Source organism: Ammospiza caudacuta, chromosome 5, assembly GCF_027887145.1.
Source record: "Ammospiza caudacuta isolate bAmmCau1 chromosome 5, bAmmCau1.pri, whole genome shotgun sequence".
Taxonomy (NCBI): Eukaryota; Metazoa; Chordata; class Aves; order Passeriformes; family Passerellidae; genus Ammospiza; species Ammospiza caudacuta.
In genome coordinates this window covers 67,281,529-67,425,707 of record NC_080597.1, presented here as the reverse complement: position 1 = coordinate 67,425,707, position 144,179 = coordinate 67,281,529, and the positions used below count along the sequence as shown (strand labels likewise).

Below are 144,179 nucleotides of genomic sequence, written 5' to 3'. Positions count from 1 at the left end.
TAATAAGCTCCAGATCTCTGACTTGGCAATAGTTTTCTAAACAAAACAACATAAGCAAAAGACAATACCATTGCAAGATACTCAGTAAGTCTGGTGTGATTTAGATCCAGCTACTCTACTGCTGTCTGGAGAACAACCACTACGTTTTCTACTCTGAATTCTTTGTAATCAGGAAACCTTGCCTGAACACTCCTTTAAATGTACTTTTACATTTACTTTAACATGCACTTCTACATTAGCTGTTCTCTGCAACAGATTCTAACAAGAATTCTGCATGATGATGGTCAAAGGCTTTGACTGAGGCCACCTTGTATTTAGCTTTAATTATACAGAAAATTAGCATATTGTTGATTAATCCCTGTTATGCTAATACAGAGAACAGAAGAGTTTTGGAGAGTGTTTACATTTCTGCTAAAGGTAAAAAACCAGCCAGGATTGAAATGAATCATCAGGTCAAAAAGAAAAGACCTGGTCTTTTGTTTTTATGTTCAACAATAAGGGTTTTTTCTTTCTGTCAGGGTGCATTACAGCTTACAGACATCTCAGTGCTGGGTTTTTTTTTTTACTCTTGTTGTAGCTCTCTCTGCTTGAGTAATAACACACAAAGAAAGCCTGATTGGTTTATGGATTAATCTTATGAGACACTGAGCTTGCTACAGAAGATATTGGGAAGAGGACACAGCTTTTCTAGTGTTTATCAACATGAGCTGAGGGAGGATATTAGATATTAAAATAGCTGTGAAAAAATGAGGGTTCTGGCACATCAGGAAAGATATGGAGAATAGTCAGTATTTGATCCTAAAATTGTATTGTAAAAGGTCTTGCAACAAAAAATCAGTTGTAGTATAGGGCTTGTTTTTCCTTGCCTTGTTTTAGTTTCCTTTTCTATAGCACATCAGTGCCACTAGGAAGCTCAAAGCAGCCTAGCAACAGTTAGTACACAGTGTATGTGTGGCAGAAGCAACACATTCCAGTTGTTATGATTTCTGGGATGAGGCCACGAGAAAGAAAATATGCCCAGATCACTGCTGAGTGAGTATGAAGTGGCTATTCACAGCTCAGAATGTCAAAAGAGCCAGAATAACCTCTGCAGTCTTGTCAGCTGCTTTATAATAAGGTGGAAAATTCCATATCAGCCCCTTTTCCTTGCCCTTAATCACCCTACCATTATCTCCTACGAAAGAGGCAGCACAGTAATCCAACTTTTAGAGCAAACTTTTAGACTTTAGCATATATTTGCATATGATGATTTAGAAATTGTAATGATTAAGGATGAGCTTTGGCTGAAGCTGTGGAAGCTATGAAGCTGCAGACACTGTGAAGCACAGCATTCCTCCACAGGAGAAGAAACCCTTGGTCAGGCTTTGGGAGTGCAGAGATATTTGGAGTTTCTGAGCACATCCCTAACCAGCAGAACAGTAAAGAGGGGGAAAAAATCTTCTTTCAAAGATGATTTTCTGTTTGGCAACCTGCTCAGAGGCAGACACAGCAGTGTGAAGTAGCTGGAGGGGGACGTGAGCAGAGAGGCAGGAAGACCCAACCTTTCGGTCACCTACACAATGCATGATCACCAGGTGTACATGCAATTCCCCAGATGCCTGAGAACTTCTTCACTTGGTCTTCTGAAAAATGCCCAGATGAGCTCTTCTGCTTGCACCTTGATGAGGTTAAGGTGACTTAACAAGTTAGCTTTTGGTCTTGCTCCTCTGGAAGAATCATCAGGGGAATCATTCTCACCAGCCCACCTTAATATTTACCTGGAAAGGGTGAGGTAAAAAGGCAATTAGAGTCAGAGAGAGAAAAAAGGTACTTCCACTGCATTGCCCCAGACTTGTTAGCAGGATTAGTAGTCAGTAATAACCCAAGAAAAGCACATGGAAGAAGAATACAGACATATGAAGAATAAATTAAGGAATAGCCTCCCAAGAGATATTAGATTCAAATTCCCTGTGCAATAGAATATAAATATACTGAGATTAAATACTTACAGTAGTAAGGATCAAACACCAAGGTTTATAACACCCTTTTGGCAGAGGAATGTGAAAACAAATCAATGCCTGGTGGCCTACAGATGCCTGACAGGATGGTCCTATCTTCCAATGAAATCAGGATAAGTCAGAAACTTCTGAAAATCCCATTAAGTGCTTTCATAGTAACTCTGTGTGTATACATAGCATCTGAAAATCTCTCAGCCAAATCATCAATCAAAAACCACAAGATAGCAGACTAAAAATTATTACAGTTCTCACCACAGTTTCTATTTCATCCAGGAAAAATAAAAAATCAGAAATATGAAAAATAAAACATTATCCATTTTAAGAGTTTGTAATGACACAAAGAATTTCACATCTGTGTTTTAGAAAAAGAAAAAAAATACTATATCTCCAAAAGCAAATAAAATACAAAAGGGATATACAAAAACATTGAAGTACTTTCAATATTCTTACAAGTCTGCTTAGGGTTCATTAAACTTAGCTAACATGACAAAGTTCAACAGAAACTTATTGTGACCCTAATTATTATTAGAAAAAGAGCATGGCCCTTTTTTCTGTTATAAGTGGCAAATATCAACACAGATGTCACTGATCTTTCCTGTCTGTGTCATGGCCAGCCTCCCCACACAGTTACAGGATACACTGTTTGATGCTGGGCTCAGTCATTCACCCTTCAAAATTCCCAGCCCCAAATAAAAGCACACCACTTGCATCATAGGATCAGTGACTCATGCCATAAAATCAGCTTCCTCTTTATTTGGACATTGAACAACTGGCTTGACCCAAGATGTAACAACTGTTGCAAAAGAAAAGAAAAAAAAAAAAAAAAACCCAGCTATTTCCCTTAAGCAAAAAGAGAGGTGGTAATAACAGACGTCAGCTTAAGTGGGTTAACAGGGTCACAGAACCATTTACATTTTGTTTGGTGTGTGAGTTTTTGAAGTTCTGTGTAGCTTTTAAAGAAATGCAATTATTGTACTAGCAAAGGAGGACGCACAAACAATAGATCTGTTAGCTAGGAGAGTTCAAAAACCTCACCCCTTTATGTTGGAAACTGAGTTCCTGACTACAAATAAATTTGCTGTCAAAAGCACGGGAAGCAAGCAATTTAGAACATGTTGCAGATGTAACACTCAATACTCATTTTAACCTGACTAGACACCAATGCTTCAGATATTCAAACTGATTTTGAATTACTGATTTTGAATTACTTATTTTGAAATTCAATTTTATTTTAACTTGTGAAGGTTGTCATTGATGCCCAATCAAATATCCCAGCTATTTCTCCCACTCCTCTCCCCAGACTTAGGTAATGCCCTGCATGTTTTATCTGTGCTCTTCAGCGTATCCATAAATATTCAGCAGACAAATTCCTCTTTTTCTGTTACCATTATGATTTTCCTTTGCTTACACCTGCACAATCCCATTACCTTCACACACATCCTCAGACACAACTAACTGTGCAATGTTACTGAGGATAATGACCATGACATGCCAACTTATAGAAAAAACATCTTATTTATGAAAAGGCAGAAATGTTAATCACGCTCCTTTGGAAAAGAAAAAGAAACCCAAAAAAACCCTGAAATTATCATCTCAAAGAGATAAGAACACAAGTCTAATCCCAATGAAAGATAGCTATAGGGCCAGACCACCACTTCCACGAAGACAGGCTGAGAGAGTTGAGCTCGCTCCGCCTGTAGAAGGCCCCAGGGAGATCTTGGAGCATCTTCCAGTGTCTAAAGGAGGCCACAAGAGAGCTGAGGAGGGACTTTTTACAAGGGCATGTGGTGACAGGACAAGGGGGAATGCATGGCTTCAAACTGCAAGACAGCAGGTTCAGATTAGAACTAAGGAAGAAATTCTTCACTATGAGAGTGGGAAGACACTTGAGCAGATTGCGCTGAGAAACTGTGGATGCCCCATAGGCCAGGTTGGACAGACTGGTCTAGTGGCAGCCGTCCCTGCTCATTGCAGAGGTTTGGTCTTTAAGGTCATTAAGGTCCTTTCCAAACCAACCATTTTATGAATACATGATTCTAGGAATGTCAAGTATTATATAGTTTATTCATATCAAGCCAATGCATTCAAACTATGCTCAGAAGCATACAATGCTGCAGAAGGACAGCATCAAGAGACAAAGTTTTGTTCTCTATAAAAAGGAAATAAGCACAGTTACAGGATTAGCAGAGTTAATAACCTATTTCTGGAATAGAAGTGGGACTCAGTGAAAAATCCTTAGCAAAATGAAACAGGAACTACTAATAACCTTTAAGCTTTAAGTTATTGTACTAATTTTTCATAGTGAATCAAACACAACCTCCAAGCAGAAATGGGCTTTTAGCAATTGACAGACACCTTGCTGCCAAACATTTCAAAGAATGCACATGGTTGAGCCTAGATGTGTATGATAAAACATCTTGAAATATTTTTACATTTCTACCAGACAGATAGGAATTGAGTGTGTAGAACTATAATTTTTCCACCCAAGAGCTGCCTGGTACAGAGAACTGTCTTTGTCAACAGAAAAATTCCAACTTGAAAGTTCAAACCTGTATCAGTGCTTGCTGCCAGCACTCAAAAGTGAGAAATGCAAGAGTTAGACACAGCAGTGGAGTAAGGGGGTATTGTAAAACTACTCCTTTTTGCTCACCCCCTGCATTCCCAGCACTGGAGCCCAGACTGCCATGGAAACCTGTGCTGAGTCAGGCAGGGGAAAGCTGCTGGTCTGCTCCCACAGCCAAGGGACAGATCCCCTTCCCCTGCACCATCAGAAATCCACACACATCCCTCTGTGATACAATTCTTAGGCCTGTGTCCGGGCTTGCTGAGAAATTTTGCCCTGCAAGATGTTAGATGCTATTTTGGTAGTCACAAGGTCGCAGAGGTGGCTTGTACAAAAGGGTACATTTTTTTAATAACTGTGGCCATCTACTAATACTTTATTATATCATGGCAGTGTTGTATCCAGAAGATATTTTAAAATATTCAGATATTATGTGAAATATGTCTGTTTCCACAATCCCAACAGATCTCAAAGGCTCAAAAATTGTACCCAGACTTCATTAGGAGTAAACTGACATCATCCCACTGAACTTGCTGACTGTACTATCCACAGTCAAGATACTTAGAGCTGCCAATACAGGAGATACAACCCATAATCTGCAAATCTTATACATTCTCTCATGAGCATGTAAAAAAAATCAGCCACTACATGGCAGTGGAAGTGATTTAATTCTTTTTCCCATATAATTATGGGAAAGTTCAATAAATCACCTTCATTTTGATGTGAGGATTCCTACCTCTTTATAATAGATCTTTGTTCTGACATTCTCCTGCCAAAAGCTCATACAGTTTATGAGCTGTATGAAAAAAGTCCTTATTCCTTCATACTCAAAATACACAATGTCTGTTGTCACAGCCTATGATTCTAAGCCATTCAGTGGAACCTGTTTATCTGTCTGTATATCTGAGAAAAAAAATCCCTGTATGTTTTGATCCTTTATACAAAGTCAGTGCATTACACCTAATTGTTATCTAGGAGATCTTGGTTCTGTAGTTGTGCTTTCATTCTCAGGATTTCTGTTGTGTTGGAATACAGCCACATCCATGGCATGGAACATAAATTTTTCTAACTTAGCGCACTATTTTTCTGGGAGGAGGTTTGAAAAATATTTTATCCATACCAGACCAGAGGGAAAACGTTAGCACCACTATACACAGTACTTTCAATTAGTTGGAATTTGCCCAGGACCACGGGGCTAATTTCTCTGTTCTTGCTAATCACCAATTTGGCTAAGTGCTAAGCCCTGCAATTTTGCAAGTCCTCAGATGTTGCAGAAGTGTTTTCACTTCTCAAGATCAGACCTTAAATAAATTATATGGTACTTAATAATAGCACATGATCAACTTTATGTCTCATCCAGCTTTATGGATCATCACCAAACTACCAGAAGAGAGTATCATCAATTTAATTACTAAGTTTGAAGCAGACTTACTTATTAATCCTCATTTTCAGAGCTCCCATATGTCTGCTTGCTCTGTGAGTTAATGTCCCCAGGCATGTCATGCTAGCTTCTATAACTAAATCAGTCCTCTTAAGACAACAAAATGAAATGCTAGAAAACTGATCCCTTTCCAAATGAAAAATTTTCTGGTCACACAAGTCAAGACACAAGATCATATCCCCACTTTATACCTGTTATTTTTCTCTAAATTCATGGCAGCATCATCATGGCAGCATCACTGCAGGGATGTACTTCTAGGACAAATCATTTTTACCACATGCAAAATCAGCCCCACTGCTCTGAGAGTCCATCTGCCCAGTAATGTCTCCAGAAATGTCCACCTGTGCAAATAGCAGGAAAAAGAGAATCAGACCAAGCTGCTATGATATTTCACCACTAATATTCTGTTTGTCTCAATCTACTTTCAGATTTATTTATAAGTGCTCCTTCAATCTATCTGTTAATCCATATAAATGTTTTGCAAACAAAGCATCTTTTGGCAAAGAACTACACAGCCATAAAACCTGTTGCCTGGAGAATTGCTGCTTTTTGTTTGTTTTGAAATTCTCTACTCTGAGATGGTACTAGACAGGGACCATCTGATGAAGCTTGCACTGGAGAAAACATGGATAGATCCCTATCTGCCTTCTCCATGATGCTAATTATTTTGCTGATCTTTATCATAGTCATATACTTTCTCTTTTGTAGGTTGAGGAGGTCCAACCTGCTCAGCTGTTGCTTTTGTGAAAGTTGCTTTACATCTTCATTCAACCTTATTACCTTGTTCCTTTTTTGGGGGATACCAAGGTAAACACATTATGAAACAAGGAATGTTTAACTTAATCATGGTTTTTTTTAGTTTCTTTATTTATTTTCCTTCTTGAACACTGACAGACTGTGAGCTCTTGTTTCCACAGAACTTTTGTATCAGTGAGGTTAGAAGAATTATAAAAGTAGTTCAGAGTATTTTAAACTCATGAGACTAACAGAAGTCAAAACATGCAAAGCCATCCTAACTGTATGACTTTATAACAGAGATTTCATAGCTGAATTTATCTGCTGTGTTTCAGAGATGGGAGAGAGACATTCAGCTGACAAAGGAGTTATCACCTACAGCAGCTCAGGTACTGGGGTACTTATACCTGCCTCTATTCAGGTGGGGCCCTTTGAAGAGGAAAAGGTAGCATTAGACTTCCCTAAAAATACTGTCTGGTAAAAGATATTTTTCTATGACATATTTGTACAGTTAGATGGAATCCCCATTTACAACTGCCCTGGCTCTATTTTCTAAGAAAAGTACCAAGAGCTGGCTTCTACCTCTGCCTCAAGACATCTGAGGAAAATAGTGCTCTCAGCAGTATGAAATTCTGGAATGTCCATTGTCTGTTGGAGCAAAAGCTCAGCCAAAATCTGGGAGAGAGGCATAGGAACTCAATCTAAAAGCTTCCACATTAACAAGACAGGGGATGTCTTGATGTGACTAATTTCATGGGCGTTGCAGGACTGTGCTGGTAGTTCCTATGTGCTACAAATACTGTTTTCTTTTTTAGTTGAAAAATGTACTTTTTACAGAAACCTTTCATACCTGAATTCAGAACTCCATTGAGCCAAACTGTAGCCACAGTGCCAGAATCTCCCATTCTATGCTCATATATCTTTTTCCTAGAAAATGAAGACACATGTCATTTATGTAATTTCTCAGAGATGTTGGTCTTTTCCTTTCTTATATGAAGTAGAATTGAGGAGAAAGAGTAGACACTTGCTCCTTCTGCAAGGGAGAATGGAGATGATTCCTGCACTGAATATCTCACTACCCTGCTTTTAGTTCTTATAGATATAGCTCCTCCAAAGCTCCAAAAAGAGCTTTTGGAAGGAATTACTGTTCCCATGCACAGGGTGTGCAATGTTATCACTCCTCATTAGATTCTATTGATTCACTTTGGTTTAAAAGGAACTGAGGATGGATACTGATCACTTTAAAAGAGATCAGTGACATACTTTCCACTTTCATAGCTAATAGTGTAACTATTATAGTCAATAGTGTAAAGACTTTTATTCATGGGCTGAGAATATAGTCCTGAGAAAATGAAATATGAACAGGCAAAATGCAGACTTTTTTTCCAAAGGAGGAAGAACTTCTGAGTACTGTAAAAATAAAATAGCTGCATAGAGCAATTTACATTGGCTTATTAAAGTCAGCATTTAAATTGAGGGTGAATGCTTTTAAAGTACCGTAAGAAGGAGCAGGAATGCCAGTTGGATAACTAATTTTAGCTGGAAAACCAGAATAAGGTGTAGTTTGAAGAGAAGATCAAGGAGAGAGACTTATAGAAATTGTATGGTGTGCTGGCTACCAGCACAGGATGTTGCCATCAAGGCAACCAAAGTCAAAGACACAGTGCAATTACTTAAAAACACAAATGGATCCAGCATGTTCCTTCTTGGCATTCAGAGCTATCTCTAACCCTGTAACTCAGGCTGGAAGTGAACTCCTATTAGCAGGAAAAGTAGAGAGAGAAAAACCATAGCAAACTTTGCAGATCTGAATGTCTTTATCTTCATTAGTGAAACTTGTCAGCCTAGTAAATTTATTCCAGTGCATAAATGATTGAGCAAACCTTACAGTAAACAAACTGGGAAGAGAAGCACACAATATTGCAGAAAAAGTGGTTGACTGCTTAAGAGAGATGGCTTTGTTCCCCTGTCACATAAAATGTCAGTGGAAAGGTCTCTTGCATCAAGGAATACTTATTTTTTCCACAATAACTTTTAGATCAGTATGATCATAGACCAAAAGGCCTGGAGGATTCACCCTGCCAAGCTACTCTAATGTCCTGTGTCTTCTATAGGACACAGGCCTTGGGATCTTTATTTAATCACTATGTGCAGAGCCCTAACACCAGGACTACAATTTTAATCTCACAACATATTGAAGCAAAACCAGATTTTGATTCTTTATAAGGTTTATGATTGAGTTGATTGCATTTACAGATAAACAAACATCAGAGAATGAGTCATACAATCTTCAAGCAATGATACTATACTGATCAGCATATACATGATAATAAGAATACAGGCTGCATCTTTACCTACTTTTTTCTGAAATTACAATAAGCCTTGGGATCCTGGTCCAGCACTCATTCAAGCTGGCACACGTAGCACCAGCAAATTTTGTCTGTGATAGTTTGTACCAAAAGACATTTGCCTGGTTAGATTGCTGTCAGCATCATCATTCATTTGCTGTTTATCCCAGAACTGTTTGCAAACACTGCTGAAAAAGTCAGCCAGGTTTAAAACAACATGTATTCTTGTAATGAAATAAAATAAATCATCATGGTAAGCATTTTTTTCATGTCTAATTGGCATGCCCTCAAGGGCTTTGCTAGTGCAGTTAAATAACTAAAGGTTTGGCCTTTAACAACTCTTTTTCTGCTCTGGGAAACAGTTAAATGTGAACCTTCCACTGATTTCAGGAAGATTGGTGAAGTTATTAATCACAAGTCAAATTTTTATTTTGGCATCTATCATTAGATAATGGTAGCATCTGCAAGAAGGACCAAATTTTCTGCAATGGTTGTAAATCATTTGAATACAGACTTGAAGAAAATTCAACTGGCCCTTGGTAAACTGGAGCATCCTTAGGATGCCAGTGCTGTACATGATGCAGTTACTTATGAGTATTTTGGCCAAAGGGAGGTATGCAATTTGTGAAGTTTCAGGTATATTATCCTGCCATATTTCTCTGTTTCAGGTTCCACATAACCTCCTTTTCATTTCCTTATTTTCTCTGCCCTGGAAGAGTTCTTGTACAGTAGGACATATGAGCATTTGTTTTTTTCCAAAGGCTCAAAAAATGCCACATTCACTTCCAAACCTATGTCTCTTCTCAGACAGCAGAGCAGTGCAGTGCTGCCAAATCCAAACTTGTGGGCTAGTTTCCTTGTTTAACAAAGGCAACCTGAAACTCTGTAAATCGTGTATAAAGCTAACATCTGCATTTATTCAGCTGAAAATTATATGCACAAGGTTAGCTCCTAGCTGGTGTAAACAAGGACAGCTTCTCTGAAGTTGCTGAGGATTGCATCCACTTACACAATCTAAACATATGGTATATATTCATCAGTTCACCTCCCTAACACAAAGTTGGCCAGATTGCCAGTGAGGTATTCATTCATGGAGTACTCATACATAGTCTTGTGCTATGAGCAGCAGCCCTCAATTTTAAATTCAAAGACATATTTAAAAATTACTCTCAGAAAATGTAACTATCTGCTGCAGCTGCTTTTTTGTGTAGATTGTGCAACTCCGTTGGCTCTTTCTCTCCTGCTTCATGCCCACTTAGTCTCGGATTCAGAAATCCCCCATTGCTGTTTGTATATGAAAGAGAAAATCTTGTTTCCCCCTGCCCCACACACTGTCCTAAGCTTTGCCTCACAGACAGTAGCCATGACCAGAACTGATCAAAGTTTGACACCTAGATCCTGGCTTAAAGGCAAGGAAGAGCAAACAGGACTAGAAAATAGGACAGACAAAGGGGATTAAATGGCAGACTTGCTCAAATAGCAGGATCAATGTAGCAGGCTCCCTACGTAAAAGGGAGTTGCAAAAACCGCGGCAGATAATTCTTCCTGGAGCACAGTGGAAGGACAAGGGGTGATCAAGGAAAGGATGGACCAAAACTGCAATAAGGAAAAATCCAGCTGAGACAAGAGGAAAAACGTCTTTGCTGCAAGGGTGCCCATGAGCACCTCTCTGAGCAGGCTGCCAGGTGACTGAACATCAGTCCTTGGAGATTTTCAAGAGCTCATGGGATAAAGAGCAAAGTGATCCTACTTTGGGGCTGGATTTAACTCTGGAGTTAGTCCCATGTTTAAAAGGGATGGAAAGATTAAATAGTTGCAAACTTAAATCACGCCACAACTCTGCACTTTAGTTAAATTCACTTTTTATGTGACAAAAGTTGTCAACAAGATAATTCCAGTGACTGCAGGTGAGTAGTACTGTGCTAACATGAATAAAATTTACAAAGCAACCCATGAACTCCTTTATCACAGATTGCATTATGCATTATATATTATAATATAGTATGATACAATTATATAATATATAGTATAATTTTTTTAATTTAAGCAGTCCCAGCAGATACAAATATTTACATGATGCTCTGATAAAACCTACAACTTAGGCAGACATGCAGAAAGAAAAAACACTTTCACCTGTTTCCTATAGAGTACAAGTTTACTTATGTAGAGCAACAGCTTTGATAGCTTTGGAGATTTTGTTTCACCCTCAGAGAGAAATTTCTAAAGAAAATGTTGACCTTAAATAAAAGGGGCATGAAACAGTATTGAAAGAATTGAACATTTTAGTGTCTGGGATTCTCTGTATATTTTAAATACCAAAGGATTTGAAATTCTTTTGATTACAGATTAAAAAATGAAAGTTTTATTGGTCATTTGATCTTGGTGTCCTTCTTAGATCTGCAAATGCTAATAAAACATACTTTAATTCTAATTCTCTGGAGCTTGTGATGATAACTAGATATTATGTTTGTAATTTTTTTCAGAAAGTGAACTTTAACCCTGAATTCCCTTTGATGCTGTTATTTACAGTTTATTTTTTACTAATAACAGCTAAGATGATATAGCCTCTAAAGGGAATCTAAGTGATTAAAAAAAACCCCAAACCCAAATTTGTTTGATTCCCTCATACTAAAACATCCTATATAAAAATGGCTTTTGTTTAGACTGTGTGCGAGTGGGGGGAGCTGCTCACTGAAAGGAGATGATCTGTACACAAATTCTCTGTTTCTGTGCCATAAGAATTACTAACTCCATTTATGGAAATCACATGTATCTCATGTATAACAATTGTGTAAAAGGAACATGAAAACCCCCTTAAAAGTTAAGGGGGTTTTGATTGTGACTTACATCACCCTGCACCTGTGCAAACCACCAAACAAGGTGTGAAGTAGTCAGCAGAGATTTCAAAATACCTCCTCATTAACAAAGATGCTTTAAAAGATTGTTGTCCAAAAGTAATTTCTATGATAAGAATATAAAATTAGCATCTTTAAATATTTACAAAGTGACATGTATTTTAAAACCACCTAGGAAATCAACATCCTCCCTAAGATGCAAATAGCTTGACAAACTATTCAGAATGAAAAATGTATTCAACAACTTGAGCATAATTTTCTTTTCAAGCACCTTTTTTGAATAGACTTGATTTTTGACAATGCCTTCATTATTCAAAAATATTTTAACCAGTCATCATCTAAAGATGAAGATAAGCATGAATGAAGCTGTTTGACATGGCTCACAAATATCTATTTGCACTTTAAAAGATTTGGGGATTTCTGAATATCAGAATTGTTCTTTGAATGCTTGCAGACAGAGTTCGAAATATGATAGAAAATACTCTTGATAAATATTCTTTGTTTTCCTGCAGTGACCCCTTTCAAGTTTAGCCAAGTTGTTAACTTCATGCCTTCTCTGGATTTGAAAAGATGTCTCACACAAATACAGCAAATGTGGGACACTGTCTCTGACAAAGCAGATTTGTATGACATCAAAAACACAGGTATGCTCTGGGGGATGTTGCTGATGGCTTCTTAAAAGCTTTTCAGTTTTCTTGGAGTCATAATGGATTAGCTTTCAAAAAACACCTAAAATAAATATAGCATCAGGTGAAAAAGGCGTTGAGAGACAGATGCTTTCTGTAAAGATTCCCATTCAGATAAAGAAGCTGGAGAAAACATGTAGTAAACCTGTAGTGAGGGAGTCTCCTTGTCTCCTTTTCTGTGGGAGGTAAAGCCATGGCACATAGGAAGAGAGGTGAAGCTGTGACACACAGGAATTAACCATCAGGATCACAGAAGAAACTTAAGAGTTGTACATTTGTATCAGGTTTTTGCAGGGGTGTGTTGGGAAAAGCTTGTTTATTTGTTTGTTGGCTTGCTTTTAGTCCAAAACCACAACAGCGAATAAAAGATATAGAAGATACTTCTTTATAGTCTTTTTTATCTTTTTTTTTTTTTCTTCACCAGACCTAGACTGAATAAAACTAGTTCCATCAACCAGGTAGAAACGGGAGAATGAGACACCTGGGTACAAGTCTGAAGCCTTAGAAGGCTGCAGCTTGCCTTTAGATCAGTGACACAGAAGAGACTGAAGGAAAGTGTATCTGCTGGCCTATGGAAGCCACTCTTAGAGTGATGAAAAATATTTTCTTCTAAGAAAGTAGTAACAGCTCTTTCATACATGAAAGTTTCATACTTTACTTGGATACTGCCTGTTTCCAAGACAATTTTAATAAAATGCCTAAAAGAACATTTCACAAAGCAGTTGTGGGTTAAAGGTAGTAGGAAAAAATTTTGAAATGTGTACTGGAAAAACACTGAAACCTGTAGATAATTTGTGTACCCAGCATGCACAATGTTTCTGATAGAGAAATAAAAACTACAGAATACATTTTATTACAATTATTACCATTAAACGATAATGTAAACCTGCTAGCAGTATAAAGGAGATTACCTGGCAGAAGTCTCCCTGCTCCCAAGCAGGTACAAACAATAGTGGACACTCATCTCCAGCTGAGTTCCATTGCCATTTATTGCTTTTGATCTTCAGGTATGTAGGTAACAACGAGAATTACAGCAGTATCAACAAAGATCAGAAAAAAAATACCAGAAGAATTTTGGAGGAGCAGCTGCTGGTATGTATGACAAATTAAAATCCTACAGTTTTGTTCAGGCATGTATGTAAATCCACACAAGCAGCTCCACTAGTCATTCCACAAGTGGAGAAAGGACAACCCTCCTAAAATCAGCCAGTCATGGAGCTGTGTGATTTCAACCTGTTCTAAATAAAGACATCAGCTGGAATGCTGCAATTTATCTGGGCTCTAGTCCATCATTCCAAGTATTTGTTATCTGATGAATTTTACAAAATTCCTGTCATTTTCCCTAAAGCAGAAGGGAGAAAGAAGTTAAAAAATCTGAGGTTGCAGATGCAGAATTCAATTGATGAATTTCATCTCTAACAGCACGGATTCCATTATTGACACTGAAATATTACTGCCTTCGGGAGTGTATTGAGTTCTTAAAAAAATATGCAGGTGTTAACACAAATTATTTGTAAGTTCATAACTCAGTGAATTTACTGGCTTGATCAGAACATTATTTTTCAAGCCAGCTGCAGTTCTGGCTTTTCAACTCTTAATGTAATGTCCATACAGTGATGAAGTGGATTGAAATTCAAAGCATATAAATCTCTTCCTTACAGGATTCTTTTGATAGCAATTAATTGGTCTTCATAAAACTGTACAGATGACAAAATGACCAAATTCAGTTCTATATTTCAACTACCAGTTTCTGCAAATAACAGATTACTGCTGGATCTCTGCACATTTCTGGTATAAACCAATGGAAAAAAAAAGAATTGACAAGCTGGAGAATACCCAAAACATATCTGAAAGCAATTTGTATTCTGCTTGTCACATTGTTTTTCCTTATAGCTGTCAGTAAAAGGGATTTAAAGGTAGTGATCATGTGATATAGTACATTATTCCAGGAAACAGGACAATGAAACACATCCTTTGTGATGCTAAATAATATTAAATCAGAAAATTCTGTTCTGAGAGACTGAGAATTGAAAGGATGCATTGGTGATTGGGTGGATGGGGATGACACAAAAAAATCCTTGTCTAGAGACACTTTCAATACCTGACAGAAGAGGCACAGGGGGAGATGTTGACAATCCCTGCACAGGACACCCAGAGTGTGCAGTCCTGAGTCCATCTCTGTTCAAGAGCACAAAGGCAGCTTGCATGGTAACATTCTTTGAGGGCTCTGAAAACTCCACTTAGTGTGTATTTTCTGTTTGTTTCTTGTTCCAGAATGAAGATTTTCTATTTTTCTGGGAAACAATCCAATACTCATTAACATTAGCAGAAGTCATTACATTATATTTTAGGATCTAACTTCTACTCTAAATTCTTTGGTGGGGAGTGGAGAAAAGACAATTCTTTTCCATCCCAAAGGTTTCTCAGACCCATTATTTGATAGGGCACATCTCTGTATTCCTCCCATCCTCACAACTTACATCACTCATAAAAAATGTTAGAGGCTCAGGATTAAGTACTTTTCCATTTTTTTTTTTTACTCACAGCAGGAACTTAAGGATTTGTGTCTTTAGTCTTACACATGTTCTAACTCTTTAACTTCCATTTTCCTGGAGGGCATGAACAAGTGCTTAATGCTAACTCTGCCTTGGCACACTTCCTGAATTTTGTCCATAGGTAGAAACACAAACTTTTGGCTTTCTTGTCTTAGGTGGTAATTTCCAAACTGCAAAAGCAGTCCTTGCCTCATCTTTGGTCTCCTCTTGCATCTTCAGACTATCAAGGAAAAGAGCATAGCACAGTGAACTATCCCTGTCCCAGTAACTTCTTTAAAGTATTCCTAATTAAAGAAGTATTCATATTTCTTTTTTACTTCATTGGTTCATGAGTGTGGATAATCACTATTTCCTACAATGTATGTCTGTATATTGAGATGCATTTTCTAGTCTAAGTGCATGAATAATGCCCTCTTATGGCAAAATTTAGAGATTTCAAAAAACTTATTTAGTCTAAGATCATTTATAGGCTAAATTGATGTCCAGGAAAAAAAACCCAACAAACAAAAAACCAACCAACCAAAAACAAAAAACCCAAAACAAAACTTATCCTGGAAAGAAAAAAATTATAACAAAAATTATGCTGTGCATGATATTACAGTCACAATGCGTTACACTAACTTTTCCATCTTTATGCTTCCTCTCGTTCTCTAATATTTGAGAGGAAAAACCTGTCTTAAAAGCAGTTTTTAAACAATTAGGATAAGGAGCCCATCTTTGGAACATTTTAATGAGTGGTATTTGGCAGCTGCTAAATTAAATTGAATATACATAAAGCAAAGAGCAAGCATGTATTATACATATATTTATTGATATTGGCAACAAAGGGTTCAACTGATTTCTGGAAGTGTTTGTAATATAAGTAAAGTGCAGGGAATAAATAGGCAAGAGTGCATCAAAGTATTACTGAAAATGTTTATCTCCAATTTCACAATACTTTGGAAATACATTAAGATAAATTTGAAGTAGCACAAGTAAGTGTTTTAAATGTTAGCAATGGCAAAATGCCATATAATAAAGTTTTTAATAAATATTTTGTATCAATGCAGTGCTTGTCTTTTGACTTTTTTTTACTCCTAATTGACTTTGAATAATGGGCAATAAATAAATTGAATTTAAGTTAAAAAGGTGTTACTTTGGAGAAGATATTGTGTACTGGCTGCCATCCAGACTATATATTTTAATTTTTTTTTAGTCTTTTTGGCTTAAAACAAAATACTGCTAATAGATTCAAATAAAGATTCAATTAACAGATGTTCTGGAGACATTCATATAAAAAAGATAAATATTTAGTGGAATGTTTATGTGCTCAAGAAAAAAAATACAATCATAGACTCACTTTAAATTGTAGTTCTCTCAATAAAAAGCCAAGAACCAATTTAAAGCAATGGAAACTTTTCAGTATGACAGCAAATTCTGAGGCTTGGTTCCTAATGTGACATGTGATACTGTATTTTGGGTGCTTCAAGTGCTTCTATCAATCCTGTGCAAACTTTGAGTAGGCAACTAATAAAACAATAGCAATAAAGTGTATTTCCAATCCATAACAGCCAATAAACACATAGGTCAAAGTCTATGACTACTTCTAAGTACTTTTTTAGCTAATAAAATTTGATTCTAAGCGGATGATTTAATGTTATGTAAATTAACCCATATCCTGGTTGTCCTGAGGCCCAAAAGCCATACAAAGAATGGAACATACTCAGCAGACTCCCTTAAACCCCACTGAACACACATTGCCTTTATCAGCTTCTCCCATCCAGCCAAGAGTTTGCTCAGGCTTTTGATGCAACACATTTTAATGAACAGTGTTCATACCACAGGGTAGCTTTCAAGAAAGGTTTTGGTGACTCAAGCATGACAACTTAAAATACTGCAAAAAGCGTTTTTTAGAGCCTCTCAAAACATCTATTGCACTGACAGTGAAAAAAGGAAAACAGAGCTCCTGTCCCCATGGAATCAGGAGCATTTGGAGGCACCTGTGACAAAGGTTTCTGCCTTAGCACAGGCCATATTCCTGAGACTTCACACAGTCAAGAATACAGCACAGAACACAATCAAAAGCACAGCTTCAATTTTATCTTCTTTAGGAGCTTAGTAGTGCAGTGGTATCTGTGTAACAAAGTACAAAAATGTCAGCACTGCACCTAAAACATCAGCACAACCCCAGCTGTACCACGATGATTCCAGAGCCAAACCTTGCCTCACAGCAGACAACATGACAGTCTGTTTGAGAAATGGGGATCAGACTGCTGGAAGCAAGAAAGCATTCCTTAGTGCTGTGGTAAAGAATTACAGCTTGTATTCTATAGTATCTCAATGTTTCCCACTTTGGGGAAGTTAAAGTGTATATTTGATTTACATTAAAATAGTCAATGCTTCTTCGGTTTCCTCAAGAAAATGGAAGAATGGTCGTACTGGGTTACTTGAGTGATCTGGTTTAAAATCCCAACTCCTCTGAGAGCTAGGGCATAAGGCAAAAGGATCAGGCTTGATTTGTAGGAGAGGAGATAACTCTGATGCCAGCTCCATCCCTCAGCATTCTCTGGTCCCATATGCACAGACCCTTGACATCTCCGGGGACAGCAGGCATTATTCAGATTGCTTCAGTCAATGCTCTGCTTGGCATGTATGCTTCAAATTACAAACTTTTTTTGTTAGTTTTGCTCCTCTTTCATCTGGAGACACAAGTTCTTTTATGTCTTCTGCACGGCAAAAACTTCCTTAGGGAGAGTAAATGGGACAAGTGGCCAAGAGGACATGCTTAGGGAAGGACAAGGCATACACAGAATAGTTCTTCTGCTCCTCTTCTAAAGGAACAGCCTGCAGAATGCAAACAATATATAGTCAGCAATTAGATGGCGAATACCATCAGTAAAGCTTAGTCTGTGCTTACAGAGGAACAAAACAAATCGAAGACTGTAAGGTATGCAGTCATTATTCTTGATTTGAAGATGAAGGATGGTGGGAAATAGAACTGTGCTGGTATATGATCTGGGACCAGACTGGTTTTCTATAATCAGGCTTGTAGGAGTGTTAAAAAAATCATAAGCCTTCTTTTGTTTTTTTATTTATTAAAAAAAATAAAACCCAAACAGTAATTCATACAAGGCTCTACAAACACTGAAGTAGCTGAAACGATGACGAGAAGATACCTTACCACAACTTCCTTCCAACAGAGTGAGGACTCCCTTGAGTGCTGTGAGCCCTGTAGATGCAGCAACAGATCAAGTAGCAGGCTGTAGAGTGGCATGTGCTGGAAATGGCCATGACATTCAGGGCTATGTCACTGTCCCTTCTATCCTGCAGTAATCCCTTGCCTTCCCTCCCCTCCTATTTCTCTTTATCTGTTTGGATAAAGAGCTCCATAGCTGCTGCTGCTTTATTTCCCTGTGTGTTTATAGAACTCCTTGCACCATATGACCTTCATTCCAAGTACTTCCAATGCACATATTACAAACTGTTGCCTCCTCTATGCATTTGTGCTTTTTTCTGTTTGCAGCTTGCTTGGCCTGAAACCATCCCTGGTGCATCAACAATTCTTTCCTTTCTTTCATTCAAGTCTTCATTATAAATATTCTTACTCATCTACTTGCAAAATAATGATTGCTTGTTTGATTTCTTAAAAACTCAAACGCAGCTTTGTGCAAGAGCTATTACTGACCTCACTTAGTCATAGTGGCTAAAAAGTGGAAAATCTGACTACAACACAGTCTTTCTCCTACAAACAGCAATAATGTGGTTGCCATACTAAAAAAGAGGAAGCATGAAAGCCTGGTAGCATACCAGGAACATGCTCACATCTTTGGTACAGGCACAGAAGGACTTATTTGATTATGACCTTGCCCAAATCAGTCTCTTCAAAGGCAGAGTTACTATCTATGAAGTGCTGGCTCACTGACTTCCAGGGAACCCACTCAGAGAAGGGTTTATTAAATGAGACAACGGGACTTTTATCAAGCTGAGAGCATAATGCTTTCCCCTGCTCCCATCCAGGTAGTAGTACTTCATTACGTGCTCACACCAACCCTGATCCTAAGCACCTAATTTTTCTTAAGCTCTGAAAAGACAAATTATCTCCTTTAAATGGACTTTCACAGAACTTTAAGCATTAAGAAGCAAACTGATCAATTCAGTTTGACAGCTCATTGTTGGTTACATGCCATCAGTTTTATAAGGCTGAGACCTTGGTGAAGAATCTTCAGCCTTCATGACCAGTCTGACACTGACCCACCTGAACAAGGCCAATGACAAGGTGGGGCACACTACGTCCAAGGACCTTATGCCACCTCTGATCACACAGTGGTATCACCAGGAACTTTATCCTTATTATCTCTTGAATCCTTGAACTATTGGTTGTGAAAAAGAATGTAAATTGCTGCTTGTATGAGCACACCGTCAAAACAAACACCTAATAGATTTCCCACAACAAAGTGCTGATATATTTCACACTTTCCCTACTTCTTGTAACTCTAAGAAAGAAAATAAACAAGGATGAATTAATTGGATTACCTAATGACCCTGCATTTCTTTAAGGTGATTTGACACTCATAAATGAGGGCAGAAAAAATAGATGTTAATAGCATTTTCTCTAATCACTTGGAAGCTGACATTTACGGTATACAGCATTCCTTTGATTTTTAAGGAAGGAATTAATTCCATTTGATGGTCACTTTATTATGCCTTTACTGCATTTTTCTTTATAATAGCTAGCACTTGATCTTGTCTTGATCTGTGCTTGTGTTCAAAGCAGAATCTGACTATTAAGCCTATTGATCTTCACATTGGCTAGTTGTTGCCAATCCAGTGAAATGATCTGATTCTATTCCACTGTGCTGCCTTTAAACATCCAACTGCTTCTCAGAATGTTCCTATCTGTCTCCTCTTTATACTTCTTAGTTTCCTGCTTCTTTTAAACCTGCGTTCCTTCCTGTCCTAATGCCTCCTACAAGATGTTCACTTCTTCAGGAGCTTAAAATCTAAGGGAGGGGAAACAAAACAAAAGAAACCAAAGCAAAACAAAAAGGCCATCCCTCAAGCCCATATGCTAAGTAGAAATCCAAATCCAATCTTGTCTTTCTTTTTACAGGCTACAGTTCATGTTTAGGTCTAAAGCTAGGCTTGGGTCCATTAAGATGACTTGTTTGGGTAAGAAGCAAACACCATGCACAGATACAACAAAATCAGCTCTATTTGTTTTGGCCAGGGGGATTTGCTCGCTCAGATCACATTGCAAGATCAGAACTGCTCCAACTCCGAAGCTGACCGAGGGCCTGACTCTGTCCTCACATGTGTGATGTGATCCAGAATTACTGCCCCTGGTTATACATCTCACATGCAAGAAATCAGAACCAGAAGCAAATGGTACAAGAGATCATACTCTTTGTGTAATAGAGGAATGATTAAAAATCAGTTGCAAAGCACAGTCCAACTTGTCCTCATCCCCGTGTTAGGCTGTAAAACACACAGCCTGGAAAGCAAGTGTCTTGCATACTTTTCATTGAACTCACAGGGCTGATTCATGCCAGTTAATGCTGAAACCCCACCTCATAATTGGGAGAAGTAATTTCCATTCCATGAGTTTTGCTTGAAGCTAATGCATGCTATTACAAAACTCCTAAAGTAAAACTTTAACCATTTCTCTTAGCCCAGCTGTGAAGTTCAAACTGCTTTTTAAAGTTAATTATCACGCTCTGACCTGCACATATGCACATGTTAAATACAAATAAATCAATATGGCAAGCTTGTTCTTGTTTCAATTTGCTTTTTAAAATTAGCATTCTCTGGCTTTGCCTATCAGATATGAGTGTGATGGTATCTCGCAGATTAAAGTTTTGCATTTGTCTCTTTGTAGTTCATTTGCTATTTTATAAGCCCAAAGTCCATGAGGGAGTGTTGGAAAGCCCCATAATTTTCCTCAGTGTTCCATTTTACCTCTTTATCTCCAATGTAGCTAGCACATGTGAAGAAGTGCAGCTAGCCAGATGGCCCTGCAGTGTCCATACATATACAAAACCCCTGACAAAACACAAGTGACTTTAACTAATGCTGATGTGGATTCATGCTTGAGCATTATTCTTTTTGTTCTATTTTTTCTTTACTTTGAGGAGTATGTGTTTGTGCTCTTACCTAGAAAATCAGTACTATAAAAGAAAAAAAGCAGACTTTTTCTATTAAAGGAAAAGTATTTGGGGAGGACAGAATCATCATAAATTCTAGTGTTGGTATTTCATGGTAACATTCTTTTTTTCCTCTGACTGGTATCATCACCTATTACACATCTCCCCAAAATCTCCTAGAAGAGAAAGATTTTCGTATTTGTTCTGTGGTTTTCTGTGTATTTTCCTTTGAATCACCCTGTGTAGATCACAGCAAGAGGAAGAACACTGGCTTGACTGATTCACTTCTGTTGCTTGGCATGACAATCTCTAATTGCACTTAGTTGTGGGGATTTTCCAAAGCACAAAAGTGACTTCTCCTTTTGCCAGGGTGCTGCTGTCAAACTGAGGCATTTGAACACCACCACAACTCAAGGATGAGCAGCATCATGTTCACAACCACACTGCCTGCCCATGGAGAGAACTGAGGGCTTAGTTTAAACCACTCTCTGGGACAGCAAGTGTTCACACATTTCTGTGTAGTTTATTTGTGTTAAGGAGGAGATTGGAAGAGCACCAATGTTTTTAAGACTCATGATCTCAAGAGTTTGGTTCATCTAAAAGCATCAGTGAATTAATCTTCAAGGCATGATCTGAAGTGGATCAAGCTTTCAAAAATTCTGGATCCATTTATTTTCTGGCATCAGCTGCAAATCTGACTTTTCAGAGGACAGACCATTCCATATACTTTTGTATCCTCTGGGATGGTGAGTGCCATACAATATTGAAATTTCTTGCTTGAAGAGAGCACTAACTTTGCTAGCCCGGCACTGAAGCCTGGGGGATATACCATCTTTGAAATACCTGTGACCCTCACTCATGCAAAAGAGCCTTTACACAAAGTAACCAACAGACACAGGCCATAAAGCAATCCACATGTATAGACAAAATCTGTTTAGTCAGGGTGCTGTGTTCAGGCTATTCCCTCATCCCTGGCTATAATACCACCACTATTATTGACTGCTTGGGTTAGTATGGCCAGAGTGTGTAACAGCTGGAGACAAACTTAACTTGAGCATGTGCACACTCATTGTGGGTACTTGTTTACTGGTTAACATATTTCTGGCTGTGGGAGATGTCTCCAAGGGCACCACGAGATGTGCTCCCCTCTAAGTCGTGCTGAGCGACCCACACTGCCTTGACAGGATCACAGACCATCTCTCTCTGCAAAAGTGAAAATCCTGATCCAAAAGGAGTTTGCACCCAGCCGGTCAGAGCAGCACAGACAGTTTAGGAAAACCTAAGTGATGGTTTTTAAGATAAACCCCAAGTGATGTTGCTTGGAAAATCTTGGGCTTTAACACAGTTGACACCTTGGACAAATTTTTCAGTGCTGGCCCGCTGCTGTAAGAGCACAAATCTCACCAAACGGGAAAGGCTGCTCAGCGTATCTCGGGGAAAACTGAGCTTGAGCAAATACAGCTCCCAATCTCCGCAAAAAAAGCCTCAGAAAACTGGGGGAAAACACCTGGATCAATCAAGAGGGCTGAATCCAACCACTGTCCTAACGCTTCTCTTAACCTTCTTCGCTTTTAAAGTTTTGAATCTCGGAAATAGTTCGCGGGGAGCCTAAGAGCCCCATCCCAGGGTCTGCCTGTTACCCAGTTCCCCGTCACGGCCGCCCGCTCCCATTCCCTCTGCACAGTGACCCCTGCCGGCCTCCGCCCTCTCCCGCATCCCCGCGGCCGCACCGGGGCCCGGCTCCGCTCCCGGCCCGGGGCCGCTCTGCCCGGGTCCCGCCGCTTCCCCCGGTCCTGCCCCGGCCCCAGCAGCGCTCCGGCAGCCCCGGCACGGCCCGTCCGGCGGGGCAGAAACTTTCCGGGCGAGTTTCGCTCCCGCTCCGGGCGCGATGGGCCGGGGGCTGCGGCGGCCGAGCCCCGCGGGACCGAGCGCGGGCGCTGCGCCCCTCACGCCGCCGTGCCCGCCCCTTGCGTCCTTCAGCCCGCCATGCGCGCCTCTCTGCGCTTTCTGCGCGCTCCTTATGCCCCTCTGCCCGCCCTGCGCGCCCCTTTCGTCCCTCAGCCTGCCCTGCACGCTGCCCGCGGCGCTGCCCGGGGCGGGCGGACGGGCCGGGCGGCAGCCGGCGGCGCGCAGGGCGGGGTGTGGCCTCGCCATTATTTATGAGCTCCAGCCCCTATTTGCTCAGCTAATGATGCACCGGCGGCTGCCGAGCCTCGCCTCGCCGGAGCGGCGGCCAGGGCAGGGCAGCGCCTGTAACTGGAAACCAGCGCCGGCACCGCGCGGCCGCTCCATTCACTCCTAGGTGCGTGCTTGCGCGCAAGGGAGAAGCGCTCCCTGAGCCTCAGGAGTCACTGCCAGGATTATTGCACAGAGGAGCCGAGAGTATCTTTACAACCACTACGAGGAAAGACTTTTCTTCTTTTTCCCCTTTTTTTTTTTTTCTTTTTTTTTTTTTCTTTTTTTTTTTTTTTTTTTATTTTATTTATTTTACTCTCTGCCGTGAACCAGGTTTGGAATTAAAATGTTCTGGTAGCAGGAGTGGAGTCTGTAAACTGATAGAAACCAGACAGAAATCAGTAATACTGCTGCTTCCAATAGCCGGGTAAGCATAACTTAAAGTTCTCTTTCTTTTCTGTAATAGATGTGAAATGTCTCTGATGGTTGGAATTTGCTGCTGTTCACAGATAGTTAAACCAGTGCTTTCCAGATTGGCATACTCCGTGTTTGGCAGGGTTTTTTAGTCTTTTTTTTCTCCTTCATTTCTCTTCTTTGCTCTGCCAAATGATTTTCCTTACAGGATTTAGGGGTGGGACCAGGCTGTAGCAGATGACACCTGCACAGCGCTTCCTAGCAAAGCGATACTTTCCAGAAGCCGTGCCGCATGCTGCCAGCGACCTCCGTGGCAGCGAAACTTCACTACTTCACTTTCTTAGCGGTTTCTCTGTTTGTGTACAGTTAACGCTAGAATGTAAGAACAGAAATGCAATTAGACACTGCTTTTTGTCTGTCCTGTTGGATTCTAAAGTACTTGCAAGGCTTTAGGTCTGTGTGTTGTCAGCAGAGATCATGTGCACTGGACGTGCTGAATATAGTATCATGACTTACTGAGATAAATTCAGAGCTGGGATATAAGCCCATAGCAAGAGTCTAACCTGCAATGAGCTGTCAGTTACCAGCTCTGTAAATCTCTGAAATTAAACCTATTTCCATTAGATAACTCACATGTCAGGCACCCTGAGGTACCTTTTTGTCACTGTATGCATTTAATATTTATGGGCCTAACAGCTGGGTAGGAACCATGCTGCTCAGCACTTGAATCTTATATTTGCCTGTCACTTCTGTGTTAACGGTGAAGATCTGCAATTTGAGCAATGAGATGTAGCAATGTTTCACTCCTCTAACTGATTACACCAGAATTGGCAGGAGGCACGAGAGTGGGAGGGAAAGAGAGCTGAAAGGGTTTTTTTCCTATTATTGTTTCCTACAGTATAATTTAAAGGCAGAAGGAAAGCCGCACACTTGTTCCTCTTTGACTTTTTATCTATATTGCAAAGAAAGCATAGTGTTACTACTGTAAAATACTTATCCCATTGTGTCTGTTAAATCACATGTTCTGTATGATTGGCTATTTATTTTGGCCTGACAAAGACATTTTATTGGGATTTAATGCCATTTCTCTCTTAGAAGACGAGTAAGTTAAAGGATATCCCATGGGCAAGTCACAAGGTTTTAAATTTAAAGCCCACAAAGCAACATTAGTACTAGAGTTCGTGCAGCCTGTTTAAAAATTATTCTTGGCAAAAACTCTGCAACTAACATTTTATTAGTTAACAGACCCTTAGAGATAATTTGGAACTGGGCCAGAATGGATATGTTTTTCCTACAGACCCGATCTGTAGCTGGCAAATTTCTGACAAGGTTGTTTTTGTCAATTAGCAGAGTTGTAGAATTGCTTGATCTCCGTGCATTTCCCAGTACTCAGAGCAGATAACGAAGGAGAGTTCAGCGTGTGGGCTGCAGAGCTCTGCGCTTTCATGCGCGCTCTCCTTCCCACCCCCAGCCTGGTGTGAAGTCCCCGTGCACAGCGAGAAGCCTTTCCAAGCGATTTACAGTGAGTGGATGGGGACTGACACGGGTGGTAACGAGATACGGGGCTTTTACCGCTAAATCAGTGGTGTGGATCCAGCCCAAGCCAGTGCTGACCTAAAGTCATCCCCGCCTGACAGCTCATTCCTGCCGGGTGCTTACAGCCGGCCCTTTAAGGACAGGTGTGAGCCTCAGAGGGACAGGATGAACGAGGCTGTAGAAGTATTGGCTGTAGAAATACTGGCTTCCACTGGAGGGACTGTAGTGCTGGAGCAGAGCTGAGGTGAAGATTGCCAAGCTGACTGCACAGGTAACAAGTCTCTTAATAAAAATAAATGTACAGCCTTTAAGGATGTCTTCTAGCTATAGGGGTTGTGACTTTCAAAGTGCTTCCTGTTGCCATAAAATCAAGTATATCACCTGAATGATTAACTAATAAGTGGTGTCTAGCAGAAAGGCTATTTGCATCAAAAAGAAATATATATATATAAAAGCAGTGAAATAAAATGGGCCTAAAATGACAGCGTTATGTATTCTCACTTTTGCAGCTGAGCTGACATAGTTGTTACGATAGGCAAAATGAAGTTTGCACTTCACAGTTTTTGGAGAGATGCAGCTTAGTAGCAGATGTGATACAGATATGCACTGTTCAGCTTCTAATGGTGGCTGGGTTTTTGGATCTGGTCTGAAGTCCATTAGAAAAGACACTTTCCTCCAGTGATTTCAGTAATCTCAAGTCCTTCCTGAACTAAGAAAACATACAGAGTTCTGGAGTGTTTTCTGATTCTCTGAGATGCTCAGGCTTCTCAGCAGTTAACTCCTATAAATGAAGGTTCATCAAATGTGCAGGAGAAGTAGCAGATATATCAAGTGTGGTATCATTGTCCAACTCTGGGATTCTTAGTGCCCTGTAAGAGTCAGTGAGAGCAGGTGTGTATCCTGAAAGGAGCTAGCCCAAAAAGCAAACGTTGACTAACAGTTTCAAGCATGTTGAAATACTTTTGGTTTCACAGTTTTGAAATTAATGATATAACACAGCCAGAATTTCTTGAAAGAAAAACTTGAAGGTGATTAGAGAGCTTGCTAAAACTTAAGTCTCATTTCCAAGCACCTTTGATTTCAGATGTTTAAAGAAAAGAAAGAAAAACCAAACAACCAATAACCCAAACCTCCCCCCCTCACTCAACATGAGAGAGAGATGTCTAAAAATATCAGCCAGATTTTTATTCGTGAAACTTTATCTCCTGTCCTTGCTTTGCTCTGCCTTGACATTTAGCATAATTATATTCCCAGCAGGTGGAATTGTCTTCATTTTAAATAAACTGAGTCTGGTGCTGTAGTCTGCCCTAGCCAAAAGTTGGGCTCTCTTGGTTCCTACTAAGAGGCAGAGAGTTTCCTCTTGTGCCAGCACAGAAAACTGCTGGGGAAAGCCACTTGCAGATGCACAAAAGAAAAACAGAAGTGCTGTACCTCCTTCACATCCGTAATTATGGCTTCAGCTGGAAGAGGCCTCCAACACAATCTTTCCATACTTCTGTTTTTGCTCCACAAGAGTGTATGAGAAGAGTAATGTGATATTTCTCTCTTTCAGGTTTCATTTCTTGGATGTTAAGTTGCAAATCTGAAGAGATGGCGTTTCTTGCAATGAACGTGTTGATTGGGATATTTATTTACTTTAGCAGTGTAAAAGGATCTTCCCAGCCTCAAGCAAGGGTGTTCCTAACATTCAATGGTAAGAAAGAAGATAAACATTCTTAAACAAATATTATGATTGAACATTTTCTTCTTCTCCTCAAATTCAATAACTGTCATTTTGATCTGTGTCCACAATTACAGTTTTTGGTTTGTTGCTGAGGCACCTGTCAGCCTAAATTTGATTCTTTTACCAGAGTCTACCTATTGCTGTAGATGCATTTTTAATATATAATTAATAATTAGTGGACTTTTTATTTTGGATTATTATGACTTACTAACAATTAAAGGCTTGTTTCTTATCTGTAATTTTGCTTGGAAAAAATATAACACATTACATGTGGTGGAGATTATTAATGATTTGAGTTGCTTTCCTTTTCAGTCAACTGAAACACTTTATATTCTGAAAATGAGGCTGCCTGAAGTTTTACCAGAACAGTTAGCCAGGCACAGAGTCCTTTGGAAAAATTCCATTCCTTGTGCACTTTGTGCTCTGTGCAGGATGTACATACCGTGTAGCAGTCACTGATGCCTTCATACTGTAACCCAGCAATGAAAATTATAATTTTCAGAAGAAAGTTTCTTTTACTTCTGAAGTGCTGAGCAGTACCTCATTGCTGCAATTGCACCAGTATTGCTTTTAATAGTAAAGTAACTTATTCTTCTATTCTTAAATGCTGATTTTAGCCACCACTTCAGAATGTGTGTGTTCTTCAGCTTACAGTGCCTGTTAAATCTGAGTTGAAACTTTCTGTCGCTAATTATAGAGGCATTGAGTTTCTCCAGCCCTCTGCCTTTTCTGTGATTGTCTTTGAGGCATGAGGGCTTGCTACTTCCTGCACCAATACTGCTTGCATTAGGACGGCTTCTGTGGTTCATTAGTGCAGGGATGCCCTGCCACTGCCTTGGGAATACTCTGTGTGCTCTGGAAATCTCTAAGAATTGCTTTAAAAATAGTAGAGCTAGTAAGTATCTCAAACTTCTACTTGCTACAATGATCAGAAACTATGTGAACATGAGAGTGAGAGACGTCCAGAAGGAGACTGCCAAGTTAGACCTTCAGCAAATACCAACCAGTTTGAATAATTAAATTACAGAACAAGGGGCCCTAAACTGATCAATGCAGTACTTAATAGGTGTAAAATAGCATGGGTCCACTAAAAGCAGTAGTAGGAATTGAGTTCCAAGAGGGAATTCAAATGAAGAAGTAGGGATAGGAGTTTATTTTCCTTGTTTAAAGTCTGCACTGGTTTTAGTGGAGATGGAGCTGTTTTGGCACAACTCAACACAGAGGCAAGTGTGGCTGTGGTTGTGTGTTACATTGCAGGTTTGCCACAGTTATGCACGACAGGCTGATTTAGATTGCCACACCATCTCCTTGGTGGCTTTGAAAGTAATCTCAGCTTCCCTCTGGTATGACCATGAAGTAGGAAGTGTTCATGTCTTGTGGTATTCAGCCTTGTGAATGGGAAAGAATTATAATGAGAGGAAAATGGTTTTGACAGAAACTCAGGAGCTTTTGTCTCATCACAGGTATCCTGCAAGGCTGAAACAGTGAAGCAGCCATAGGGCAAAAGACCCCAAACCCAGGAATTGAAAAATACTGAATTAAAACCTTAGTTTCTGTGTCCCTGAAAGGAGGTTGTCCCCCCTTCCTTTAGAAGGAGCTATGACAGCTTCATGCTGCAGTGACCCCTTTGTCTGGTCAGGTCCTTGGGCCCCAAGGGCTCTGTCCCCTGTGCCAGCCCTGGGGACACAGCCTTGCCTCACCAGTTCCTGCTGGAACCCTCCTTGGCTGCCTTGGTTAGAGAGCCTTGCAGTGCTATCTGATTTTCTTAAAACCGACTTTTTACTCTCCCTCATACTTAACAGCCAACCTTTGAAGAAGAAATTACATTTTTAGGTCCTAAATTTTTATTGGGTCTTTTGAAGTCATAAAAGTAAAAAATGAACTATGTGTTTTTACAATATGAGAAGTATGTCTGAAATAAAAAGCTAAGCTTTTTGTGTAATATATAAACAGAAGTTTTATTTTTAAACCTGATTTCCAGATGGTAAGAAACAACTTTCATTATGTGAAAAGAGTTTGGAGGTTGTTGTGTATACCAAGGTAATGGTCCCACCTGTAGTATGAATTTCTGTTCTATAAATCTTTGTTTGCGTACATGAGTAGAGATGTAATAGAAAAAGGTGAAACTTTTTATTGTTCTCTAGCTATTGTTCTCTAGTGTCATAACACATTTTTTCTTCATAAGCTGCTTCATAACTTCTTGTTTTTAAATCATGTAGAAATACCAAGTTATTTGGCAGTCTCCTTGCCCTGAGAAGCTGTCAGTTTTTATGGAGAATTGTCACTCTTTTAAAGTGCATCATTTGAAAATAAAACCATAATTAGGACTCCTTATGTTTTAAATGACATTAGACAATGAAGACAAGTCATTCAAGCTTAGGATACTTATGTGATATTTTTCATGTTCTGAATTGGATTTGGCTCAGTGTCTACAATTACATTGCATAAGTTTTGGGGGTAGAGTGTATACAGGAGGAGAAAATGAGTGATGCTTTTCAAAGCTAACCTGCTCCTTCAGGATCAAGTCAATTGAGCTTATTCACATTGCAGCAGTTCTCATGGGAAAATCCAGCAAGTATCTTGACCTATTCTGTTTTTTATCAGGGAAGATAAAAATGTGAATCATTTGAATCATGGGCTGCTTTTCTCTTTGCCATCTACTTCATTAAGAATCAAATGTAATTAAAAAGTGCGCCTGGGTAATACCTCAAGAGCCTGATAATAGGGATTTTGCAATTAACTTCAATGGATGAAGGACTGCAACCCTAACTTCTGTTTCTGAAATCAAAAGCCTGGCCCCTTGTCTAATTAAAATGTAGCTCATGCCTTAACTGAGGCTGTTAGCTGTGGGTATGACGTGAGTGTGGAACTTACTGCTGTCTGCACCCCGAGTGCCTTGGAAATTGCTGTGCTGCACAGAACCCTGAGGCCTGATTCCTGTTGCTTGCACCTTGTATAGCCATTTACTCAGCTGGAGGAAGGTCAGGCTGGAGCTGAGCTCAGGTAATACAGGGAACTGGGCTTAAGGAGAACCAGGCAAAGGGGCTCTGGGTGTGCCTGGGGCAATTTTGTGCGACCTGATTGTCCTGTTCAAGGGGGATGGCTCAAACCACTGGTACCTGTACAAGGTCTGCACTTGAAGAGCTGCTGCAGCTGAAGAAAAAAAGATGGCCCCAAGCTTTTCCTATTCTGAAATTGCCAAGATGTGAAGCCTGTGCTGCAGCAGGTGCAGCAGTGTTGGGAATCATCTGCTGTGTTCCTGTTGTTCCTGGGAACCTGGGGCGGGGGAGGCAAATGACTCAACATGTCTCCCTGCACCATTAGCACACTATTCCCTCTCTTCCTGCCTCTTCTGGCTCCTTGTCCCTGGAATAGATGTTTTTTAATCTACTTAAATCACCTATCATGATTTAAAGCACCATAGTTTATTTTCTCTTCATAGCAAAAGACTTACCTTATCTGTTTATGAACAATCAAGTGTGGTGCCTGCTGTTTCTCAAGCTCTGTGCATTCCTTCTTGTCACTGCATGTTCCTGAACAGATAATTGGGAGCTGTATCCTTCAGTCTTCACAGGGGAAAAGCCTTTCTGAAATCAGTGGGAGTATTACCAGAAAAAGGAAGGAGGTACTAGACTGCAGGTTAGTGTCAGACTTTGTTTCATTCCAACTCCAAGAGAGCTGGAATGAAACAAACCTTTTGGGTTTTGTTGCAGCCCTAAAATGCTGAGCCCTACCATTTTAACATCAAATTCTGATTTGATTGAAGCAGATAGAGTGATTTTTTTAAATAGTAAAGCAGATAGTGTATTTTTTAAAACAAAGCTTCTTTGGGATTTAAATTTACACAGTGATACACAGCAAAGTGATAATTTCACAATTTACTGGGAACGTGTAATGCGTTCCTGCCTTAAATGTCTGGTCTAGCAGATATTTCCCATGCAGATTCTTTTATTGCCTGCAGTGAAAATTCCATATGAGAAGTGGATCAAGGCTAATTTGCAGACAGTTTTGTTGTTCTCTTTGTTATAAAATTACTAGAACACGTAAAGGAATTTTAAGAAAGTATCAGTCAGATTCATTAATGACAATTAAAGTGCATAAAATGTCACCAGAGCAACAGCAGCACTTATTCAACTGTCAACATATTTTAAAAGATTTAATGCAACCCCTGTGGTTACCCTCAAGGAAAAATAAAGGAACTGAGAACCATTTTCCTTGCGCTCTTGAGCAACAGCAGTACAACTTGTTTTTAAACAATCCCTTATTGTAATGTTAATGTTACCACAGTTAATAAAAAGTTCATTTATTATTTGAGGGACTTTGTGCTGATGACAGTCTAGTAGGCAAAGGTTTACACTCATATAGTTGATTGGATCTTTTTTGGTGTCCGTGGAATGAAAGTTATTTACGAAATGAAGTAGAAGTAAAGCATTAAAAGAGAGGAGAAAAAAGAAAGAGATCCATGGTTTAATTTTGTTTACATGCAGAACTTACCTTGAATGTTCATATAGTTGCTTGATTTTCAGCAAATTGTGGGTAATATTTTCTCAAAATTAACTGATTTGATGGTTTCACAGCTTCATGGATCTTAAATAATGTTAATTTATAAAGTGTTGAGCACCAACAATATGAAAACTTTTCCAATTTAATTGTCTCTCACTGGAGATCTAAAAAAACTTTATTTGAATACAGCCAACTAAAACTAAAGTACTGTTTTATCTTTAGTAGTGAAGATTGGTTTTTACAGTTATCGAATCACAGAATGCTAAGGGGTTGGAATGGATCTTAATGGATCTGGTTCCAACATCCCCTGACATGAGCAGGGATTCCTCCCATTAGACCAGGTTGCTTAAGGCTTTATCCAAGCTGCCCTTGAACACTGCCAGGGTTGGTGTATCCACACTCTCCCTGGCAACCTGTTTCAGTGTCTAACCACTCAAGAGTACAAAAATTCTTCCTGATCTATCCTAAATTCACCCCTCTTTCAGTTTATGCCCATTTCTCCTTGTCCCATCACTCCTGCCAAAGAGCCTTTCTCTCTGGCTTCTCTGTAGCTCCTTGAGATGCTGGAAGGCCTCTGGTTGCTGGGAGGCCTCCAAACCTCCTCCCCTCCAGGCAGAGCAGCCCCAACTTTCTCAGCCTGTCCTTGTGTGGGAGGTGCTCCAGTCCCCTTATCAACTTTGTGACCTCCTCTGGATTTGCTCCAACAGTTTCAGGTTCTTATTTTGGGGACACCAGAGCTGTGGTCAGTATTCCAGATGGGGTCTCGAATTGACAGCTTTGGTTGTTACAAATTACAGTCTTTGGGGGTAATTTTTACACTTCTGCCTTCTCTGTACTTTTTTTCTATGCCTTTTTTTGTTTGTGTTTCTTTATTCTCTATTATATAAACAGAGGCTTATTGCTATAAATCTTGTATTGAAATTCAATTGTTGAAAAGGCTATGAGTTAAATGTAAAAAAAAAAAATCAAACATATTAAATGAAGCATTATTTAAAAACCTCTGTATTCTTTCTAGAATTCTATGGTTAAAGGTCCTGTATGCCATATGATATTGAATCTGCTTATTTTCACGTTCTTGTTCAGTGCCAGTGTCTTTGAGTGGCTTCATTGGCTTCAGTGTCATTATTGTTGACATGAGTTCACAGGAGAGGATAATTTATTGTTTCTGTATTTAGTTAAATTGTGCCATGTGATTTGACTTCAGTTGTGAAAATGGTCTTGCAGTAAAGCTGAAGTCACAGGTGCTGTTTGGTCCAGTTCTGTGTTTGTGCTCTAAAATTACTGTAAGAGGAACCCTCATGGGAAAGCACAAAGAAGTACGTCTTCAAGGTGGTTAATTATCAGGCAACAGAGGTGTCTGATGATTAACCAAAGGTAGTTAATTACTAGGCAACAAATTACCAGCCTACAAATTTGATCCTGCTCTTGGATGAAAAGCTCATCTGAATTTGACAAAATTTGTGTAGACTTGTTTTTTTCTTGCACATTAATGAGTAGATCTTTTTCTAAGAGATTACTTACTTCCTTTAATCTCCTCATGTTCCTGAACTCAGTCAATTTGACCTGTATCTGAACCAGCTGTGGTTTTGTTTGTTTTTTTAAATTTTGGTATGAAAAAATTAAACTTTATCTTAGAACATTTTGACAGATTCTTCACATCTTGGCGCTCTCTGCTTGTCGTAGAAGAAAGCAGATTATCTTGGCCAATTCCATTGCTCTGTCATTACAGTTCTTTCTTGCATTGCCTTGTCCAAGGCAAATGCTGCACTCCCTACGTAGGCAGTTATATTGCCATTATTCTACAACACATCTTCTTTTTATACTTAAAAAAATGTGATGAGAGAGAAATGGCATAGACATTTCCAATACCCCATTTTTTTCTAGTGTTTGGGTACCAGTAACAAGAGCTCCTCTGTGAGCTCACAGAGCTCCTACTGGATGAGCTCACAGTGCACTTTGAGATGTGGAGCTGCACAAGCCTTTGTGTGTATCAGATGTAATTAGTGACGTGACTCACAATAATTACTCATTTTATTGAAGTGCGTTGACTGAGGTCCTGCCATGAATAAATACAAAGACCAAGAACTTGTGCTGTGATTTGAACTGGCTGTTCCCTCAACGTGTGTGTTTTGTTCTTCTTGGTGCTGACTTTCTGAGTTCTCAGTAACACTCCTTAATAAAAAGACTAGGCAGTTTCTCAGGGGAAGGTCTTTGTACTATGGACACGGTTTGCTGATTCACAGTGCAGCTCCTCAGCTCATCTTACCTCATCTTACACTCAGGCATCCCTGGCTCAGCAGACACCAGGTTTAAAGAAGGCTGTATGTTTTTCAGTTGATTACAGAGGTGGAGTCTCAGGGGTACAGCTGAGGAAAATGTGCTCCATTACCTGAGTGAATCAGGGTGATATTGTATCTCTTTCTGGGAATCAAGATAAATGTGTATTTCCAGGAATGAAGAGAATGATTGTGGTTAACAGAGAATTTACCTTATTCAGTGCAAACTTGGTACAATTGCATTTGCATTGTTACTTCATCTGCCACTGACACTGCTTCTTCCAGGAAGCAGAAATCCTGGTAGTGATTTACTGGAGCTAAGACTCAGGTGTAACAATGGAAAGAAGATAGGCAGTGATTGCTCTGCCTGTTCCATGAAACCCCTCTGGATCTGGGACCATCATCCCTTTAGAGAGTTTAGCTCTTCATCTTATCCTTGTGAATGTAAGGCAAACTATTCCTCCTTAATGAGAAGTTTCTTGATTCTTTTGTGTGCAAGGTTGGTGGAGGTTTTATTTCCTGTTCCTTTATACAGTATTTGGGATATTTCCACCTACTACTCTAACCCAACAAATCAGTTAAACAAAAGTGAGTGCTACAAAGGTTCCTCAATTACCACAATGAATACCCAAGATTATACAAAGATTTATTTATTTTTTTTTTTTGGAAACACAGTACACATAGTTTTAACTTACAATCTTACAAGACTTTTATTCCAAGGCAGCATTTTGAAGGTGTTTCTTGCCATCTCACATCTTACCTACAAGAAATTAGGCCATGGTATTTCATCATTCTCATGAAAGAAAAAAAAAATCTGTAACTCTCCATCATATCACCTTGATAGAAAAAAGTCTCTGGAAAGCATTTCACCAGTACACAACTCCAGTGAGTGCTGTCAGGGAGTTGCAAGAAATACAGGATTTATTGGGAGCTCTGTGTGTTGTTGGGAGAAGTGAATCCCAGATCTGGTGTGTGAAGGCCCTCAAATCACCATGAGATTAGAGACTGGTCTGTGAGCAACTTTCAGGGCTGAGCTCTTAATTTGTGATTTAGCCATCATCTCCCAATGTTATATGTAATTTTTAATGGCATTGATAATATTGAGAAAGGAAGAATGGTTTTGGTTTTGTTTGGGTTTTTAAATTTTTTGTTTGGAGGCTGTAAGTAAACACTTCATATGAAATGCATCCTCTTTTTGTGAGAATGTTTTATTTCCAGTAAAAATTTCAAATGTAAATATGATTTTGTGAAATGCAATTTTTAGTGATACAATGGGATGAATACTCAGCCTTCTGAACTGTTCTGCCTAATCTTACACATTGCTCTGGAATAAATTATTACCTCACCAAAATTATCTTCTAGAACGTGGATGAGGAGACATCACAATCAGCTGGGACTGCCAAGTTTCTTCATGGAAAAAATATGTGTATTGGCAGTTGCTTCTATTTTTTTAAAAAAAGAACACGAATCCAAATTCTTTTAATTACAGGCTCTGCTTTCAGCCATTAAGAAGGCCAGAATGGCATTCCAAAATTTAAAAAAAAAAAGGTTTTAAGAATTACACGGTAAATGTGTAATGTATTAAAATTCACTTTTAACTATTGTCTCAACTGTTGTCTCCTTTTAGAATTGCCTTTGCAATTTCACAGTTCTGATATTGCTTTGAAATGGAACTGAAAAACACAAGGTCTTGTTAATCCCTCCCTGACAGTAATAGGCTTTCTCAGTTACATGTTCTCCTTATCATTTGTTGTTGTTTCTGTTGCTTAACAATTCTTTTCTGTTGTTTAATACCATTTCTCTTTGCCATTCTTAATGAAAATATATTTATTTTCAAAAGCTTTGAGTTGTGCAGGGTAAATCAATTTACTTCAGCTGAGAATCAATTAAATTGGACAAACAATTGTCTCCTTTTAACATGTGTGTAAATCAGACTTGATCTCTCAGTCTCCCAGCTCAAAGGAGCTGCAGAGTTAGATTTACAAGCATAAGAGAAATATGCCAGGCAAGTGTCTGTTCCCTTATTTAGCTCAATTGGCTGAAAATTATGAGCTTTGTTTTCATTCCTTTTCATGATGCAAAGTTTTGAACAGGAGAAGTACCATGGTAGATATGCACACTACAATTGATAGTGCAACGGGAAACAGAGAGGGGAAGGCAGTAACAGTAGATGTATTGAAATAATGAAATACTTTCATTATTTTTAATGAAAAAAAGGCATATTTATTTAGAACAGTGTTATAGATACATCAGTTTGAAGCCTTCATTTGTTGATCCCAGGCATTTTACTTGGTTTGAACCTAACCCTTAAACAGAAACTCCTTGAGAACAGCTACTGCTCTCAGCAGAGTGGATTTTCCTTCTCCTCTGAGATATCCTCTGAGCCACAGCCAGCCAGGGGATGAAACACTCTTTTCCTTGGGTCCAGCACTGTCTGTCACACACCTCTTTGGCCTTTGTGGTGCATTACAATGGCACAGGGTACACATCATGAGCTGTACTTTCTATGGCCCTTAGGAGCTCCTCCTTGTCTGCAGCAGCCAGCCTGCATGCCTCTCATTGCAGCTGTCTGAGACAGTCTCTGTGCGAGTATGTTGAGTGCTCTTACAAGGCAAATATCAAATTAGAACACAAAAACGGGAGCACTTGAATTTTCAGAATGGCACTTTCTGGGGTTTTTTAATATCAGCCAATTAAGATGTTATTTTCAAGGAGAGGCTTGGCATTTTTTCAAAAATTTACTTCTCGAGGCCTGAAAAGGCTTTAGTTGGCATGGAGAAGTGATCCCAGGCTTAGAGTTTGTGATGGCTTCAGCATGAACACAGCTGGAATTTTTTAAGCTGATTTGACTAAAAACCCACTTCCTGCCGCTGTTGAAAATAATGCACCATATATTTTTAAATTTTTTTTACCTAAAGCAGACAAACCTACAGCAAAGACAAAAGAGTTTAAATCCCCCATAAGGTGTTTTATTGGGGTTTGCATTAAGGAACTAAAACAGTGCATACACAGTTTTTAAATATGAAAATGAATATGCCTGTAAAGCCATTACCTCTTCTCTAATAACTTACCATCTTTGTAGCTTTGGTAAATCCCTTTAAAATGAGAAGACTGTCAGCCATTCATTTCTCCAGCAGTAACACTGTTTTACTTATGGATACTTGCAAATTTTAGGCTCTTTAGACAAAATTTTGAAAAGTGAAGTAGGTAAAGAATCATTTGTCAGTATTTTTATTCCATTTTTTTTTCAAGCTCCCTCTCTACTATTTCCTGATCTCAGGTAAATATGTTCTTAATTTCACAGTAATAGCTGAAAGGCTAAGCTGCATAAAATTGCAAAAATAATTTGAAGCTTTCAGGTGCAGTCAGGTATACCACAGTGCATAAGCAGTGCCCAGAAAGTGGAGCTAGGAGAAGACTTAGGAACTTGGCTGGCATAGTTTGGCCCACCAGCCAGATCCAAAACACCACAGACTTTTTATCTGGTCACACTCTTTCCTTTGAGACATGGGAGAATCTGCTTGCACAGTGTGTGCTTCTATAGCTGATGAATTCATTTTCCCCAGCGTCCAGAGGGTGAGCAGTGGGTTCATGAAGCACCAGCATGGTCTTACTCAAGAGAAAGGGCATGAGCCTTGGTGCATTTTTGGGTATATATGCCCCTGGACTAGTCAGAGCAGGCTCTGGGGAAGAAGGGCAAGCACAGGAATTCAGCATCCCCCCAGCAGCTGGGGAGAGCAGAGCGACCACCCTGATGCAGGGGCTCAGAGGAGGGTTTTATAGAGCAAGGCTGTGCCAGCTGAATCAATACAGGGGCAGGGTTCATACTTACTGGGGTAATTTACAGAGATGTGTTGGGTGGGGGAGACAACCTCACAGAATTAATTATGAAAATCCAACCAGCCAATCTTACTTGAGTTTGATTTTTTTTTTCAGATACAGGAATCTGCCTGAAATTATGACTTAATTTCCATTTGCTATTAAAAAAATAAAAAGGTAGATTTTATTCCAGATTCTCAGAGTGTCATTGGCAATTAAATTTTCTTCATAAAGACATTCCATTTATATGCAGTGTTGCAGTCCAGTGATGAGACCCCTCACCATTATTATTATTGTTACTGTTACTGTATTTGTGCTTATATCCAGTGCATTTTTATGGGTACTGGGATTTTGGTATTGGTATTAGTATTGGTGCTGGCATCAAGCATTAAATACTGGTTATGAAGCAGCCTGTCCTTCTCCTTGTATGCTCACTTCCTCTCTTACCTTGTTCTTAAAGAGGTGGAAGAATTCTGCCTGGATTTTTCCAAGAGGCAAGCAGCTGAGTTTATTCTGTTCACTCTGTGTGGTGACTGTGACAGATCTTTGCTTCAAGGTTATTTGCTTTTGCACAAGGGGACAGTGGCATGGCAAGGTGTTTATGGCTTGCTTATGGCTATTGAAAGCTTCCCTGGCCAGCTGGAGATCACTTTCACGTTGGGTTGGATGTGAGAGAAAACATGCAACGTTTAAGATCAACTAAACTTGAAATTGTGTGTAACATCAATAAACCACAGCACTCTGAATAAACAAGGTGGCCACTCACTGTTTACTGTTGCCTTTGCTTATTTTTCCAGCGCTGTGTCTGTGACAGCCCCAACCTGTCTGCTGAGAAGCTTAAAGTTGGTTTTGCTCAAAATAGGTCTAATTCTTAGCTGATAGGTTTAAATTCTGTGTGGAAATGTGGGAGACTGTGGGGCAATTTTTCACTAAAAGGCCCTTTAAAGAAAGCAAATATTTATCAGTGGAGAGTGATGGGGTGATACAGGAAGCACCAGGAGGTGAAAGGGGCTTGTAAAGGTTACTCACAGGCACAAAATACTGCACCCCAGCTCATGTAGTATGAGTACATTCACCCTTAATGTCTGCTCCAGAGGTAGTTTCCAGTTCCTTTGAGGCTGACTTCAAATCTGATGTCAGATCTTGTGTTGAAGAAAGTACACATATGTTCTCTTAAGGTTCAATTAGGAGGCAAAATATTACTTTTCACATAAGAATGGAGCATAGTTCTGGGCTGTTGTGTCATTTATGTGTTAAAGTTTGCTGAAGTCATGCCAATTTATTTGTTCTGATTTGTGGAGATGAAAGATTGGGGAAAGAGGTTATTCAGTTTTGGACCCTCCCAGCATAAAAGATTCTGGTGCAATAGGGGCCACAAGGCTGCTGTGGGTGCTGGAGCACGTGGTGAGCAGAGATTCTTATGGTGCCTGTCTGATGAGGGAGTCAGACTCCTCTCAACAGTACACAGTCACATCTGTTTAGATGATAGGTCTTTTTTTCCTTTTTTTACTTTGTTTTTCCTTCCTTTCTTTCTTTTTTGTTTGTTTTGTTTTATATTGTTTTTACTATCAGCATACTGAGACATTGACACAGGTTATCCAAGGAGGCAACAGACCGGGCACTGCTCCAGGTATTTGAAGCTCAGCTAGGTGAGGGGCTGTGCAAACCCACCTCACCTCAGTAGGCATTTTTGTTTTGAGTAGGATTTTGGCTGACACAACCTTCAGATGTCTTTTCCAATCTGCATGTTCTGTGCTTCTGTGATTTTATCAGAGATCAGCAGGTGTGAGGGTTAAGACGTTGGCATCTATTTTGGCAGAGTTTCCAGTACGGCTTATCTATTCAAGTAGTTCTGAAGAAGAAAGTTAGCTTCTCTCAAAAAGGTCAGAAATTTGACCCAACTGACCTGGCATCCTGTGTGCCTTTGTCCACAATGAAAGCCATAAACACTCAGCATCAGGAATTTTTATTTAGGATTTTTTTTCCCTGCAAATGATTGTGCCTGAAGTGCGTGTTTTCAAGACTGAAACAATTTACATGTTGTGTAAATTGTTTTCTTTCAGTAAAAAATAGAATAGATTTTCCTGGTGTGGAGGGGAAAATCATGGGTTGGTCTGATTTGGTTGAATGGTAAAATATAACAATTCCTCTTCTAAGGAATGGCAAAAATCCTAGATATGCAGCATTACATGGAATTATATGAGGACAATGTCATATGATTCTATGTGTATTTTCTGTACATAATCTCCTTTTTTCTCTTGTTTAAGAAAAAGAGATTGCCTTCTTTTTAAACTGAGTTCTTTCATAATACAATGATTAAATCAGTACGTTATGATGGAGCATGAAGTATGTAGCTAAATTTACAGCTTTAAATAAATTCTATAATACTTTTATTTATTTATTTATTAAATTCTATTGAACTCTTTTATTACCAAATCAGAATAATGGTTAAATTATATAAATAACATTTCCAACCATATATCATGGTATAATTTTGGTCTCAGAACAGATACTAGATCTTGTTCTGGTTCTGGCTTATTCTCCAAGTTTGTGTCTGTGTGTGTAATGTTACATAGAACAGATAAAGCAGATTCCTACAGTACACACTGTGTTTGGTGAGGTATACATGTCTACTTCTGGGCAAATTTTATGTTATCTTATGTATTATATGTGTATAGCAAAAACTGTTTCCTGAAATATGATAAAATTGCAAGTCCGGTTAAAAAATTCTGAATTACCTGGCCACATCCTGTTTTGAATGTGTAGCATCCTAAATTTGTCCAAGCTGTTGTATTTTCTTTTATTTAAGTGGCTGAATTTGCATGCTCAAGCTCTGCTCTTTAGTGATGTGTGCACATACATATACAACCAGCATAGAAAAAAATTAGTAACATGATACATACTTCTGAGCTTAAGCTTTTTCTGCCTGCAGTTTACACTGTAATATTTTGAATACTTGACAAATCCATTAGAAGTGTATTGCTTATTAGTCTGTACAGACTTTGGGAAGATTTCTTTAGCCTTTTTGCAAGCCTATACTGGTCTCTGACTGGCATTACTTATCAAAGTCCCTCTGTTGTTGCTGTCTGCCATAGAATCATGGAATCCCGTGGCTTGGAAGGGACCTCCAGCCGATATCATGCCCAAAGCAGGTCTGATTAGATCAGGTTGCTTTGAGACAAGTCCACTTAAATTATTAAAAATTGCAGTGGTGGAAATCCCACTCTTTGGCATCGATGTTCCATTAGCATTCTAGCAGGTTATTTTGCACATAAGCAAGAAGTGTATTGCCTCATCCCTTAAGGCATTCCAGGCCAGATTGGATGAGGCTTGGAACAACCTGGTTTAGTAGAAGGTGTCCTTGCCTATGGCAAGGGAGTTGAAATTAGACAATCTTTAAGGTCCTTTTCAACCCAAACCAGTCCATGATTGATTCTAGGATTTCCTCTTTACATTTTCTTTTTAAAACTGAAGAAACTCAGTTCTCTCATCTCTCCATGGAAGCCATGTGGTCCAGAAAGTTGTATCTTCTCTTTGGCTTATTTTTAGTCTTGGAAAGTTACCCTGTCATTCTAGTGATGAGCTGCTCACTTCAGTATCTGCTCACCATCCCTTCACCCCTCTCCAAGTTCATCTCTGCACGTAAAATGGGCAGAGTCTGACTCTGTGTCTGTTACAACAATTCATGATTCAGCCACTTCAAAACTGTAAGAATCACATATCTCTCTTGGTATATACTTACTGGCTATTAAGTTGCTTTGGTGTCCATTTGGGAAAGAAAAAAGGAGGATTCTGTTTGCCTTGGTGTTGTTACAGTCAACAACTGAGGGTTTTTTTTCCAGAGAATGTGAACAACTGTGAGTGTTTTGAGTGCCCATGGCAGTTGTTGAATGTTTCTTGAAGCTGAGTTTGATGACACTATGAGTAAATCACCTGCCAGCCATTCATAGAGGAACTTCTCTATAATTTTCTGTGGATGCCCTTTGATGCCTTCCAAAAATCAATTTCTATATACAGTTTAAAAGGAAAAGCCTGTTTATTAGTTCCCTATTAATTTACATTTTGGGCATTAATTCTTGTCGCTGGGGGAAGCCAAAGTATTGTGTCAGTTTGCAATACCAAAATCTCTTGTATATGAAGAATAAAATAGAATAGATCTCAGTTCACTTCTTTAGATTCTCAACAGACAAATTCATTCTCTGTATGGTAAAGGATAGGTGGATTTCGTCTGAAAAGAGATATTCATTTCCATTTGATCTGCCTTAATCCTGAGGATATGGGTTTGGATCCCAGAGCTATTGAAAATATTAACTTGATGCTTCCATCAGCTTTCAAAAGCTCTGTGATTGAAGGTCTCAGCAGCTGTTATCTACTATAATAAATGCCAATGACAAAAAAGACTAGGTAAGCTGAGGATTTTATTTTGAAGAGCAAATGAAAGTATTTTCTTTCAAAATTAAGTTAGGAAAAAAACCACCTTTGGTTATTTCTTTATTGATAGAAAGTACCAACAAGATTGTTCTTTTCTGCAAATACTGCTTAGGATTTGGGGGTCACAGTTCATTGCAAAATATTCTGCCTCTGTTTGCCCAGCTGCCACACCTCCTCTGCCTTGTCTCCTCCTGTATGTGAAGGAAGAGGCTGAAAACAAGGTAAAGGGAATAACAGGTTTAGTGCTGCTCTGCTTGTAGGCCATAATCAATGTAAATGATGTTAACAGGATTAAGACTTTCTGCTTCCATGTGCATATGCCACCCCAGAGGAATGGTACCCTTGTATTCAAGCACAGCAACCTAGAGCAATCTCCTGGTGTGGTTTTGGCTATATAGTGACACGTACTGGTGACCCAAAATACAGGAATAAGTCATGCAAGCTTTTTTATTTCAATTTTTTCCTTTTGGTGGGTGGGAGAGGTGGTGGTGGTGGTGGTTTTTTTTGTTTTCTTTTACTGTCAAATCAAGGTTGAAACAACTGGGAGCTGCTCCTCCAGCATAACCTTGGTAGTTAAGGCAGAATGGGCCCTCAGACAGAAGCAAGCCAAAATGCCAAAACCAAAGGCAACTCTTAGGCAGAAAAAGGATACAGGAAGGATTTTTCTTTAATCTTTCATTCCAACTTCAATTTTATGGATGTTACACACAAATTAAAGTAAGATTATATTACAGAACGTTGTGTTACAAAACCTTATGGCACAAAACTTAAAGAATTCATATTCATGTCAGATGCATTTTAATTTCAAAATGGTCCACAGAGTTTATGCCCAGCATATCATCTGTATTACAGCAATCTTTCTCTGTTTTACATGTTTCCATTTGGTTTTGGCAAATCAAAAGGAAACAGTTAAAAAGATATTTCTCTGTGGAGACAAAAAAAAATGCCTTTCTGAAGTCCAGTGATGTTACCGAATTTTGGATCATAATAATATTTTCCGGTGGTTGCAGTATTTCAATTAGAAATCTGCATTTAATCACTCTCCACCCTAAGAGAGAGTGTACAGTTATGAACACAGCAATATCTGACAGTGTTCAATGATGTCTTTCATTGTAAGAGAGTATTCAACTTCCTAATGAATGTTAGAATGAAAACAGAGTAGATTAAAATCAGTTTCTATGTTTTTATTTATTTTTTTTTTTTAATGTCCAAACTGCAGCATGAAGCATTCACCCAGCTCAGAGGTTTCAGGGCCATGGATGTGGTTTTGCATTAACAAGGTGGCATTTACATGTCTTGGAACAGACCTTGCTGCTCCTCTTGGCAGTGATGAAAAGGACACACGTTTGCTACTGTCCCTTCCTCACTGCCCATACCAGTAATTGCCACTTTGTATTATTTATAGAGACTGAGTTGGTTTACAGTTTTGTTTTTTCCTGCTTTTCTCTTCAGCCACTATCCATCACAACTGCACCCAAGGTTTTTTTGAGGTTTGTCAGGTGGAAGCAGAATCAAAGATTTTTGTGTACTTTGCTGTCTTATGACAACTGGCAGCAACTGAAATGAGGCATGTCAAGTGACTACCACAAAAAGAAGTCAGTAATTTACAAGTTCAGACAAAGGTTGAAGAAACAAACCTTCTCTGTAGTTGTTCTGTCTTGTACAGTCTGCTAATATTTTCACATTTGAGAATATTTAATTTTCCTAATTGAGAGAATGTTACACTACAGTTGAGAAGAAAAGGCAAAATCAAAAGCAGAATACTCTCATTTTCAGCAGAGCAGTGCTAATGCTTGTTAGTCAGTGAGAAAAACATGGGGGTGGATGAGAAACAATAAATCATTACTGTCTCTCCTGCAGTCAATTAAATCTGTCTCATACGTAGCTGATTAAAGCTGCCTTTTTTTCCATAATAATAAGAAGAAGATTAATTGAAATCAGGATGAGAGTAGGACTATTTCTCCCAGCATATCAAACCTTTAGTGGAAGGGAAAAAGTCAAACCCAAATGCCAGCCTTGCCAGGTTGAGCTGGATCATGCAGTCAATATCCATAGCTTGCAATAGGTGCAAAGTTATTCTTTCTAGTCTGATATTGACTCCTGTTCATAGCTTGTCCTGCTGAATCTTAACCAGTGCACCACATCTCAGAAGTTTGCTCACATGACAAAAGCATGGGTCAGAAAGCTGCTGATGTGATGTTTTCACACACAAGTGTAACATAAAGGTCACATGTGAAGTCATAGATTGCCTCGTGTAACAAAGGACCCTCCCTATCCTCCATTTGTCTGCTTTTAAAATAGTATATAGAAGAATTTTGGAAAACCAATCTCTGTAATGTCCTTTTCTTTCTAGAAAACCTATTGTTACTTATTTCCAGGCTCCTTAAGATACTACATACTATTTTGCTAGGCTAAAATATGCATTGCTCTTACAATTTTTCACACTTGCTGTCTCCTCTGATTTGATTCACGTTTTCTGCCTTCTGTATCTAGTTCCCTGTCCAAGTTAAAATGTAAAATAAAGTATAAGAGATGCTTGGGCCCCTGAACACATTGCTGAAAGGTTCGTTTTTCTGCACACAAGGGTTCAGAGTATTTCTCACAGAAGAATTGCATAAATTATGGAGATTCCAGTCACAGAACAGTGAATGGTATTGTCAGTTTGCTTAGGAAAAATTAATGAGGTTGTAAAGAAATACTGTCTGCTTTATAAGAGTAAAATTTGACAGCTGGAAAAACAAGGGCAATAGGCTGGTTTCCATTTTCCATTGATTTTAGCCCCCAACATTCAGGAGACTTCCTTTTCTGCAAAACCACATTCACACTGCCTACACATGAACACACAATGCTCTTTTGCTTCAAGCCAGAGGCAGATTAAACTTCATTAGGAGAGTAAGGCTTGAGGAAAGTTCAAACTGTAACAGATAGTAATTTGACAAATAAAGAATTAGGGTTTGTTTTACTAAGCCAAAAATAAAGGCCAGAGCAAGGTTCCCATGGCTCTTTTGTGCCTTTAACCACTGGGTAGGAATCCCATCCCTTTTCATAGTCTGGTTTACATACCTTATAAGCCTAGCAGACATACCATGGCTGTTTCAGTGCATTTAAGCACTCACTGGGAGCACACATAACTCTCATTAAATTAAAATAAAAAGCCCATAAAGTATTTCCCTTAGAGCAAGAAATAAGAACAGTAACTAAAATAAGTGTTCAGAGTATTCTTAGGTAGATGCAGTAGTAGCTCAGCTTAAAATCAACAAGAATGAATGCAGTCTATGTCTGAATGAATTTCATTAGCTTTCTGTAGCAACATTAATTTCTCAGCCAAGCATCCTCATATTTACATATTTACACATTCCCAGGCCTTGTTCTAGAAGAAAAGGATGGATCATTGCAGGTGAGTGACAGATACCTATGGTAACTGTTAGGCTGTGATTTGAGAATTTAAGTTCTTCTCACTCAGCAGCAAACTGTGGAGTGGCTAATGTGCATTTTGTACATCCCACACAAAGGTCTCTGACATCATTATTTGAAAACCTTTGACAAATATATTTTGGATGAACTTCAACAGATAATCTACCTGCTAAATGTTGTACACTGGAATGCAGAATGTACTAGATAGTTACTGCATGCAAACAATATTACAAGGTGAGGGCTAATACAGAATGATGTGCTGAAATGCCTGGCAAAACATTATGAGACTGTCTCCTGGACTGGAATGCAAAGGCACTGTGTCTTTGTGTCTGTGCTTGTTCTTGAGAGTTGGGCACCTCGGACTGGGAGCTGAAGTAACATTGTCAAGTAAACAAATGCTCCAGAAATCATCAGGCTTCTTCAAACATTATCTAGAAGTATCTGGGGGAGAATCTTTGAGGACAGGAATGGGACACAAACCTTGGTATTTAGTTGTCTTATTCAGGTCTGCAGGGAGGTACAACTTTGAGCCTGGAATGTGCACAGAGGATTATTGCCTGAAGATAAATACTTACATAATTTGCATTCAAAGAACTGAGCAGATACTACTTTATTTTCTGCATATAATAAAGAGGGAGAGGAAAAAAAGTTTTATTTCCATACTAATTTGGAAGCAGAGTTGAAAGTTCCAATTCCAGCCCAGGTTTCTTAAGTAATGTTGTAGGTAGGAGACATAAGCAAAGTTAATTAAGTTTCACTTTTCACCCTTGTCTTTAGCCTCTGCCATGATACACAAAAATACAGAATGAGCTGAATTTGACTGAGAAGCTTAAGACTCAGTTTATATCTGAGCCACAAATGCAGTGGCTTGCTTTCATAATTACTACTTTATTTTATAGTAACTGTTAGCTCTGTAAAACAGAGAAATTGTCCTTTAGGGGCATCTTCTGGATGGTGGAAGACAGGAGCTGTGGCCAGCCACTCTTCTGTTCTTCACATCCACCAAATGCAAGAGGCATTAGCCACTTGCCCCCAAAATCTTCTCTTTGATTGTCTTCTGCACAGACTACGTCCCATAGATCCGTTGTTCTCCATCTCCAAAGCTGAATGTTGGGAAACATATACTTTGGAAAGGTTGGTAACACTTTGTCCTGGCTTTGGACTGGCTCACAGATGCCTTAGCCAAGTTAATTTTGTGTGTGTTGCCAGAAGTGCATGGAGGTTTTAAGTTCTTGCTATTGTGAGTGAACAAATCTGTCAGTTGTGTTCCTGGTGATCCCCAAAAGCTACACACAGACATACAGAGATGCCTGTGTCCTGGAATGGGTTTCAGCCCTGGTGAATAACTCCTTTAAAACTTTATAAGGTTAATTTAATTGTCTTTTGGTTCTTTGTAAGAACTATTTACTTTACAACTTGAAGGAAACTATTGCACTGAAAGTGACTATAACATGATGAAAATTGTGAGGTAAGTTTTCTAAATTATTTTTATGAAAGTTAAGGGAACAAAGCAATAAAATGAGTCATAGTGAAAATGGTACACTTCTTCAAAATAAGGCCTACATTGTAGTCAATATATGTATCAGAACAATCTTGGTGATACTCATTTAAAACCCATGAAATGCAGGGCAATATGTACACCAATGCTGAAGTGTGTAATGAATAGAAATTGCCTTGTGTTGCAATTAGAATTTGTGCTGACAGTGAAAAATACAGTTTGAAACCACACATTTGGACTGACTCCCTTTTCTCTCTTTGTCATTCAAGTAACTTCTCAGCTGTGTATGTGGGGGCAGCTGCATTTACCTTTAATGAAATTACAGTAGCAGAGAATTTGGCTTTGTTTCATTAACTTCACTTGGTTCTTGTAGCTTTTATGTCTCATTCCCTCAAGCAACAGGATAGATATCTATTCTTTGTGAATTCAGAATACTTTGTGTTTTCTGCCTCAGGTAAGGAAGGTATCTAAATCTCTCTCTTTTCCTAGTATACACATGTACACACAATATTCTGTCCCTTTATCTACATGTGTAAACATACACACAGGCACAAAAGGTCACTCTGGGACCCCTGACTTAAGAAATAGAACAAATAAATATTTAAATCCAGTTGTAATAGAAAGATGTGTTTTAAATGTAGGAAGTGTGAAAACCAGAAAGATTTGAAATCCTTATGCTCTGATACACCTCATTTTATTGAAAAAATGTTTGCTCCAGCACATTTTTGTAGTGCTTTCTCTTGTTCAGTAATGAATGCCTTAAGCACAGAAACTTTTTTCTGAGCTTTTATTTCAGGAGGAAGAATTATTTTCTAGCAGTGAGCCTTTGTTTTCTATTTTGTAACAGTGAATTATACTTTTGTGCACCATAGTAATCCTATCCAGTTTGAGCACAGAGTACTCACACAGAAACTGTTGCTGTCTTGCTTTACAATATTTTTTTTTTACCTTGATGGCCATGCTTGGTTTGTTTATTTGCTTGTTCATGGTTTCTAATATTCCTTCATAATTCAGTCTCTTTAGTCTCTTGAACACTTACACTGATCTGGACTTGTGCCAGTTGTCCATCACATTTAATAGTGCAAAACTTGGAAAGAAAGTTATTTATTCCATAAGTTAATTATTCCATGGATAAACTCAGGGTGGTAAAGGGCTGTTCTGTGATGAGATCCTTCCAGGTAGTGTTCAAAGTGATGCTAAATACAAGTCAGTGCATTTTTAATTTATTTCTTGCAGGTGCATATGCTTCCATTGTTCTAATGGTAATTTAATGTGTGCAAATCCAGACTGCCTGCCTTGAAGTTGGTGAATATGCATCACCTTCCTAATTGTGTATTAAGGGATTAGATTGGAAGTGGCAGAAGTTCAGTGAGCCAAGTCCATAGGCTCACTCACATAACAGCAATGAAACAGAACTAGTGAAGTAGTGGAGCCAAGACTTTTGACAGCTCTATTTACATGCTTATGTGGGTGCTGTTTCCTGAAACTTGTCATTTTGTTGTTGACTCACCAGCTGCACAAATGCAAAGGGCTGCACTCTCAACTTCTTAATTTATTCAGGCACAAGTCTATTCTTGTCTGCTAAAGGACACGTGTGCAGGAGAATGGCAGCATGAATTAGAGAGTGTGTTTTTCCAGAGGTTTTCAGACTAATTCATCTTAGATTTTGCCAGTCAGCTTGTCTGGAGATGGAAATCCCAAGTTTTACCTGTGAAAGAAAATGATACCTGAAGGTCACTCAGACAATTTCCTGATTGCTACCTGAGATAGGATTGCCCTGTCAGATGTTGGGGGAGGCCCATGTGGAGTTGGATTGCTGGTAAGAGCAGGTGGGGATGCTTCCTTATCTCAGGAATTTATCTCCCCACTTCCCCCTGCAGCACTTAGGTGTCAGAGCAGTCTGCTGCTTACAGAGAGATCCTGACGTAATGGAGCAGTACTGGAACAGAAGCTTCATGATGAAGAAACTAGACCTGTTAGTCTAACTGTGTGACTGATATTGTCAGTATTTTGCTGGTGTTGAAATGTTGCAGTGTAAGCAGATTTCACCACATTTGTTCATAGGAAGTCTGGCTGCCAGTGCTGAACCCTCTCTTTGTACATTCGTCAAGTGAATAGGTGCATCTCTTCTGCTGCAGGCTTCATTTGAAAGCAAGGTTTTGACTTGCATATAAACTTGTGCTCTGAACAGTCTCACACTTAACCAAGAAAGATGTTTAGGCCTGGAGTTTTGTGTGAGCCTCAGGCTTGGTGCAGCATTGTTTGCTCAGACAATTGTCACCGGTGCCAGCAGTCCTTATTACACAACTTTGCTGCCTCCTCAGCCCTCTCTCAGCATCAAGACGTTCTCTGCAGAAAGCAGCCTCAGCATGCCCTGAAAGGAGATGGAAATGTAGTTCAGCAGTGGAGGCTTTGCTGCTCTTGTGCAATATGCACATAAAATCATCTCCTTATGCCTGTTGTTACTGTGTAACAGAAATTGAGGAATTTTCAGTTTAAGAAGAAAAAGTTTAACTGACCCCATTTATATAAAGGGATGTAGAGAAACAAGTGCTTGTGGGGCATGAGTGGGCCTTTGTTAAAGAACAATAAAAAGCAAGAAAGACTCACATGATGCTCTGAAAAGCTTGTAATTTCTAAGATATTATTTTTATTACAATCTTTTCTGTACAAAATAGCACCCAGGTAAATATAACAAACAAAATAAGTTAGACTTGTATGGGTTGGGTGATTTGTTGTTGTTGTGGTTTTTGGTTTTTGGTTTTTTTTTTTCAGGTGCATAAGATACCTGAAGGCAGTTTTAACTTGCATGGGCTTCAAAGGGTTGCACTATATGATATATGCAAAATAAGAAGAATTTCTTGTTTGTTCTCTTGCTTTCTTTATGGATAAATGTCTGTGTGCCAGGCAGCAGACAGATCTAAAGTGCAGAACTATTTAGGTATGCAAGAGGGAATGGTGTTCAATTAATGGTGTTTAAATAATTTGATGCTACTGTTCTTTAATAGAGTAAATTAATGTAATGAATGTAGGCAGTACCTTTTGAGCCCATTAGCTTTATCACTTCCTTGAAGGTACGAAAAAATTTGAAAGCAGCATCAGAAAAAAATATGAAATAAAATCCAAAATGCTTATATTTTCAGTGGGATCATTAGAATTTGTCCTTGGATTTTAAAGCATTTTCATTGCCTACTGTGAAGATGTTTTTCATACGAGCCAAAAAACCTGAATGTCATGCAGTATTAACCATTTCAGGTTAGTCAGTCAGTCTCTGTATAGGAGAGCCACTGAGTAAACTACAGAAATAGCATCAAAATCTATAAGTCTGGTAGTCTGTCATTTTTCCATGTGTATTAGGCATCAGAACTGAAAATCAGGGGAAAGCAGTTCCTCTAATCTTCAGTTTTATTTTATGTCATTTTCTCTCCTGCTCGTCTCTGTTACTACTTTACACAGTTAAATGCAGAGTTTTGTGTAGCAATGGTGATCCTTCTTCCTGAGCCTGGTGTGATCCTGTGCTTCTCACCCTTCATGGCTGACCCAGGTGTGAGCAGGGAGTTGGATTTTCCTGGGCTGGTGAGTGTGTGGGTAAATCTGCCCATCCCTGTCCTTGCTCCCCATCTCCACGAGATGTGATCTCCATGAGAGCAGCACGGCCAGCCAGCATTCCCAGCTCTGCTCTGCAGGGCTGCTGCCCATGCCAGGGGTGATCTCTCTTGACTTTTTGCCCAGATGACAGAGCTGCCCTGCCAGCCTGGCCAGGGTCGTGGCCGTCCCCAGTGCAGGGAGCAGAGCGTCCTTCCCCGGCAGAGATGCCACTGCCAGCGGGCAGATGTGGCTCAGCAGGGTATTTTTGGAAGTCTCTGAACTTTACAGTTAAGGATGTGCCAGAAGTGTTTAGGAAAAGTTCAGGAGACATGGAGCACTTGCTTACTAACCCTCTGGCCTGACAGTGTTAATAAAACTTAGTTTGACAGTTCTCAACTCATTTTAAGAGGATAAAGCTTTCAACTGCAGGTTAGTTTGTTTCAGTTTCCTCATGGGCTGCAATGTGCTCCCTAGAAACTCTCAGCATTTTTTTAAATTATGAAAATAAGTTTTCAGGTTCCTAATAAAGAAAAGCTTTTAAGAATATAGTTATTCCAGGAAATGATCCTGGAATAATGTGGGCTAAGCAAGTTTTAGCACCACCAGTGCTGCAGTGGCAAGCTCTGATCAGCAGCAGAGGGAGATGGAGGTTGGAGAAGAGTGGGGAGTGATGGCAGGAGGAAAACAGAAATGGACTCTGCTTCAACATGAGCAGACCTGTCAAGAAAATACTGAGCTGAATTAAAGTGGGAAAGAACTATTTTATTTTATTTCTGTCCCCTAGAATAGAACTAATGAAAAGCTTTGGTTATTCTGTCGTGGAGTCTAATTTAGTTAACCTCAGTAGGCCATTTACCAGCTTCCATGGAAGGAAGAACTGTTAAATTCTATTAAATTAAACTTTATTAAATTAAATTCTATATAAATTAAACAGGAAAATATAAAATTTTTCTGTTGCATCAAGAGTTCCACCTTTTCTTTCTGTAATGCTCCTAAGTATTTCCCACGAGGGACTTTGGCTTGTCAGGGGATTTAGCATTCATGTAACAGTCCAGAAACAGAATTGTCTCATGATTTGTTATTACAGCAGTATTTTGAAGAGATTGGTGGGGAGGGCAGGATTTTGAGGAACAGCACAGTGCCTGCAGTCTTTTCACAAGAGGGTTTTGCCTCCCCTTTGTGACCACCCTCCCTCCTCCTATGCACTTTCAGGGTTACCTGTGAGGGGCTTTGCATGTGCTGCTCTTCTACTGTGCCTCTCCTGCTCTGCACTTCTTTTATGAGTGCCTCAGCTGGAATATATTTGAAATAATGAACTTTGCCACTTAATATAATTTGTAAGTACAAACCAAAAAGTTTCAATAAATATGACTTTTTATACTGCTAAACATGGAAGTTTAGTTCACTAAGAACTCATCTAATTCACACATGGAAGAATTTTGTGCAGGAAAAAGACGGAATCTCATTTGAAAAATAATTTCCATTATATTCTACCCTTGTAGCTATTTTGGGGTAGACACAGCACAGACTTTTGGTGTGAGCTAAACCAGCTTTCTTTGTGTTCTGATATAAAGCCCATTAAGCATTTCACAGGAAGACTCTTCTGGATTGCATGGCTGTCCAGCTGTCTGGCCAGGCTCTGTACAACAGGTGTTTGGTTATGATCTCACTTACATATATACCAATGGTGTCTGGTGCTGCCTTTCAATACTTTGTTTTACATCAGAATCTAATAGTTTCAACTTGATATCACTATTGATTCTAAGTCCAATGATCATGAATGAATGCCTGTCCATAATAAGCACAGTGGAAGACCCAATTCTGAAGCTCATTTGGATTAAAAACAAGAGGCAGTTACTAAGACTGAATTATCATTCTTATATTAAGAATTCAAATCAATAATTTAGAAAATTGCAATGACTAACACCGACTTTTTTCCATCCTTTTCCTTCTAGCCATCAGCATGTTTTACCCAGCAGCTCTAACAAACAGCCATATGCTCTCTGGTCTCAAGGGAACTAGTTCCAGCTTGAAAATCAATATGTCACTGCCAGGCTGTGGTAATAGATGCTTACAGCAGCAGGTTTATATAAGCTAATGGTACTCTGTGCAACAGCAGCTCATTTAGATGAAAGGGTTGCCTAGTCTCATTCAAATGTTTGGGGCAGCAAAAGATGAATGTCTGTAAAAGCTGATCAAAATGGTAATTTGTTCACTGATGAGCAGCCTGTCTGTAGTTGCTACACTGGAGATCTTACCAAGGAGTACAGTGTAGTACACTAGTCTGTGAAGTTATTTCTGCACAATGTTTTCATATTTGTAAGGACTGTCACTACTCTATCAGCTGGAATGAATCAATATAGTTTAAATTTTTGGGGATTTTTTTCATGCATGGACATCAACTCCTCTGGATTTGGATGAATTGGAAAAAGTCTGCAGAAAAGGAAAATTGTAAATATATTTGTGAAATTCAGATAGATTTTTACAAAACCACCTACAAATCATCAAGGCCTGGATTTAATGTGTATTTTCAAAAGCGAAAGGCCTAAAATTAGGGGTTTTATAGAAGAATCCTGCCTTCATTTTTTTTGTGATTTGTGGAGAAAAACGGTGACAGGTCATGTGGATTAAAGTTTGTTGAAGCAACTATTTTTTATGCTGTGTGCCATTGCAAAGCCTTTCACAGTGCTGCTGGTGATGTGTCCAGCTTGCTTCCACAGAAGGGTTATTTGCACCACTGCTGCTGACACGTGCTGCCTAGAGTCTTTCAGAGCAGTTAAAATACTCTTCCAGTGCAGTGTGTCACTGCCTCTTTCAGAGCAATTGCAGGCAGTCTTCAGTGCAAATGCAGAGGAAACTGCAGACGTGAACATTGTACCTGTACAAAAGGAGCACAAGCTCCCTTTTCATGTGCTGTGAGGTAATGTTCAGTCTCGTTTCTTTCACGTGCTTGGGATCGCCACAGCGTAGTTTTTCACCTGAAGCATGTGAGTTATCAAAGACAGGAGCAGGGCTTTGGCTAGAAAATACAAGTTCATCAAGTCAGCCAAGACTTCTGCCCTCTAATTTTGGATGGTGACCAGCAAGATATCCAGAATTTCAGACTTTATCTTGTAGTACATAGCCCATTTTATGAAACCTACTTCTCATTTCCATTATTACCTTTTCAAGATAAGTCTCCTCTCTAGATTTGCTTCAATCTAATACAGGAAGTCTTGAGGCACTCCTTTCCACTCCTTTTCTATTATTTAGGATAAAATGACTTGTCTGAATAATTCACATCCACAACATTACTTGAGTTCAGCTCTAGAACTGAGTGAAATTTTGTGCAGGGGAAAGGAAAGTAACTCCTAGTTGTGTTTAATTTTTAGGTGCATGGTTTGTGGGGGCTTATTTAAAAAGAGTTGCAACACATAAGGCTGTGTATATCTTAATCTCATGTTCAGACATGGTGTTCCTAGCTTAAATAAGTAGTTAAAAAGAGCTATTTAGCAACCCTTTGTAACTTGTGGGGGCAAGAGCTTTTCTTATTGAGCCTTTAAAATCTAACTAAGCTGTATTTTTGTGATGTAGAGTTTGTAGAGTTAACTATTTCTATTTATTTATTTCAAATTCTTCCAAACTCTTCCAGCAGCTTGTTTTACATATATTTATAAGCAAAGTTTCATCGAAAGGACATGTGGCCTCTTGTTTGAAAATTTACAGTGTGCATCAAAAGACATTATAAATACACTGAAAATTTCCTCTAGCAAGAAACAAAACCACCAGATTATTTGTGCGCTATGCATGTTTATAGCCTGCTTCAAAGATTTTAGTTACCTTAGCTCTGAGCCGTGGAATCTCTCTTGCAATGCATGAGGAGGTCAAGAACTCCTGCAGACATACAGACATCAGCCTGGCAGACTAAACCCGATAAAACAATTCAGTGTGCACATTAGCATGTTTCCTTTTGTCTGAACAGTGGTCTGAAGCCCTCAGAAATACAGAGAAAAGCTCACTTTTGGCATATTTTTGAAAATCTGATTCACTGTCTCTTAAAGTCAGTTGAAAGATTCCCATGACCTAAACAGAGCTGTGGAGTCTCTTTCCTCAGAGGGAGCCTGTTTGCATTGTCTGATAGGATCCCAGGTTGGATAAAAAGTGAAAAACTGACAAACTGCATTATCAAATATCAGAAAGCATAAGAGCTTGTGAAATGTGAAGCCTTTCCATTTATCAGGTCAGCTATTCACAGAGCTCCCCCTTCCCATCAGCCTGGAAATAGAGCTCATGGGTGAGCATGGGTGAGAATCAGACTCATTACAGAAGTCTTCAAAAAACCCAACCGTGTGAAGAGAGCATTACTCAAGGATCAAGTCAATCACTAAAACACTAGAAAATAGCCAGGCTAAATTTAACTCAGCTGCTTTGTGATCATGTATTGTGAAATTACCATTCTACTTTTTTGTAGGCCTTTATCTTTAGAATTTATGAAGGTCTGAGAAAGTGCAAAGTGGAAGAGAAACACTTCAATTCAGTGTTCCTGAGGAAGTTGGCTCTTCTCCTTGCCTGTTCCACAGTTTTCATTGACAATTCTAGAACAGTCAATTGATTAGTGTTTTGAGATGGTCAGAAAGTGCTTTTAGCAGGGCTGTTTGATTGTGTAGTGTCAAACACTTAAACTTTCCATTTCCCATCTATAAGTTACTGGACATGCTACAGTAGTAATTTTGTTAGGATTTCTAAAGACACTCAGATGCTAATTTGAGCAGCATTGAAAAGCCCCATCAGAATTAAGAATATTCTTTTCAAGAGAGGTCAGATGATTCCTAGAACTGAGGAATGAAGATGGAAAAAAAAGGAAGAAATTGATTCAAGGTTATTCAATGCACTGAAGGAGCTAATTGGAGTACTAAGGAAAAACGTGCTGATATAATTATGGAAACATGTTACAATTTATGATATTATAATTCACAATAACACAGGGGTCAAATTAGATTTTATTCAGGCAGTTTGCATCTCCTGAGTGCTGAAATTTACAGCATTAGTTTTGTTTAAAAGTAAAGCTGAATGAGTTAATCAAAAACTTAACAACAGTGTTTTAAAAGCATTCTGAGTGCTTCTTTCCTCTTCTGCTGAAATTCTGCAATTATACTCATGTCCATAAAAATCATAAACCATATATGATTTTTGAGGACGTTCAGTCCTCTCCCACTGAAGTGGCAGTGGCACTGAGATGACCTTATTGGTGAAACCAAGATGAGAAATCACTTTTTATCCATAGTGCAGCCTCCCTGCTGGTGTTACACGTTCTATTTGGTGGGTTTTCCCTCCATATTCTGCCTGACCTCATATTGGAATGTAAGGCAAAAGGTGCAAAATAATTTACTCTAAGCCTGATTCTGAATTGTGCAAGTAATGCACTTTTTTTTTTATCCTGCAGTTCTGGAAATGAGTAAGAAATTTAGGTGAAAAGTACAATATATGTATATATTCTGTAGCTGACTGAAAAGGGAGTAAATAAACATCTTGCGGTTACAAGTTTAAAGTTTAGCGTGGAGGAAGAGAGAAGCGCTGTTCATAATTTAAGAAGAGCAAGTTAAAGGATATTTATCCAAGCTAGATGATTTCAAATGTGTGGCTGATTATCCTAGACAAATTTAAGGGAAGTGTAAGTTCCTCAGTTCCAAGGCTATGGTTGTAATAACAAATACAACTTCCTAGGAGCTTTCCTGGGTACTGATGCCACAGGGCATGAAACAGCCCAGATCTCCACTAAAGATTGCCTTTGTCTTCAAAACAGGGAATCTGCATCCAAACCATTTACTAGTAATCATACATCCTGGAAAATTCCATCCTTAACCTGGCCTCAGTATTCAGTTGGGAAAGTGCTACCAAGCAAAGGCAGCTTGGTATCCTGTTATCACTGTTCAGCGCCACAGACTGTGTCTTCAGTGTTACATAACAGGGACTTTCTCTGGCTCGCTAAGTGCAGCATTAGTGATTCTTTTCAAGAGCCCTTCAAGGATGATAATGTCCAAGTGGGCCAGAGCATGGTGGATCAGCAAATATGAGGATGCTCTTTGCAAAGAGGTAAACAGAGGTAAATACTTTAAAAAAGTACTTACAAGTCAATAATATGGGAACTAAAAAGCTTCTGAATTGACTAAAATGCTGTAGAATTCAGTTTAAATGCATTGGAAGGATAGAAATGTGGACTGAGTTAAACAAAGTTGATTTATAAGGTCTGAAGTAGATTTTAGTCTGATCCAAATTCCTTCTTTGATAGAGTATTTGCTTTTATGGATGTGAGAAAGTGCATCTGTTACAACTTGACTTGACATTTCAAATTCATTAAAGTAAACTACAGAATTAAGGTGTAGATTAATATAATGTATTCTTAGTGGGTGGAAAATAATTTAAGAATACTGTTTTGCTGTCAAACTGGAAAGACTTCTCTAGTGTGCTTACAAAGTGTCTGTCTGGAATCTATTTCTATTACACATTTTTCAGCAGCAGTTTGGATGATGGAATAGAATTTCCACATTGGAATATGAGAGTAAGCTGAGAGGAATTTCAAGATTTTGGAGGATAAGGTCAGAGCTGAAAATAATTTCACTTAATTGAAGAGTGGTCTGAAATCAATAAATTTAAATTCAACAAGGAGAACTGCGAAGTCTGTGCATGCAGTTAAGGAGAGAAAATTAAATGGTCAAATAACAAAAGGAAGAAAATTGTGCAGCAACATCAGAGAGCTGGAGTTAGACTGGATTTAGTCTACTTTGCAGACTAAGAAATGAGCAGCATAAGTGTTTCAGATAAATTTGTGGAAATGTCCATGTCAGGAGCAGGAGACAATTACTTCACACTGATGAGTGCGGTTTTGGTCACTGCATTTAGCAAAGATGCAGACAAAGTGAAGGGAGTCTGGAGGACAGCAGCAGGGCTGATAAGAGGTATAAAAGATATGACCTGCAAGGAAAGCTTGAAATAACTGGGTTTGTTTAGTCTGGAAAGAAGAAGACTCATGGTGTGGGAGGAGGGAACTTGATAAGAGTCTTCTAAACCTTTACATGCACAGGGGTTATCAGTTGTTCCCCAGATCCATGGAGGACAAGACAGGCAGCTACTGACTTAATTTGTAGTTGGGATTCTAAAGAAAAACTCCACTGGGCAGAATTATACAGAAGTTGTATTGGAAGAATGGGAGTGATGGTCTGCAGAGAATTGCACATTTGTCACAAAAAAACCATTGTGAATCTGTCTAGATGTATTGATCCTTCTTCAGTTTAGCAGGATGGTATGACAACATTGTAATCCTCACCAATTCTGCTTCTCCATTTTGATTTGGTCCATTACTTTAGCTTTCATGTCTATGGTATAATAAATAAAACATGCAATTCTTGCCTTTTCTAAAACAGAAATTAGTCAAGTAATTTGCAGTAGTCCACAATCTTTAACAATTTTTTTAAATGAAAACTTATTTCTTCAGCAGTTTTTACTAAGGAAAAGATGTCAGTGTTTGGTGGTAATGAATTATATATTTTCCATATATCAGCATTTAATAACTTAATATTTGACATTACTGGTTTATTTCACACATTTCTGTATATCTCATATATTCTGTATAGTTCCCTATTAGGGTTGTCTCATTTTCATGGTCTTTCCATCACAGTATGCTAGGAATTGTAGACTGCTTATTAAAAAATGAAATGTCTAGAGGTCAGCATCCACCCAAACTTACAAATAAACCCTTTCTCCAATATGATAGTAGTGGTCATAAATTTTGGCTCCAGTACAGATTTTATTTTTCAAAACAAAAATGAACAAATCTAAATATACTCTCTGAGATCCATAAAATCATACAATATTTTGCCACCAGCTTCAGTGGAAATAAGACATGTTTTTAATAGGCTAAAGGTTGCTTCAAAATCCACTTTTCAGTTGCCTTTGCAAAATTGCATATTTCCTGATTCAGCTCTGGGATGGCTGCCATCTCTGAGTGATGCCATCATTTGGGTTGTGGTACATAGTGTTACAAGCCTGGCATTTCCCACATTTTTCATTCATGTTTCCTCTTTCATAATTTTTCAAGCTTTTTTTTTTTTTTCCCTCCCATATCATACTTTGCTAAGTTGAGTCTCCTGTACTGAAAATGTCTATTAATATTTCTGGAATCCTTATAGGGCTACCCCATATTCCTAATCTATCTTTGACTGAGTAAGTAAATTAAACAGAATGGCATAGTATGCTCAAAGAAAATACAGCCCAAGCCATTGGAATGAGCCATATATCCAGAAAGGAAAAATGTAAATAAAAATGTATGACTCCATTGTTACTGCCAATATGTTTTGACATGGCAATTCTCTTGGTTTTGTGAGTTTTTACCTTGCTTTTGTGCATTAGAGTGTTCTTTGTGATCTCAAGCATGTGCTCACCTTTAGTTGCTGCTCGCTGCTTCTGGAGTGCCTTGGTCATCAATATTAAATGAACTTTAGTGTTGAACTACCACAGATGCATTTGTAAAAGTGTGCCTGTCCACCTTCAGCACTGGAAACGAGGTAAAGTGACCTGGGAGCTCTCTGGGCACATTCAGCAAAGGCAGCAGACAGCAGCACCCTGAGGGAAAAGGAAGAAGCAGAGGCTGGTGAGGATGGAGCCACAGGGCTTTGGGAGTGAATAAAATGAAGTGACAAGGGCAGGAGAGGAAGAGAGTACAGCATGTAAAAGAAAAAATAGAAATTTTGCACCCTGGCTTCCTTTGAAGTTCATTAATTCCTGTGGATTCTGCAGTCCTTCCTAAAATGAGTAACATTATCAGATTTTGGATTCTAGAAGTATGTATTAGTATTCTGCAAATGAATAAACAAGCAGCCTCATTTTGCTACATAGTGAATATGGTCTTCTGTGAAGTTTATCATGAATTAAGTGGATGGATCTCATTTTCAATCTGAAAAGTGCAAAGAAAAATAGCTTAATTTTGTGTAATTTATCCCTGTTCACCCTTAACTGGGATTAATGTGATGGCTGGAGTGGCATTTTGGTAGTATTTCAAAGCATTTCACTTTTACAAAAAAATATCAGCAATAGTTCTAAATACTTTTATTATACAACAGTTTGTGAAACTATACTGCACATTTGTATCAAACATATAAATGTGCAACAAAAAATTAATATTTAGTTCGGTGAAGTTGTCTTGAAAGGCCATAGAAATGTGGCTGGTATTTACCAGCTGGTTCCATTTGACTTCTTTGCACATGCAAATAGTGCCCAAGTGACCTCCCCTGCCAAGAGCTGAGCTAGCCCATCCTGGATCTGCCAGGAATTGAAGAGAAATGCTACAATGCTACAATACAAGAGGCATTAAGCCAACCAAACTCACATGTATACACAATATATTTGTGTGAAAGTGTCACTGCACCTTTATGTTGAACTGAAAAATTACAACTTTTTAGGGTGAGATTGGTTTGAATTAGTGATATCCACAGAGGGTGCAGAGGAGTGAATAAACAGCTGATGAATCTGATTTTGAAAGAATAAGCCAAAGTGAGCTCCCTTCCTTATTGAGCAGCAGCAGAAAGGAAGGACAGGAAGGGTTTGAGAGCTTCATCAGAACAAGATCTTTTGACAGTTTGTAGTTAGGGTTTGTTTGCTTTTTGTTTGAGGTTCAACATGAATGGTTTGCTTGGACCGAGCTGTCCCTGCTGCCACAGCTGAGGTAAGCACAGCAGAACTGGAAACTAGAAGTGTAACTAGAAGTGTTTATTGTGTTGGATTGATGTGATTCTTTGTGTTGATGAAGAAAAAGAAAGGGCACAGAGAACTAATAATAATTATGTGGCTTTAGCTAGTAGAGGTATAAGGTAAGTGCTGCTTGTGGTTAAAACATCAGTGAGTTAAAAGCAGTGCTGGATCTGCACAAAGGGGAGGTATCCCCAGTGTAAGCTCTAACTGCATTTTTTTGATAATCACATTTATGAAGGTCAACCTTACCTCACACGTATGACAAACCCACTTGCCTGTTAGCATTTCTGATCAACTATTTCCATGAAGAAAGATGAATATTTGATATATTGAATGTATGCAGTATCTGCTTTCTGGTGAGATTCCAGCTGAAAAATAATATTTCATGATTAAATATTAGGATCCTAGGAGGAATGCATTTATTAAACTGTTTGAAACAGAAGCCCTAGCTCTGATAACATTGTGGTGGTCCAGGATGCACCCCTGGAACTGAGAATTGAATGCACTGCTGAAAAGTACTGAAATGTAGGGGAGCTCTGAAGCCTTGCAGTTATGAGTGTAGGTGCCAGACTGAAGTTGCCCATTATGAGTAAATAGGAGAATCTGTATTCCAGGATCTGTATTCTGTATTGAGAGTGTTTAAGCTCTATAAAGCGCCATCATTGTTTTGGTATCTCAGTCTGCTGTGCTCCAGAAAAACTCAAGTTTTTCACATCACTAGTTAAAGATTTCTAGTATGTCAGAAATGATTGTTGTACCAGAAATGCAGCAGGTTAGAGGCCTTGTACTTCCAGGTGGGTTGGTGCTTTAAAAAGCAGCATAATGTAATGATTTACTGCATAATATACTCTTAGGGATAGGATGAGTGATGATTTCTGTCTTCCTGACTTTTAAGCATAGAGGTATGTACAAAACTCTATCAACACAGAATTTAAGGTATGGACATAATGTTTTGGAAAGGAAAATTACCTGGCAGTAATGCAGAATGTGCAACAAGGTGGTACAGCAGGCATGTAAGGACAGAACACTGATCATGTGGTTGTGCAGGTATTTGAAACTGATTTACTGGAAGGCAGCAATGGCCTTTAGGATTCATGACTGTTTTCATTACAGCGGGGTTGAATCAAATATATCTTCAACATTTGTGGGCATAACTGTTCTGTTCTCTAGCTATAAGGTGAAATCTTTCTAAAATGTACCTATGACTGCAGGTGTGCTTTCTGCTGTGCCACACCAGCTCCTCTGCTGTCTAAATGACTTGATACAGCTTTGTAAGTGTTCACTTTTCTTACCATTTAACAACAAAAAAAATGTTCCTTTAGATAACAGTGCCTCATTTGACTTGTAACTGAAATTGTAGGTAACTATGAGTTTACCACCTGCTAGGACAATAAAATCTTTGATGGCACAGTGTCTCAGTAGACTGGGGAGGTGGGGAGAAATGTTTGCTGCACTTCAGAGACTATGGTTTTGTTCACAGCCTGCTGGTTTGGATTAGAGTCAGAGATGAGTTTCCAAGTCAGCATGAACAGCACCCTGCCAGAAAGTTGTTCTTGGAGCTGCTGCTTCTTTGTAAAATGCAGGAAAAAAAAAAAAAAAAAAAAACAAAACAAAAAAAAAAAAAAAAAAAAAGGAAGGGAAGGAAAGGCAGAAGGCGGAATGGCTACTGGCAGCTTTTCACTCCTACATTTAAGGATCTTGCAGAGACAACAACCAACACTGTCTGGGCTTTGATGCATTGAGTCCTGGGTGGGCAATGCATTTCCTCACTTCTGATTGATTTTGTTGTTAGTACAGCAGTGTTAGAAAAGAGAGTTTTCACTGAGACTAGCAGTACAAGCATTATGTTTTTAATATGTGAATGAAGCAGTAATTCTAGCATTTATATAAAACATAGTGGAAAGATTATTTTATGTGTTATGATTTTATAATTACCTTCAAAAGGAAAAAAAACCACAAAAAACTGTTTGGAAATGATAAAATATACTTTCCTGCAAGCAGATGAACATTTTTTCCATTTTCTATAATGAAGGGTGTACAAAACCATTACACTTTCACTTAAAGGGATTTAGTCAGCCTACACAACAAAAGTATGTCAAGAATTTCAGCACAGTGGTTGTGTGTAAGATATTTAGACCTGTTCTACTGACTCAAAAAGTTGTATGGAAGCAACAGTAATAGTATTTAACTAATAATATTGCTAATGATATTGGTAATAATATTTTAATAATGCTTTTCAAGAAGAAAGCATCAAAAGCTTTGCAAGGCACATGATTTAATCGGTAAATTGAAGTTGTCTTGATTATCCAAGTCCAAGAGATCTACATCACTCCTTCAGACACTCACTTTAGCCATGAGCAGGATACAGCACCCTCACTGCTTTTTTGAAAATGTTACATACCATGATCAAGGTTTCAGTACTCAACCAAGCAAAATTACATTTTTGCCAATTTTGCCTAGATCTGTTTTGGCAGGAGGCTGACCAAGCAGCTGGGGTGCCTCCTGCAGATGGAAGTTCACCTTCCTTCTGCCTAACAAGCTTTGAGCAAGCACCTTGTCTTCTGTCTGTGATTTCCCATCAGCGGGTCATCATTAATGCCTTGTCACAGAGACATTATGAGAATAAAGACACTTAAAAATTTGATTGTATTATGCTAACCATAGGCATGTAAGGCACAACAAGAACATCATTTATTATTGTGTATGCCTGGACTTAGAGTCATTTCATCAGGGATTCAGTAGTGCAAAGTCTGGGTCGGTGCAGTCCACAGAGAGTGCATAATCAAGACTTCATTTCCATTATTTACTTTCATCCTAAGAATGATACACTTATGCTATATATAACCATCTAAAGGGAATTCAGTTTTAAATTAGTTTGCTGATCTCATATAAAGTGAGTTCTTGTATACTGTACCCAACTTTTTTAAAGCAATGCAGCGTATATTGGAAGAGAGGGAACAGTTTACAGTTTATTCACTTAGTATTTCATATAATCCTACCATATTTTTTAGAGAAAGAATTCTAGAAAATTACCAGTTGTAAAGCAACCATTTTGATACTGTCCCTATATCCTTTGTAATTTAAAAAATCTTCCCTAAGAGATAAAAAAGCATGGAAAGATGATATTACTCATCCAGCTCTTTTACTGTTTTGCTTTTTATGAGTTCTGCATCCTCAGTCTGCAACCCTAAATGGAATTACTGTGTTTGCTAATTGTAAACTAAATACATAATTAAAACAATGTTCCTTTTCTGCATTTGGCATGACTTCTTATCTTTTTAATTTTGTAAATTTTGGCAGAGACTACAGGACCATACATTTGTGTGAAACACAGTGTGCTGTATCCCCATATTTTGAAATTACATTATTTTTTTTCTAAAAATACTAGAGGGTGGAGCACTCAGAAGCAATTATGGCCTGACAGGACAAATCTTAGTGAAAGTATGTGGATTGCTAAACCTTTTAGACGGAAAATTCCTTTCATACTTTTCACATTACAACAGTGAAATCTGTGTAATTATTCCAATCAGCAGATATGCAATGTGAATCACAAAGAAAACAAGATCAGAGTAATATAAAGCTATAAACATATTCAAAGGGGAACTTTGAATCTTTTTGCTTACAGCAAACATTTCTTTTTCTTGGAAGCAGCAGAAAGAAAAGCAGTGGAGCAGGTCAGCAATGTCAGCAGGTATGCTCTTTGAAGACTTTGGAGGTGCAAAGCAATGAAAAAAATTAATTCCAATTCAGTAGTAAGAAAGAGAAAGGTGAAGTTCCAGAAAACAGAACCTTTTCCTTTCTCACCTGGGTGACAAAGCTACCTATAAAAAGGTTCTCTCATGCATTTTGGGTGAGATATCTTTTCTTACAGAATTAAGTTTGTGCCATAGGTGAGTGCTGGAGGTGCCTCAGGCCAGAGGAGCCCTGGTGTCCCTGCTTGGGGCTCTGTGATAAGCCTCTGCATCACAGGGGAGCCTTGCAGGAGGATAAACTTAGTGCACAGCCATGGTTTGTTTATAAAAACAAGTTGTCCTGGCGGAGAGTGTTAGCAGCCTTAGAACAGAGGCTGTCAGGTCTTTTGGTGTCTTACTAGCTTTTATCTTCTGTCTGGGGGTTGCGGTGCCTTCTGCTGTGTCCTGGTGTGCACAGCACTTGCTTCAGGCATTGTCATGGCTAGAGAAAGCTTTTGCTGTTGTAACATTGGATTTCTTGACTTGGTTAACTAACCTGGTAATGAAGCCTTTCATGCCATCTGCATCATGTCAGCAAAGTAATGTTCAGCTCAGACAGCAGCTGGGCATGGCTTTTCCTGACAGATGGCATCCTGTCATCTCTTTAGCAGCTGTTTGGACGTGGCTCTGTGTCAACGCCACCACGATATAATCATTGTATCCTGTGAAGCAAGCCCAATGTGACCCTTAAGGCACTTGGCATCGTGCTCTTGGTGGCATATTTTGCAAGAATATTTTGAAGAAAGGGTACAGAAACAAGAAATCCGAGCACGTGTCACATATGTCCTTCCTTTGCACACTTTTACGGGAAGCGGCAAATGTGTTCCAGCACTTTAACAGTAAGTCTTTGCTGGGTGCAAACCTAAATTTTGGATTTAGAAAGCTATATAGAGTTACAATGAAACCATGCCAATTTTACAGTAATGTTACATTGTTCTGGCTTTATTCCACTGATATCGAAGAGAGTCTTTTACATTTAGCATTTAATTGAAGTTCTAGATGGTATCAAGCAGCAAATTTTAAAATCAGTGAGAGAATATTTATGCAACTGGTGGAAAGCTGTTTTAAGAACATACTTTCTTTCCCTTGATGTATGTGGTCATGGCAATTCTGAGTCAAGGAGGGGAAACAAGAGTTAACAGAATCAATGCTCTAAAGAAAATGGGCAACAGGATAAATTTTCATGTTGGAACTCAAATGCTTAACCCGGTGGCTATAAGGCGATTCTTTACATTTTTAGACTCCTGTATTGTAAATTACGAGCTTTAGCTGTGTGTTTTACATCTGAAAGCTCAGTTCTCTTCGCTGTTTAATGTGCTCTCAATGATCAAATGTCCTCCTTCTGTTTCCACGTATGCATCTTCCACTTAATCACGTTTCATGCTTTCACTGTGCCTGTGGTTGAAGTCCCAAGTGCAGCACTGACAGCTGTGCCACAGTTCCTCCTGTGGCTTGGTGGCTGTCTCTGCAGAAGCCTGGGTTGGCAGCCTGAGCGAGTCGTGTGTCTCTGTACACACATACATACAGCTGGGTCCAAGCCACTTTGGACACAGGGTTCAGAGAATCTCCAGCACGAGTGTTAATTTTGTCCAGATGTAAGTTCTTTTGGTCAAACTGAGTCATACGAAGGACCTCACCACAGTAATCTCATTTCTGATGCTTCCTTCTTTGGCCTTTTCTGTACAGCTAATTAGCAAGTATTGTGACTTATCAGTGAGGACTGGCAGGTAACAATTAGGTTTTCTATTTCTGCAGGCCAGTTATATTTGATTTTGTATGTGACTGCGAGGCAATGCAGCTTTGGTCAGCTGTGTGGATGTGACAGAAAAAAAACTCATGTGGTCATTAAATCATTCAGTGTTCCTCAGTGTTGATGAAGTAATAAAGAAGCTCAACATATGAATGTAGCACATTTTCAATGTAGTCAAGTGCTCAACAATAGACTTCCTAGCTTCTTGTGCAGTTTTCTTTGTTTGTTTGTCTTTTCTGCTTACACTGAGAAATAATATTCCCAAGATTATTGTGAGCTCTCTGTGCTCAGTAGCTGGGGAGGTTTAACTTACTATTTTTGGTCTAATTCTTTTCAAAGGAGAAGTGAATAATAACAAATATTACTTCTCTGTCATCATTGTTTCCAATAAATGGTTTAAAAAGGTTTTCAAGGACGTGGTATTTTTCAAGACTGATGAGTATGCTTTGTTTTACTGAACTACAGCTTCAAAGGACAAAAAAAAAAAATGTTTTCTTAACATTCAGGTTTCTGACTTTGTGAGGATTCAGCTTTTGTTTTGAGCACACCTTGACACATCACTGCACTCGGATTTGCAGCTGCTCTGGTTTGCCCAGGGATCTTGCCAGCTGTTGAGACTGTGAAGTTAATGGGAGCTGGATTGGTACCCAGGCACACCCAGCTGCAGTTTGGCTGGGGTTCAGTGACTGACCATCAGTACACCAGATTATTGCTGGATTCTTTGTGCTGTGGGAGGGGCTGTCCCTTAGGTGAAATGTTAAACAGAAAGCAAGTTACTAAAGTTTGAAGACTCAGACGTAAAATGTGAGCCCATATACAGCTGTGTAAAGTCTAAGCCTCTGACTTTTGTGTTTGACCTACCATCTTTTTTGATTTCAGTATCACTTTTATTCTTACCCTCAAGCTTGAGTGTTGTTTGCTGTGTGGTGTAAAAGACCTGTTCCCTTTAACCTGGAGCTGGTTGTTGAGAGTTGTGTTCTCTATACTGTGTTCACTCTTCTCCAAGCTGTTTTTAAGGGTTGGGTAAAGTGGTTTGACATCCTTGGGGCAGTGTTACTGCATTTTTAGTCTTTTTCTACCTGCTGATACCTACTGTCTTTTAAATTGCTTTGTATGCATGACCTAAATTTGTAAATCTAATATTCAGAAAGGTGTGGTAGAAGAGCACAAACCTGTTTATTTGGAGACATGGTTTATTATGGTCCAGTTTCTGACCTTCCACCAGATTTCCTCATAGAACTATACTAAAAATAAATTAATAGTATACAAATAAATAGTTCACATCCTAGTCTCCTCCTAAGTAAGGGTCAAAAGAAAGGATACAAAATTTCATGCCAAAGCAGCTGCCCTAGTCACAGAAAGGTTCTCCTGTCTGGTCAAGTAGGCCACTCCTACTCAAGATGAAAACCTCCAAAAACTAAGCAATTCCATTGCTTTTTCCCTGGATGTGTGTAGAAAGCAGGATTAGAGCTCTTTCTGGACATGGAGTGTGAGGCTGTGTGCTTCCCTTGAGGGAAAAGGAAATAATTTTTTGAGAAAAGAAGTTTGTTTACCAAATGCAATAATACATGTATTTTTTATTTTTATATGCTATATTCTATCACCTTTTTTTTCACTATGAAAACTTGCTTTATTATTCTAAACATATTACCTAATTGCTACATGTACATTTTGCAATTTGAATGCTTGCATTGTCTCATAGCTGGATTTGCTGTTAGGTATCCAGTCAGACTGGATGAATAGAATTGTTGTACTTAGAAAGCTGAACACTTTATATGGCTTAAGAAATTAATTAAAACTGCTATTATTTAGCCTGCAGGTATAGCTTATACAACTTAATCCTAGTTGTAACAGATACAAATATATTATGAGTCCATAAACACTGGTGTATTACTAACTAGGATTTATTATTTCCCTCTGTAGTGTTAGGCAACAAATGGAGCTTCTGTGAAACATTTGTGCTGGGAAACTTTTATCACATGTGGCTTGTTTTTGCAATTCAGTCAGTTACAGGGATGAGAAGAGCCTCAGTAAAGTCAAGATATAATTTGCCAGTGATAAACACAAGAAGTTTGAAGGCCAACTCTCATGCTGTCTGTGCTCAGTCCTTTCCGACTGATTTATTCTTCCTGGAAGTGTGCATCAGTTCACTGTCTTTATGACCTATTGAAAATAAAGTCTTCTATTGAGTTGCACTTTTTTCTATAAAGTTTTTCTATTGCCACTAATACTACACTGATAAGGCAGATGCTTTATACAGATGATCCATCCCTGTGGTCATCCCCACATCAATTCATTGGCTATCACAGATTTCTGGAGCAGCGTGTGCCAGGACACCCTGGCTGGCTGCTGCACTGGGAGAACGGGCTCTCAGGGCAGGGATCAGGCTAGGAGGAGCTCAGGAGTGCGTTCTGGCAATGCTGCCTCGCACGAGGCCGTGGCTGCAGCCCCAGCCGGCGTGTCCTGCCCTCTGCGAGTGCCCCGATGTGCGGGATGCGCCCGTTCACACGGCCCCGCCTGTGGAGCCTGCCGTGTCCCGGAACAGAAACTTGGGAGGTCTCTGATGGGCTTGGACCAAGCCCTGTGTCAGACTCAGTGTCGGTAGTTGACTCTCTCTGTGTCTGACATCATGCTTAACATCATGTCAAAGAGAGAATCTGAAAAAGTAACTCACAAAATTACTGGGCTTCAGGGAGTATCAAACCACTTCAAATAAACTGGAGGTGCTGCCACATTTCCCATGGGACTTCAGCTCTTCTTCTAGTAGAACAGTGGGAATCAACATTCAGTAAGATTTCGAGGAAGAAATTAAGTTTTCTTGGAATCTTAGTAACTGGCCCTATTTTAGAGGAATAGTGAAATTCTTATTGTTTTATTTTGTACAGAGTGATCTTCTGTTGTTATAAGACAGAAATAGTTTGCTAATTTTCATGATTGCTTTATGGTCTTCGTATTACCAGTGACTTTGTTTTATTCTTTAAATCTTCAACTCCTGAGCTCCTTTAGCAGAAATTGTCTTGAACCAGGTTTAGTTATATTCCTGCTGTGTGTAGGCCAATGTTTGGCAAAAATGTTTGTATTTGTCTCACTATTCAGATTGCTTCAAACACTTTTCTGTGTTTGTTTGTTTGTAAAAAAAAAACAAAACATCTCTGAACTTTCAACTTGTGTAATATTCCTCAAGGCAGTGATATTTATAAGAGCAATGAAAATTTGCACCTTCCTTTGATGACGGGGAAGAGGATGGCAGGGTTAAGTGGAGACCAGCAGATCCTGCTGCTTTCTTCTGATCACATGGCAGCAAATGTACATTGCTTTTCATGCTCTGAATTTGCTTTGAAGCACATCTCTGCAATTGCATGTGTCAGTGGCTGTTTCAAAAATTCTTCTACTTTTTGGACCAAAGCCCTTACATTTGGGACATTGGCTCGCCAAGATATTTGTACATGGCCAAAATATATATTTTTTTGGGAACTTTAGAACTTTTTCCTCTCTGGTTGTCCATCTGGGTTTTCTTTTTTCTTCCTATCCTCCCTGGGTTTTTTTTTTGTTTTCAGGGTGGTGATGAGTTTATTCATTGTAATAGCATTCTAATGCAGTGACATAAATCCCTTGCTAGTAGGACACAGAAATAAAAAATAGCTTCATATACCTTCAGTGCAAAGCACAGGAAGTATAGAGTAACAAATGTCAAATAAGACAAGTTGGAAGAATTGTCAGTGCACTTGAATGTTGGTAAAAAGGTATGGAAGTAAAAAGCCTTTGCTGTTTCATATGCCCTGCTTGGAGGCTATTGTGTGCTGAAAAGTCCTGATTGCATGCTTATCATCTCCAGAATATCTCTGTTTGGGAATCTTCTTTTCCTTAAAGTTTACAGGAGAAAAGATACTTCTTTTTTCCTACAAAAAACTTTCTGTTGTTCCTCAGAAATTATCGTTAGTAACAGTTAACTAAGTGAAATACATAGCTTTAAAACCCAAGGGAGGCATGTTTAGGAGGTAGGAGAGGCAGATGGGCTGAATGATCTTTTAACTCAATTTTCTGTAACATGGGAGGCTAGGAGTGAAGTTTATTAGCGTGGGCTTTATAATAAAAACTTCCTTCTGACAAGTTTTCCGGGGATGAACAACCAGCCCATCCTCCCAGGCCAGTAAAATGTGAACCTCATGGGACTCAATCTCATTTAATGTCTTGGTCACTGCACAGCATAATTTGAACCCATAAAGAAAAAACAAATTCAGATTGTATTTGCAGCCATTGTTATTTTTAGTTAAGCCACAAACCATTAATGGCTGTTTAAAGTAGGGGGTTCTGCATTTTTCTGCTCCAGCGTGTGCTGCTTCCTTCCTACCCATGCAAATACACAGCCAGGACACTTGGTCCCTCCAAGGCCACTGGAAAGGCAGTCAAAAGAGCGCTAAAGCTCCAAGAAGGGATCCTGTCTCTGCCTCATACAACCTCCTTAGGGGTGACTGTTCCCAAATTATTTGTTCCTCTGTGTAATGAAAGGCCAAGGTGCCACCTTTGATCTAGCAGGATGTGGAAGTGAGCTTTGGCAGTAAGTGCCCTGCCCAGTTATGGTCTTGGATGACTTTTGGTGAGTTGCTATCCCTCTTCACATTTCTGATTTTTCTTTGAGTTGTTTACAAAGGTGCAACTGTTTCTGACATGCTTGTGCTCAGCTCTGTTTCTTCTGTGCAGAGTTGGAATTTTGCTTTCGATCTGAAGTGAATTGATGCTGACAAATAAATTATCAGATAGATACATTAGCATCTTTGGTTTATGATAAGTGTCTTGCCACAATCCCTTTTTGTATCCCTAAGCTAGAGGCGTTCTTGAGGTTGGCGCTTTTAAACATGTCCAGGCATGGACATGTATTGAGATAGATAGAAGAAAACTGTGTGCAAACCAATTTTCAGTATTGACAGTCTTAATTCTAGAATGGTATTTTCTTCTCTTTTTGCTCTTTCTGGTTTGGTGTTTCTTTGTTGGGTTTTTTTGGTTTTTTTCCCCATAACTCTCTTATTTCTTGTTGATTATTTCCTCTGCTGGGATAGCAGTAATTATTGTGGCAGCCCAGTATTTCTGTACAACCAGATAAGATTTAGCTTCCTGTCTTCCAGTAAGACACTGCTGTGTATTTTAAAACATTGAAATAACTATTTTAATTTGTAATTAATAACCCAATATTTTAATTTCCTTGCTTTCTCTTTTCCCTTGAAAGTGATTGTCTTTCTTCACTTTCTTTTTTACCTGAAATTAAAAATTGGTCCAGCTGAGCATTTAAAGATGCTTAGTTTGCATTCCTGAGAAGTCCTAGTGGAAATTCTTGTGTATTTTCAGTTGAACTCAAAGTGCTTAATATTTTCCTAGAGGAGACCATATTACTACTGTATCAGATTAAAACTTGTCCCTGTTTTGTTCTTGTAAACTTTTTAAAGTTTTTTAGAAGTTCCTGCTTTATTTCAATCTTCTAGCCTTGCCCTATGGAAAACACGGCCCCCAGTCTTTCAGTTGAATCTTGTGAATTCCATTGATTGCCAAAGATGTGAGTGCAGAGGGAAAAGATCTAGAGAGGAGGGATCATCCCTCAAAGTGATTATCTCTTTGAAAGGAAGTTGGAAGTTTTATTAACTGAAGTTACAGTTTGTTACCTTTATATTGCCAATGATTCCTGTAAGAGACATGGATGACCCTGCAGCATTTTTAAATACTTGGAAGAAAACATGCCTAACCACTGACCTATGGGCCTGGTGTTTTGAAAAATGCCCACGATGATTTGTTCGAGGAGTTACGGTTTCCACCTGTTCTGAGGTTTCATAGGGAATTGTCACCATTAGGTATGACCTGAGGCTGATCAAGCAAACTGACATCTGTAAAGTGGAGTTACCTCTTTGGGTTCTGCTTTGCCTCAATCAGTCATGACAGTTTCAGATGGAGCTTTAGAGAATCTAAGCTACTCCCCCTCTTTCTTTAACCCTCTGATTTTTCCTCTCAGTGAGAATATACTGAGCTTCTACAAACTGATCTCCTAAATTCAGTACCTCAGACACCTGCAGCAGAGCTGACTCTGCCCAGCCTGCCCAGTCAGCTAATGAACAACCTCACACCTCTTTGGCGTTCAGCTTTATTAATGCAAAAGGGAGACTGGTGCAAGGCATGCCTCTTCAGATAACCTGGAATTCTTAACATAGAGCTCCTGAGCTACTCTTAATTGCTTTTGTTTCCCTGAGTCAGAAAGAGTGATGGAACTGTTTGTTTTTGGAAGAATATCCTTGTTTTCCTCCTCCTAGAATGTCTGCAGGTCTGTGGTTACTTAGTGGCAATCCTGACTTTGAGCCTGTGGTTTGTGCTGCCATAGAAGCATTTGACATTTTTGACTTTCTACTGACCCTCCCTGCTTAATATTCAAAGCCAGTTGTTACATATCACTTTCCTGTGTTTTCCTTGCCTGCTGATTTGCTCCAGAAGATGATCCTTAGATTACTTGCAATCCTAACAGCCAGAGAGGATTTGGCATTGGTTTGGGTTGTTACTGTGTTTGAGTGACTCAATAGCAATGATAACATTCTTACCCTGGACTTCTCGGCAGATGAAGCAGACAGGAGGCAACCAAAGTTTCCAATAAGAACAATGCTCAAGCAGTTCAAAATGCAAACTGGGGACATATAATCTTCCTGCCAGAAGCACTTTAAAAAAAAAAAACTAATTAAAAAGGAAGGGGTGTTTATATTACTTTCCAAAGTATTTCAGCCACCATAAAACTTTTTTTTTTAATTGATATTGCAGTGAACTGGAGTTATGTAATATGCCACCCCTGTCCTTCTGCACAGGAATGCAGAAGCTGCTGTCTGTGGCCCCATCTTGAGAAGTTTATAATCCAAATAAACAAGACAGACCAAAGCCAGAAAGAGAAGTAGACAGATCTAATGATGCACCTGTGGTTCTGCATCTGGCCAGTAGCAGAGCTCAAATTAATCTGAGAGGTGTTTGTTACAAGAAATACGTAGTTTCAGTAAGAAGAACCTGGTTGGTGCCAGCTGCAAGCTGAATCAATTGACTTTTATAAACTACTCACTATAATTTCAGAGACAAGACAAAGGAAAAATGTGTTGATTTAGTGACTTCACAAACTGAGACAAAAGAACTAAGAGCATCACCATCTGTGTCATGAAATGGAATCAGAAATAACATGATCCTTATCACAGTGGGATACGCTGACATACTCACCCACAACAATGGAGTTCCCTTTACCTTGACATAGAGTTGCCTTTTGCCAAACCTGGAAATGAAACTCAAGATTATTTTAGTAAGGAGGTAATATAAAAGAGGTCTTTATTTGAAGGCTTTCAGGAGCAGTTATGGAAAGATGTCCACAAAAGCCCACCCCTGCCCAGGGGTGAGTGCATTTTTTATAGGTTTTAGGTAATTAGCATAATTGATAAAAAGCACCAATTAGGAGGACAAGTGATAATGCAGTTCCCCCCAGGTCAAGCCCCTTCTCTGGACCCCCCCTTCAGCACTAATTGTACTTTGTCCATGAGGATGTATCTGGGAGAGTTTGTCTCATCCTTGGTTCCCAGGAAGAACCAAGATAGCACAGAGGCTTGTACCTCCCAGGGCTTGGAGCTCTGGAATTTGTTTTGTCTTTCTGCTTAAGAAAACGCCATGGAAAAGTACTGGAAAACTAGTCACTAATACAATAGGCTACAGAGCTACAAATATGCTGTGTGTGAAGAACACAGAGAACATATAAAAGCTGTGTGTGAAGAGCACAGAGAACATATAAAAGAAAAAAGGCAAAACCTAAACAGCATCAATATAGCAAAAGAGATGAGATTCTGAGAATATTTCAATATTATATCTATTCCAGACTGGTAATGCATATTTCTATGTCCTCATATCTAATCATCAACAGTTACTTTATGCCTTTTATGTTTTTAGTTTTTCTTCAGGACGGAGGCAAGCTTGTTTAAATACTTGCTCATTTCTGATTAGAATTTTTCCCCAAGGCCACTGACATAGTTTTCTTTGTTCAATTAAATCTAGCTAAGTACTAATATTTCCTGAGTAACAGTATCATTGCAGCAGAGAAAAGAGTTCAAACAAATTGCACTCTCTACTCGCTAGGCAGACATCCACACACTAAGGTTATTAATTAATGTAATTGATAGGTCTTATATTAATTACAGTAATAGAATAGTTATTAATAACTCTGCAAGATATTTAAATTGCCCTACATGGACAACTAAAGGGATTTTGGTAACAGCTACTTGAACCAGAATTTTGCAGTGTATGAATAATTTGGGGCCAAGGCGCAGAATGAAAACTCTCTTTTAGCAGCAGCACTTTATAATTTTGAAAAAGAAATGTTATCACTTGGACTTGGGCTCTCTACTGTCTCATTTGGTATGCATAAGTTCACACTAGATGAAAGGATGGTCCTTTACCTTACTAGAGAGCAGGAGAAAGGGAAGCAGAACTGAAGGAGAAAATCAGTATTAATTACATGATCTGGACAGTGATCATTTATCTGTGAGCAGCATCTAAATATGTGCAGCCTGACAGAACCTGCAAACATTTACTTGCATGATTATTTTTTGGCATCTATGAAAAGTCACCTTCTGATTGCTTCTTTGAATAGTGTTTTCAGGACAAATAATGCAAGTTTGCTTTGGCTTAGTGTGCACAGGGCAGGGGGATAGTAGACAGTACCTAATGTTATCAGTAAATTAATGCAAATGTATTCAAATTGTAGATATTTTATTGCCTACCCTTCCTTCCTCTCCTCATAGGTCACTTACTTTTTACAATGATAAATCCAATTTTGTCAAACTCCTGTCTGTGTGATTTTTGTCCTGCTTGGAGGTTTTTGATGCAATTACATATGAGTTCACTACAGTTAAAGAGAATTAACTTTAAATTAAGAATCTTTTTTTATTTCAGTGGCCAAAAGTCAATCATTGAAACAAGCAAACCCTTTACTGTTTTCAGATTTATGGATTTATGTTTCTTACTGTCTGTAACATTTGTCCCTGGAGGTACCAGGTGAGGCAAAGTTGTATTTTAATCATATTGAGGAAGTTCAAATTTATCATATTCAGGAAATTCTTATGTAATCATGTAAATATTTACTATCTAGTCTGAGTTAATCATTCAAACTTCTTTTGTAGTCATTAGAGAAAAAAAAAAAAAAACAAAACAGGAACCTACAGAAGAAGGTTGAAATCAATAAGAAAGGAGGAAATTATGTTGGTTTGGATGACTTAGATTCTTGTGTTACTGTTCTTTACCCCTCATTCACCAGAATGTTTCTCCCCAGAGTAGTCATTGATTGTTAAGGTTTCCTTTTCCCATGCCCAAGGCTGAAGTACACTGCCCTCGTCATCTTGTCATGTTGATGCCTCCGGTTTTAGCTTTTATATTTTTCAGATTCTGTGCTGCTTTAGTGTGCAGTTCTGAGCTTTATATTAGGGTATGGTAAGCTCTCTTCACAGAATAGGGAGACAAAACAATTCCTTCTCTAGCTGGGGACCAGGGCCAAATGATACAAATTTCAGGCCCAAAAGCATAAACAGCAGTGGACTGAAGAGAGAAAAACAAGAAGAATGGGGCTTAATGGGCTGGAGCTGTAATTGGACAATTAACTCCAATATGCAAATGGACCAAAACTTTTCAAAGTGTGAGACCCCGTGACTCGTCGTGCATTTTTGTGACCATTTTGGGTTCATCTTGGGTGCAGCCCTGTCTGGGCTTTTGTGCTGCCCAAGGTGGATCTGTTGAGGCCTCCTAATAAATCCCTACTTTATTCTTTAGCCCCATCTAGTCTCTGTTCTAGGTCAGCCTTCGCAAGGCAGTGAAGGCTGTTCGGTGTTTTATGCCTGAAGAAGTTGATGCATTTTTTGGCAGTGCAGGATTTGTGACCATTTCATTTGGTACAAGGAGCACTGAAGGATGGACTTCTCTTTGTGTTCTTTATCTCAGAAGCTGTAAATCATTAATCATTTGCTCTGCGTTGTTCTATTTCTAGACAAGCATGCACTGATGTGTCATGGTAAAGGGGCAGGCCATCGATAGGCAGAGCCCAGTCTGGGACATCTCACTTGTGAGTAGACCAGGAGTTAGACCTCTGAGTAGTCTCAGTCTGCATGATCTCTTTCTTGTAGCACATGGGAAACAGAATGAAATACTAAAGGGACAGCATAGTTCCCCAGATTCCAGCATGTTTCCTTTGTTATGAAATGTCTTGAGAATTCTTTTGGAGGACCTATTTTGGAACATAAAGTTGCATTGCTGTACAGAATTTAAGTGTAGAAGAGATGAAAGTAGTTGTGATATGAGCAAAGGTAGAGTAAAGGAAGTGCAGTATGGCAAGGAAGTATAACCATGGATTTAATACACCAGTAATGCAACTAAGCTGGCATCTGGGTTTGGAATGAAGAGTCTAAATTCAGAATATTAATTCAGGAAAATTCAGCCAAGCTCATACTCAGATATTTTCACAGATGTAAAGTGTACTATGTGGAAAACTCTGCACAGTTTTCTTAGTTTCTCTTGGCTTTGGGCTGGCTGCATAAGGTGTACTGGCATGCAGAACAAAATCATTTATCTGCCCAAGTTCTTTGGTGAGCCTGATACACACTGTCAGGCCTTCCCAACCTGCACCAAATTGTCTGTGATAGCTGTAAAAAAAAAGACAGAAGGATTTTTGGAATATCCTCAGAAGTATTTGGATATTTGTGTTTTCCTCAGTTCTGCCTTAGGGTTCCTGTACCAGGAGAGTCTGACTGGTGTTGCCACACTGAAGATGACTTTTCTGAAGATGATTTTCCATGCCCTAGGTTAATTTATAATACCAGGACTAGAGCCCTAGCGTCTGAACTTCTAGGTAATTTCTCACCCTGAGCTACTATTTTAACATTTTTTTAAATTTTACCTGCAGCCAACTGGTAAGCACAATAAATTTGGAGACTTAATTTCTGACAGTTGTTTGGAAAGTTGAGAATTGATTCTTAATGCTTTAATGCTGTACTTTATGCTAGTGGTTTTCTGTTTGTTTTATTGGTGCTGTGATTTGGACATTCACAGTGATGCAGTGAAAAATCAGGTTAACAGACACTGGTCAGTGATAATAAAATGCAGTGTTTTGTAAAGTGTTTTAATTCTCAGGCTAATGATACATAGCAAGAATAGATTTGATGACTTTAGTAGCACAAATGGAAAAGATCAGTATCATTAGATCATAGTATCTTCAGTGATAATATAGGCATTATAATAGATTGCCATCAAAATACATAAAAATATGTTTAAATTATTTATTCTACACTAAATATGCATCTGATGTAAGAGACCCCTTCTTCTAGAAACTTTCAGTGCCAGTAAACCACCCAGTAACCCAGCATGGAATAAGCAAGAGAAGCAGCTATGGGAGATCATTTAACAAAGTTAGAAGTTATTAGAATAAATGTTAGTTTTTATAACTGATAAACAGTTTGTAAAAATATAAATATGAAAATATACTGTGGAATGTTATGAAGGTGAAGCTATTTAAGGGAACTAGTCAAAATATGTCTTGTATAATAGTGAAAACCCTATTTAATAAACACCAGCTAAAGGACTTAAACCTGTTGAAAATATTTCTCATTCAATGTGAGTTCAAAAGGTCACTATTTGGCATTCCTCCTCACAGCCAAATCTACTGAAGTAAGCATGCCTTTAGTAAACAAATTCTGATTAAAAGCTGTTCAGAACTGTCTCTATTTGCTTTGTCACAATCACATTGTAGATATTTTCTTTCTACAGCAGTCAAATTCATGACATCTATTTAATGGAGCTAAAAGGAATTGTGCATTAGGCAGCATTGCTTTATACAAAAGAGAAGCACTAAAGCTTGTGTACCTGTAAAATAGAGTGATTTAAATGTATTATGCAGTAAGCCTAAATGGTTAGCAGGAGCTTGAATTAGAATACTACCTTGAACATTAAAATGCCTTTAACTTGATTTTTTTTTTAACAAACATACATTAACTGAACTTGATAGTAATTCTGAAAGACAGGTAAGTGTTGTTACAAACATATAGCAGATGGTTAAACTGACATAAATGGAGGGTGAGAGATTTGTTCAAGGTCAGAGAGCAAGTGCCCAGGAGTTCTGACATATAGTTAGTTCCCTGTTCTGATCATGAAACAAATCTCCTTTGTTCTACATATTTGCACATTACACTTTAAATGAATAGCCGCATTATTTTGCTTCTGCTTCCAAAATACAAGTACAGGGCATACAGAAGAGACACAATCTATGATTTCTGCCTTTAAATTAATGCAATTTTTGTTTAAGGATTAAGGGCACAGTTATATGCTGAGGGCAGTTGCATCATCCTGTGCTACAGGGAGTAGTTTGCTGTAGAGATAAGTGGATGGCTGTGGCTGATTTCTATCCTGTTGCCACTTCCTCTCCTGTACCTGCAGTGTGCCAATTTTAATCTGTCAGAAATCTAAATACCCTTCAGGTTTGGTTTGCTGATTGAGTCCTTCCTTCCTAGGATCTCCAGTTTCCATACTGGACCTATAGGAGGCTGAAATAGTATTTTATAGAGTATGTTACTCATCTTCACTCCTCTGCCTTTTTACCTGGGAGCAAAGATTTGTCTTCTTTTTTCCTCTTTGTTGTTGTTCAGCATATCCAAATACATTAATTGCTCAGTTCTGTTAGAGCCTCCCGTTATCTGAAAGAGATATTGTTGTAATCATGAGATGTTTCATAACTGAAGGTTGAATATAAACAAGAAGGTTTTATCTTTTTTATTTCCTATCTGTGTGAATGCAAACAAGAGAATTCTTATACTTTTTTCCCCACTTTTGGCCAAGTTCTTAATGGTGATCTTGATGAATAAATATGGCAAGTCTAGTTTAAACATGGAGTGAGTGACTGCAGAAGGTTTATTTATTTTAATGGCTTTCCATTCAGATTAAATATAAACAGAAAAGTATAAAAATTATCTCTTAAATCCAAACCAGAGTTTTGGCTGAGCTCATTAAGTCTGAAGCATCTGGACTTGAAACAAACAAACAAACAAAAAATATCTCTCTTTGCATATGAAATGCATTTGAAATAACTTCATCCAGCTATTTCATTTTCATTTCGAAGGCTTTTTTATACATTACAAAGTGCAATCCAAAAAACAACCCGGTCAAATAAGTACCAAACTGTTACCTTCACTTTACATATCTAAGTCAGAGAGTTTATGTGACATGTCTAAAGTCAAAAAGCAAAATACCACAGAACAGGATTTAGAGCTGAGAGGACTCTAATCCACCAGGCTGTGCCCAGCCCACTGAACATGACTTTTATTGTGCACCCAAATACCAGCTGGTGATCACTTGAAGATTGATGGTAGCATGCAGCTCTGGAATGTGCTCCTAAATTCACTCTTTGTGTCAGTCTTCATGGTGTGAAAAAGAGTGAAAAAGGTTTGTGTTCTGTGTGTTTAAACAGCAATTGTGCTGCTGCCCACTGAGCGTGGCTGCCTGCAGGCTTGGAGCACTCCTGCTCCCAGGAGCCAGCACTGGGGACAGCCACTTCCTATAAATGACACCAAGCAGTGACAGAGCCAAATCCATACAGAAAAAAACTAAGTTTAAATAAAATAATTTTCACTGCACACATGCTTGGAAATACTTATTTTTTATTTTAAGTTGACATTTAAACAAACTCACCCCGTATCTTAATTAATTTAATACAAAAAATATTGTATTTAATATGAAACTCATAACAGTCCATGATGTTCAGCAGCAAGCAGAAAACAGTGATGATGAAATTAATAATTTCCAGTTGGGTCCAACCACTGAAGTCCTCTGGGGGATGTGGCCAAACCCCATATTCAGTGAAGCAGGTTTGGTCATACTGTAATTTGGGAAGAAAAAAAAAAACAAAAAAAAAAAAAAAAAAAAAACACTTAATGTAGAATCTGATGAAACCACTTGGCTGTTCCTCCAATGGAATTGAATGTGTTCAATATACCAGAAAAATCTATTTGAAGGGAAAAAAAGAACCAACTGCTCAGACATTTAAAGATAGGCTTGACCTTTGCTTTTCTCCCAAACCAAACTTTCCTTGGCTTCAGAAAGCATCCCAAACACCCACATCCAGAAAGCAGCTTGCTTCCTGTCAGTGGAAAGGGTTGGGTGGCCTTGCAGCTGAAAAATAAAATTAAATCCAAGAGCTCAAATTAAGCTACAAGGGGTAGTACACTGGGTATTCTACTAAAGCATACAGAACCACAAATAAATAGAGGAAAAGGAATTAAGAATATTGTGGAAAAGTATTCTATTATTCTAAAATTTCTGTAAATAGAAATGACAATGGAAGATTTGGATAAATGCAGTTGTGACATGACTGTGGAATCAATGTGGCTGTTGCTCTTGGTGAAATTTGTTATCTCCAATATAATGACCCTTCTGGCATCGTGTTGATCTAGGGGTTCATGGAAGGTTCACTGAGCAGGGGATGCCATTTGTTGACCTCCAGCTGCTTTGTTTTCTCACATAGTCGAGTGAGAATAAGTGTTTCTTTTATCCTTCCCAGATGTAAAGCAGAGCTTGCTAACTATCTTTACTTGGTATACAGAGATGATTATCTGATATATAGACAAGAGTATGTAGACACCAGGTATATGCATCCCATTGACATACTGATACTGAGGAAACAAGAAAACACACCAAAAAAGAAGCAGTGGTTTACCTATTAGTGTGTGGTACCCAGCAGGCCATAAACTTCTTTGCTTGATTTTGCTATGGGCAACCTGGCTGTTTTTATGAATATCCCACTAAATTCAAATTGTTTTAATGTATAAAAATACTACCCTTTAGTTCAGCAGTCAGCTGAAACAAAGTTATTACTGTAATTCTTTTGAATGAGAACTACCCCCTTCCAAAGTTTCTTCAGTTCATAACTGGGTAAATTTTATATTATTTTAATGAAGAATGAATGAAAGCTAAGCAGTGGGATTTAGCTTGATCTCTTTATGCCTGATGTTTGCCTGATAGCTAATCCTAATTTGATTAAATTGATAATAATAATAATGAAACTGTAACCAAGCTTGCATATACTAAATTGCCCTATTTTGTACAGAGTAGTGGTGAGAAGTAACTGGTGAAGATAGGAACAATATGTTTTAAGGAGATCTGTGGATAAAGTAGCATGGCTAAAGTTGCAGTACAGTTGGTAACATCAATAAAGGCAAGGATTATTGCAGCAAGAGCAATAATGCCAATTGCAGACATAGAGAGATTTGCTGAATCTCTGGGGAGGTTGCTCGTTGAGGGAGAGAAAGGAATATAATGGAAAGGGTTCCTCTGCCTTGCCAGAGTGAAGTGGGTTCTTACTTTATTAGAGAAGCCATAATGAAATTTTTCAGTGGATGAGCTGTTTTCTCAATGAGTTTTTATTAGCTCTGGTAACAAATAATTCAGCAGCTTGGTGAAAATATGCTCGGAGAGAAAAGGACTGCATGTGAGCTGGTGTTAAGTCTGAAAAGAAGTTGGGAGACTGCTATCATACTTAGATTACCTCAAGTGTTGATTATTCTGAAACATTTGATAGATCTTCACTACAGTTCTGTGTCACAGTTGTTGGTACATCGGCAAGGATGTATTAACATCTCAAAACTGCATACTGCTACTCCCCAGTAGCTGTCAGTTTTGCAAAAGCCAAATTCTGTCTTCACTGTGTACAGATTACCTCAATACCTCTGCAAAGTACTCACTTAGATTGAACAGAAAGATAAATCTACAAAGACAGACATTTCTAGCAGTAAAACAGCCTACCTTTGACCCAACCTTACTTACAGTCTCCCTGTTCCTCTCTTTCCCTTCCCAACATTTAAAGATGTCTCAGCTGACATCATCTGACCATCTGTTTGTGGGGAGTAAATAGTCAGGTACTTAAAAGTAAGCCTTGAAAGGTTTGCTTTTATCACAAAAGAAATAACCTGGATGAGATTCAGAACTAAAGAAAAGTAAACTCAGACCTTGTTCTCCCAGTGGCAAATGGGATGAAGATGTATGATTTGGAAAAGCAGTTCCCAGATCTCATGTTGTTGCCCAGCTCTCACTTGGACACTATCACAAGCTTCAAGCTTAATTAATTTTTTGAGCAGACAGTTACAATAATTCACCTTCTTCCATTTCTCATATCTCTCTGTAAATTTGAATCAAAGAGTTTCAGTGTCTGCATACAGTCAGGGGTTTAGCTGTCCAGTTAGTCTGATCCCTGCTTGGAACATTTCTCTGTGTGCCTGAGTATCACAGGAAGGAGAGCAGCCATTCTTCCAGTGGTGTGATTGGTGGCCCACTAGAAAAAAAGAGAAGAGAGAAGACACAAGAGTTTACAGTGAAGAGATATACTTCTCCCAGAAGAAGTAAAACTATGTGGAATCTGTCTGACTTCTCCAGGGGTGCGGCTTTTTTTTCCCTCACTCTGTCTCAAAAATAATGTCATACTTGGCAACCAAAAGCTTCTCACTCCTGCATCTGGAAAACAAAAACATCCCTAGTGCCAATGGCAAAGCCACTGTGTGCACCCAGGCTGAGCTTGTGCAGCCTTTGGGCAGTGTGGCAAGGGCCCTCTCTCTCCATGGGTTTTGGAAAGCAACCAAAGGGTAAATTCTGTGTAACCGTGCAGACTAAATTCTGTGTAACTGTGCAGACTTTGAAGTGTGCAGCTCTTGGAGAGCAGCTTTCATGCTGCAGAGCTGTTGTACACAAGCTTGTTACACACAGGGCTTGGAGGAGACTGGCTCCCATCTGACATGGATAACTCAGATGCAGTAATCTTGAACCCAGTCAGCTTGGCTTTGTGGCTCTCCATGCTTGCCAAAGTTATCCTTTTTGTTTTGGGACCAAAACTGAGAACAAGGCCTGCACAGGATAATAATGAGCAGAAAATAACAAGGTAATATTTGATAAATAGGATATCTTCTGGAAAGTTCTGTAGAATGGCAGTATTCGTAGCATCTTCTGAAATAAAGTGTGCAAATTACATTTATATAAAATTATAACTGCACGCTACTTGCTAAAAAAGGAAGCCTAGTTTTCAGTTTTTTTATTGAAATGCCTATACAGACTTCAGAGGAGTTCTTCGAGGTTTACAGTGAGGTAAATGGAGAAATAACCTGAAGTTACTGTGCCCAGAAGTGTCTACAGCCTAGTGAGACTAGATGGCTGCAGGGTGTGGGTGGTCTTGCATAATGCTCAGTGAAGGAATCTCAGTACTGGAATATTTGGCAAGACTTAGGATAGCTGTGTAACTGCAGTTTGGAAAACACTAACACATTTTTCCTCTTTGTTTTGGAGTGGGTTTTCTGTTGTGGAATGTGGTATGATTTCACATGACAACATCTGTGAAAATGAAATCATATCTCTTCTTCATAATTTGAAGCTTCACTAAAGAGGCATAGAACGTTGTGGGGTGTCTTGGGTTGATAAGTGTGCCACAAAGCCACGTTAATACATTTTGCCACACACGAGTGAGTGGCTTTCTCTTCTCGTGTGTTTGCTTTTGCTTAGAAAGCACATTCCTTCTGCACAAAACTGGCAGCTGCCCACACCTCAGAGGATCTGCCCCTCCTTTTTCCTTCAAAGTACTAAATAAAAGATGAAAAATTCTGTTACAGATTTCAGTAATTTTAATAAAACAGCACTCTGTCATGAATTATTTCCCTTTTGGTACAACTTTTTAAAAGGCAGTTAATACTTGACTGTGATTTTTTTAAAGTCTGTGAGTTACCAGGATTTCAGGAGCTTTTTCTGTCTTGCAAATTGGGAAAAAAAAAGGACCCATCTACTGACATATGTGAACACTCTGCTTAAGGTCAACTGTTAACTGGTATGTCTTTTCCTATCAACACATGGTCCCCTTCACAAAGAGCTATTGAGTGTTTTACTGCCCCTAATCTATGTTGAGCTGCTCAAGGTGACAAATTGTTCTTCAGACAAGCTAGAGTCACCTCTGGGCCTGATTCTCCAAAGACTTCACCTTGGTGTTCTGATTTCCCTTTGTAAAAGACTTCACTATCTCAGTCCAGTAATGTGTAAATTTTGCTCTCAACTCACGTAGCAAGTACACCCACAAGCATTCAAGCTGTATATTTAAAACAGATCATATTTAGATATCATTGACATTTCCTTGTTATTTACTCTCATTCCAAATGCAGCAATTAAGTTTCCTTCTAGCAGATTATACATTTTAGCTCTGGGCAAAAAGAGGGTTCTGTTTCAGCCTGTACTATCTGAACTCCATTCTTCTCTCTTGTTCAAATGAGCTTGTAAATTAGTTAGCATGTGATTTTATGAGCACTTGTAAATCTATTTTCTCCCCTTTCACTTGCTCTTTTTTTTTTATAAAAATACAATTAAACCCCTTTCAGATGGATTCAGATGCAAGCAAGTGTGCACATCTCTGATTTCTAGTTCTTATGAAGCTATTACCGCCTATCTAAAAAGCCAGATTTCATTGTAACAGCATTAAAGAAAAGAGTAAAAACTCTGGTGCATGAAGAAGAGATAAAGAAAAGGTCAGAGGTCCATCTGAGCCTTTTTGGGCCTGTGTGGTTAAGGCACACAAGGGACTGACCAGTAGCACATGTGGCTGCTTCTGGTGAGACGGCTGTGTCCCCGTTCACAATGGGATTGAGAATGGCTGAGGGATGGGTTTTGGTTTGAACCCTGCATGAGCAGTGGCAAAGTGCTTCAGCAGCTCCCTTATCTCAGCCCTTAAGCAGAAGGAATCAATACATATATCTTCAAAGAAAAGGAATATTGACAGTGCAAAGGTGACTCATTCTGAAGTTTTGAAAAGAAATATTCTGGTTTTACCTGTTCTCTTTCCGTACATGAAGTTGAAAAAGCAGTCACTGGTGTTCTCAGACTTGCAGTATTATAGCAGACTATTTCCACAACTACTGTGTAAACTATAAAACTGATGCATTTATTTCCTCCATGTCTTTACACTAAAAAAAATTAGAATAAAGCCAAAAAAACAATAATTAAAATTGATTCCTATGATATCTGATATTGTTTAACTGAATCTTTTCCAGTCATTTCTGCTGAAATGTTATAAAACAGAGAGATTTGTAAATACAAAGTAGAAAGAAAAATATTTAAAATATTTAAAGCAGACCTTTTCTTCTGGCTGAAGTTTTTTTGGTTTGGGGGTTTTTTTAATGATTTTTGGTAATTTTGCAAATACCTCAGATACCACTCACATTCTTAAAATACATAACCATTCCATTCAATGGTAGCAACATTATGCATAGTATCTATATGTCCAAATTACTTTTCACCTTTTTAAACATGACCTGGCAGAAGGGGACCATTTCCATCTGACACTTCAAGCAAAAATATTGTTCTACTTAAATACTTATTTCTATTAAAAAAAAGAAAAAAAAAAAGAAAATTGGTTTCATTCCAGTTCCTGGAAGGTGAGATTTTAGATTGCAGCCTCGCATTTGGCATGGGCTGGCATATTTGTTGGCACAAACTCAAGGCTTAATGAGGCTTAAGAGAGTTTTACAGTCTCTGTACTCAGAGGCTAACACTGAGCTTGCTGCTAGATGTACACAAGGTGTGTGATTTGTGCACCCCACACCCCAGGATAAAATAAAACAGCATTGTATTGCTAACTTCCACATCACTAGGGCTACATAAAATCCATGCCAATTTGGGCAGCAGAGGTTCCCTGGGGAGATGCAGCCCATCTTCCTGGAAAGCTGAGTTTGTGCCCATCTCTGGTGCTGTGTGTGAATGGATTGCTGTGCTTCACTCCCTGCTTGTTTCTGAAGCACAGACACCAAATCTCTGCTTTTGCTCTCAACTTCCTCATAAACAGCCTTCTGAGACTGAATCCTTATGCCAGCAGGAAAGAGGAGGAAAGCACATTATTTCTCGCACTCTCCCACAGGGGATCCTAAATTAAAAGCCTGACAGACCATCCTGGGCTTGCTGAAAGAAGCCCTGCTAGGCTGGAAGTGCAGGGATGGTGGAGGGCAGGCGTGACTGCATGCAGCGCCTCACGTGTCGTGGTTTATCCACAGTTTATCAGTGGATTAATTCAGTGCTTTGAACTTTGGCTAGGGATGCTTGCATGCCAGGGCTGGAGCTTACCAAACCCTGCAACATAAAGATGATTCTTGGTTATGTTGAAATCATTCTTGGTTATGTAGGGCGTTCAGTAATAAGTGGTTATGTGAGTCTGCAAAAAGGAAGTTACATTTTGGGAAGGTCCTGCTAAAAATTGCATTTATTTCAGTAACAAATGTATCAAGCATCATTATAAGATGTCAACCAAGGAAGTCACATAGGGTCTTGCTTCTACAGATTAGAGATTATATTCCTTAGTCTTGAAGAGTCAGGCTGTTTTCATCATTGTGCTTCCAGTGAATTTGAATTAAGGAGCGATGAAAGTTTGAGGCTGAGTGATTAAATAAGACATTCAGAGGACTACCTGATGGATCTAGCTCATTTATCCTTATGCAAGCTGACAATTTGGCTATAATAGGCTGTGTAAGAAGATAACTATACCTCCCTGGATACCCTGTTTCTAATAACGGAAATTGTTTTGTTTTGGTGAGACTAGTTTGGTTTGTTACAAAGGCTTTTGTGATGTCAACAATAGATATTCCACAAATATTTTGTTATTTCTTCTGTGAAAACATGACCTTTTTTTTTTTTTAATTTTTATGGTGGATTAGAAAGATAATTAAAGAGTAGGACTTTAATTGTCAGTAAGCTGTGAACAGAGAAAACTCCCAGTCATTGGGATCTCCAAAATGTGCAGTTCAATAATAAGCATAATCTGGAAAGAGAATTCACTGCAGCTTTTGTTTCTTTGTTAAAGCAACCTGTCCTCTAAGATCAGATTTCTTACAGTAGGGCTCAAGCTGGTGTTGGTTTTGTCCCTGAGGAAAGGCAAAATTCACAACTGATGAAGAAAATCAACAGGCAAAGATTATTTTTGCATCATTAAGGATGAAAGTTACTTGCATATTGTTTTATTGTCAAATTTTTTTTTTAATATTTAGAGAGATGTCTGTAGCATCATTCTCTATATAGATTTTTCTGCTTTCAATGTTTGGTTAAGTTCTCAGAGCGTGGAATAGATTTGTTCTGAATGTCAGTAAATGTCTACTTCATTTTTTGCCAAAAACTTTTGTTTGAGAGAGATGAAAGGGAATGTGAAAGACCAAACAGCATCTTTGCAGCCACTGCTTTCTCCAAGCAACAACAACTAAATATTAAATCTTTTTAAAAAATCAAATTTTCTTCGATGATTGTGTGGTAAATTTTGTTAAATGAAAATAAAATTTGATTAGTTATAAATTCCCTCCATACTTTCTTGAGTAGCCCACAGAGTGTAATAATTGAGTAGCCCACAGAGTGTAAGCTTCAGCATTGAAAGAAATAAAACTAATAAATCAGTGTGAGAGTATTTGTTTCACAGCTTTCCTTCCTCTTACGGATGGTGTTGAGTTTCCATAGCCCAGTAACCTAACATAAGGTGTTCTTTGCATCAGCAGCTTGATGGAGGCAGATCATTTTTCAGGAGCCTTGGAAAGAATAGTACCATTTCAAAGAGGTTAGAATTCCAAGAAAATAATGGACTTTGATGAATGGAACTTGTGGAAATCTGTTGCTGTCTTTGTCTCTTGTTTGAAAGCAGTCATGATCATGATGACCTTTTGCATCAGCCAAGGTGTTCTCATTGTCAGCACTGTCAGTCAGTGGGGCAGCCAGGAGGGACGTTCTGCTGTGCAGGCACTGTGCTCACATTGACATGTGCTGGGTGGGAAACCCTCCCGGATTATCTGTGCTTTCCTGGTGTATCAGATGTACAGGCAGGAGAAGGTGCAGTTTCACCTTACAGCTGCCGGGTGTTATGGTAAAGTTAATAATGCCCCAGGAAAAGGGATGAGCACGAGTGCCTGAGCCTGGGTGTGAGAATTTCAGAGGCCAAATTTCAAATGGCACTGTGCTGGTGAGATTGCTGGGACAATCCTAGCTAAAAGCTTACCGGGAGGAGTTTTTTAAAGTGAAAAAAACCATTTGATTTCTCAAGCACTAAAAGAAGCTTTCTGAAAGTACTGTGAACAATTTTCATATATATTTAACAAGTTCTTTTTCAGCTTTTTAGGCACAGATTGTAGATCTTGATTGTAGGTTTATCTTTTGTCAAGGCACAAGAAAAATACTATTTGTTTTTGGGGTTTTTTATATTACCATAAATAAGTGCATGTAGGAAACTCAGCTCCTGAAAGCTGTCTCACATCTAAATTAATCAGAACACAATTATCTTTCAGTAACTGGAGATATTTTTCATCTTCCTATGAAACTAGTTAACAATGATAAAAAACTAACTGGAGTTATGTATCATATATTTATCAATACAAATTATATTCTGGTAAGTGTTCTTTCAATCATTAGTTCTCTACTAGACAGGTATGAATCCTAGCACTTCAACTTTTGCCTGCTATTAAAAATGGCTTTCCAAGTAATTAAAAAAAATTGCTTTCAGCTAAATATGTGTTTTGCAGAGGGTGCATACTTTAGGCACACTTCTTTTGGCGCTTTTTTTTTTTTTTTAATAGAGCACATACACAGAAATTTTTCTGTTTTGAGAGTTTTACTTTATAAAATATCCATAGCTTCAGAAAACTAATTTTGTAAAAGACATTTACTGTTTTCCATAGGGAATGAATGAGCAAAAAACTTTGCTTTAAAAAACTTTATCAACAGTGACAAGCCATAGTGTCCCAGACAAAGTTTGCAACTGTGAACTGTGGGCTCAGATCTTACATTTATGAATATACATTATAGCAGAGCTCATTTTCATAAGTACTGTGTATTTTGAATATAAATATACAGTACACAGGGAACACAATTCAATCCTAATATTCATGAAGAAAGCAGGCATAATTATATGCTAAATATTTTAACAAAGACAAATTGATTGTTAAGGTTTTATTTTTCCACTCTCAGCTCTTGAGAAATCTCCCTTCTGTAATTACTGAAAAGTAAAACAATCTGACTGAGGGCCCAACTATATTGGCCAAGCAAAGATGGGAAGGCTGAGCTTTCTTGAAGGCAGCAAGCAGTGCTTATATTGCATTTGCTTATGATATTCCTGTAACAGGCCTGATCCTGCATTGCTGAGATCAAAGGATATTTTCACTTTATTGAAAAAAGTTTTATGTAGAAAAATAAGAGCTCCTTCTACAGATCTGTTAGTTTGGTCCAAACCTGTAAACAAACATCTGAATGAACAGACACATTTAGGCTTGACTGAATAATTTTTTCTTTCAAGTAAGCCACACATGATGATGAAGAACAAAGTAAAACTTGACCTTAAAAATGATAAAAACCTTTTTTTAGTGAAGCCCCCTGTTAAGAAAAGGAGGTAAAATGTTCTTATGTAGTTCTCATTGATCTTGTGGGTTTTCTGCAGTCATAAACTTCAGAATATATTGAACATATTGATTAATTTAATAAATTATGTTCCTTAAAAGCCAAAGTTGTAAATAATAATATCCATTAAAATAAGAATTAATTAGATGAATGAATAACAGCATTGCCTGATTTTTATGAGCTATGTCTATCTACTTAATGTAGAAAATAATTGTATTCAAACTGGAAAAGAAACTTTGTTTTACCTCAGCCATTTTATTATTTTCTAGTGTTCAATAAGTCTTTTTCTTCCCTCTCTGGCCCCATTTGTGCTTAAAGATGTCTTTATTTAGAAAGACTTTCAGCTGAGAAGCAAGAAACGTGAGTGAACTGCTTTACTATGCTACTGTTCTTACTATTTCAGAGCTGCAAGAAACCAAGACCTCTGAGTATCACAGGATATCCCACAGCCCCCTGGATTACAGGATATTATTGATGGATGAGGATCAGGATCGGATCTATGTGGGGAGTAAAGATCATATTCTGTCTCTGAATATTAACAACATAAGCCAAGACCCCCTCAGTGTAAGTTCAAGTTTTATTCTGAGAATCTGAGGTTGCTTTATTCCATGTCTTTCCTTTTAAGACAAAAAACATAACATTTGATCATTTTACACAGAAGTCCATGCCCACACCTTATTGAATTTTTAGTCCTTGTTTTATGCATTACATGTTTTATCTGCTTTACAATGCAGATGAAGCTATACACTGTTCAAAAACTGTTTAAAACTGACCTTTTTACTCATTTTGAAGCAATATTCTGCTTGGCCTGACTTTACAAGGAAAATCTGTGTGTTTTGACCCTTTCCACCTCTCTCCAAGATAAGATGGTTTGGAGATGCACTTTGAGAAGAATCCCCAAGGAAGAATAAGATACACACTATCATTCTCAGGCCATACTGAAAAAAAGCAAGGACAGAGTTGTCCTTAATCTTATGCATTTTTTTGTTTTGTGCTCTGACCCTAATCACTGAACTACTTTCCAATCTCCTGTTATGTCTGTGTCAGCCTTTGCTCTTCAATTGGGTAGCTGAGACATTATTTGGGTTTGGTTATTTTATTTGGGATTTTGGGCACAGTGACACCCCCTGTTTTATGGCTTCTCTCACTTACTGAGATGGTCTTTTCCAAGGACTTTGTGTTCCCTCACCAAACCGTAGAAGGCAGCTCTGTGTGAAAATAATATTATCAAATGCTTACAGATTCCTCTCTTGTCTCCAAAGCCAGCTGAAATTCAGCCTCTCTGCTTTTGAGATGGGTGACCTGCAGAAGTTCTTGTGTGCCCAGAAGCCTGGCTGTTGAGCTATTGCCTGTCTACAGACTTTATCTTGCCTGTTTTAGACTGTCAGAGCTGCTACCCTGCCTGAAGGTGTACCATAAAAGCCTTGTTCCACCAAAGCCATGCAGCCCTTTAATCTGTGGGCTTTATTACTGTACCTCAGAAGGGCTGAGGGGCAGCAATACCTGGCTTGCAGCTGGGAAGATAAATTCCTTCCTTAAGAGACAAGGCTTTTAATGTGTCAGGGGAGAGAGAGGGGCCCGGCCAGAGAGTGATTGAGCACAGTTAAATTAGGCTTTGCTCTGAATCACCCTCTGGACATGCCTGTCCACCTGAATTGATTGTTGAGGAAGCCCAGGGAGGCTCATTCTAACTTACACATTTAAGTTAAATGCCTCTAGTTCTACGGTGTGAATGCATCCTTCCCTCCTCCTAATAGTACCCAGATCTCCCTCTGAAATGGGGCTGCCTTCTAGGCTCTGAAATACCTTCTGTGACCTTTTTGCTAATTTCCAGCTCACAGTGAGCCAGCCACCCTGGTCTGGCAGGAGCTGTGCCCCAGCATGGCACTCCCCCTCCTGTCCTTGGCACGTTGGGTTTAATCCTGTGCTGAGTTTGATTAGATAGGAGGGCCTCTGTTACATGAAATATTTTCTACAGTATAAAGCTGTGAGGCATTTCAACAGCTTATGTAGGCCTGGAGAATAAAGAATAAAAAAATCAACAGAAGGGAAAAACACACAAAGCTTTCTGGCAGTGAATGTGATCACCCAGTATTGGGCTCAGAATGACTCTCTGCAATTCCACACGGTCTTTCCATTTGTTTATTTAACAACAGATTCACTTTGCTGATCTTATAGATCTGTAGAAATGCCATATACATATGCATTCAAATCCATAGTTCTACATATATATATATGTACATATATACACATAGATCTTTTAATGATATTGTTTATGTTATCTTGAGGCTAAATGTTATCAGGCTCTGTCACGTACAAGATTTCTGGGGATAAATTTGTAATGGATGTCTTTCCTATTTCAAAATCAAAATAATTAAGGGAAGAAGCTCAAAATATTTACAGTTTGAGATAAACAGATAAGCATTCAGACATTGAAGTATTTATTGAAAATCCTTCTGAAAGAAATCAATGTGAAGTCTTGAGATTCCAGGTAGGTTTTGTCATAATCTAGCCAAAATTTAATAATTTCTACAAGTACAGTAAAAGTAAAAAAGTAAAGAAAGGTGGGCAGTAATTTAGGCAATAGTGGTGAAAAAGCTCTCTTATTTAGAAAAAACAAACCTAAATTGATTAATTTGCATTAAAATTTTTAATAAACTTAATATATATCAGCCAAAGACCTGGCCCTTGATTTTGTTTAGTGCATGCTAAGACAAAGATAGTTTTATTTATCAACATAAATCCTTTTTTTCTTTATAATCAAAGTAGAAATTATATCTAAATATTAATCTATTAATGTATGTTAGGCAGTGAAATTTATTTTTTTAATTATGTAATAAATATATTGCTTGAACAATACTTTCCTTACAGATTTTCTGGCCAGCATCAGCAAACAAGGTTGAAGAGTGCAAAATGGCTGGCAAGGATCCTACAGTAAGTTGTAATCCACATGCACTCATACACACAAATTAGGTATTTGGCAATAAAGCAAGATCACCTTGAGTGCAGCCAAAACAAAATGAAAGAAGTGTTTGATTTTCTTTTGAAATGCTTTGCAAGCCAATCTATAAAGTGAAATTCTGGAAAATCAGGTAATGTAAACAGAATGCACCTCCAGTCTGACAGATGGGACAAGATACGCAGTGTCCATTTCCTCCCTTTTTTGATTGTTACTAATCAAACTGGTAATAGTACTTTTCCAGGTATGTTCTGGGGTGGTGCTGCACTGTTTGTTGAGCTGTTCTTTGCAGTGTGGAAGTTCTGTGGCTGGCTGCACTCCCCAGGAGCACACTCTGAGGGTCGGTGGTACCCACTGCCTGCAGTCTGGAAACGCCAGTTGTGCGCCAGTATTCAGATTACATTGTATGGTTCTGGCTCCTGCTGAACCAAAAATGTGAATGCCTTTAAAAGTAAATAAACCAGTGCAGTCTGCTAAACAAGGATTAACTCTACTGATTTTCATGAAGATGACTGATGGCACAGTTTCCAACCCTGTGCCCATAAAACATGTGCAGTTCACAGTGTCTTGGATGAGGTTTGGATGGTTGAATATGAAAGCAGTCCTGGGATCTGGGTAAGAAAATTTATTCATTGAAAAATCTGTTTTCAACCTAAAAAGCATTAACACTTGATCACAATAAAAAATGAAAGAGTAAGAAAAAAAAGGGAAGGGAAAAAAAAATGTAAATCCAGTACTGTGAACTGTGTGGCCCTTAAAATTCTGGTTTAATTTTCATGCTGATTTGAAGATGTCACTGTAGGTCTTCCACACAAAGCAACAATTGACTGCAAACCTCAGTTTAAAGTTTCGGAAATAAATTGTTTATACAAATAGCAAAATCTGATATTTGGACTTGCTTTCTTTTTAATAATCTCCATTTATGTTGAACAAATCAGGAGGAAAAAAGGAATGTATTTTTTCTTAAGACACAGAGGTGTCCTTAGGGAAACTTACTAAGGTTACGCCTTGGTTTCCTGTAGAGGTCCTGCTTCTTCTCATGCAGGAGAAATATGTGAATGAAAATTGTTTTGCTGTGTGGAAGTGGGAGCACTGTGTGGGCTCTATAACTCATCTGTGGTGCTCAATCAGAGAGAGCCTAGTTCCCAGAGCAGGCAAACTGACGTGAAAAGAAACAGCTGTCCAGATCCAGAGACCAACAAACTCAGTAGAGCTGTTTCCATAATGCTATTAAAATTCTATGTCATGTTCTCTAGAGTTCCCAACATCTCCTAACACTTGCCCCCGTGGAGTGACTGTTCTCTGTGTTTCCTGCAGCACGGATGTGGGAACTTCGTGCGGGTGATCCAGTCCTACAACCGCACCCACCTGTACGTCTGCGGCAGCGGCGCCTTCAGCCCCGTCTGCGTCTACGTCAACAGGGGACGCAGGTCTGAGGTAACTCTCCTCTCATTCTGGCCACTCACTTCGTGGTCCAGCCTACTGGTGTGAAGCAAAATCTCAAAGTTTTGAAAGTGCAAGAATCAGTGGTCCCAGTAGGGTCCTTCACCGATGTTAAATAGCGAAAGAGCAAAAGTCCGTAGTTTTGTGACCTGATACCAGCTAGAAGCAAAGCCATGATCAAAATCCATGCCTCAAATATGATGGTTGTCCAAAATATGATATATTTGTCCAATATATGGACAATATTTGTCCTATAGATACATATATATGTGCTATATATGATGGTTGTCCACATTCATAGCAAATGCTGTGATGCATTTGATAGTACTTTTTATTTGACATTGTCTGGTGAATTCATTCCTACCATTTGCTGGAAAAATGCCCAAGAAATACTTGAAAGGAAATAGCCAGTTAGATGAAAAGTAAAATACAAACTTCACTTTTTATAACTTCCATGTGTTACTGGTTTCTTGGAGAAGCCCTTAATTTGGCTGGCTATTCAGGTTAGGTTTGCTGGAATTCAGCTTAACACCATCTAGATGCAATCCCAGTACAGGAACGTTATTTACTGCACAAGTTTTGCCCCACTAGATGGTGCCCAGATGAAGTTGGTAAGTTTCTCTTCACTGTAAGATCTTACGTTTTCTAGATAGGTCTCCAATTTTTCTATATTCAGTTTCACTGAGTGTATTTTCAGTATAAGTACCAGATGTTTCAGAAGTATATGGTCCAAGTTTTCTGATTTGAAAGTGAGATGTTTGTTTATCTGCAAATGTAATAGGTAATAAATTAAGCAACCAGAAAGAAAGAGAAAGGCACTTAAGCAGGAGGCAGCACCTCAGTAGCTTTTGGGTCAGATTCATGTCTGCAGGCACAGGGGTGTGCAGTATAATTTCCAGAACAATGTGGAAGCAGATGTGTAGAAGGAAGATCAGAGGGTGCTACCTGGAGCTGTGCCATGTGAGGGCAGCTTTAGAAGCTGGGCTGGCTTCTCGGGAAGACACTGAGAAATTCATCACTGATTTAATTGGGAGTGGGATGGGAATTCTGGCTGAGCCCCAAGATTGCTGCAGAGGGTGCCAGGGAGGTGATTATTCAATGTTCCTCCAGGTCAGTTAGCATGGTATGATCTCAGTGACTTTTGGTAGATCCCTACCTGGCTCCAGCTTCCTTAACAGAGTGTGCACTCACAATCACTGCACTTTCAGTCCTACTAAATTATCTAAAAGTAGAGATTATAGGCCTGGATTTAAAAGCAGAAGCAAGCAGAACTAAGTAAATCCATTCTTCTGGTTTAAAAATTCTGCATTGACTTATTTTGATGTATTATGAAACAGGGATCACCTTTCCCCAGCATTATTCTATTTCTTGAAAAATCATTTAAAACATGAGCAATGATCTCATTTGTCTTTAATCAATGTAATACTCTTTATCATCTTAAGTACTGGTATTGCAGGCCAGAGAAGTTTGAATCTCATTATTTTAGACTGTTTGTAAATGAGATTGGGACAGAGGGGAGGGCAGGAAATGACATCTCCAGATGATGCAAGACGTTAAATTTCTTAAATGAAAAGTAAAGATACATGACTTGGAAAAGCAGAAGCAGCTTCACTTAGGCTGTCTGTAGAGCTGCATGCCTATGATCAATTGATTAAATAAACTGCTGTTTCAGACGTCTGGAGTCTGTGAGACACTTGACTGTAGGCACTTCATGCTCAAAGCCATCACTGTGCAGGCCAACAATAGCATAACAGTTTAAACCCAAGAATTTCCTTCTGAACTCATTGCATATATCTGTGCATGACTAATTGATAGAGCAGTATGAGGAACTATGTAATGCTGATGGGACTAGTGAAAATTCATTTTTTCCTCTGCTTGTATCATTTTGCTTTCAATGTGGTACAGTTTTCAATGCACAAAAGGTTGTTTTTGCACGTGCAAAATGAATATTTTAGAAAGCACATCTGTTTTTCTCTAGAAGCTACAAAGCCTGACAGAGTCATATCCAACAATCTGGGCCTGTTTGGCTCTTCTGTCTCCAGGATCCCACATAAGCTCACAAAAAATGGGGGTTTCATTGATGAGGCAAAATTTTGCCCTTTTCCCTGAAACAGAGGTTATAAAACAATTAATTTTCTTCTTTGGCACACTTAATACTTTGGTCTTCGATAATTACTCCCTTAGTTACCCAAATATATTCTAATGTCAAAGTAAATGCAAACAGAAGGAAGTATAATCCCTAAGTGAAATAATTATAGACTAAATAGTAGTTTAATATATATGAAAATCAAGTGTAATCCTGGAGCTAGTTTAGTAGAGGAGTAATGGGCATTTTGAATTGGTAAATAGTGGTTTAATATAGTAAACATGGATTAGCTGCATATAATCTAGAAGTGAAAAAAAACAACAAAGAAACCACCCAAGATCACATTAGAAACTTCATACTTATACTTTAACAATGTTTAGAGAGCTTATTACTGAAACAATAGATAAAATCTCTGAGATTAAATTAGGCAAAACAGAAGAGGGGGGAAAGAGAGGGAACAAGTATATGAAAACTTCCTGCTGCAGCTGTGCACTTGAACTTGGTGTAATCTTCAGTTTGCTGGTGCCAAATGGCTGCTCAGGGACTTGTGTGGCATCCCCACTCCCCTGTGATCTACATTAACTGTTAAAGCGAATATCAGGAGTTGTTGGCCCTTCTCAAATAACTAATTGTTGGCATCTACCTCACAGAAGCCTTTCTTTGGAATTTTTGTCAGCTACATTTTTCTCTTGAAATGTTTAAGTTTGGTTATTTGTTGTTGTTGGGGTTTTTCCCTTGCAATTGTGTCTTTTGGCCTTTTATCGAAGATTGGAAGTTTGTTGTAGGGGCTTAAGAATGAGCTATTTGGTATGCAGTGGGGGAGTCAGTGTGTGTTGGGTCAGCTTATATCTGCCATTACTGACTGCAGTTTTTAAGGAATGAGCTTGGGCCTGAGTAATTTCTTGCTGAGCACACTGTGCTGGTATTGCTGGGAACCAAGAAGTGAAGAGTTGCACCAAAATGGGCAGATTTTCTAAAGGTATTCAGATTGTTTGTGTTTTAAGAGGTAGTCCAAATTGCTTCTACTTTGCTAAATGTTCATAAAGCACATAACATATCAAAAAAATCCCCGTACCATGATTTCTTAAAAAAAAAAATAGGATATTTCAGGCTATGGTAAGAGATATAGATAAATCATCTATCACTGTGGATTTGGAGCTCTACACATAATCCAAGAGATGGTATTAAGGAAAATAAGTATCATTTGGGGGATTCTTGGACGTCTGATAACTCAGTAAGGACCAAATGATTTGTGCTATTATCTAATAACAGTTGTCATAAGAGATTTTTATTTTACATGTGCTATTGTTCTAGTAGCTTTATTACAATGTCCTATACAGTTATAAGTACACCAATATATTCAGAAAATAAATGATAAATAACTTCAAAACCACAGAAGCAATCTCCACAGATATTATTGCAGAGATCAGTCAACCTATCCTTAACAGAAACAGAGGGAACTTTTTTTGATTCAGTGTCTTGAATTTATAACAAGAGTCTTGATAATAGCCATGTGTCAGTGTTATCTAACAAGATGATGGAATTCTGAATAGAAGAGTTAAACTACCAATAGTACAGTGGAAGTGCCCAGTAGAGCACTGTTAATAGAGCATTGCTAATGCTGTGAACAGCCAGGCATAAAAACCAGCTTAGATCTAATGGTTTCTGACATGAGAAGTGACACACAAATCTGCTTTGCAGGAACAAGTCTTCAAGATTGACTCCAAGTGTGAATCAGGAAAGGGACGCTGCTCTTTCAACCCTAACGTGAACACGGTGTCTGTTATGATCAGTAAGTAAAGACAGCCCAGGCTGCTGGGGTCTGAACCCATGGGGTCGTGTGGAGGGTGAGTTGATGGAATGCCCCAGGGGAGCTGGAAACACAGTTCAGCCCCCAGGAGCAGAGCCTTTTGTCTGGCTGATGGGCACGAGGGGTGGCTCCATCCGTGTTTCAAGGCCTGTGTGAAGCTTAAGGTGGGTGGACAAATGAAATGCAGGAATAAGTTATTGAAAGGGGGAGAGAGACACAGGAAACAAAAGGTTGTCCCTTTTCCAGATTACACATTTTTTCCCAGGAATAGTTTCAGCTTTGCATTACCCTGTCTAGCATTTATATTTGAATGGTTTCTGACCTTGTTCATCCTAGACAGCATTTGTGTCTTATTTAATTACTTTTAAAATCTCAGAGTAGCCAGGGAAAGAAAGACTGAAGACTTCAGATGCTTCATTTTTGTTGTCATCATTGCTGTAGAGCCGACCAACTATTGTAAAGCTTTTCATTCTTCAATTGGCTTTTTACCCAACCCAAATTTTGCCATTTTCTTTCATCTGAAAGGCCAGAAAGTGAAACAATATGCTGTGCTGGTTGCACACCTATGAGAAAATTCAAAGAGGGAGTACACTTTCTGCAGCCTAGGTCATCTGTAAAAGATACTTTTTGTTTTCTTGAACCAGGAAGAGCTGGTAATATATACTCAGTGTAACCTGACCTTTCACATTTGCTCTGTGTTCACACACTTCTAGTGCCAAAGCCCTGATTTTTCATCATGTGTCTGCTCCTTGCTGTATTTATGGCTACGGAGGGAACAGCAATTGCACAGATTTTTGAGACTTTCTTTGTAAATAAAACTTATTGCACACAGGTACTCTGTATTTCACCAAGGTTTACCAGGGAATAATGTGTCATGTTTCTGCCATTCAGCTTCCTCTGAAATCAATTACATCAATTATGTATTGTGTGAGATATTTCCATTAAAGTCTTGTAGATCTTAAGGAAAGTGTGATACACCTACATGGCCTGTTCAAAATATAAATTGCTTTTGGTTTTTTTGGTTTTTTTTTTTTGATTCCTGGATATCTATTTAGTACAAAGGATAAGTATATCTATTCACAGAGATGTGAACTGAACACCTGTAGAGAACAGGTGATTGCTACCTAGACATCTCTCTGAACCTTGGCTGCACTTACAGCTTTATCTCAACAGTGATCTAGGGACAGTGTTTACAGACACTCACTGTGTAAAGAAAATGTTTGTTCAAAGTCAGTGATAGATGAGTCCACTGCTACTCATTGCCATTCTGGCATTATTAAGTGAAGTGACTGCTTTCTTTCCTTGTTCCTTCTGGATTTTATATGAGAACATTAAAGAACATTGTTTCTGAATTATTGTTTGTATAATGAGCTGATTTTTTTCTACAGTAGGTCTATGGCAGCTTTGTTCATCTTAATAGACTTTTCGTTATCTTCCTTGATCTCTGTTATGTGACTAAGGAGACCTTCCCTCCAGTTTGACTTATCTTTCATGGCATAGTTCATCAACAAAGCTTAAATTATTCCACCAAGGTCAAATTCCTTTTAAAAAGAGTCCCTAGATTGAGTTTTATACTTTGTGTTGCAAAGTCCAGTCACTTCAAAAGCCTTAAGCTCTAGTGAATTTGGCCTCAGTATCCATGCCAGAAACATGAACATTTTCTGTCTCAGCCCATGTTGTAATGAGGGCACTGAGCCAATGCACTGGAGTCACCTTTGAGCTTTCTGCAGGAGGAATTCCCTCCCATTGCTTCAGAACATAGTAAATACCACCAGACCAACTAACTCTTCCACAACAAAAGAACCCTTTTTAAATATAGATGCAATTTCTTGACCGTTTTGGGCATCACCTGCCTAGAATACAGCAGGAAATCTGATTCACCCTTCAGAAGAAAGTGGTGCTATAAAAATAAATTGGAACTTTGTACAGTTTGCCACTGTACAGAGATGCATTTGCATCAAAGCAATGAAAAAAGTGCTTTAAAGCAGCTTGGCAATACAAGTGTGCAGGATGTATATCTTTCTCCCCACCAGTACTATGAGATATTTATAAAAGCAGCCATACCTCATCCATTCAGTAATTCCCCCCAGTAACACAGTGAAGTGAATTCATTGTGCTGTGCAGACCAAATACTGTGTGGAATTTAAGGATTTTACCAGAAGGAAGTGGAACTGATGGATCTCCCCTGACACATGATTAGCAAACAGACATCAGGAATGCTTAAGACATAAGTAATACTGTTGATATTTAATAGGATTAAAATTACATAGTGTAGTACTGTTCTGAAGTGTGTATGTATGTGTATATGCACAGGACTGTACATAACATTTAGTGAGAACCATAAACCTGATCTCTTTCAGCCAGTTTGTTTCATAATAAGAATAAAGTTCTGATGGATTGAGGCAAGGAGGCAAATATACAAAATCGCTTACAAATTTGCCCAGATCTAACATCATTCTGTCAATACCTGCTCCAGAAGTAAATGCTTCATCAACATACAGCAAATGCATTGCTTAAATCCCCTGTGTAGGAATCTTGTCATCATGGGGAGAGGTGAGAGCAGAAGAGTGGCTGCTGGATGCCCTGCCAGGGTTCAGTTCAGGCTCCACTTAGCAGCAGAAAAGCAAAGTCTCCAGAGTTTTGATCCTCTCATGAGCTTCTCAATAGTCTTCCATGCTGATTATGAACACACACACACACACACACACACACACACACACACACACACACAGAGTATGAAAATAGTCTCAAGTATTTCTGAGCCTGTGACTCTTGCCAGCTTGACCACACTCTCTGAGTAGTCCAGGAGCACAGACAAAAACATCAATCAAGGGACCCAGCTGTAATGGAATGTGTTCAGACACCACTCCTACTCTGAGAGTTAGAGTTTATTTTAGCTACTGTTTTCTACTCTGGGGTTTCATTGTCATTAGTCAGTGGAAATTGCTTGGTTATCCACAGAGTAGAAAATGATAGTATATGCAATTATAATTGTGATTATATATACATATGTTTGTGCACGCACACAGACTGACACAAACACAGATAGAGATCCTGACTGATGGGCTGAGTTTTAAGCCCTGCACAGGGAGCAAAAGCTCTTAGTTAATGTAGGAGTTTCATGTCTCCTTCTGCTCAAGCATAATGACCCTATACTTAGAACCAAGTACACAACAGGGACAACTGTTGCTCCACATTACTCTGAGTAAAGTTCAGTGATGTGATTGTCTGGCTTCTGCAGTACTGAAGGCAGCTTGAGGCTGCCTGGGGCAGCCATAACAATGCTGCTGGTAAAAATTGGCACTGATCCACTGACTGTAATAGATGTTGTGCCAGTTTGCAGCAGCAATAAATTCAACCCAGTCACTTCAACTACGTTCGTAACAAAAAAAAAAATAAAAATTCTTTGAAGTGCATACTTAATATATTGAATGTGATACTTTTTGATATCACTAGCCTTATTCTCCAGTGGTCCTTAGCAGTGCAAATAGGGCAACTAAACTTTCTATCAAGAATGGTTTCCCATGTATGCAGTTCTGCTGTGGCATTTAATGGTACAGTTCCATAAAGTCTCTAAGAAAAATCCAATTACTCTCATTCATTCTAGCTTGAGTCTTTGTAAATCAGAGAAAACCTCATTCCCATGACCCACTATTTATCTGTATAGACTCCTGTGTAAATAACGAGTTGATGAATTTAAAATAAACTTTTTTTTTCTCCAAAAACCATAACACTTCTCCCTCCATTTCAATTCTTTGCAGATGAAGAGCTTTTTTCAGGAATGTATATTGATTTCATGGGGACAGATGCAGCCATTTTTCGCAGTCTGACCAGGAGGAATGCAGTGAGGACAGACCAGCACAACTCCAAGTGGCTGAGTGGTGAGATGCCTTTAATTTACCAGAGTTTTAATGGGTGTCACAGAGATTCTGCTTTCCTTTGCTTAAAACAAAGACCTTATCTTTTAAAGAGCTTGTCACTGAACTTAATTTATGAAGAAGAACCATGACAAAATGTGTGTAAATACAAACTGTAGACAATGCACAGATGTAGAGGGATCCCTGCATGAACCAAGCTCCTAAGCTACCCTGCCTGAGGGCCTTTTTTGCATTAAGGCTGAACCAAGCTCTTTGAGGGCAAGTGTATGAAAACCTTTCCAATGGCAATTGAGGGCAGTCTGATTTCTAGAAAAGTGTCTTCACCTCTAATGAATCAGATACTGCCTTAAATCAGTGTTTGATTCTAAGCCACCAGCTTCAGTTAATTCAAGGTGATCCATCTCTGCACAGAAGATTCATCACCACTTGCAGTCAAAACGTGTGCAGAAGAGTGTCCCACTATCAGTCAATGTGGATCATTGTCACTTATTTCAGTGGTGAGGAATTGGATATCTAAACACAGTAGAAAAACTCTTTTCTGAGTGAAATCAAATAACTCTGATTCACTGATATCACTGTGAAAATTCTCCCTGTCTTTACTGGTAAGAAGACTCCTTCCAATGAAACTAATTTCAATTAAAATAATAGTCACCCCTCTGAGCAGAGGTAGGTGTGAAAGGTTATAAAACAGCTAACACAGCAGTTACAGATTTAAAATGCCTTCAGGTATGTTGAAGTAAAGTTACTGTTGTTTTGTCTTGATATTTTTTATGGTGACTTATCACTCCTGTCTGGCTGTGACTACAATGAAATCACAAGATTTCATTCACAAAGTCATTTCACTATGAAAAGGAAACTACGTCTGCTTGTTTGTTACACATTCTTACACTGACCTGTGCACCCTAACGTGTGCATCCTATAATGAATTAGAGAAAAAAGAAAACTTAAAAATGCCTAATGTCTGGAAAATCTGCCTGGTCAAAACAGGTAGTTGAAAGTACAATTTATCTCCATGTTCTTTTAGAGCCAGAGTCATGAGATTTGTTAAATTAATTGAGAATAGACTTATGTGAACAGAAAAATGCTGCAGTCCAAAATAAGTTTGATGTCAGACATTCAACCTTTGTATCAGATTGTTCCAAACTTTGTACTGCACTTTAACTGAACAAGCAATCTTGCATGATCATTGAAAGGACACAGCCTTCATGCAGGGAGAAGGGCCACTTCTTCCTTCAGTCAGAGGAGGTATTCTGAGGGCTCCTGCACTGTCCATTATATGTTTACTATTAAGGTTATAAATTATTTTGTTCTCTCCCTAATTCTACTTTGATACATTTGATTATGTTTTCCAGCCTCTGATACAAATTCAAATACTGCTCAAGCATTTGCCTACCCTCCTTTCCTTTTCTGGGTTACACAAATTGTTTTCCTCTCTTATTTGTGAACTTTATTTGCTATATTGCTAAGCTCTTCCAGCTTACTTTTATGTTTTGTCTCAATGAGCCTTTCCTTAGGTGCACCAGATAACACATTCTTCCTTCTTCCTCGATTCTTCCTTCTTCCTCAGAGTCTTTGGGTCTCTGCATTAACCTATTACCATTGTTTCTGGACTGCTCCTCTAAAAATTTGCTGTAAAATAAAGTTTGAGGATGCAAGCACATATGGCTATCAGCATGGAGCCACCATTGTTGATATTTAGTATATTCAGCACTTCTTGAAGCAGTCAGTAAATGTCAAATCATTCGTTGCTTATACTGATACATCTTTTGGTTTCATCCTTTCGGTAAACTTTTTCATTTCAGAGCCTATTTTTGTGGATGCTCATGTTATCCCAGATGGCACTGACCCCAATGATGCCAAAATCTACTTCTTCTTCAAAGAAAGACTCACAGACAACAGCGGCAGCACAAAGCAAATTCATTCAATGATTGCAAGAGTGTGCCCAGTAAGAATTATTTTGTTTACCAGGTTTCTGGGATAAGCTGCTAGTGTGACATGATAATCCAAAAGACTAAATGTTTGAAAAGCCTTTGATTTGACAAAATTTCCTGTTTCTGTGTCACCATTCATACTTAAGAAGAGCTGTTACTGAGCTCACAGCTGGGATCTGAACAGGTTATATATATCTAACTATACGTGTAAGAATATGGAAATGTAGAGGTTCAGGGATTTGTGTATTTCTCTGACTGAGTCAGAATAGTTACCAGTGTTGAGTTTGCAAACTTGCTGTCCTTAGCACAAATAAGACACATTGTTTTCTTAATAAAAATGAACTTTAGACAGTGAAGGCTTTCACACATACACACTCAAAATAATTAAAGCACATCAGAAATATCAAGCTTTTAAACTGGTGGATTTAACTTTAAAATGCTGTTTTCATTTTTACAACATCTGTTCTTTCTGCTTGCTTGCATTGATGCATGTGTGAGCCTAATTTTAAAAATGTGCACAGGAAATTCAAATCCAGGAGTTATGGCTATTCCTGGGCAATAATTAATTTTTTTTCACAGCGCTCCTCATTGTCTCTATTTCTTTTTTTTTTTTTTTTTGTATCTCTAATCAACTGTAGATGAAAAATGATTGAAGCAGCTATTAATATCTCTGGTGAAATAATTTTTTTTTTTTAATGAGAGAAAAATTATCAATGCACAATTGCTGCTAGCCTATTCATTCCTTCTATTGGAATGCTTCAGGAAGTTAATTGTGAGTGTTTATACATTCCCTGTCTTTAATTTGGCTTTTCTTTAGAATTTGATGCTTTGTGATATTGTTTTACCTGGATGTGAAGGTGTTTGTCCTTCTCTGGCAATATGCTGAGGAATATGATCTCTTTTATAATCTCCATTCTCTGTATTTTAGTTAAAGCACCTAAAGGCCTTTTTGGGTGTTTTGCAAGAAGACATTTCACACAATTACTGCTATATTAGGTTTTCTACTGTTACGATGAAGCCCAAATGATTTTTGAAAAGCCTAAGCCTTTTTAGACTTACACTGAAGCCAGTGGCAGAATCCCAAGGCAAATTAAAAGAAATCTGAGCCAGTCATATTTATATACTTGTATACATACAATATCATCATATTCATGTATTAAGAATGGCAAAATATATTACCCTTTAAGGCTGGCAAAATATATTACCCAGTGAAAAGATTCTTTATGAGTCACCCAAAATGTTGGATTACCACCTCCAACAGCATCAGTGAAACATTTCCAGCACTTTATTGAAAGCCCATTTCAGTAGCTTCTACATTTTGGTTTTTCTCTTTCCTTGGGTGGCATCATGTTGTGCAGTTTGGAGGACACTGCTCTTGTGTAAGTCATTCACCAGCACAGTTGGTCAGGATCTATCACCTCAGGGCTACATCACCTGGTTGGCAGCTACAGTTCCCACCCTGAACCATGGAAAATTGCAAAGATCCGTGAGTGAGCTGTGACCAGGCCATCTCTGGACCAAGCCAGCAGGACTCACAACAGGTCATAACTTGCTTGACCCACACTAGCCATCATTTCTGAATACTGTTTAGAGCATCCACCTCATGTGCTAGTGTGGCCTACCAGGTCAGGTGCAGCTATGCTGCTGTCAGAATTAGAGGAAACATCCCTGCATAGAACCATGAGACCTTTCAGAGATAGCATGGACTTTTTCCTGGGTGTCAGTGAGTGATGCAGAGCTCCACAGTCACTTCCAGTCATAACAGCATAGACTGCTGATGCACAAAAATCTACTGCCCAGCTCTCCAACCCTGCTAGCTCAGCAGAGAAGGTCCACTCAGAAAACTAGTTCTTGGTTTGTTCTGCATATAGAATGCTTAGATGAGGGGATTTGGCTTAGTCCTATCTGTTTTTACTATTAAATTTACCAGATAATTATCTAGATAGTGAATTAACCTGAGAAAAATGTGGGAAAGCCCAGTAAAATGTTAGCTGTGTTTTATTTCCAATTTACTGAAAATAATGTTCATTTCCAGAATGACACAGGTGGTCAGCGCAGTCTCGTGAACAAGTGGACAACATTCTTGAAAGCAAGACTTGTGTGCTCAGTGATGGATGAAGATGGAACCGAAACATACTTTGATGAATTAGGTATCACAAAAAACATTCCTTAAAATTTCATCTAAATGCTGTGCCTTGTCGTATTTAATGACTGATTTTCATTCAGTTTCTTAGTCAGGTTGTTAACAGTGAAATCATAGCACAAAATTTCCTTTGCAGTTTTATGACAGCAGAAACAAGAAATTCTTCATAAGTCTCTCTGTGTAATTATAAGGTAATTAAGGTAATTAATCTTGACTGTGTAAAACAATGATGTATGTAAAGAATTAATTCTTGGAAGGAAACATCTAAGTGATTCTCTTACTATTTTGCTACTAGCTTGGATTACAAAAGAGGGTTTTTTACATCCCTTTGAAACTGTGTCTTATAGCACTGTTTAACATTCAGCTTTTTCATAATGCATTTTTTATATTTTTTGATCACAGGGTAGAGTCCTCAGTTTGGTAATTTAAGAATAATGCTAATCCTATTAGTGGCAGCAGCAATAGCACTATCCATAAATATTATTTTTCAGGAATCATTTAGTCATACAAATTTTTGTTTCAACATATGAATTACTGTAAATATTCAATGCATACAGCAATCACAAGAGGTTTCTTTTCATGAAGGAATTAATAGATGCATAGCTTGATACCTACATGCCAAACAACATTACCAGAAAGTTTCAAATTCTGTGTTTTCTGTAGCTGAAATGCACAAAATTATAGTTCTAAAGTAATGTATTTGAAGATTTGGTATGTGCATTACTGTAAATATAAATATTACAAGCAGCTAATGTGCCCTGCACTAGGTCTGCATCTGGTTCCGATCTTCTCTCCATTGTATTCTCTCTCTTTTCTTGATTATTATTCCTGATTCCCACCATAGCAAATGAGGTTTGGAGTCTTTCTGAGTTTATATATTTACAACTATTTGGTGTATTTGCTTTAGTTCAAGGTTTCAGTGAGACCTGACTGGGCCTAGGAGCATATCCTAACTTGCTCTAGCTCGGAATGTGCAGGTGCTTGGAGGACTGATTTTCTGAGGTTTGCAGTGCCTCAGCACTGCCACAGCAGCTCATCTTTCAGAACTGTGATTTACCAACCCCCTCCTCTTCAACAAAACAGTAGGATAACTGCTTTTAGGGTCTTGTATGACAATATATAGGGCCATAGTGAATAGGAGACAATGCTCTCAGCATGGGCTCCCAGCACAATTCCCTAGCAAAGAGGAAGAATACAGTCACAGCTGGAAATTCAGAAAATGGGGAGAGAGCAAACACATGCTTCTGTGTTCATGTATAATTCAGGAGAGTATGACACTTCCAGTTCTGCATGGTGGAGTCTTTTGCTTTTGACACATTGAAAAGAATATTTAAAAAATTCAGCGGGTTAAATGAAAGAGCCGCGTGAATTAATGGAAAGCTAAAGAACATATTCTGTGATAAAAAGCTCACACAGTTCAGTCTTTGTTGAGTTGTAAATTAAGTTTAAGAGGTAGCATGATTATAGTGATTAAAAACATTTGTAAGGAGAAACTGTCAGAGAATAAAGTAGTTTTCACTGAAGTGTAAAAAAAAATCAGCAGATCAGAGGTAATAGTGGATAAATTCATTTCAGTGAGTAGGTACAGCTTTGCACAGTGCAGTCAATAAATCCCAACACAACAGGATGCAGGAGTTTTACATCTCTCACAGTCTTTACTGCAAAGCTGTCTGACATTCATATCATGTTGAAAATGCCCTAGTGAGGGCACTCCAGTGTGTTCTGGACGATAAAACACCTAATTTCCCTGTTTTTGATTACATCCATCTATGGGAACTCTTTGTCTTTAACCTACTGCAACTTTAATGTTTTCCTACTGCTTAACAACCTGCTGAAACAAGATACAGCTGAGAAAAATGTGTGATATAAATCCTGAATGTATTTGAAAATGTTTGCCTTCTGTCTTCATAAGGCTAGAGGGCATGGAGGTAATTTCCAGATTTGTTTCTGAATGTTTAAATGCTAGATTTATGCATCTATGATCTGTTCATGTGGTTAAGCCTCCTTTTTCCCATTCAAGTCTGAGATGAAACTACGGTTGAGTTTAGAAGGAATAAAATCATCAATTAAACTGGAAAATAAGGTTTTTCTTACTATTCAAAATGTTTTTCCTTCTCTTTCTTACAGAGGATGTGTTTCTCCTAGAGACAGATAACCCCAGAACAACGCTCGTGTATGGGATTTTTACAACATCAAGGTAAACATGGAGATCTGAAAAAAAATTACCCGAACTGCTGAATTTTCTGTATGAAAGCTGAAACTGGTATTTTGTGGGTGAGGTTGTGCTGGGCAATTCTGTGTGTCTGCCATGGCTGTGGTTTGCATGCAGGTGTCTCAGCATCATTGCTGTTGGTATCTATGTCAGAGCTGTGCTTCTTGGAGCAAACTGCTTCCTGACATGCTGTCAGCTGCCACTGGGAAAGCATTTCCGTGGAGGGCCACTTGTCACTGCTCAGCAGTGGAAAGCTGAAATGACTTCACTGCAGTGAGCCCATGTGGCAGCTCAGAGCACTTAACACCTCCTGAAAAACATCCAGCACCCTGAAGGATCAAACCGGGATATCTGACATGAATTCATACAAATCATTTCCAGCCTCTCAGCTGGCTGATGATCAAAGAGATGGCAAATAAACATATTGGCTTTAGTTGGATACAAAAGGACAAGCTTGTGTGGCATCTGGTCACCTCCTTGCAGCTCCCTGTTTCCAGTCAGTTGTATTCATTTACTGTCTGGTTTAGAAAGCATTTACTGAGCTCTCAAGAGTGGTGAAAGCACCTAGATATGGCTTACTGTGCTGAAACTCTCCACAAAGATAGACTGACAGATTCTTCCACCTCTACCTTTATTTTTCTTATTTTTCCTCTTGCCCTCACTGCATAGTGTTAACAAAGAGTAAAATTGGTTACTATCCCCTGATTTCTGATATGTTACCCTTTATTATTTAGCTGTTACGTCTTACGTTCAAAGAAGTCTTCTGGGTTTTTTTTAAATTTAAATTATTTTATCAAATTAGAAAATTATGTAATGTATTATTAATAATTCCTTTAATGGCAATTTTTAGTAAAACATCCTTTCAAATTTTTTTTCTCCAAGTCTTTTTTCACTGGGATATAGGAGTGTACTTATTCCAATATGTAAATATGATAGGAGAATATGATTCTATGATACTTGATTGGGAAAAAAACATTACATAAGTTGTAAACTTAGGTGCTATCTGTAATTTCTACATCACAAAAAGAGAAAAGGATGAGTTTATGTTTAGTAGAAAAACCACACTTATCATTAGGTTGTGGGTGAAACATGACTGAACTGGAAATACTTCTACCTAATTCTGGTATTTGTCAATGGAGAAAGATTTGAATCACAGGAATATATGAGGCGACAAAAAAGAGAAAAAAAAGAAACTTTCACTTTTTCCTGGCTCTCAAGCTATTTTCTCTCTCTACTGAAGTTTTTACACATGCATTGGTCTATTCTTGCTTTATTTTTGTTCAACTATAGGTTGAATATAATAAATACAGAAACCATAAGGATTTTTACTCCCTAATAGTTCCTGTATCTTCATCTCTGTAGACTTCCAACTCATAACAGTAGCAAGAGAGAAACATCACAGGAAGTAATAACTACTGGTATTTTATCCAAATCATACAGAAGGAAATAGATTAATACTGAGCTAAATTATTTTAGTGTCATAATATGCTGTAAATCTAACATAAAACATCTGGAAAGACTAAATGCATTTCTCAAAATCTATTAATACCTAGTAAAATTTACACAAATACCATAATCCATCTAAAAGGTTCATTCTGCTAATCCATATATAGCTGAGAGCAATGTGGATTTCACTTCTATTGTTTAGACACTTTGTATGATGTTTTCAGGCTTTTTTCTGGAGTGTTTTTTCTTCTTCAGTTGAAAACAGTTACTTGGATTATCTTCATCCTATAGCTAACACTAGGCAGATTTTAGACTTGTCTGGAGTTTCCATTTTTTAAAAATAAATACCACAAAGCTTGCATGCAGCAAGAGGGAAAATGAGAGAGTTTAATCACTATAGTCAGCCTTAGTATCAATCTGGAAAATTTTCCCCTAGTGCCGTTCATCATCACAGGGTAATGGAGACCATTCAGGGCTTGTGCTACCTGGACCCATGGCTGAATCTGCAGTGGGAAGAACATGCCCACTTTTTCCTTAGCTGAATACATGGGTTCCCCTCAGGAAGCTTCAACCTTGGGTCTTCATAAGACCAGTTTTATGTGTGGATTTGAGGACTGTATAGGAGTAATTCCTTTACAGCCAAATCTTGTCCGCATATTTTGCAAAACAAGCTGGAAACGGATTATAATAATCCAAACAATTGTAATTGCTCTGGATGTTTTGATTAATATTTTAGCCATATATTTTAAGAGGCTCATGGAGATCTTGTGGTTAATATGGAAACTTGTGCTGAGCTTGGCAGTACAAAGTTTATAAAACTCCTGCCTCACTGAAGTCAGCAATATTTTTGCCATTGATTTAAGTGGAGCCAGATTATATTTCTTCTATATTTAGCATTAGGAAATCTTCCTTTTGCACCAGTAGGGTAGTGCCTGCCTCTCTGTTTTTTCAGTTCACTGTTCAGAACGGTGCTAAGTCTTAAGAAGTAGTGGTGCACCTTGGGCAGCTAGATTAGTTGGTTTAAAATGTTTTAAATCCATATAAAAGCAATAAATTGTATACAATATTATGTTAGAGGTATCTTTCATCATTGGACCACAAAAAATTCTGGAAAAGCTGTAAAAAACTTGGTAGATTGCAATGCTAACTTTCTCTTGTCTTCCAGCTCCATATTCAAAGGCTCAGCTGTGTGTGTGTATCATCTGTCTGACATCCAGACTGTGTTCAATGGACCATTTGCACACAAGGAGGGCCCAAACCACCAGCTCATTCCATATCAGGGCAGAATTCCATACCCACGACCTGGCACCGTAAGTACAAAGATGTTTATTCAGTCTTGCCAATTGCTTGTCCTTGTTTAATGCATAAATAAATATTATTTACTCCAGGAGAAAAGTCTGTATGTGACTGTGACAGTTACAACTCAGGACTATTTTATTTGCTTTTTAGTTGCCTGCAAATCCAACTGCAAATCACATCGTGTCTGTAAGACTTCTAGAAAGAATTAAAAGTCATGTAAAGTGTTAGTTGTTCTTTCTCTTTCTGCTTCATTAGGTGATAGTTGCCTTGTTTGCATGCACATTTCCATTTTGTGGGTACATTTGTGCAAAATGTAGCTAAATAAAGAAGCATGTAAAGACAGCATTATTAGTGTGTTCCACAGCCTGGATCCAAATATCTGTACGTCTGTCTTGTGTCTCTATGAATTTTCTTTAGTTTTCTACAATCTTGCACCTCTACTCAGATGCTTAGCAGATGTAGTAGGAGATATAGAGAATAAGGTTTCTGGGACTTGTCACTTGACTAAGTCATACCATGCCAGGTTCTGAATCTTAGAAGAGAGACCTAGAAATAAAAGCATTTTCTTGCTATGCAGTTCACCATCATCTTCCTTGTTAGAATGCTAAATTCTGTACAAAATTATAGCTAGCCCTGTTTCCAAGTTGTTTAAAAGTATCTCATGAAATATTTAAACAAAACTGTTGTTTCTTCTTACTTTTCATTTCATGATGTATACAAATTGCTGTTAATGCACTTTTTCCTTTCTTTATTTACTTACCTTTTTAAACTATTCTTAATTGATATGTAGCAAAAATGTAACATCTGATACTTCAAACTTTAATGAAGAATGTATGGACTTTCTCTAGAATGATCTCTGAATCCATATTTGCTAAATGAAGTATGGTTGTGTGGGTGTGTGTTGACTCCTATGAAGTCTTAGAGTTTCTCAAGTATCAGAACAAAATAAATATGCAGAGAATCATAAATTATTTCTCAACAATACAGTTATATTTTTTTAGATTAACACTTTGGTGCTTTTCCATTCATCACAGGAAATTAAATTTTATTTTAATTTTGCCAGTCCCCATGGGAACCTTTAACAATATCACTATTTCAGTCTGACTTACCTTTATGCTGCAAAATCTTGTTCTTTTTCTTTCTTTCTTTCTTTCTCTCTCATACATAGAATAGCTCAGATACATGAAATAGCTCTCCCTGTTCACACAATCCCTGTTCACACAATTCTTCGTGACATTTTAGTGCATTTGCTGCTGGCTGTAAAAGTTAGGACTTTACATTGCCAGATCTCTAGAATTAACTAATCAATACCTGACATTCCACTAAGGTCTAATGCTAGCATTAGTCTTTCCTTGCAATTAATTAGTACTGTTCTAATCTCAAGAGTGCACTGAGGCTTTAGAAAAAAGACCCATTTAAACAGGAAGTTTCACCCTCTTGTGATTAGTCACATTTCAGTTTCTTGCTGCTTCAGAGTGTTTTGTTTGTATGTCTTTCCTCAACCACTGCCATGTTTTTTTTGGTTCACCTCATGGAGGCTTCTGAGGTATTCCAGATCGGCCTAAAGAAATTGGGCAAGACAACAGAAAGGAGAAAAAAAATCAGATATGGATTTAACATGGTGACAGAAATTATGTACACTTTCCAGATGCGCCGATGAGCTCTGAATTGGAAGATAAATTCTTAGATCATAGCTCATAGAGATTCCTTTAGATGACCATTGCTCGATTTTGGATCACTGGCTTTTGTGTTTCCTCATGATTCAGCCACAACAGAGTATCCCTAAGTCATATTTTCTAAGATGAAATTTCTTTGGCTTTGCTTTTATTTCACTGCCAAAAAAAATTCCACTTTTCAATGTGTGCCACAAACTTTATTTTTCACTTATACCAAATCGGGACATGGGGATTTTTCACTGCTGAGAATTTGTGCTCAAAGAGTTAAAATGTTTAGCGAAGTTTGCAGTCTGTGGGGCTTGATCTTCTTTTCTCTGGAATGTACTTTTTTTGTAACTTCTGGGATGCTGGGCTAGACAGGGGTGCCTTTTTATATGACATGGAAAGTCCTACTTTGCAGTTGCCTAAAGAGATATTCACACTAAACCTCTGGGTAGAAGTGAAAGTTCATCATGTTGCAGGACACTGGATAAACAATGGAAAGGCTTCAGTGTAGCTTCAGTAGGATTAAATGAAGCAATACGTTCTTTTGGCCATGATCAACTCAGCAGTGTTTGGCTGGCCTTCACTAAATACCAGTGGTTTCTTATTTCTCCACAAGCAAAACTTACTTATGGAAAAAGAAATACATAATTGGCAGCTTGCTACTAAACTCAGTGATGTTTGAGGGTAGTTTCCATTTTTCAGAGTTTACAGAAGCAGTTTTTGTACCTACAGCATATTGGAGAATATGCTGTAAATTAAAGAATTCTGATAATCAGGTGTGACAAGTTGTGTAGACAAGTTCTTGAATGAGCTGTAAAAGATGCCTATTCAATCCCTGCTGGAAAGGGAGAGCTTATGGGTTTCTTCAATATCATCTTTTGCTTGTCAGTGGTTTAGCAAAAGAATTAATTGATTAAACATGTTTGTTAAAGCTTTGCTCGGAACAATGATATAATGTAAGTTTTTAGGGTCATGCTGGTGTGAATCATAGCACAGACACTTTTGCAATAAGTCACAGACAAAAGTCTTATGACTCCAGCTCAATAATGGAAGGGTTGAAAGTATCAGAGAAAGACTTCTAATTGAGCTGTGTGTTTAAGGAAAGTTTAAGTTGAACTGTTTGTGAAACAAAATCCCTCTTGAAAGGAAGTGAGGTCTGGCAGAGCACTACCAAGTAGAATAATCTTGCTAATGATGAATGCAGTTCTTTTTTAGGCATTTATTGCTAATCTTAACCGATAGTTCCATACATTTTCTGGAATGTGGATGAATATGCCGGAGAGGATAGAGCAAGCCAGATAATAAGAATTGAACTTTGTGAGCAATCCTAGAGCATTAACATAGAGCATAATTTCTAATGAGAGCCAAAACAAAACCCTTAGGATAAGTATGAGCCCAGAAAAATAAATCAACAAGGATGTCAGATGAGAGAAACAACCCATATCTGATCTGAGTTCTGGTTCTTCTTCCTGGAGGGCACTGATGCCAGAGTAATTTCTTTTGAAGAGTTCCTACCAGAGCTGTTCTACTTTGTATAAATAATTAACTCCTGATTGAGCCAGAAGATGACTCTAAAGCCTGTGACTAGGCTGAAGTCCTCTCTCTCATTGTTTCCTGGTATGCCCAGTGAATAGTTTATTGTGTGCACAATATGGAGCAGCCTTTAGCAGTGAGGGTAGAACAGGCACTCCTGCCTGTGGTTACGGGGATGCCCTGGGAGGTGAAAACCCAAATTCTAACACTGCAGCTCATCAGGTGGCTTGGACACATGACTCACATATCCCCAGAGAGATTCCATCTCAGAATATGATTCATTTTGGTAATGTTAGCCATCTAAAAGCAGGGTGTTCAGTCTGAATTACTGACTACAGAGGAAACCTAAGAATAAATGCCTGACTTTAAGAGAGTAGGAGTCAGGTGAGGTAAATCTCTCCCTAAGCTACTGGCTATTTTGTGTCTGTGGTTTTGACCAGAAATTCCATCCTAGACGTAAGAATGGCCCTCATCAAAATAAACAAATTTCCATCAAGTGCTTTTTATTGATCAAATCATTTTCCAGCTGGAAAAATACTGTGTTGAAACACTTCTGAATATCTCCAGTACTCTGAGGAGAGTTTCACAGTTCAGAAATACAGTAAGGGAAAAAATTAAAGCTCAGGAGTAGCAATAAGAAGTGAGGTACTGGTAGCTGAGAGAAAAACCCAAGTAAATTAACATAAGTGCATGGAGAACTTTGCACCAATTACTGACATAGCTCTGATTTCTTCACAGTTTCTTTTTAGTTTCAAACTCAGTAAAGAGTTGAGTTTTCTAAGATGGCTTTTATTTTCTCATGAGGCTCAGAATGCCTCAGGGATGATTATTTGGATGGTTCTTCATGATATTTAAAGAAGCATCCAAAGTATTCATGGATTTCAGTTACTTCTAAGGCATAGGGGAATGCATAGACAACCTTTTCATATATAAATAAGGTGTTATGGGACTCCCTCATCAACTCCATCTTATTTCTCTTTCAAATGAAGATGAGTTGCGGGCCCTTTCATCATCTTATAATCAACAAAATGACAAGAAGAATATTAGCCAAATTGCAATTAAGTATCAGATTTTTTTTTCTGCCTTTGAACTAATTCTGTGAAAAAAACAGATGCAAAAGTTTGGTATCTTCCTGTCCCAGCCTCTTGGATTTTTTTTTTCAACAGGCAGTTTAGAAGCATAAAACATGTAGAAATAGGTTCAGAAGTACAGATCTTTGCCATCAAGCTGGATTTTGAAAGTGCAAAAATACAGTTTGGTTTATCAGAAGTGATGAGAGTTCAAAGTGTAGCTATTCAACACTTCATTCCCTTAACTGGAATATAGTCAGTTTTGGCCCAAGTCTGAAGCGCTTTTATTGGGAATTTCCTTTGTCAACTCTCTGTCTGTATTTGTAAGTGATCTGGAGATGAAAACTCTCTGAAAGGTGATAAGTACTGTTCATCATTACTGTGCATGTTTCTTACAGTGTCCAGGAGGAGCCTTCACACCCAATGTGCGGACAACCAAAGAGTTTCCAGATGATGTTGTGACCTTCATTAGGAACCACCCTTTGATGTTTAATCCCATTTACCCAATACACAAGAGGCCATTAATCATCAGGATAGGAGCTGACTACAAGTACACAAAGATTGCTGTGGATCGAGTGAATGCTGCTGATGGGAGATACCACGTCCTGTTTCTTGGAACAGGTAAGACAAATTTGGCAGCATTCATTTTCCTCTGTTGCAGTGTTGCAATCAACTCTGATTTTTACAATTTATAGCTTTCAGAAATATTTTTTAAATATTTGCAATCTACAGAAATGTTAGAAAAATCCATTAATCCTATTTGTGTATTTTTCATTTTGCTATAGACATCATTATGTGCAAGTGGTACAATGTATTGATCTTAATTTTGAGACAAAAACAACACTGGTATATATTTAATTGAATCTCTCTTGAGTGTGGTTGTCTGCAATATGATTCAACATTAGATTTTGATAATCTGTAATGTAAGAAAAAAATAACAAATCTAGCTTTATAATTTTTATACTGTCATCATTATTATTTAATATATGCTGTGTAAGCTACTTCTAAAAAAAGCACGATCTGATCAAGATGTTGCAAAGGCAGAAACAACTCTTCCAGAAAACAGTAGTAATATGGAAGTACTTAGCAGAGAAAAAGAAACAAATGGTTGGAGTCCTAGCAGTAGTGGACACAGTGAACTTCATCCAAGTATTCTAAAATAATTTCTGTCTAATATAACCTATATTTTGTTTATTACTTACATCAAATTTGAATCTGATGTTATGTGTCTGAAGTCTGCAGGGAACAGGTTAAGTGGTTCTTGTACTGATAAATTTAGACTTTTTAAAATATTCTGATATGAATCACACCCTTTAGATTGAAGCAGACAGGTAGAGTGGTACTCTGACTAGACCCTAGGACTCACTCACATCTGAAACTCCCACTGGTTTAACAGGGCATTAGAGGTCAATAGGCACAAAGGCTAATCTTTTTTACTTTTTTTTACTTTCAAGTAGAACAAAGGAAAAGAATTCTAGGAGAACAAATATATGTCTGAACATCAGAAAATGATTACAGAGATGACTTGCATTGCTTTTATGGTTCACATAATATTGGGGCCCTGATTGTTTTCTGCTTGTAGAATAACTGTGTCTGCCAACAAACTCACATGGGGCTGGGAATAACAATATTGTTATATTAGATTTAGGAAGCGGGTGCTAAAAAATCTCTTAAGAATTTCAGGCTTCTATGGGGAAAGGATTAAAAGTAATTCTCTTCACTCTACTTAGAAAAACCTCTTCAGCAGGGTGCCCATGTGCCAGAGGAGGCCAGCTGCACACTGTGCTGTGTGTGCAGAAGTGTATCCAGCAAACAAGTTGATAGAAAGGATTTTTTTCCTGTATTTGGCTCCTTTTTTAAGTACTGTGCCCAGCTCAGGGCTCACCAGTACAAAGAAAACATTGACCTAATGGAGCAAGATCACTTGAGGGACTGTATGATGTGGTGTATGAGAAAAAGCTGGAAAAATGGGTTTATCAGGGAAAGCTAAGGGGAGGCCTTAATGCTGTTGACAGCTATCAAATGGGTGGGTACAACTACCTAGTGGGAAAAAAACAAATGGGGACTCTTCTCAAGGTGCTCAGTGCCAAGGTGAGGGATTTCACACAAGTTGCAGCGTGGGACAGTGCTAATAGATATAAAGGAAAAAGGTTTTGCCATCACCATGATCAAACAGTGGAAAAAGGATCCAGAGAGGTTATGAATTCTCCATGTTCAGAGACTCAAAACGTTCAAAATCCAACAAACACAGCATTGACCAGCCTGCTATAATAGGACTTGCTTTGAGTGTGGGGCTGCACCAAATGTCTTCTACAGGCTGCAGGTTTCTGCAGTTCAGTGAAAGGAAAACAAAAGCACTTAATTCATGTTTGGTTATGGATGGAGAAAATTAGAAGGACTAAAGCCCAGCAAGAACTCAATCTGGTTACTGCTGTAAAAGGCAATAAAAATGTTTCTATAAATAAATTAGCAGGAAAAAGAGACTTAAGGAGAATTTCCGTCCTTTACTGGAAACAGTGAAAAGGCTGAAGTGCTTGATGCCTTCTTTGCCTCAGTCTTTAGTAGCAAGTCCAGTTCTGCAGGCTCGCAGCCCTTGAGTTGGAAGACAGAAATAAGAAGCAGAATGAAGCTTCCATAATCTAAGAAGAGGTAGTCAGTGATCTGCTACACCCCTTAGACACACAGGAGGCCTTGGTGCTGGATAGGATCCACCCAAGGATACTTGAGGGAGCTGGCAGAGTGCTCTCCAAGCCACTTTCCATCGTTTAGCAGCAGTGCTGGCAAACTGGGGAGGACCAGCTGTTTGGAAGTTATGTGATGCCCATCCACAAGGAGAGCCACAAGGAGGGTATGGGGAGCTACAAACCTGTCATGCTGATCTCGGGGGTGCAGAAGCTTGTGGAGCAGATCATCCTGAGTGCCATCACATGGTGTGTGCAGGACTACCAGGAGTCAGACCCAGCCAGCAGGGGTTTGTGAAAGGCAGGTCCTGCCTGACCAGCCTCAGCTCCTTCTGTCACTGGGTGACCCTACAGGGGGTGAGGGAAAGGCTCTGGGTGTTGTGTGCCTGGACTTCAGTAAAGCCTTTGACAGCATTTCCCACAGCATTCTCCTGGAGAAACCAGCTGGTCATGGCCTGGATGGGAGCATTGTTCACTGGGATAAAGCTGGCTGGACAGCTGGGCCCAGAGAGTGGAGGGGCATGGAGCTACATCCAGCTGGTGGCTGGTCCCCAGTGGGGTTCCTTCAGGTCTTTCCCAACCTAAAGAATTCTTTGATTCCATGTTTTTCCACCAAACCTTTACCAAGTCTCCATCTGATGCCGAGTGAATGTTTAGTATATGATAAGGCATAGTCAGGGCAATGAATTATTCAGAGAATTTAGTAAGTTTTTGATCTGGATATTTTTGTTTTCTTGACTGGAAACTGATAAATGAGTTTTAGGGTATTCTTGACTCTCTCCTATCTGCAGCTGTTGGAAAATACTAAACCTAATTAGGACAGAGTTTTCTACAAGGTGGGTTCTTCCTCTCCTGTCCCTCTCCCCACCACTAACATCAACCCACATTTTCTCTTTAGTTTCATTAATGCAGATACAATTTTTGACTTAGCGAGCTGTTAGGATATTTTTTCTCATTTCCTGCAGAAGTCTTCTACTATAGAAATATCAGAAGTGTTGATAGAGAGCATCCTGCTCTTGTTACACAACTGCAGAAGAAAACTTGGTAAAAGAGAAGTTTTACTTTACTATTAGTTTTCTTCCTTGACAAATCACTATATTTAGTCAAAATAATAGATTGGTAGGCTAGTACAAATCTTTCAAATGAACATTTTTTTTTCCAATGTATTGTGGTGCCATTGTTTGAAAATGCTCTGTAAGCACCCAATGTTATTTGGAGGCAAATTCTACTAAAGCTTAGTGGAAAAGATTGAGACATAAGTTCCAGGACCATATAGATTGTTAATGTAGCAATGATAGTTAAAGCTGGAAAACTATTGAAAAGCTGAAATGTCCTTGAAATCACAATTTGGTAGTAAGCATTTTAATAACTCTGGAAGAGGTAAACATAGGTAATTTAATTTTATCCTTTGATGACCATCTGACTCTTTTTAGGTGATGAATGTGGCCTCGTACACACACGTGATCTGTTAAAAACTAAACATAGCTCAGGTTGTTCTTATGTAAATCTCTTCTGTGTACCAGCACAGGACCCATCATGGATCAGACGCAGAAAGTGCAGCTCTTGATACTTTATATTCATTGCTTTATCTTCTTCATTACACTGGAGACAAGGATCATTTTCTGCTTTCTAGAGAGTTGGAGGGCAGGCATTATTCTTCCTGAGCAGGGCACAGGACATTGATACCTTCCAAGGTCTTCCTCCAAAGAAATCGTTGCATTGCAAGTTACTGCATTTCCCAGCCCTTTAAAATAAAAGTGATCAAGTTTCAGCCACTGAGAGGAGAAACTTGTTTTCTTTATTCTCTGCTTTCTGTGAGACTCAGGAGGATTTGATAGAGATATTAAGTGTCTAAAGGAATGCAGAGGGGATTTGCTTTGGTGTCAGTTCATCCCAGCAAATGCAAAAACCACATTGTATAGGAGAATTTCATGTGATAATTTCCTTGGGAGCCTGGAGCCCCACAGCCCGAGACAATGGGTCTTGACACCTGGTGACAATTACACTCAGCTCAAATGATGAGTTACTGCTGCTGAACTGAGATGTTTCCAGCCATGTCTGTCACTGTCAGTGACGTCTCGTGCTTGAAATCAGAGTGTTTTATGTCTTGCCAGCTGCAAAGCACACAAAATATTTAGCTTTTCCTCTCTTCCTCCTCTATAGCTTTAGTAATAAATCAGCTCCTGAATGCAAGTGAGGAATAACAGAAGTACAGAGCTCCAACAGCCCCAGTGGTTTCCATCATGTGCCCATGGCACAGGAGGGCATAGGCAGCTCTGTAATTTTTTCACCTTCGTGTGAGCTAAATGTAGTGTTCCCTTTGCTCCCCTAGACAGAAGTGCTGTGCTCACAGGGCTGCTCCAGACCCTGAGTTAATGCACTGGTCTTTGTCCCTTGCTTACCTGCATAGCAAACAAAATAAATCCAGGAACAGACATCGTTCATGTGGCATTCCATGCTTTTCAAATTATCACAATCTCCTATTTTTCCTCTGTCTAAACATGAAGACTCCCAAAGCACTTCACAAAACTTGCTAGTTTTGTTTGGTCTCCACTAAGGGATCTCTCCACCCCTGACTGGCGTGAACTGACTTGGAGTAAGGAGCAAGTCTGGACTGGTAGAGAGCAGTGCTGCAAGAGAAGTGTTGTCTACCTACCTTGTCTTCCCAGACAGAAACCCAAGAGATCATTTACTTGGAAAGAATATAATCACTCATTTGCATATTTGACTGGAGTAATTCTGATGGTATTTTTTCCATGTGCAGTGAGAAATAATATATTCAGTTAGAGAATTTGGGATTAGAGTTCTGTTTCAATTGTGCCATTTCTGTAATGGGGCAAGACTCAGTCCTGAGATTTTTGGATTCACCCTAGAGTTGTAGTGTAATTTGTTTACTCATTTCAGTTACATCTAAAGAACCTGAGCTTTCAATATTTTGTGTTCATCCTTTGGTAGATTGTTTTCTAGCTGAGTTTTAAGACAGCAGTAAAACACCATGAGAACATATTTGTGAGATTAATATTCATTTATTAAGCATGCCACCTACTGCTTGCAGCACGAAAGCCTTTGGTCAAAGTACACACAGATTGCACAACCAAAAGATTATTCATGGGGTTTTTTTTATTGCTCCTGGTGTTATGAAAATATTTAAATGTCTGGGTCAAACTTGGGTACATTAAACAGCTATGGACACCAATGGGATTTTTTTCAGCTTCTTGCTATCAAGATATGATATGTGTTTCTGGAAAGAGATCTAAGTTACTGTCATAAAAAGACCCTACAGACTTCAATGTGGCCTATTGAGATGATTAATGTCAGCCACATGCATCTGATGTGGCATGAGGCTGATCGATGTTTCTCATTATCTTTTCTCCTCTGATGAAACATTTGTTTTCAAAGTCTAGATGCATTAAGTGCTTACAGAGCATAAGTTTGCAATATTCATTTTCATGGTGTTGTATGATGGCTGTCTTTTTGGAAAACTCACCCTTGCTGACAACAGTAGCCTCCAGTAATGCCATAGCCAAATGATCTACTGATTCTAACTGAGAGATAATCTGGTCAGAAGAGCAAGCTTGCCTCCCATAGTTTTCCTGGCTGCAGCTTTATGACTTGGGGAGATGATGTTACACAACAGTGGCACAACAGGCGTCAGACACAATTTCCTTCTTCCTTGTGGTCATAGTGCCTGAGTCATTCATAACCTTTTGTTGACCTGTTCATCCAAAGCTTTTTCACAGGCTTTTAAGGTGATATGTAGGTTAAGAGGACATGCCTCTACCTGCTTCATTTCCCCTGTTCAGGTTTTATTTCAAGCAAGCTCACACTGTGTCCCAAAAGATTGACTGAGCCGGGGCTGTACAAAAACTTCACCCTCAAGTGCGATCATTCGTATCTGTCTTTTAGTTCTTTGATGCAGCTTGAATTTTATGAAATTTCACAGAGATATTATGAGCTGGAAAAAAATTGCCCCCATTTGACAGGTGAGTGAGCTGAGCACAGAGAGGTTAGTGGCCATGGTGGGAGCTCTGAGTTACAGCAGACACAGAGTGTGGGAATGTGGCTGTCAGCCCTGGCTGCTAACCTGCCACCCTCTCAGGTGCTCTGCTGAGCCTCAGCGTTTTCTCAAACAGACAGATTTCAAACATTCTACGAACTTTTTGCTTTCTTTTTTCTTTGTAAGATTATTTGTATACATCAGGCTCAACTCAGATAAGAGGCCAGAAATAATTAGCTGCCATTAGGCTGACAGGTAAAACACGGAAAAGAAGTTTTTAGAGGGTCTCCAGCAGTGTCAGACATATCAGGGGTGGGGATTACTGAGGGAAGCCTCTCAAAACTCATATCAGAGTAGAAGTTGATGCCTATTGAGTTATTTTTTTTATGATATGGAAAATTTGGGGGTTTTATTTGTAGCTCAGTTTGTCCATGTGATGTGGCTCAGGGGTAAATGGGTCCCAGCTCTCTTTGAGACTCACATTACTGACAGCTGCAGTGTTCACTTAGAACTGGGGAAATAAAAACTAGTCAAAATTCAGAGAATGAGTTTTATACTCAGACCTTCTGATTCAGTCAAAAACCTCCCTATTTTTCATGGCTTTTCATTAAGCTTTGCTTTTTCCATTGCCTGTGGTCAGGCAGAGCAGGAATTAATGTAATCAGGCACAGTCTAACTGGTATTGATGAAGCTTAGCTGATTAATATCAGTCCAGAATCATGTCTTGCATTTCAAGAAATATTATTATAATTATGATGATGATGATGATGATGATTTGTCTCTTATGCTTCCATTCCATTTATTGGAATGCCTTCCTTCTTCATTTATTTCCCACTCTGAATACATTCTACACCTTTTTTTTTAGCCTGCGCTTTCCCCCCTTGCTGTTCCCAGTTTCTCAGTCCTCTCAGAGGGAATGTAATCTCAGTGCCATTGTCTTTAATGTCAAGCTGGGACACCTCCATTTGTGAAGCAAGTTTAAATGGAAAAGCATTTTGCGTCACTCCTGTCCTCTTGCTGTCAGCTTGAGGGAGATTCCCTTTTGTTTGTCCATCTCCCCTTGACTCACAGACTGCTGAGCTGGTGCAAGGCTGCAGACAGCTCCCAGTGAAGAAAGTGGTGAGCAAAAATCAGCTCTTCATTTCTAGTGGCAGGTTGATATTCTGGAGACATAGTAGCTTTTTCATGACTGTGTAAAACCATAGCAATGGACAACTTTTTTCAAATGGATTTCTGGAAGGAACAAGTAAATGGCAAAGGAAACTATGTTGTTCAATTGTATGAATTTTAGAGGATTACCTTCTAATTTCATACAATGATCAAACCTGAAAAAAATTCACCTCTACTTGTTTGATGATCTCTAATGACTGATTTACAGCATAAAATATTACCTATTGTGAAATATACTCAGAAACAGCTCAGACACTGCTTTGCATAAGTCTCCTGCAGTGCTCAGTGCTTCATCCTTTCCTCTGACCCAGGGAATTTAGTTCCCTTTTTTCTATTAGCAGAAATAATCAAACATGATTTTTGACAAAACTCAAATATACCATAAGCTTTCTATGTGAACACCTGTAAGTGACTTGATTTGTGAGATACAAGTTTGTGTTTATAGTGGAGACAGCAGTGCTGCTGAAAGAAAGAAATAAATAAAGAAATAAAAAGTGGGGTTTGGGGACAAATATTTGCTTTTCATTTATGGAGGAAAAAGCTGAGCTACAGTAGCAAGACTATTTTCAGAAGCAATGGGAGAACTATAGCCTATAAGCTGTGTATATTTGGAAATGTTTATATATAGGTGTATAGAGAGAGGTATATATGTACAGACTAATAGAATCCCTTGTTCTAACAAATTTTATTTAATCAATAGCTTTCTATTGCCTACTTGAGTATTTATTTTAAAAGGTGTATTAAATATCCCTTAAAATGATGGAACATTCCTTTCTACAAGGATTTGTTCATCATGGTACAATACTGAGTTAAAGCAAATGGTAAAATCCTGAGTCAAATGGAATGAATAGGAAGGTAAACAGTCCTTCACTCTGTGTGTTCTTCTGGGGTGTGACACAAAGGCAGATAGGAGCCTGCTCTACAAATAGGAGAGGTTATTAGGACACAGGGATTTGGCGTCAGGCATTATAGGTATTTTCTGTGCCCATGCCCATGATAAAATCTCCCCTCAGGTTCTGATTTCATTTTGGGGCAGTGTTTGAGGACTCAAGACAATGTAGGAATTTTAAATGTTTGGCATGTGCTAATGGATCATTGACATAAACCGGTTCTTCAGAGGCTCAGCAGCCTTACATTCCTTTGCAGGTAAGGTCACTGTCAACATGCTTGGTGCCCTGTATGTCAGGGTCACAGGTACTTGACACTTTGCAGGCAGCTTCAAAAAAACACCACAAATGGCTGCAATCCCTTCCTGCACTTCTGATTATTTTGTAAGTTAGAGTCTAAGTTAGAGAGAGAGAATTGATAAAAGAATGCAAAGAAGCAGAGGTAGACTGGACTGAAGCCATGTACATGTGTAAGTGGGTTATTCCCTTAAGCAGGAGAAGGAATACACACAAACCCTTTCTCCTTTCCTCTGAGGGAGGCATCTGCAGCAGTTTAACACTTCTGTGAGTCCTGGCAGTTAGTAAATCTCGCTCAGGTTCTCATAGCTTAGCTAATACTGGCACACAGGCTAGACCACAGCTGTGCTATCACAAGATTTGGTTGCAGTGAAGTTTCTTCAGAAGGAACTGTTTTATCATGCCATTGTATAATGAGAATAAATGTCTCTGTAGAAAATTCTCATGAAAAATTCATGCCTAACATGCCCTGAGCATGTACCCTTGATAGCTACACATTTTTAAGTCTTGTCAGCTTTTCTTTTCCTTCTTTATTTTTTTAAAGACAAATACTGCAATGTGCTCTCTGTATGTGGGCAAGTGATTAAATATCAATATTCTGGCTTTAAACCTTTTTTTTTTTTTGTAGTAATAATAATAGCAACAACAACAACAACGAGTAGTAGTAGTAGTAGTAGTAGTAGTAGTAGTAGTAATAGCAGTAATAGTGGTGGCGGTGGTGTCTGGCTTCCTTGATTGAAATAAGGAGATGTAAATTATTTACAGTAATCATCTTACCCTGCATCTCTAGCTGTAGAATTTAGTCACTGAGCTTAAAGCAAAAATAAAATTGAACTTTTTCAGTTTACATTGTCTTCATTATAATTTGCCAAACAGGAAACTGAAATTTCCTAATAAATGTAGATACTTGGCTGTTTTGTGCTGCTCTAATGTTCTATCAACTGCACAACTCTACATTGCTCTTGAAACTTTTGAAGGCTGAACAGAACCTATACCATGTGTTCTCATTCCTCAGAATCAGTATTGAGCAGATAGATTTATTCTACTCAATCTAATTTTTAGGTCTTTCAGGTAAGAGGAATTCTCTGTGCTTTTTCCAAGTTAAAATGCTCATTCTTGTGATTATCCCACAGTCTGCCTTTTCTGCCACATCAGAAATACTTCATTGGCTGTCTCAGCCTGTAAGAGCCTTCACAGATGGACCCCTTCATCACACATATTCTTTCCACAAAAGAAATTTGGAAAACTAATCACAAATTCCCCTTTGGTCTCACTGATCACATCTACCCTGCAAAAACACTGTCATTGCCACATATTTCTACTCACTCCTTTGTTCTGAGTGGATTTGTGAGGCTTGGAGCTGGATTTTGAGAGGGAAACCATGATAAAATAGCTGAAATATCTTTGCCTTGCTTTTTCTTTTTATCTTACAGAGCAAAATAGTAACTCCTACCAATATATAATTTACTTGATTATTGGTTTAATTTCATTAAAAAAAAGCTTTCATGTTAGTGTGTTTTCATCTAGATAGAGTTATTCTTTGGAAGATTTGCCTTTCATGGCATCAGTTATCCAAGCATTGTGTTGTCAGATATGAATATATCACATCCTGCAGTAGCTCCCTTTTACCTGTTTAAATTGTGTTTTAGTTTAAGATTATTAGGATAAATTCTGCTTCTGTGTGTCTGTACAGCAACAAAATATACTGATTTTGATTGATCTCTTGGTATAAAATGGTAACAGTAATGGTAATAACTTAAACTTTATCATGAGTTATGTCCATATATGGGAATAATACTGTGATAGTGTTCCTGTGTGATGAATCATCTCATCATTCTTACTGACTCCAAACTGTAGAAATTACTGAACATTTCTTACCTTTCTCTGTGTCATTGTGCTTTCTTTGATGGTTTCCTTTTATAATTAATGAAAAAAATATAATTTTTTATTTCTCCCTCTCTGTGCTACATGGTCTCACTTGTTCTCACCTTTTGCAGATCAAGGAACCATACAAAAAGTTGTTGTCCTACCCACCAACTTCTCTGCAAGTGGAGAACTCATTTTGGAAGAGATGGAGGTTTTTCAGGTTTGGCTTTCTCCTTCTTTTGTTTTTCCAGTGTGTATGTTCACACAAACACTTTGTTCTAACAGACTTTGGCAAGGGCAACTGTGATTTGGTAAAAGATCAAGTAAATGTGCATGCTGTCAGTTTGATAACCACATAAAGATTACAAAATGTTGACTGTTATGAAGGCTAGAGCTAGCTGAAGCCCTTTTTTTCTCCTGTATTTCAGTTGCCTATTTTTTATGTTGATATACTGGCTAGAAGGGTTTTGATAATCAGTTTTTTAGGAGGTCAAGTTCTAATGGCTTCCAGAAGGAGACTTTTACCATTGGCATTACTGTAGAGGCTGTTGCTGTGTATGGCTGGAATTTCAGATTTCTGTACTTTGATTATCTGAAGATCTTCCTGGTTCTCAGTTGCAAAATGAAATCAAATTAGTGTTGTTTTTGCTTAACTCCTGTTCTTCAAAGTCACGTGCCTCTGGAGCCAAGAAAGCTAGAAGTTTAAAAGAACATAAGCTGAAAAGAAACACAAAAATTACAGGGAGATAAAAGAATAGCCTCTGTCAATCACTCTGGCATGTAACATTTGTAATAATCTAAAGAAAATGTTTGCCCTCATGTTGGAAAATCTCAAATATTTGGATGGGCTATTCTTAAACAGTGGTCTCAAGGCAAGTGGTATTATGTGTCTATAAACTTAGTTAAGGATTTTGTCATGGCCTTTTCTCTATTTCATTGTTAGAATACAAAAAGGAAAATTTAAGCTGCTTTACTGAGGCAGCATTAATAGTTTCCTTAAGAAAAGGAACACTCAGAAAGGCATCTTGTTAATACTCATAAAGGCATAGCTAGTCTTCCTAGGCTTTTGTTGAAGATCTCCTGCTAAAAAAGATATATGTGAGTGATATTATTTAAAATTCACACTCTTCACCAAGAAAGTGCAGATTCCATTTACTGAAACATAAATTAATACTGCACAAGGATGGGTGGACTGAGAGGCATCTCAGCCTAAACCTAGTTTCTGGGCCTCTGTGCACAGAGATCCTCTTCCAGAGCAAACAAAGAAAGGAGAATGTGGCATCAGGTCCAACATTGCATTTGACCTGCAGACTCCAAACAGTTCATGGAGCAGCTCTAAGCTTCTCCAAACCTTTGCCAATTCACATGACTCACAGCCAGATTCTCTGGTCCTGACCTCCCTGCTGTGTTGTGGTCATCTGCAATTAATCCTATCCCACTGTTAAGGCTTTCCTTTGTGACTGAGCACATGCTGAACCATAAAAAAATGCTGAACATTTTTATTACCATCGATTTTATCACTTGTTTGGATGTACATAATGACTTAAGGCAAGTAAAGTAACAATTCCTTTTCCAGGTCTTTAATATTTGATTTGGACACAGACATTAATAATAGAGTGCTCTGATGACACACAGTAGTGTACAGTACTGTCTCTGGGAAAGAAACATTCAAGAACACTTTTGCCATTTTAAAATAGTCTGGTCATTGACAATCTGAATTTACATGCTGCATGGTAACCAAACTGCACGCGCTGTAAATAACTTGTATGAAAAGAATTTTGTATTTTTATCTGGATCATGTGGTAAATAATCATGAGCTATTTCATGATTTTTCCTTATTATTATCATTAAAGAAAAAACATTTCCTATTACAAAGTTAAAGTAATGGCTCTTCTATTTCTGAGATAGCACAGATGCAGGTTAATTATAAGTATACAAAAACCTTTTAGATACATGTAATAACAATGTGGTTGAGTTTCAGCAATATATTTTGTAAGACATTAATTGTTTACGTGTCATTTGTTTAGTTCTGAAAATAGCAGTACTTAGTAGGAGTGAGTGCTCTTTTCAGGGTATAAACATGTATCATTTTCTTAGCTATGATTTAGGTTTTAGGAACTTTTAAATGTTAATTTTGGGACAAAGTTCTTGACAATGATTTGTTACTCTGTCTTTCAGAGTAATTCTCCTATAACATCAATGAAGATTTCATCTAAAAAGGTAAGGCAAAGTGGAATGCCTGCTTAGTGCCTATTAATTGAGAAGCAAATTGACTAAGATGTTAGAATATCAGTTCTTGTGGAGCACACTAAATATAGGAAAGTTTTCCATATTAAGTGCAGAAAACTGGACCGACGTTTACACGAGCTGTTTATATGCCCTTCCACTAAGATAAAACAATTTCTATTCATTATGTATCATTTCTAATTAACTGAAAGTGCCAGGTTTCTTGTTTTCATTTATAATTAAGGAATCAAAAAAAAAATTAGAGAGGAAATTCACCCTCCCTGTTTTTTTCTCTGAAGTCCCAAATAGAAATTTTTCTTTGGAAGTCTGTCTGATCAGTGTAAAAAGGCAGTGTTAGGGCTGTTGGATCCGTGGTGCAATTGTGCATGTTGGTTTAGTAGTAATAAACAATGGCAATAAGAATGATGAAAACAGCTGAGAGGATTTCTGCTGAAATGCTTAACACAAAAGCTGAAAATGTGTATTCTATGATTTTGCAAGTAAGATGTTGCTCAATATTTTACAAAGCTACTACTAAGTAAATATTATGCATTAAGTTGATTTCAGTATGCTTTTTCATTTTTATGACAAGAAGATCAAAGGAATTTCAAGGGGTTTTTGTTCAATATTAATTTCTGGTTTTTGGAATGATTAATTGTTTTTTGAGTAAAACAGTCATTTTGGCCCAGGTTTTGGTAATGATCTACACCCTTTGAACTTCTCTTGCAAAAGCTCTGATTTATTATGAAAGTTCTCTGGGCTTATTTTTCCAGGTACATAAGGCTATCAGAATCTGGCCATAAGCCTCAACGTAATCTCTAGGTTTTACATCTTGGAAATGTATGCAATGGAGGATCCAACTAGGAACTCTGCATAATATTTATTAAAGTGATTGTGTGCAGAGAAAATACTTAGTTCAAAGGCTTGAGCCAGTAATCCTCACTGAATAAGAACCAAGTTCTCAAATCTGAGCAATATTAGGTCAGGCTGTCTGCCCCAGAACAGAACAATGACACTCAATGTCCAAAAAACCATTAACATTCCCTGGTGTTTCTAGGTGTTTTCTAGCAGGAAGGTGGAAATAATAAGAATCTGTTCACCTGGGAGATTTCTGTTGCTCTTGACTTTAGATGTATTTTGGCTCTGCTCTTGACTTTGAGTTAATTCCAAAATTAATTGAAAGGTTTTTTGGGTGTCTTAGCCAGGTCTTGGGTGAAACTCCTCCACATCTGAACTAAATCCTCCCATTTCCTCCTGCAGCAACAGTTGTATGTGAGCTCAGATGAAGGGGTCACGCAGGTTTCCTTGCATCGCTGCCACATCTACGGGACCGCCTGCGCTGACTGCTGCCTCGCCCGAGATCCATACTGTGCCTGGGATGGCAACTCCTGCTCCAGGTTTTATCCCACTGGGAAAAGGTGAGCAGTGTTTAGCAGGAAGATGGCTTTCATTCTGAGGGTTGTGATGTGATGGAGAAGTGGGATTTCATTCCTTTCATCAGCATGTACAAACAACACCCCCGTAGCTGTTGTGCCTGGAGTTATTCATCACCTAGGACTGTATGCTGCAGGAGTGTATGGTAAAGAGCTTGGCTTTTCATATTCAAAGTAATGGATGGAAAAAGAAAGAAAAGGAAAAAAATGGTTTCTTAATCATAAATATTAATCTTTCTGTCTCACGCACACAAAATCAGTGAGACATTTGTTCCCTTCATTTAAATTCAATTACTTACTATGGATGTAATTATGATAGCCCTAAATACAGCAAAAGATCTTTCAGGCTGTCTGAGGAATAAACTCATTTATATTTTTTTTGTTCCTCATTTGCTCCTAAGTGAGAAGAATTATTTTCAGGAAAATTTTAGGCAAATGTGATTTCCATGTAATGCCTGTGGATTTGGGCTTTTTGACATGAGGTTTATTAAAGCAGACAGGGAAAGCAATTTCTGTTTAAATTGCAACAGAACTAATAGTCCATCTCCTAATCTTATGCAAAACAGGAGTCTCTTTCCTCCTCCCAGGGGAAATATTTAATAGCAGAAGGCTGTAGTGAGCTCTTGTCTTAATAAGATTTCACTTCTTATACAAACAAAGCTACAGAATACACAATGAAGTGTTACTGCAGAGGGGACAAATCTTTCAGATGTATGCTCTCTACAACTACCTGGAAGGAGGTTGTAGCCAGCAGGGGTTGGACTCTTCTCCCAGGTGACAAGCAAAAGGACAAGAGGAAACAGCCTCAAGTTGTGCCAGAAGAGGTTTAGGTAGCATATTCTAGAATCACAGAATTATGAAATATGCTGAGATGGAAACTGGGACCTTTGAGTGCACTTCCTGGCCCTGCACAGGACACTCCAGGAATCACACCATGTCCCTGAGAGCATTACCCAAACACTTTTTCAAGGCTTGGTGCTGTGACCACTTCCCTGGGGAGCCTGTTCCAGTGCCCAGCCACCTTCTGGATGAAGAACTTCTCTTGATATCCAGCCTAAACCTGTGACTGTGCTCAGTGTCTGCACCTGAGATGCAGGTCAGAGGGCCACGTACAGTCACTGAGTTTTGTTCCTGTTCCTTCATAGAGGGAGACAGTTGACAGAAAAAGGCAAAGTTTGGATCTGCTGATAATAATGCCATCCCCTGGACAATTGTTTTTGTTATTGCAATGTTTTCTTGACTCATTCCTTACCTGAGATTAAAAGGTAAAGCCCAAACTGGTCACGTAGCAATTGGTAGAGTACATGGGGTTGTTAACTGCTTCCATTGAGAATATTCAGCCACCAGTCTGCAAACTCATTCTTTTCTTCCATGGAACAAAGGTCAGAATGTGAGGGAGGAAAGAAAAGAAAAATCCCCAAGTCTCAGCCCACCTAACTCCTACAGTAACACAGCTGCCAAAAGGTACGAGGAGCAGTCAGGTACACCCAGCCTGTGCAGTTTCCAGTTTGCCATCCCTATTACATACACCCACCCAGGGTTATTTCCACTGGGGCTTGCTTTCATGCTGATATTTTGTTTGCAATTTGCTCCTTATGTCAAACCAAAATAAACACCTCTAACTGTATGGAAAAAAGTCTGGTTTTCATATGTGAAGGAAATGAGTTGTCTCTTTATCTAACAAGGCAAATTATGAAGGAGAAAACATTGGTAACTAGATCCAAATCCCATTGTCTAGACAGTAGTTTCTGCTGTATGAATTTGCTTATTTGCTTCTTTTGACACTTCTGTCTCCTGTGAATTACTGCAGTTCCTCATACAACATTAATTTACTCCAAAACACCTTATGGGTATTACCTTTATTTTCTAACTGCCACCTTTTTTTTTTTTTTTTTAGTTAATATCTAAGTGCTAAGTTCTCATTCACAGAACTGCTTTATGCAAGCAATGTGCCATCTCTGACAGTTTGAAGCAGCTCATGGTAGCGCAAGAACTCTGACATTTACTTAGAAATTCCTCATGACCTCCCTTGACTCAAGTAAATAGTTCACAAGGGTTAAGACCCCAAGGCATAAAATGAAATCTTTTTGATGGTAAACATAAAAACTTTACTTGGAATTTCAGTAATTACTCCTTTGAAACAACATTGTTCAAATATTTCCCTTTCAAACAATGCATGGGCTCAGATGACAGGGGATTATGAGCACTCTCTGTGTTTGTGCACTACCTGGTATAATGTGGCCATAGATGTGTCACCCTTCCCTTTGTAGTACTGGAGCTCCAGGGGCTTTGTATGGTTTCTGATCCTCAAGTCCTTAGTGCATGGTTCAGAATGCAGTTATGTAATATCCCATTGCAACAACCAATATATTTTTTTTCTTGAACTTGATAAATACTGTCCTACCTTACACAATATTTAGCAATGAAAATAATATATCTTAATAATAATAAAAAAAGTTGTGCACCAGCTTTTCATGCACTGAATTCTATGAGCTATGACTTGCTGGCTGAGGAGGACTGAAATGCCAGTATTCCCAGTAAGCTCCCCAGAAAGTTTGCTACAGAATCGTGATTTTACATCTGTCATCCAGATTATATAGTAATTCCCTATTTAGAAGTATCCTGATACTTGGTGAGTTTTATTATATTTTGGAAATAGTCACATCTCTTCAAGTAGAAGACAGAATAGAATCTTAGCTCTCCACCATTCTGGATGAATACTTCAGTCACTCTGCTATGAAGGTGGTTACAGGCACCAAAAATAAAGTGCTTGGAGCTTCTGGTAAGCTTCACTTACCACGTGAAATTGAGGTAATTTTTATCATAATTTTGTGCTGGTGTGTCAGATATGAGCAGTATGAATCTTGTGCATCTCATTGTTAGCTGCTTGCCTTTATGAAGAGTTTCAGCTGGAGGTTCTGGCTTTGAATGCTGGGTATTGTGAGTGAACAGAGATCTCTTTCATTTATCACCTCTGATCCTTCCATCCCTAAACCTCCACTGCACAAGTGCTTTACCTACAAAAACTGCTTTATAAGCTTCAACAGATGCTGCTTCACCTAAACAGTATCTTCACACCAACAAGCCTGCCAAGAGTAAAGCACACTCACCGGAGGTCATGAACTATCCCTAACATTTGATCTAGTAAAAAAAACAAAACACAAATAAAAAAAGCAAATCCACAAATAAAAAAGTGGTTATTTTCAGTGTAGCTATCTTGGAATAATGTTTTTTTTTTACAAAATATTGCAGGAGGAGCCGTAGACAAGATGTGAGACATGGAAACCCTCTGACTCAGTGCCGAGGTTTCAACCTGAAAGGTACTGTAATTTAGAGATTCTCATGCTATATAAAGAACACATGGTTTTCCTTTATATGATTCATTGTAACTGACATTATCAGTTTGGTTTACTGGTAAAGCATAATTATTTTCCAAGTCTGAGTTTTTTTTTGATTTGCTTTTAGCACCTTCCTTGCAATTACATGAAACTTGAACATACATGATAAAATATTGAGACATTAAATACATAGTTCAACATACTTGAATTGAGAAGCTGACACTGTTGATTAGAAAAAGGTATAGTTTACCTTGGTTTCCCTTCAGTCTTTATTAATGCCATTTCATTCATTTAAGCTTTGGACCTCCGATTTTTTCTGAATATTTGATCCCATACTGAGTTTTGGAGCACACCTTTGAGCAAACAGCAGGATCTAGGCTGGCCTGTCTTTTGATTTATGATTATTCCCTTATCCCTTTATATGAGGAAAAAACCGATTCCAAATTTCTTTATGGAGTCTCTTATTTCCAGCTGTGCAACTGTTTAGTCAGCCTGGCCAGGGGAGCCAAGGCTTTGCTCTCCCAGCAAGCACTTTCTCTAGTTTGATGGATACCAGTCAAATATGCCCAAAGTCATAGGAGTAAACACATATATAAAGGCAATTCAATCCTCTTGAACCCCCTGCATGTCTGAGCTAGGCTGTGGCAATGGATGCCATCAGACCAAGGGCACACAGACAATTATGCTCCTTTCACCTCTATTATGAGCCTGAATTTTGAAGTATGTTCTCATCTGTACCACCTGGTGACCAAGTAATAGAGCTGATTGTAAGTGTTTTTATTGATGTTTTTCTAATCAAAGAACAATGCTTTAAGAGTGACATGTGAAAGGTTCTGTTAATAATAATTCTACTGAAACAGTCTCCACTGGTTGTTGGAAGAATCTCCTGGATCAGCAAAGACCACAGCAGTCAGTTGGGTGTAGATCCCTCTGCTTAAATGAGTCAGTATTAGGTAATTTATTTATGAAGCTGAAGAGCTTGAGCAAGTAATTCCAAGAGATGACCCCAGTTAGAGAATACACCTGAGCTCTGAGAGATCCACATTGAAGCAACTTGAGCTGTGTCTTCCCCTGCAGGCATCTGCTGAGACCTCCCACCCATTATCTGTCCTAAGGGTGGGTGTCTGTCTCCTTCCATTTGGAAAATGTGAGAATGTCAACTGTCTGCATTCTAGCCTGGGGGGGGATAATTGTTTCAACCTTGGCAGTCTTGTGAAGCAGGTTTCTTGTTTTCCAGCCACTTCTGCAATGTGGATGTATTTATAGGTTTAGGTATTTTAACATCTTTGTAAAGGATATTTCGGTGGCAGCAGTGGGATATAGGGTAGGTAGATGACAGTTGTTTCCCTGGGAAAAAAAAGATGAAAAGAAAGAGCAATTTAGACACTTGCAAAATATAATTTACAGCCATTTATAGCAAAATGACTGTGTTTGGGGAAAAAAGTGAAATCTACTTAAAGGACAAAAGAGCAGAGAGCCAAGCAAAGCCAAGGAATCTTCCATGCTCATAGAGAACCATCATGCTGAATCCAAGTCTTTAAACATGGGAAACCTCTAAGCACATATAAACTTAATATTTTTAAGTTTAAACTTAATAAACTTAATATTTTTGGCACATTGTTATTTTTAAATAAATCATCAAGAACTAAGCAATCTTGTATGTTTTCATTTCACATCTATTTAACATTGTTAGGTTTGCGTTAGCCCTTATAGCCATTACAGAAATGCATTTTGAATGTGAAATATTTCCACATTATTCTCTTAGAAGTTATAATTGGTTTTGGTACAGCTTCCTAAATGTGCTGAAGGACTAAAAACAGGCAAAGTCTCCTTCCTTCAGAAGAATAGATTTCAATTTCACATATCAGTTGATGAAGGAAACTGAAAAGAATGGGAGATAAAGTAGAGTCTGAGAAAAGCCAGTCTTAGGACTGTGCAAGAACAGAATCAGATTTTAGACATACAGACCTCTAGGTATTTGCAGTTCTCATATTATTTCAATAACTTCCATTGCTTCTTTCTCAAAAATAAAAAAATGTATTTCATATATGAGACAGGCTTTTCAATCTGGAGGTGCTTTGTTTTGAGGACCAAAGCAATAAGCATCCAGAAGTTCCTACTGGTGACTGCCAATTATTCACCTATGGGGACTGTAAAGGGACACAAGAAGTCCAAGTGATGACATATGCTCAGCACTTGCCCAGGTGTTGCTGGAGTGCTATAAATCTGTCTTTCTCCCTGTTGCTGGCCTGTCTACATATTCATCACATTTCAGGTTGAGAGCCAAGTCCCTTCCATGTGTTGGAAGAGGAGCAGAGGAGCAGGAGCCCAGCCTGCCCCCTCTCTCCTCCCTGGGATGCTGCGTGCAGCTGGAGTAGCTGGAGCCTTCTTTAGGGCATGATGCTTTATTTTGGTCATACAGCCTTATTCCCCCAAGTCATAAAAGGGGAAGAAATGCATTAAATGCTTCATTCTCTTTTGGAGTAGTAGAGAATGAGATCATTTCACAGAAAAATATCCCTGAGCTCATTTATCCCATCAGCAAAGTTTATCAGCCTATAGGTGTCCTAGTTTCTCAGAACAGACCATGTCACTCTGAAAACATTGATATTTGAAACTGAATGTGCTTCTTCACATTCCATTTAATTTATTTGAAATTTTTTCCTAAAAAATATTTGATTTTGGCCAATATCAGAATCAGGCATACTTTATTTAATCTGTATTGCAAAGAGTTACATGTTTTCTTAATCAAATCACCATTCACAGTATCCTGACCTGTTTTCTTTCTTTCTTTCTTTCTTTCTTTTTGTTTTTTTTTCTTTCTAGCATACAGAAACGCAGCAGAAATAGTGCAGTATGGAGTAAAAAACAACACCACCTTTCTGGAATGCACACCTAAATCTCCTCAGGCTTCTATTAAATGGCTGCTACAGAAAGACAATGACAGAAGGAAAGAGGTGAGCTATGTGAACAGGAGCTCTGGGAGGATTCTCAGTCAGCATGAGATTCCCTTCCCAAATAAAGGGAGGGAACAGTTTTTGTTTTTATCAGGCAGTCTGGCTACAGTGAAGGTGGAGAATTTGTGTGGAGGCAGGACAGTGACCATCATTTACTCATATGAATAAGAGCAGACTCAGTAAGCTGAGACTTCATCCTCAGCCCCACAGATTTCTGTCAGATCAGAAGAGCCACAGAAAATTAAAGAATCTTTGCTTCACACCTTACTGATTGCAAACTGAAGGTTTGCAGCACTCAGAACTTATTATTGATCTAAGGAAATAGGCATAAAAGCAAGAACTTGTATAAAATTCAGGAAGAAGTCAGCATGCAGTAGCTCCTCTGTGCTATTGAATAGATAAAAGGCAATAGTGGGAGAAATGTGAAAGGTTTCTTTAGCAAGAAACTAGTCCAGGCTAAGAACACGTATTGACAAAAGCATTTCCTCACCATGGTGCAATCACATTTTCCATTACTGCACTCTCTAAGGCTCTCGAGTTTCAGCACTGTAATATACAGTATGATTGTTTATGGGGAATGTTCCTTCCTTAAGCAATATAAAAGGGGAAAAATCCATTGCAAATCCAAGGCACTTACTATACAAATAAAAAGAAACATTTTTCAAAAGGAACTTTTAAGTAATGTGGTGTCTGTTGATAGGCTATAAATACTGTAAAGTATTATTCTCCTATCAGGCCATTTTACGAAAACAGAGGGGAATTACAAATGTCTCACTGAGTTTTCTAACTATTCAAAGCCATGTCCTGGCAATAGGTGCCATTCCTTAACCCATTGCTCCAGTAGAACATCTCCCTTTTTTTGTTCTTATATTCAGTACATATATTGGAATCGATGCAGTTTCATGGTACAACAGGCTGAATAAAGCAATCAAAGTGTTGATTAGGTTTCAAGCTCTCAGATGTCTGGAAATCTTCCACAATGTCTACAAAAGTTTACAATAGCAGAATACCATAATAAGTAAATTAGTTCCCAAGAGAACCAAGTATAATGCAAAGTACAGTAGCAAAATAGAAAAACCATTCAGCAAAATACCAGCAGTGGTTTCCTTTCATAATGGACTGAACTAGCAATTTTTAGTTCATACTGATATGCAAAGGGACGTCTGCACATTCATTTATAATTGGATGATAACAAGCTCTGGTAACTTGCTTCTTTCAGATGATGTGACCATCTCCTGGGACAGTGCAGAGTCTGAAGCCAGAAAGGAAATAGGAGAGTACCTGTGCTCTTGGTTAACATTGAGCCAAGTCCCACTTGGGACTACTGTGGTGATAATTTTTATAGGCTGCAGACTCTGCAGAGCAGATAGAGTTCTTCAGCAGCAACCTGCTCAAAGTCAAAATATTTAATGAGAAGACACCTTGAGTTCAATGCCAAATTAGCCTCCCTGGTCCTACACCTTTCTTCCACTCAGCAGAACTCTCTTGATGCTGAGAGAGACATTCTCAGGAGTGCAACAGGGCAAATAAAAGTTCATTTTTTCAACTCCACTATTCAAACATTATGAAAACTTCTATTTCATGTGGCTTCCAGATTTTCATCTTTGCCTACATCTTGATAAAATTTATTCTACACATAAGAAATAAAATTATTTAAGTCGTTTTCTTTAGCAACACTTGCCTTCTTTGAGGTATGCTCTTTTCTAAAGGTGGTCTCTTGAAGACAATTATATAATAATATGGTAACTTTAAGAAAGTCATGTTTGGAGTGAAGCTTACCAAAAGGTGCAGTACTTTGTTGTTCCATAACCTTCCCTAAAAGGTTCCTCTGCCTTTCTGCTCTCCAGGTGAAGCTGAGCGAGAGGATCATAGCTACTGAGCACGGGCTGCTGATTCGCTCCGTGCAGGACAGCGACCGCGGGCTCTACCACTGCATCGCCACCGAGAACAACTTCAAGCAGACCTTGGCAAAGATCAACTTCAAGGTGCTGGATTCAGAGGTGGTGGCTGTCATGACTGACAAGTGGTCCCCGTGGACCTGGGCCAGCTCGGTGCGAGCGCTGCAGTTCCACCCCAAGGACTTTGTGGGGGCTTTCAGCCACTCGGAGATGCAGATGATCAACCAGTACTGCAAAGACAGCAGGCAGGCAGGGCAGCACAGGGAAGAATCCCAGAAAATGAGAGGGGACTACACCAAACTAAAGGCCCTTATCAATAGCAGAAAAAGTAGAAACAGAAGGAACCAATTACCTGGATCTTAATTTTATTTTGTAGTAATAGATATTTTTGTCCTCAGTGTCGGGGGCTTATATTTGTCTATTGTGAACAAATTCGTGCAAATCTGATAAAAAATTAAATGAAATTCCAGCAAGACACATAAAAGATCTGTCTCCCAATTAAATGCAGTGTAACATAAGAAAATAACTCAGAGCATTTCCTTTCCTAGGTACTTAGTGATTCAAGCCTGGGCTCTGTCCTAGAAGAAGCACTGGGTATTCATCTTAAACTAGATTCACCTTTAACATCTCAGTATTTAATTACAGCTGAATAGAAATTTTTACAAAATCAGTGCATTGTCTTGCAACTCTGCACCAACTAGACTGGTGGTGAAAGAATCTGGGTTAAGATGGATACTTAGAGTAGGATGGTACTAAGATTTCCTTGCACTGTGTTTAAGAACATGAGTTTCTTCTTGTTTACTGCTCAATATTGGGTTTACAGCTTTCACTCATCGATCAAATCATGTGAATGCATGCAGCCAGGAAGCAAGTAAAGTCTAGTAGAAATGTTTCATTTGCTCAGAGGTCAAATGAAGGAACAAACAGAAGAAAAACAAAGAATTTATACTTTATCAGAGTAAGCACTGATTATTGTGCATAGTATGAGTTGTAATAAATTAATGGGTTCTGGAATGTAACTTAAAATATCTCTGCTCATATTGATTTTTATTAAAATAGGGAGTCCTATAACACTACATAGCTTTATAAGTGGCACAGAGGGTAACATGAGAATGTTCATTATACATACAATTTTGAAAAACACCTAAGTGACTTAGGTATTTTAGCTACTTTTCAAAGGATTACACTCCAATTTCTTTTCAAAGGACAGAATGTAGATATACCATATAGTGCTTGTTCAGAAATGAAAAATATAGATTATCTTTATTCTGTTCCATGATTAAATTGGAGCTAGTCTGCAATGTGGAAACAAGTCATAAGTGTCTTTGAAATTTTTAAAACATTATTTTTCAACTGTTTTCTCAAAGTTGCAAATATTTTAACTAGAATTTTCTAATTAAACCATTCCCATTTTCTAGTTTTTGTACCCTTATTCTTTTCCATGTTATTTTCCAAATTTGCTCCTATTTTCAGTTCTCTGCTAAAAAGCAGATCAGGAAAAGAAGAAAAAAAAAAAGGAATGAGGGAAAAATAAGACTGAAAAATGGGTTTGGGTTGAAAACCAAAAACTCTAACTTGAGAGGCATGTTCGAACAGAAATCTTTTGTTTAAGAAGCAGCTGTCAGGTCTGATGAAGCAAGTTTTGTTGAAAATTGGGTGAGTGTACACCAGGTCATCCTAGGAAAAGCAATCACTTTTTTTTTTTTTTGAGCAATGCAAATGCCATAAAGAGGGGCAGATCATCAATGCTTTTACTATGTAAGAGTGTTCTGGAAGCCAGATCAAAACAGTCACAGGGATTAAAAATGTATGAGTACCCTAGAAAAAATCACAATTATTTATGGCATTATACAAAAATATAAACTGATGTTCAGCTCAAATCTGACTTGTTAAGTCATAATTCTGCTTCTATTAGAATTCTCTGGGATTAACTCTACAGGGCATGGGGAAACACTTCTGGGTTTGTGCCTGTGTGAATTCAGTTTAATGCAATGGAGGTAACACTGGTGTTTATCTGCCATTAGCTGGATTGTCACTTTATCACCACCTCGTGAAGGACAGCTGGGAAATGAGCCCTGGTCACACCATTTAAACAGTCTCTAAATCCCTTTGATCCTGCTGGGATCTCTTTAGTTTAATTTGTGTGCTTACTGCTTGCATGGCAGTGCCAGCCTGCTCATTATTGCCATCTAGTTAAGTGCTCTCCTTACTCAAGGCCTCAGTGTGCATTTCTGCAATATTTAGGCATTAATAACTAAGGTCCTTCTTATGGAAAACATCAGGAAACTTTCTCTGACCTCCATGAGATTGAATTTGGTTCCAAGAGCTAGCAAAGTAGGTTCTGGAGGAATCTGGCTTTGTTTTTTCCTTTTTTTTTTTTTTCCCTTTTTTTTTTTCCTGAATATGATTGACTCGTGAGGTGTGTGACAAACCAAAAATCAAGTGCCCTGGTCTAGAACTACCTCCTGGAATGACACTAGTGCATATTCTCTGTGTGCTGCCATGCTCTTCCCATCTCCCCAGCAGATTCACTGCAGAGTTAGTGTGGTACTAATGCCTGTTGTCAGGATCAGAATTGCTTCCAGATGGAATACAGTGATTAATAGGTGTTTCAGGGTACAAATTGCCCTTTAAGTGGTTAGGTACAGTGATATTTTAATAGGGCCATTAGGCCTCAGAAATTACAGTTACACTGTTTTCGAATTTCTAATAGAATATTGGCAATAAGGGATTCCATTAACACAATCAGCATAGCTCAGAGTTTCATGTGATTATAAAATAATATTTTTAAAGCTGCTTCATATACCATTATTATGGTATGACTGTTTAAGGGATTACACTTAAACTAACATTTTTCCTGCTGCATGAGAACTCCAGTATATAAATATAATAAGCTTCTGTCAGTGCATAACTGGTCCAAGCTTCCATGCTCTAGGAGCCTTCCTGCATGTGTAGAGAATCAGGAACCAGATGCTCAGCTGATATAAACTAATGTAACTTCGCTGTTGTCCTTACAGCTACTGGGGTTGATACCAGCTGAGTGTTTGGCCTTAAATGTACAGAATAGACAAACTGCAATTTTTGTTTAAAGTTGCCCCTCTACTGTAGGTAACACCAAAATTTAAGACTGTAATATTATATGTGCTATTTAATACTTCCTATTTGGAGGATTTCTAAATAATGTATATAATTTTATTCCTTAAAAAAAATGCAAAAGCAAAATGACTTCTAGGCATAACTTCACCAAATGTAAAGATATGTTCTCTGCCAAGAACTTCACTGTGTACTGGTATTTTTTTTTGCCTTTTTATTTTGTGTAGTTTGTAAAGTTTGCTGAAATCTTGACCTAACAAGGTGTTCTTTGCAATTGTTGTTACTGTAGATATGCGTGTTTTATTAAGAGAATCTTGGTTTTAAAACTGTAGGTATGTGTATAAGTTCCTAGCATGATGAAACTGTCATGACAGTGAATATGCATCATATAGTGTGTAAGACAGAACAAAATGTAGTTTAACATAGTGCTATTTAATTGAATATCTAAAATGCCCAACAAAATAAAGTGTGTTGCAACATTTAAAAATTTGTTGGTTCCCCCTTATGGATGTGCATTAAAAAAGAACTTTTTTTTTTTTTTCTTATTATTAAGAAAAGAACCTGAAAAGCAATTCCCTTGATTTTCCAAATAAGTTCAAGAAATTATTTGGAGTATCAGGTATTGTAGCTGGTCAGTTCCCAGCCCTGCTCTGGACTGAAGCCCCAGTCACAGAGGTAACAAGGAACTCATGAGGAGTCAGAGATTAATTATTTCAGAGATTATCCCATATAAGTATTACAACGTTTTGTGTGGGCGCTGCTGGTGAGAGAGAGACGGTGAATTTTGTATTTTGATTAGAAGGTTTGATTTATTAATATATGATATAATATATTATTACTATACTAGTAGAATATAGAGAGAGGTTTGCAGAGCTGTTAGCTAAGCTAAGAAGAGATAGAAAAGAATTCACAACAAAGTTGTGGCTAAGGATTCAGTTTTTTGGTTTGAACTGGTGATTGGCTCTTAATTATAAACATAGAAAATGAGCCAATCAAGGTGAATCTTATTGCATTCTACAGCAGCTGATAATAATTGTTTACTTTCTCTTCGGGGGCCTCTGGCCTCCCGAAGACACAGAAATCCAAAAGGAAAGGATTTCTGTGGAGAAATGTCTGCGACATATAAGCACTTTGCATAAAAGCAGGTTACTTTTCTTTAACTCATTATGTTAAAAGAGAAGAAAAAGTTTGTTTTCTCCTAGGACTATAAAGTAAATCAGAAATGTCTGACTAAAAGAGGGGAGTGAAGTGCAAATGCTTTTTGCTTTTATTAAACTGAGGAGGGGAAAAAACCCCACACATTCTGTGAAATCCTGATTCTTTCAGCTGAGACTCCTGGCATTCTCCAGGCACCTCTGCAGGGAGGGCAGGCTGCTGGGGCTGCAGCACAGGGAGTCACAGCTCTCTCCCTGTTTCCTGGCTTGGACTTGGAGTGAAATAACCTGCCTGACACCTACAGTACGCTCCTTTTTCCTGCAGTTATCATCTGAGCAGTGTTACTGCTGCTCTTCTTACTGGCTGTTTATCCAGATGGGTTTTAACAAGGAAGCATAGGTCTTCATCAGTTCCTTGGGATAATAATTGAAAATTAAATGTCACAAATACTGACCTTCACAACAAGGTTCTGGGTTGTTAAACCCAGATTTTGATTTCCCAGAGAGATAGGTTGCTGCAAGGCTTTATGAGGTGTGAGTGGATAAGATGACCTCACTCCAGGATTTCTGTGCTGGCTGGTTCCTAGATATGCTGATATTGGATACTTACCTGCTCAGCACTCAGACCAATCTGGGTCAGAAGCTGAGTTTCCCAGCACTCCCACATGCTGTAGGAAATGTTTGGATAAGGCTCCAAAGCAGATAGATGTTTACAGAGTTTTACACTCTGAGAAAGCTTTACCAGATCTGATACTCTGTCCATCCTGCTCAGTTGTCTTTTGCTGATCTTCTTCCCTGATTCATTTTTGCCCTCTCCTGAAGGGTTCAGCACTTAAGGTTTTGATTCCTTGGCTCCGAGCCCTGGCAAAACAAGACCTGGATTTCAGATGTGAGAACTCTAGGTGTCTAACACTTCTCCCTTGACTTTAAAATGTCTGTTAGATCACTTTTCTTCCTCCATGGGGAGCTACTGCTTTTTCTAAGGTCTCCCTTCTGGTAGCAATACCTTTCTGAGGTTTCCCTTTGAGTAAGTGCAGGATGCAGAACTCAGGCACTTTCTCACAAGACTGAGCAGTGTCAAGCTCAGCCCCCTCCAGGCAGCCACAGAAGCCCAGAGGTGTCCAGTGGAAAATATTCCCTGCACAGGAGGGGCTGCCAACACTGGTGTGGCTCCCAGTGCTGCCAGATTATTGTTGCATCTGGAATTAAGTGTTGCCTCCAGAATGAAGTCAGCAGATCTAATTCTGTTGTGCAGGCCATAAAAAAACCAGGTTGTGGCATTGCCTGAAGCAAATGGACTAGGTCTCAGGAAAGCAGAGCTTCTTTATCCTTTGCACTGAGCCCTTCTCATGCATTCCCAGTGAGTTCCTGTGCTGTGAGCCCAAGTGCAACCACACACAACCAGAGCAGGTCCCAGATATACATGCATGCACACACCTACCTGCATACAGAGGAGCTTTATTTCCATGCAGTATTTACCTTTCTTTAACATTGATGTGTGTCCTCTTCTCTTTCCACATGTGCAGAATCAGTCCTCACAGTCCCAAGACATCAACGCTTGTCAATATTGCCATTACCATCTCTGAGAGCATTTTATAGACAAGTAATTAGTCAACAAAAGTTGTTCTATTCCCTCTCCGTTCCAGCTTACCTTGTTCTATACCATCTCAACAAAAACTTCCTTTTAGCATCAGGAGACTAGCACTCCTGACTAGTGTAAGTAATAAAACACTAGACTAGTGTAAGTAATAAAAAATGTGCTGTCATTTAACATGTCTAATCTAAACTAAAGGCTGAGATTTAGAGATGCTTTGGCATTCTGAACACACCAAGAAGCAAATTCAACACAGCTGGCTCAGCAGTCAAAAAATAATTACTCTACAGTGGTAGACTGTCCTATATCTCAGGATTCATTATTGAATTCCATATACAGCCTTACAAAGCAAACAGCATTTGTGTATTCTTAGCACTCTATCAGCTTCATTATTCCTGATTTGAATGCCTGATAAACAAACAGCCTCATATGCTGGCCTTATAAATGAACCTGAATGTTTGCTGAGCTTCACATTCAAGACAGTTTAGGCAAAGGGATTTCAACATATCCAACATTTTATGGAGCCATATATTTTTTTCTAATGGACTTTAGGGGAAAAAAAAGCCAAATTAAAAAGTGGTGATTACTGTTGTCTGTGGTAAATGAGAGTTGATAACAAGGATTGTTTTCCAGCTTGTACAGCAACATGCAGTGTGGGGAAGGAGTAAGAAAAATGCATTTGTTTAACTTTGGGTTCACAACCCTTTGGATAGTTGCTGTTCCTTGGCTCTTTGCAGTAGTCCTTTCTCCAGTATCTGCTATCCCTGTCTGCATTTCAAG

General features: G+C 38.5%; 1 protein-coding gene across 2 annotated transcripts; it reads left to right on the top strand.

Annotated features, from left to right (window-relative positions):
• Positions 1-23,784: 23,784 nt before the first annotated feature.
• On the top strand, positions 23,785-141,146 carry SEMA3C (semaphorin 3C). 2 transcript variants are annotated; one of them, XM_058806155.1, is made up of 19 exons: positions 23,817-23,901; positions 25,236-25,410; positions 26,977-27,117; positions 89,741-89,901; positions 92,209-92,271; positions 93,614-93,733; positions 97,527-97,617; positions 101,397-101,516; positions 103,316-103,458; positions 105,480-105,594; positions 107,715-107,784; positions 110,411-110,555; positions 115,207-115,429; positions 125,838-125,926; positions 127,885-127,926; positions 129,193-129,350; positions 132,618-132,685; positions 135,530-135,660; positions 137,508-141,146. In XM_058806155.1, exons 3-19 carry the CDS (start codon positions 26,991-26,993, stop codon positions 137,919-137,921), a joined length of 2,280 nt encoding a protein of 759 aa, XP_058662138.1. In that variant the 5' UTR covers positions 23,817-23,901; positions 25,236-25,410; positions 26,977-26,990; the 3' UTR covers positions 137,922-141,146. The 2 variants fall into 2 exon arrangements, with proteins under 2 accessions (XP_058662137.1, XP_058662138.1); XM_058806154.1 differs by lacking the exon at positions 25,236-25,410 and having other exon boundaries at positions 23,785-23,901.
• Positions 141,147-144,179: the final 3,033 nt, after the last annotated feature.

Coding starts and splice junctions, on each gene's coding strand:
- SEMA3C (XM_058806154.1), top strand. CDS start 26,991: ATGTTAAGTTGCAAATCTGAAGAGATGGCGTTTCTTGCAATGAACGTG. Junction 110,556..115,206: donor CATACCCACGACCTGGCACC/GTAAGTACAAAG, acceptor TGTTTCTTACAG/TGTCCAGGAGGAGCCTTCAC. Junction 125,927..127,884: donor AAGAGATGGAGGTTTTTCAG/GTTTGGCTTTCT, acceptor TCTGTCTTTCAG/AGTAATTCTCCTATAACATC.